This window comes from Juglans microcarpa x Juglans regia, chromosome 4D (assembly GCF_004785595.1).
Source record: "Juglans microcarpa x Juglans regia isolate MS1-56 chromosome 4D, Jm3101_v1.0, whole genome shotgun sequence".
NCBI classification, from domain to species: Eukaryota; Viridiplantae; Streptophyta; class Magnoliopsida; order Fagales; family Juglandaceae; genus Juglans; species Juglans microcarpa x Juglans regia.
This window is the reverse complement of record NC_054600.1, coordinates 31,325,959-31,434,719: the sequence shown is the minus strand read 5'-3', so window position 1 is coordinate 31,434,719 and position 108,761 is coordinate 31,325,959. Positions and strand designations below refer to the sequence as shown.

The window sequence follows — 108,761 nt, the reverse complement described above, 5'->3', positions numbered from 1 at the left end:
TCATCTCCAGTCCACCACCAATTCCCCTCTTGGCCCACCTAATGCCAACACAAAGATCGCCATTCTCTGCCCTAAAAAACACTATCGAATCCCCCACAACAAGGTTCTTATGGTTCCCAAAAGTACTCCATCCCGTTTTCAAGGGAAGAACGTAACTCAATGATATATAAATCTAACTCAGAAAACCTCCCATGACCCAAACACCACCTTGAACCTTGAACCGTTTTCTCAAAACCCTCCAATATGGATATCTTCTTTAAGGTCTCAAAGGTCGGTACGAGGTTCCACCCAAAGCCTCTGCTTCCTCTTGAGGTGAAGATTGTCGATGATCTCAAAGAAAATGAAATAGATCATACGTTCATCACCGGTGAGGCATCTGACAAGTGCCAGGGGGAGAAGCGACGAGTAACAACGATGATCTACGGTGGGCCATGACCACCCTTGGCCTCGAGGACTATGCGAAACCCCACAAGGTGTACCTGCAGAAGGAAGGTGGGTTTGGGAGGGGCAGAGTAGGAGGAAGAAGAAATGGAACTGGAAGAGGAGGGACGGCCGATGTGGGAGAGGCAGATTTTGCAGAAGAGCAAGAGAGAGGTGTGGGTCTGTAAATAAAATTATGAAGGTCAAGCCGTGGAGGATTGAAAATGTTTGAAAGCAAGAAGAACGGGTTTGACCCGATCCGGAATTTATGGGTCAGGTCGGGTCGGTCCGGGCCGAGTTGATACTGACTTTTCTGCGGATTGAGTCCGACTCAAATTTGATCAGGCCAAGTCGTTGTGCATGCCTAATTATATGAGATGAGACGAGACATCTTGATAACCAAATCAGGCTTTAATAAAAACCAAAAATCTTAGTTGAGTTGTCCATTTGGTGGTCTGTCTCATTTGCATCACTAATTTTCAACTTAATTGAGGGGTGGAATGGTGGTTGCTTTCGGGATAAAGCTAAACCCAACCACACACAAACATTATTAATATCGCACCTGATACACGACTCTAATAGTTGATGATCTCGTGATGTGTGTATGTGTGTGTATTCAAGGAAAGATTGTACATGTCATACATACAAATCTAAAGGGGAACAAGTACAACAACCCGAAATAATCGAGAGGGGCCAACTGTGCTACTTTAAATACGAAGGAAAGGTGCTTAGGACAAAAAAAAAAAAATGAAATCTAATCGCGAAAGGTACTGAGAGACATAATTTAATCAAATAGTTTTACAAGTCATGACAAGTCTCACTCAATTGAGCAACATTTAGAATATTATTTCCATGTAAAATAAATAATGGCATCATGGAGCCCAACTTATCATATGCTATGGGACCATCATTAAATGTGGGATATATTATTAGGTAATAAATCAATCGCATAAGCCAGATTAGGATGTCTAAATCATTATCAGTTTCGCTGCGGAGCGATCTGGCTATTAAAGTGAGAAAAGCAGCCCTCCATTCACATGGCTAAATCACCAAGCTGAGGTCTCATGTCGTCTTCATCTTCCAACATTTCCAGCCCGCCTCAATGCACCGCCACCAAGCCCGCCGTCCAAGACTTTCAACCTTCTTCTCTCTTGACATATCATTATCCCGAGAGAGAGAGAGAGAGAGAGAGAGAGAGAGAGAATATTCAAGAGGATTTGTGTGTTCTGTGGGAGTAGTTCAGGGAAGAAAGCTAGTTACCAAGAAGCTGCAATTGAATTTGGGAAGGAATCGGTAACGTTAAAGTCCACTAGCTCCCAAACCCACCCTCTCCCCCTAACGCTTTTGTCCTTATCATCTTACCATTTTCATTCTCTCTTCTATGATACATCATATGCGGAGGAGTTTATGACTATATGCCTCTTCAACATATTTTGAATTTATATCCTTTTATGGTCCTTTTGTGTTTAAAAAGACATTCAAACATTGATTCGAAATGCCATTCCAGGTTTTTCTCTGACCTGATCTTACCTAATTGTTTTTTCACAAAAATTAGATTCAATGAGATGTCTCCCTTCTATGTGCATCATTTCATGAATTTGCCACCTTTCTTCCTCGACAGAAGGTCAATTTCATGTGAATCATCATCCCATTAATTTTATTTTAAATGTATTTCTCTGGCTATATATTCAATCTTTTCTTTGCATTCTCTCTCTCTTATAAAGTCGGTGTGGTGGTGCTCTGCAACAAACAAGCAGATGAGTTTAGGGTTTATGTTTGGCATGAGAGAGATAGGAGATCAAAGAGAGAGTGCTAGTTGTAGCTGCCACCGTCTGGGTCTCACGCCGTGCGGGATGAGTTTGTTGAGATCTTGATTTCGTTGAGGATGGAGTGGAAGAAGTGAGGAGGGAGGCATGGAAAACGAATGAGTGAGGAAATGGTGTATGGATTCTCTAGTCGGGTGTATGCAGATATAGAATAAACACAATAAATTGCCTACATGTCACCATGTTAATGGAGGGTTGTTTCTCTCACTTTAATAGACGGACCGCTTTCAAGGTATTCTCAATCACTATTAATCGCAGTGCTTGGGTTTTGGTCTCAGAACCAATTCAGTAACGGAGCCCGTGCATCGGTTGCATGTAGGGGTGTAAATTTAAATTAGAAAATCAGTCCGTCCTATATTATGAAAATTAGCCGGATCCGGTCCGGTTGGAAAAAAAATATAAATTAATTTTATATATTATACAAAATATTTATATATATAATTTAATATATAATATATAATTATATATTAAATTTTTATATATAATATATAATTACATATCATATATGAAATAATTTCATATTATAATTTATAAATTATAACATAAAATGTTAATCTTAAATATGAACATTTGTAATTTGTTTGATCATATGTTATTAATATAATTATATATAAGATAATATTATTATAATTTATAAAATAAAAGTTTAATCTTAAAGATACAAATTTCATTGATTATATGCTTTAAACATAATATATATATATATTAAATTATTACTAACATTTTATCATAAGAAGTAACATTTTATTATATGTTTTTTACATTTTAAAAAAATCGGATTGGATCGGACCGGACCGGAAACCAGAGGTACCGGTTTAGGTGGGTAACTGGGACGTAATCGGTTTTGAAAAATGTAAAACCAGTACATATCGATTTAGTCCTAAATTTTGTTCAAAACCGGACTAAACCAAACCGGTTACACCTTTAATTGCATGAACTTCTTGTTCTAAACGCATAGATTATGGGTTTTCCCTGTGATTAATGTTGTAAGCCCAACAATATGTGATAATCGGATCAAGAAATCTGGCCTGGGTTAAGGGCGAGATAAATACGACGGGGTGCTTTAATTCCAAGATAACCTTTATTGAAACCGGCCCAATAGGGGTTTTCTGGTTCGAAGATCCAAGTTAATTCAGGGACCAAATCATATGTTAAAATAAATTATTCGAGTATTTATGAACATTTAGGAGGGAGGGCTTAACTTCTTTAATTCCTTGTTCATTAGTTAAGAACAAAGTGTACACGCAACGTTTTCTTCGATAAAATAACATGACTTTGTTGGTGGGCCGGCCCATCTATCTTAGAGACAACACAATAATTGGGAGTCGGGACAACACAATACACCGTTCAATGAAAAATCGCCGTAGTCTGGCTTTGTGGCCTGTGAATGATAAAGTGTCTTGCGGGGCGCCTTTTTTTGTTGGGTCTCGAATCTCTTAACAAACAGAATCCACCAATTGTATTGAAAAATTCTCCAAGCAAGATATTAATGAATTTCAAAAAAATTTTAATAAAAAATAAGGAAAATTCTATACATCACACTACTATCTTATTTTCATCACATTATGTAAGATATGACACATATTACATAGTTAGATAAAAGTGAGTTGAGAGTGGTGTATAATATTACTTAAAATAAAACTAAAATGATAGTGAATCTATTTTCCTTCAAATTTATAGATTGATTATATATATATATATGTATTATATATTGAAAAAAATTTGTATTATATATTGATTAAGGTGCCGTTTGAATACTGAGTTGAGATGAAAGTTGAATAAAATATTATTAGAATATTATTTTTTAATATTATTATTGTTTTGAAATTTGAAAAAATTGAATTGTTTATTATATTTTGTGTGGAAATTGGATAAAATTGTAATAATAATTAATAAGATGAGATGAGAAGAAATACTTCTTGTATCCAAATGAGATATAAAACAACTGATATATTTTTTATTAAATGGATAGTATCTATTTTGAATGAAACAAAAATGGCCTTCATGACCTTGTATATACAATTAACCATTAGAAAATTACAAATGATCGCATTCCCTTACGTAAAAAACCCCATAGTCATTAAGATATTCCATAAATGTTGTCGGTTATGGTTTAACCTTTCTAGCCTCCGTGAATAATTGAACCCAAAAAGAAAAACAGAAGAAATTCGACACGATTTTGTAATGGGAGAAGATCATCACAAGGTCAATTGTCTATAATCCTTGCAACTTGAAGGCCACTAGTGCAAGTCTAAAAACGTGTATGATAAACAAAGGGAAATATCCCTTTCAAAGAAACCCCAAATAGGACCAGATCGTGGGAATAGTTCTAATATATATTTTATTAGAGAGAGAGAGAGATCGATCCCACGTGTCGCGTGTCGAAAACACTCGGATTAATTGACTATTTAGAACATGATATATATTTGGTTTGTTTAGAAAATTAATGTGCTGAGATTAATTATCAATTGCAATGCTTATGAAACATTTGGAGATAAAAATAAGAATCAACATATAATATAGAAAATGTTCATATTTTTAGTTCCCATCCAATGCCCAATGTTTCACACATTTATTAGACCAAGCAATCTCATACATTGAAATTTCTTCCACAACATTAACTTGTATGGCATGATGTGTTTAGCTTTCGCTAGCTGTCGCTTAGAGTGCAATTTAAAACCGAAATTTATAAACTCTAAGCAGACTAATATAGAATATATGCTTTTATGGAATTAATCATATATATATATATATATATATATATTGTCTTCATAACCTAATTGTCTAGCTAGCTAATATTCTCTAGTTTGATATAATTTTTTTAGTTAACAGATTAGAGACACGTTCATAAAATTGACCCAAATCAACTTGACAATGTTTGGCGTGGTTTGGTTGGGTTTTTTTCTTAATTCAATTTTCCAAGATTGACTAGGAGTAGTTGGAGTCGGGAAAATATATACATACATGCATCATGACGGCTAGCCTCTAACTGCTACCACATAGATAAATTTCTCTTTTATTAATGTGTTTCCTAGGTTTCATTCTATACTTAATTTTAGGGCAGATAATAAATAATATATCACTGTCATTTTCTGTATCTGATATTCACCACATAAAAATGGTACGCAATGATGTGATAAACCCATTAATGTTTACAACGTGGTTGAACATTACTTGAAAATTGACCTAATCAACCCATGCTGTGGCTTAAATGCATGCAAACAAGTAACTTTTTGTTGCATGTCATGTTACGGCATTTTTCCATATGGGAAGGCGGGTTCTTAATTTGTACAGCAATACAGGTAAGTTGCTAGAGGAAGGGTGTTAGGTGGACCTTTTTTTCCTTTTATTTTGTTGGCAGAAACGATAAAGCCAGCAAGGGATTTCTTTGCAAATTGTCGTTGAGAGCAATCTGCCCTTGCCTTTTCGTGACCTGCGTCGGGGTTTGAGTCGTTGACAACAGCTACCAGCAAAGTTAATTAAAAGCGTGTGGTCCACTAATTCACCAATATTTTTGTGAATGAAAACATATGTGAGGACGTGGCAATATCGGTCACTTGGCGTGCGGTACTGATGAGATATAAAAAATAAAAAAAAATTAATGCTAGGCTAACGCCCAGCATTAACAGCTGGATGGGTCGCTTAGTATAAATTTATTTTTTTAAATTTTTTATTCGTATTTTATTTATATTTTTAAATATTTTTTATAAATATGAAAAATTAATATATTTATAATTATTTTTTTAATTATTAATTAAAAAAGTTAAAATATAAAATGGGTCAAAATGAGATGTCAAAATAGTGTTTCTCGAAGAAAAAATTATATATGAGAAAGAAAAAAAACGCAGAAAAACCTTTAAACGGGGCCCCGTGTGTGTGTACACTCATCAAAACGGATTGGTGGTAGGTGAGACGGCTACGTTTTTCTTTCCGATTATGTTAAAAGCTACAACAAGTTTTGAATAAGGAGTGGATGGCTAAATTTGAGCAATCGAGTTACAATCCATTTATATTTTGTTTACAATTTATCAATAAATAATATTTATTTTTTAAATTCAAATTAATCAAATCAAAATGAAAATTAAAACAAGTATTTCAACATTTTATTTGAGAATTGTAGAAAAATTATAAAGTGGTTGTAACTCTATTATTTCTCAATTTTATTTGTTCATGGATGTGTCTCAAAATAAAGTATTCTCAAGTATTTTTAAATATATTTAAATATTTTCAGATATTTATTTTTTAAATATCATTCAAATATAAAATATTTTTAATTTCAAAATTTAAAGTTTTTCATTTAATCATTATAATTTTTCTAAACTCTCAAACAAAACACAAAAAATTATACAATTTTTTCAAATTTTAAAACAAAAATTATATTCAAACATTATATTCAAAAACATTTTTAACTTTATAATATTTTTATTCAACTTTTAATTTCTCATTTCTCAAAAAACAATAAAACATCATAACTCAAACTATTTTATTACTATTCACAAATATTCTAAAATATTCTAAACATCCAAACGAGCCATAAGTCTTATTTTAATTGGAGTTGAATAGGTTTTTGTATAGGTTTAAATTTATAAAAATTATATTTATTATCCCTTACGCCATATAATAATATGTGATTTGTTATTTTTATCTTTATATTTAAATAAACACATATTGATGTATAAATATATATATATTTAAGTTGAATGATAAAAATAATAAATCACATGTTAGTGTGTGGTGTAGGCATGATAAGTATCATTTCTCTTTTAATAAATAAATTTTTAGTTATATTTGAAATATAATTTTCTCTTAAATTTTTTATTGGTAAACAAATCGTTTCATCTTTTAAAATATAACTAAAAAATAATACTAAAAAGGAATAAATATTAAATTATTTGATAATCAAATATCACTTAAAACAAATTAATCTCAAGCCAAAAAAATTGTTGTTTAGTGTTATTTATTTACAACTTAATTTACATACAGTTTCTAAATAAAGATTGTTTGTATAAGTACATATAATTATAATTAAAAAAATTTAAAATTACAATAATATTTTTTTTAAGCTTATATTTTCCTCATTTTATTTGCATCGTATCCTACAACGTTGGGAAGCTGAAGGTGATTCTTCGTATCGGCTTGGCTTGGGGCTAGGCTAACTTGTTAGCTAGCCAGCTAAAGGTGGTAGTTGGGTTCCGGATGAATCCATATATATCTCCTCCATTTCCTTCCGGATTATCGACAGCCATGACTCATGAGTGTTTACTGTTTAGGATGACAACTTCCAGCATTTTAATAATCCATTTTCGTACTATAATAAAATTAATAATAATAATTTTTCTTCGTTTTTTTCTCTCTCTTTAGAACATTGTAAAGAATTATTAATCTGAATAATATTATTTATAAGTTTTAAATATATAATTTTTTTTATAAAAATATAGACTCTACAAAAAAAAAAAAGTGAACTTTTTACATTTCTTTATAATAGAATTCACATTTTTATAAAAAAAAAAATGTATACTAAACTTATGCATTTGGAATTTGTTTACGTAGAAATTTAGTTGGTTGGAGTTTGGTGGAAGTGGACCCTAGCTAGCCAAAGGATATTATTTTGATAAATTCCAAAAGACTCCAAATTGGATTTATGATCGATTATGGTCGGAAAGACAGTTCAAATGGTTCGGATTCACAACTTCTTGTCTTCTTCTGCTCTGCAGTCTGCACGTATTATCGATCGTGGCGGGCCTTATCTTGTGGAACAGTGTAGCTGTAGCACGAGACGGGTCGGGATTAGGGCAAATTTTTATTTATTTATTTTTTATACTCTTAAATATATATTTTTTTAAATCATCTCATTATTAAAAACCACTTCTTTAATTATTAAATAAAAAAATTCTTAAAGACCCAGTCAGGATCCAATTATCGGTAATAGTAGCATTTTTCTATCGTGTTATATAGTAGGATGAAAACGGTATCTGAAAATATTGTTTGAACTGTATCAATTATCCAAGGAAAAATGATACTATGCTAAGTTTGTTCCTCAATTTAATTGTTCATATACATATATATATTTTATTTTTTTAATGGTTAAAGAAATGACTATTAGTGTATTGATATATTTTTTAAAATGTTTAAACATATTTTTTTTAAAAAAATACAATTTACACTAAGGACACACTAAATAAGCAAATTATGATTTTTTTTTTATACATGGAGAGAGGAATTCCATTCTTAATTCTCTTAATAAAAAATCAAGATATTGTCAATTGATAAAAAAACTTTTAACAACAAATAGATAAATTTAAAGAAAAATAATTTTCACACAATATTTTTTACAATACTTTATACAACTATATTTTAAATAAAATGTATTTTTATAAAATATCTTATAAAAGTAACATAATTTTACAAAAATATCTCATTTTATAACATTTGTGTCTATCATTATTCATTATGCACTGTATATACGGAAAAAATGACTAAAAAAAAAGCAAAAATCACCGTTTGTCAAAAAGTAATATTTTTCTTTTTTTTTTTCCCCCGCCCCCGAAATGGAATCTCAAATTAACATACGTAATTGCTTAATTTGTTACCACCGTTTCCCGAACATGCATCTATCTAAGATTCAAAATCAACATCAACGTTACTGATGAAGAAAAAACTACGGAGAAATGCCGTTGTTGTTGTGGGCATTCTAAAATCATTGAAAAAATACCAATATTATGTACAATTTTAAGCGGAAATTTTTCGGTATTTGTTTAGAAAAAGTAAAAGTTATTTCTTTTTACTTAAGTCGCATATTTTTTCGATTATAATTCGTAGAACTTACATATTTTAGGATTATATAAATGTTTTTCTACAAAACACGTGAACAAGCGACACTTTAATACAGGTTTGAAGAGGAATTTCCTTGCCCAACTTGAAAGCAAATCTTCTTGTAAGGCTGAAGTCCAAGAAGTCCAAGAAGCCCATAAATGAAAATGAGTAAGATCAAAAGTCCGGTTCGGAGTAACGAGCCCTTAACCCAATCTACGAGAAATCTCCTTTTTACACAACCTGCAAGAGGAATGGTGTTGTAAATGATGAGACTCGTCAACCAGAGACCCCTTTGAGTAGTGTCTAGTTCTTGAGTATCTACTCACACAACATGCATAATATATTGGGAGCCTTTGATCTATTGACAAAAAAGAGGATGAAATGACTAGAAGGAAGACAAACTAAGAAAATGAGGTCAGATAACCACGCCGAATTAATAACTTTACCACCTGGACAACAAGCCACATTAATGATGTCGTCGAAGAATTACGCCGTATTTAAAAACTCTGACACAATGAACAGTATAGGGAACACAGACGTCATGGCAGCATGCACTATCTGCTCCTTAGGCCTGTAGTATAAATAACATATCTCATGTACAAGAATATATCTCTAATTTCTAAACTCTCTTACTTATTTGCTATATTCTAAGAATATTTATTAACTTTGGTATCAAAGATTACCCGACCCCTAAACCGTCCTCTCAAAGTTGCAGTCTTTTTTACCTTATGCTTGACTCGTTTTCGAATACTTGAGTTATCGAAGTTTGGCCCTAAATGTGTGAAATACGATGTTAGCACTTCTATTTTTTCACGACAATTCTACAATTTCACGTGTAAAGATAGATATTATATTGCATTCATAATTTAACTTGACAATTGAAAATCAATAAATACTAATCTCTCTACTTTATTCTCAGCTTGAATGAATGCTTATGATCTATTTGCTGATCAGAATCAAATTAGTAAAGGAAAATGTTAAATGTACTTACAAAAATTTATAAAAATTTATTTTTTACATGTCAATTATTGATATATTAAAAATTAAAAAATTAAAAAAAAACTAACGAAATAAATATTGCAAATAAAAATGTAAACATGGAGAAATACTAAATTACTAAAACCATATCTGGCCGTATCTGGGAGGCTAAGCGCCCAAGCCGAAAACAAAACGAAAAAGAGAGTAGGTGAAGAATGATGCCAAGGGGTCGGCAGTCGAGACTCGAGGCTCCATCGCAGAAAGCCGCGTGAAAGCAAGTATAGCACTCCTCGTGCGGCAGTTGTATGTAGACTGTAGTAGGCGAATGGTCATGTGGGTGACTCCACTGCGCACTACCTGCCTGCCAGAGTGCCCCCCTCCTCGATCCTCTTGTGTTAGGTGCAAAACCTTACGTGTTTTCGGCTTCCAGTCAAATTCCCTGACCTCTTCCTGTCCAGTATATTTCTATATTCCTAAATTCTCTCCCACCACCCAATTCCCATATATATCCCTCACCAACCCCAACGTCCCAATCAATGAAGATTAGATTACGCTCGCAATATAGTGTTACGTATGACTATGCACAACCAATCGCAAGGAATACCCATTTTTAATTCCATGGCCAAACTGCAAAATCAGCCATGAAACTTTGACTAGCTATAAGGATAACTACGTGTCAAATCTCACATTGGTCTTTCAGAGACCTTTTTCGACTGTGCTGTTAGTTTAACAGTACCAATTCCTGCGTTTGGGTCCTCGTTCTTACTGTTCTGCCCCTTGACATCATCTCCCCCTGCCATCACCTACCTGCAGTATATTACCTCCCAATCCAAACTCAAACCAAACCAGGGAAACACCCCCCCACAAGAAAATCGAGCTCGAACCAAACCTTTACCTTCTCTTTCTCTCCCTGGAAACCCTCTGATCTCCCTTTCCCAAAAGCCAAACACCGATGGAGCCCCACCAAGACCACCAAGAATTCATTTTCCGGTCAAAGCTCCCTGATATTTACATCCCCAAACACCTCCCACTTCATACTTACTGCTTCGAGAACATATCGCAGTTCAAAGACCGTCCTTGTATTATCAATGGCGCCAACGGTGTCACGTACACTTACGCAGAGGTGGAGCTCACATCACGTAAAGTTGCTTCTGGCCTCGACAAGCAGGGCATCAAACAGGGAGACGTGATCATGCTTTTGCTCCAAAACTGTCCCGAATTCATGTTCGCATTCCTCGGTGCCTCGTACATCGGCGCAGTGATAACGACCGCTAACCCATTTTACATGCCAGCTGAGATTGCAAAACAAGCACTGGCATCAAACTCTAAACTCCTTATTACTCAAGCTGCGTACGTTGACAAGGTGAAAGACTTCGCAAAAGAAAACGACGTGAAGATCGTGTGCATTGACTCTCCGCCGGAGGGCTTGTTGCATTTCTCTGAGCTGACACAGGCCGACGAGAAAGATATTCCGGCCGTGAAAATCAACCCGGACGATGTCGTGGCGCTTCCTTATTCGTCAGGGACAACAGGGCTTCCCAAAGGGGTTATGTTGACGCACAAGGGATTGGTCACGAGCGTGGCACAACAGGTCGACGGTGAAAACCCCAACTTGTACTTTCATAGTGAGGACGTGATACTGTGCGTATTGCCGCTGTTCCATATCTATTCGTTAAATTCAGTTTTCCTCTGCGGTCTTCGTGTTGGAGCAGCAATTCTAATTATGCAAAAGTTCGAGATTGTAAAATTGCTGGAGTTGGTTCAGAAATACAAGATTACGGTGGCACCTTTTGTTCCACCGATTGTCTTGGCGATAGCGAAGAGTCCCGACGTCCATAATTACGACGTGTCGTCGATCCGAACAGTGATGTCAGGAGCTGCACCGATGGGGAAGGAGCTAGAGGATGCGGTCAGAATTAAGCTTCCTAATGCCAAACTTGGACAGGTAGTTAAATTCATAATTTACCACTTACAATTACAATTACTCCAACCTAGTCCTTACTACATAATCATGGCAACTAGTTAATTTTCGACCTTACTTGGGCGTAATCTCAGTACGTATAAGAAGATGCTTGAAATTAAATTTATTTTATTTATAATTTTGAGATCATCTAGTCAACGAAGGAGTTTAATTAATCATGCATGGGAGCTCATTTTCCTCCGTACGTTAATATATACATCATGTTGTTGCTTGAATAATATATATATATATATATATATATATTAGTATTGCTTTTGGTGTGAAAAAAGCTGCACACCAATAACGGTTGCGCGCGACGTTGCTAATTATTAAAGTGGTGAAGAAGAGATCACGCCAGTCCATATTAATGTGATCAGGCCTACATATTTTTTCTTACCAAAAAAACCGGCCTGCGTTCCACCTAACAATTAAGATATCTGTTGTATTATATATATATATATATATATATTAGACATAAATTAAATAGAGAAATGGTCGTGGTCAATTTGGGCCACCTAAGAAATAATGGTGTGTATTTGTCACTAAAATTGTGAAAGCAGGGCTATGGGATGACCGAGGCTGGTCCAGTGCTAGCAATGTGTCTGGCTTTTGCTAAGGAACCCTTCGAGATTAAATCTGGGGCGTGTGGGACCGTCGTGAGAAATGCCGAGATGAAGATCGTTGATCCCGAGACTGGTGCTTCGCTTCCCCGAAATCAAGCCGGAGAGATTTGCATCAGAGGTAGCCAGATCATGAAAGGTATCATACATTAATTTCCTCGCCCCGGCTGCATTATATAAATATATAAATATATATATATATATTATATCATGTTCATACATTTTAGCTAGATCTCTGTCATGTTATTAAATATCCCAACAAAATCTCAACCTTATTATTGACCTGGTCACATTATAGGCCTTAAATATATGGAATTAGTACCTGGACCGTCCGGTACATTATGTTTAGATGGTTGCTTGGTGTCATAAACAAGGCAAATTAAAATATTACAGCTAAAATATTTAATACGTATGTGGATCGATGTTAACAATGGAGAACTGGGAAATTCAATCGCCCAATGAGAAATGGGAAGTAGACAGTAGTCCCCACTCCCAGCAGTACGGAAGGGGCAAGAAATAATTGAAGCCAGTACACCGGCCGGGATGCGGACGATGCTGATTGCTTGCGCGCATTGTCTTCATCATGCCGGGAACCGGCCACCCACTTTCACCAAATGATACTTTTTTCATTGGCAGCTACGGATTTCTATTTCTAATGAACTAGGAATTCATTTCCACCTTCGTTGGTTTTCATATGAAAATGGGTTCCCACTTGCCACAAAATCTTTAGCGTCGACCCTTTTGTTGAGTTTACATTGATTGTGGAAGTAAAAGAATTAGTAGGTAATTTCGAAATACAAACGACGTGGCAGTAATTTCACTCTATTACTATATGTTATATAATTAAAATTATTATTTATTCATGTATCAATTTTAATTGATCAGTCATCTTATACATTATAAAAAAGTTGCTTATTCGTTACCAATAATTTTATGTCAAAATTATTATTTTACTAAAAAAATGAGTCTTCTCGTCACATATAATCATTTTTATCGTAAATAACTCATCTTAAATGTTCTTTTTTTGCAGTGATATAATAGGATAAAAATGCCAAGTGTCTTTACCCCGAAATACTTTATAAGTACTAATGAAACAACACATTTTGAGAATAATTAGGCACTAAGAAATCAGGATAATCTCAAAGTTTGGCTTATCAATTTCATGGAGAGTTAAAATTAATTAGAAAGGTTTTTTTTTTTTATTATTATTATTTTTTTTTATGGGGAAAAGCATGTTAATAACTGAACCATTAAAATTTTGGTCAGGTTATCTTAATGACCCGGAGGCTACGGAGAGGACCATAGACAAAGACGGATGGTTGTACACCGGCGATATTGGATACATCGACGGTGATGACGAACTCTTTATTGTTGACAGATTGAAGGAATTGATAAAGTACAAAGGGTTCCAAGTAGCCCCTGCCGAGCTCGAAGCAATGCTGATCGCCCATCCTAACATCTCCGATGCCGCTGTTGTCCCGTAAGTTTTCCTACACTAGCTCTGGCATGCAGTGTTTCACGTGTTTAATTAATTAGGCTAGTTGGTCAGTATACGTAACTGCTTGACTTTGTTGAATGTCTGGTTATACAAGCTCATCCTCGAATTCTGTTTGAACAGCATGAAAGACGAGGCAGCAGGGGAGCTTCCTGTCGCTTTTGTTGTCAAGTCAAATGGTTCCAAAATCAGTGAGGATGACATCAAGCAGTATATCTCTAGACAGGTATGTGATGGATCATGTTCTTTTTTCTCTTCTCTCTCTCTTTATTTTTGTTATTGCTCAAGATTTCAATCGTGATGATCTATTCTCAAGAACTTTCGCGTTGCAAAAAGCTTAACCATATAATTTAAAGAAATAAGGAGGACGACAAAATCTATAACAAAAATCAGCATTGCCCTTTTAGTTATTCGGTCGTCGTACGCTTGTTTTAGGCAGAATGCAGCTAGCTAGCTGGCCACCTCAAATGATTAGGTGAACCTATAGCATGCATGCTATAATATATTAAGAGTAATGTTATTCGTTATCCTCTCATGATTTCATAATCTAATATTAGATAATTAGAGACTATTTATTATATTTTATTGGTGAACCTATCATCTAATGACACATTATAAAATGATAAGAAAATAGATGATAAATAGATTTTTTTCATATATTATATATATTTAACAGATGAATAAAAAATTTCCAACGTGGCAAAAGCAAGCCAGCCACCTCCAATTATGTTATAAATTACAAACTTGCAACCAAATGCATTTCTAGGTGACAATGACACCTAACTCTTAACTAAATTTCCAATTACTGTCGCCAATACCTAACTTCATGTTCATAATCGAAAAATTTGTTGTATAAGACTTAATTTCCTAGCTAATTAAATATATATTTATTTTCTCAAGTTGACTGTCGTGTCGTACTGTTGTGTGTGTGCAGGTTGTCTTTTATAAGAGAATCAACCGGGTTTTCTTCACAGACACAATTCCTAAAGCTCCATCGGGCAAAATCTTAAGGAAAGACCTGCGAGCGAGACTCACCGCAAATCTAGAAAATTAGCCCCGACCCCAAGTAAAAAATAAATAGAGGGTTTCAAGGGGACAGGCCGAGAGAAATGAAATATGAAAGCCTATTTGATTTTTACAATGATGTTGATTTTTTTAATGCCTAATCTGTAATATATAATATAATATCTGTTGCTCTGTGGAAGGAACCACTAATTACTAGCTAGGGGTCCAACATAGAGGAGTAAAGGGCAACGCTTTGTACGAATTTGTTTACGTAGATATATGATGTTAATGTTATGGACAACCGAATAATAGAAGCTTAAAAAAAAAAAAAAAGGGTTTGTGTTCAATGTTCATGAGGTCAGTTTAATATTTTGAAGATGAGTCGTTTAAATTATTGTTGTTTTAATTATTTTAGCATGTGTTTTTGGTAAAGGGGTGGGCTCCTCTTTTTATAATGGCCCAATCCAGCTTGTCACTTCGTTATCCACCCAGGTGTGGACTTGGTCGTTCAGAAATTCTGATTGAAGACCTTACGAGCTTAACATGTACTTACGAGTTGTTGGTCTCAACTTTAGCTTCTAATCCTGGGTTAACTACACTGATAATTCTAGTGGATCGTGTATTAGTAGGCCCACTTGCAAGCTACAACTAGACCAACAAAAAAGAAAAGAGAAAAAGAAAATGCTACGCCCACCACTCCCCGCTCCCCCTTTCCGCTATACGTGGCATACTACATTGTATGTCTTTAAAAATTAAAAAAGTAGTAGAGCCTCCTTCGTCTAAATAAATTAGAACAACCTAATTAGAACAACCTTCGTCTTCAAGCCAACCGAAACTCATTTCAACTTTCGTTTTCGTCAACTTCATCTTCAAGCCAGAGGAACCATCTCAAATTAAAAAATTATAACCTCCCGAAAGAAAGAAAAGTAGAAGGTTATAAAACCCACCTGACATGCCCGTTTGGATCTGTCTTAATTTACAATCACAGAAAGAAAGGTGGTCATGACTGTGAGTAAACTCTTGGGATTTGTCTAGTCTCTTTCGTGTGTCAAAGGATATTTGTACTCGATCCATTGGAGCTCTCCTTATCTCTCATACATAAAGGGCTTTACGTTACTTACTACTGCTTTGCTGCATTTCTTTCCTTCATGTCCTTTCTGCTCGATCTTTTATCATTTCTATAAGAACCACAGGCGCTGAGGTTTATTTATCTGACAACTTATAATGCTCCTGATCGTCATCTCGTAAAGATTGAAAAAAAACTTTAAAATGTGATTGCTCATATTTCTCGGTGTGTTTTGAAAGAAACGAGAATGAAAGAAGATGCTTTAAACAATGTTCTTGAAAAAGTAAAAAGAAACAAGAATGGTCAAACATACTATATTAACCCAAAAGATCAGAATTTTACCCTTGGTTGTTTTCCATTCTTCCTATTTTTTTTTTTTTTTCATTTTCTCACACAAACAAAGCAAATAACAATACTGAACACGAACGAAAATATCCTCCTATACAATCTCACTCTGCCTGTTCCTTCTAGTTCCTTTGGACCAAATTAACTAACAAATTACATCTCGGACTCCACATCAATCTAGAAAAATCCCAAAATCAGTAAAAAAAATTTAAAAGAAGAAACTTAAAACTCAAAGAACGCTAGAATAAGAACTAGGAGCCACTCTCCTCAGATGATGATTGCTTGAATTTTGAAGAAATCGACTCATCACAATTTAAGTTTCCAACTCTGCAAAACAAAGCCAACAATCTCTAGTTCCTGGACCCATAGCACGAAGAAAAAGGAAACAAATCAAGTTGTTCTATACACAACATATATATATATATATATATATATATATTATTAGAGCGACTGAGCAAGCTGTATATTGTGACTATCACTGAGAACTACTGGGGCCTTCATCTCCACTATCAGTAGCTTGAGGCTCGTGTTGATGATGCTCTAATGAGTGATTTTAATGGCCAGAATTCATATTCAAACTACTCCTAGAATAAGCATTAAGAGCGGCCAACATCCCTAGATTGAAGGAGAGCCGGAAGACGGCGCATGAAATGTATCTCTTGCCGCGCAGACTGGTGTCGATAGACGTCTGATGGAGGAGTCGGAGGAAATGAAGGCAAGCTTTCGTTGAGGGTTGGGGGTTTTCGGAAGAAATGAGCAGCAGAGGGGGGATGTTGGGCGGGAGACCAGCTTTACCTCTCTTTATTTTTGTTTTTTTAAATAACACTTGGCATGCCACGTAGAACATTAAGAGAAAACGGTAAATATCAACTGTAATTGTAGCATCACCCAAGAGAAAAAAAAGAACTGCAGGCTGCAGTCAAGTCGGTATCTGGGAGTCGGAGAAATGGATGGATGGGTTTAAAGATCAGTATTGTCGATAGATTTCCTACTCGAATATCAAGTAATGCTACAGACTTCGTTGTTATCTTAATTATTTTCATTTCATTTTAAAAAATGTGACACTTTTTATAATTTTTGAATCATTTATTATTTTAATAATAATAAAAAATCATTAACAATGTCACTAGAATAGTAGTATAATTTGTAAGTTTTTCGTTAGAACTACTGGCCAGTGTGATCGTGGGCCAGAATCCAACCAAAGATTACATAATATCGTTGCCTCCATTTGAAGCTCATATTTATTAATTAAAGTTAGAAGCCCTCGTCAATAACATATTGTTTTCCAGGCTGTGTATAATCTTATCTCCAGGAGTGAGATTTGCTAGAGGGGAACCAAACACCAACCATTCAAAATCTAACCAACACGTCCACACACCTTCGAGTAGAATTTGGAGATAACAAAAAGAGAAATATATAGGAGAGAAATACGCCTTTTTGTACCTAAAGTCATCAAACCTTATAAAGAACACAACATCGCTTGGGAATGAAAAATACTAAAGTAGTGGCCTCATATGGTACCCCTCTCCGTTGGAACATTACTCAATCTCATTTGATGTAGCTGTGAGGCCTACAAGAAGCACAACAACAACAACAACATGTAGGGATCATAATGAAACAATTATGTCCATAGTAACAAAGTTTTCGAGTAACTGCAACCCAAACCAGGGTGAGACATTAACAGTATTCATAGGAGTAAATAAAGCATCTTCAAAGAATTTTAAAGATATAATCATAGAAAGAGATTCGTAAGTGGTGATAACAGCCTTAACACAACCTAAACACAATTCAGAATGGATCACAGAAGGAACAATAAGAGATACAAGAATACTACCACAAAAATTTGAAAGCTGGAAAGCAGTAAAGATATATCAATCTCAAAACTGATGCGCACATTCTATTGTGCAATAGGCATCTTCTAACAATTCGTATGATAGGATATCCCTTATCAAAATTCCACCATGTCTTTTAAATTTTCACAGTGACAAAGACTAACCTTCGTAGTTTCTTATTGCTAGGATGTAGTAGCTAGCTAGCATGTATTTACAATTTCAGACTATATGTACTAAGGACATTTTATCAATTCAAACTTCATTATTTTCTTGCACAGTTCATGGTTTTAATTCGCTAATGATTAAAGGAATGTTTGGAAAATGTTTTTATCTCATTCTATCTCATTTTTTTTTTTAAATATTCAAATATAAAAACTTTCAAACTAATCATTATAATTTTTTTAAATAAAAAATAAAAATAATTAAACTTTATCGAATATAAAAATAAAATTATATTTTAATATTATTTTAACTTTATAATTTTTTTCCTCTTCTCTCAAAATACAATAAATATTTGAGTGGGGCTACTATGCCGTCCCACTCTTACCATTGGACGTACTGTTCAGTAATTTATTTATTTTTTTTATTTTTTTAATATATTTAAATATTTTAAAAAAATATTAATATATTTAAAATCACTTCTTTAATTATTAAATAAAAAAAAAATTTGACAAACGGTCAAATAAAACGATCAAAGAAGAGATATGTTAGTTTTATTCTAAATATTTTACTCAAATATGTTATTCACAAATCAATCATCCTGCCTTAATCCCCAAGGAAGTAAAACAATCACCAGCTCGTACTGGCCAGGTCTACGATCTCTAGCAGGTACGAGCTTAGGATTACCGTTAGATTTGCTAAGAGAGGGTCTTCATCCTTTAATGTCTCGTTTGTTTTTAAAAATATTTTATCTCATTTTATCTTATCTCATCTCATCTTATTATTATAATTTTTTTAAATCTTCACACAAAATAAAATAAATAATTTAATTTTTTTAAATCTCAAAATAAAAATAATATTAAAAAATATATTCCAATAATATTTTATTTAACTTTTTAACTTTAATTTCAACTCATCTCATCTCATTTTTAAAAACAAATGAGCCTTTAATATACACACTCTATAATATGGGTGCGGTTACTATGCCGCCCCATCTTGACCGCTAGATTTATTGCGTAAAAAGTTTTTTTAATAATTTTTTAATATATTTAAATATTTAAAAAAATAAAAAAAATAAAAAAATACATCAATATATTTAAAATTATTTTTTAATTATTATGTTAAAAAAAAAGAAAATTTTAGACTAACAATTAAATATAATCGACAAAGTGGAGGGGTAAGTAATATATATATACGCACTCAATAGCTCTCAACAAGAAGTCGCAACGATCCAGACAAAGACCCGGCCCCCACCACAAACCGAGCTCAAACCAATTCTTCACCTTCCCCTTGTCTTCCCGGAAATCCTTTATCTTTTTCTTCCCCTCCCTCTCCCTAAAGCCAACACCGATGGACTCTAACCGAGAACCTCAAGAATTTATTTTCCGGTCGAAACTCTCCGATATTTACATCCCCAAACATCTCCCAGTCCACACTTACTGTTTCGAACGCCTATCCCAGTTCAGTGACCTTCCCTGTCTCATCAATGGCGCTAACAATGTCACATACACTTACGCCGAGGTGGAGCTCGCCTCACGTAGGGTCGCTTCTGGCCTCCACCAGCAGGGCATCAAACACGGAGATGTAATCATGCTTTTACTCCAAAACTGTCCCGAATTCATGTTCGCGTTCCTCGGCGCATCCCACATCGGCGCAGTGATCACGACCGCTAACCCTTTTTACACGCCAGCTGAGATAACAAAGCAAGCACGGGCGTCAAACTCTAAACTCTTTATTACTCAAGCTGCGTACGTAGACAAGGTGAAAGACTTCGCAAAAGAAAACGACGTGAAGGTCGTGTGCATTGACTCTCCGCCGGAGGGCTTCTTGCACTTCTCCGAGCTGACCGAAGCTAACGAGAACGATATCCCGGCCGTGAAGGTCAACTCGGAAGATGTAGTGGCGCTCCCTTTTTCGTCAGGGACGACGGGTCTTCCAAAAGGGGTCATGTTGACGCACCAGGCGTTGGTCACTAGCGTGTCACAACAAGTTGACGGCGAAAACCCAAACTTGTACTTTCACAGCGAAGATGTGATACTGTGCGTCTTGCCGTTGTTCCATATATATGCGCTCAACGCCGTTTTTCTTTGCGGTATGAGAGTAGGAGCGAAGATTCTGATAATGCAGAAGTTCGAGCTTGTAAAACTGTTGGAGCTTATTCAGAAATACAAGGTCACGATCGCGCCGTTCGTTCCACCGATTGTCTCGGCGATCGTGAAGTACCCCGATGTACATAGGTACGACATGTCGTCGATTCGAATAGTGATCTCAGGAGCATCACCCTTGGAGAAGGGGTTAGAGGATGCCGTTAGAACAAAGCTGCCTAATGCCCAACTTGGACAGGTAGTTAATTGGTTTGTCCTTGATCCTGTTCATGCATGGCAAATGAGTCCATCCGACATTCTATGGAGAGTACTTTGACGTTATATAGATTTTCTTAATTTCATAGAATTTCAATATTAATTAAGCAGTATATACACAAAAATTAGAATTAAATGGTTTTGATATTGTGAATTTAAAAACAATGACTAGAATTCACGGGTAGGATACTAGGATTTCTAAGAAATCTTAAGAGATTATAATTCCAATTAAATATTATATTTTCTGCCATGAAATTTAATGAAAACGCTTTTAATTCTATAAAAATGATATTTGTTGTTTTAAGATATGCTAGTTGTGCATATTTTAAAAAATAAATAAATAAATAAGAAATATACGTGAAAAAATTATTATTTTAATAATAAATATCATTCTTTTTTAAAAAAAAATGCATAGAACTTATAAACTTTAAAAGTGGATCTACCACTTACTCTTAATTCTATGATTAGTACTTTCCTCCGTTCCTGTAAATTTATTGATGTTGTTTGAATTACCCACCACCATATATATCTTTATTTTGTCAACTTCAAATCGGGGAATTGATGTAGATCACTTGTTTGGTTTTGATTTTGGTGTGGGGACATTATTTAATACACACACACAAATATATATATATATATATATATATATATGAGCCCTGTACATATCGAGCATTAAATAAATGCAATTGACTTGTGTTCTATATATTAATCCACAGAAAAAATATATGAAGAAATCTGTTATAGCATACACAATTTTTTTTTTTTTAAAAAAAAAAAGTTGCTGGTGAATGATACCTGAGAAATATAAAATGGTTACGTTATAATTAATCATGTGACGAATTGGTTTGTTTTCTCATCTTATAATATATATTTTTAATATTATTTTTGTTTTAAAATTTAAAAAAGTTGAATTATTTATTTTATTTTGTATAAAAATTTTAAAAATTTTAAAAAATTTATAATGATTAAATGAAAACAAATTAAATTTATTTGGGTGCAGGGTTATGGCATGACGGAGGGAGGAGCGTTATCGATGTGCCTGGCATTTGCAAAGCAACCATTCCCCATAAAATCAGGTGCATGTGGGACCGTCGTAAGAAACGCTGAGATGAAGATCGTTGATCTAAAAACCGGTGCTTCGCTTCCCCGTAATCAACCGGGAGAGATTTGCATCAGAGGTAGCCAGATCATGAAAGGTATAATTTAATCAAAGTTAATAATGTTCTATAGTTTTGAATTTTATTATTTTTAGTTATTATAATTGTCAATTCATGTGTTCTATTCTATGTCTTTTGCTTTAAAAAGCTAATTAATTTATAAAATCACGGAAAATGGTATCATCCGATATTTAAAAAAGTAAGTTGTAGTGCTGATATGTCACGTTATTAAATACGTGGAGAAAGATAACGTCGATTAATATATAATAATATATTTTTATACGATATTCGGAGTTGATAAATTATATTTGCAGTTTTAAATTATCAAAATCTCATGCATTCTCTTTAAAAAAGGTGGATTAATTTGAAATCCGTATAAAAAATTATATTTATTTTAATAGTAAATTTCATTTTTTTTTAAATAGGTGTGTAAAATTTATATATTTTATTATTATATCTAACATTACTTGTGGTAGGTTTGAGACACGTATGCACTTAAGTATATAAAATTAGGATTAATCGACTTATAAATCTTGGACTGACTAATTCTATATTGGATATCATTATTATTTTAGAGTCAACTATTTAAGTTGTTTAAAATAAGGTTGCTTAATCTGTGAGTTATCAAACGAGAAAGTTAGAATATTACTTGTAAATAAGGTTTAGAATGGGTGATGACCCATACTTGGTGTCGTTCAAGTATGGGTGATGATGGCGTGAGTCCACCAACTCCGCATTATTAATTTATTCTTTTATCGGTGAGGAGTCTAAGGTGGATGTCCCGTCAGATCCCATTATTGATTCCGGGAAACGTGACTTTTCCTTCCTCCAATGATTCACAGAATTGTGGCTCTCCTTGTATCACTGCCTCCTTCAGATGGTACTGATAATAGGGTATCGCGTGGAGGAAATTTTTTAATTAATTTTATCTAATTTAATTATTATAATTTTTATTTAAAATAAAATAAATAATTTAATTTTTTTAAATCTTAAAATAAAAATAATATTATATATTCTAACAATATTTTATTTAAATTTTTAATTTTAATCTGAATTCATTTTATTTTATTTAAAATTATTATTTATTCATGTATCAATTTTAATTAATCAATCGTCTTATACATTATAAAAAAGTTACTTATTTGTTATTAATTATTTTTTTTCAAAATTATTATTTCACTAAAAAAATAAGTCTATTTTCATCATATATAATTATTTTTATCATAAATAACTCATCTTAAATGTTCTTTTTTTGTAGTGATATAATAGGATAAAAATGCCAAGTGTCTTTACTCCCGAAATACTTTATAACTACTAATGAAACAACACATTTTGAGAATAATTAGGCACTAAGAAATCAGGATAATCTCAAAGTTTGGCTTATCAATTTCATGGAGAGTTAAAATTAATTAGAAAGGTTTTATTATTATTATTATTTTTTTTTTTGGGGAAAAGCATGTTAATAACTGAACCATTAAAATTTTGGTAGGTTATCTTAATGACCCGGAGGCTACGGAGAGGACCATAGACAAAGACGGATGGTTGTACACCGGCGATATTGGATTCATCGACGGTGATGACGAACTCTTTATTGTTGACAGATTGAAGGAATTGATAAAGTACAAAGGGTTCCCAGTGGCCCCCGCCGAGCTCGAAGCAATGCTGATCGCCCATCCTAACATCTTCGATGCCGCCGTTGTCCCGTAAGCTTTCTTAATTACTCACAGTACTGACATATATGCTGTATATATTATTACAGAAAATATATTTATAATTGTAAATTATGTAATTGTCGTGTAGTCGTTTTAAAAAAATAAATAAAATATAAAATTTATATATATTATTTTTTTTAAATAGTTACATCACGTTTACACAATTTAATAATTATTTATATTATTATAATAAAACTCAGGAGGTTATTTAAGTGATCAGTTAGATGGTTAATTAGTTGAATGTTAGGTTCTTATACACGTCCCATTAATTTCATATATAATATCCTTTTTATGATCTGCTTTGATCAGCATGAAAGATGAGGCTGCAGGTGAGGTTCCTGTAGCATTTGTAGTAAAGTCAAATAATGGCTCCAAAATCAATGAGGATGACATCAAGAAATATATTTCAAAACAGGTATATTTTTTTTTTTCTTTTTCCAGTTTTGATTAATAGAAATATTTTGGGTCCTGAATTATAGTGTCTCGAATGAATTTTTTATTTTTTTTATTTAGTGATTAAGAATGTGTTTTTTAAGCTGTGTTTGGCAAGTGAGAGTATTTGAACTACTATTCTTTACTTTATTATTATTTTTTATTTACTTTTCTACTATTCATTACTTTTCACCTACTTTTTAATATTTTATTATTACTTTTTCATTACTTTTTTCACTATTATTCATAAATATTTTTAATATTTTTCAAGTATTGTCACTATCCAAATGTAACCTTAATGATGTTAGGAATTTTTTTTTAAAATATTTATGATGATTAAAAAAATACATAAAACAATGAAAAATTAAAAATTAAAATATACTATTCGGTGACTTATTTGGTACTCAAATTCGATGACTGTAGCACTGCTCTTTACGATATACTCTCGAGATTTTAAAAAAGAATTCTTTTTACAGTCACGTGAAACTACTATGTATACCACATAGTTTATGAAAAAAAAAAATATATTCAAATTAAAGGTGAGTCTAAAAATACAAAAAAACAACATTTGAGAATTTAATTTAATTTTACTTCCATTTTTATATTTTTAATTGATTATGCGGTATCACTTGGTAGTGCGGCCCAGTTTGTATTTACAATTTATCTCAATTCATCTCACTACTATTTATTATTATTCATCAACTTTAATTTATAAATCTCACTACTATTCACAATCCACTACTATTTATTATTATTCATCAACTTTAATTTATAAATCTCATTACTATTCACAATCTATCTCATTACTATTCACAATCTATTTCAATTCATTTCAACTCATTTTCGAATCCAAACGATACTAACTAAATAATATTATTTTAAAAAAAAATCTACTGCTGATCTGTAGTTTTCATGTTGCAATAATATGGTTTCAACCTTTTTCTTGACACCTACTTGTTTTAGGCAGAAACCTTTGGATGGAAAATGGGAAAATGATAAGTATCAATTTGTATATAATTATGTAATAAAATGATATTATTTTAAATTTAATTTTGACTTTTATTTTTAATTTGATGTGTTTAAATATAATAAAAAAATTATTATATTTAAAATTATCTATACAAGTACTTGTGAATAGCTAGGTTGTTAGCCAATCAACACCAATCCCCGTTAGCAGAAAGATTAGGTGAACTGTCATTAAAAAAAGACACGTGGTACAATCACACATTTTCTAGATTTCTTTTAAGTCTAGTTTGTTTTCAAAAAATGTCTCATCTCATTTTATTTTTTTTATTTTATCATTATAATTTTTTTAAATCTCCACATAAAATAAAATAAATAATTTAACTATTTCAAATTTTAAAATAAAAATAATATTAAAAAATATATTATAACAATATTTTATTTAACTTTTTAACTTTAATTTCATATCATTTTATCTCATTTCTGAAAATAAACGAGCCCTTATACGATCTTTCCAACGAGTACATTTATTGGAAAAGATGAGACGTGACTCTCTAGTATTATAATTTTGTAAACTTTAATTTTCATAACATATTATAATATGACTATATTATAAAATATATTATAAAATATGTTGTGTGAATATCACTCTTTTGTAATATTAACTTCACGGCATTCAACCCTAATCACCACGTGCATTAGTTTTAATTATTGAGGCAGCGCTAGTACCGCTTTAATTAGCAGAAATTTCAGATGATTTTTTTTTTTTAAATTTAAAATTTTATAATATTATCCTTCAGACCTATAAACGTAACATATTCATTATCGATTAAGTGGTGGAATGTTACAGACAGACTGCAAGCTTAATTATTTGTGCAGGTTGTGTTCTATAAGAGAATCAACCGAGTTTTCTTCACAGACGCAATTCCTAAAGCTCCATCAGGCAAAATCATAAGGAAAGACCTAAAGGCAAGACTCGCAGCAGGTATTGCAACTGATCAAATGGACGCGATACGAAGCTAATTAGTTTCTAGCATCCATTTATTTTTTCCATTGCCCTTTTGTTTTTATTTTGGTTGTTCTGTGGAAAGAACCACTTCTTTAGGGTCCAAAACGGAGTGATATAGGGTTTGGATTGGGTCCAGTTCCGACTCGTTCTGTTGTACAAACCCAAAATAAATGGTCTGTGTTCGCGCCAGTTTAATAAATTAATACTTTTGACTCGTTTCTATAATTGTTTTTCGATTATTTAGCTTGTATTTTTGGCAGTGGGTTGGGCTCGTCGACTTTATTAGCCTAGCCCAGCCCAGCCGTAATTTACCGTCAATAATCTTAGTATGGGCTTGGGTCATTGGCGAAGTATTGAAGTTGGGTTTGAGTCTTAGAGCACTCTTATTAAAATAGTTAAAGTTAAAACTAATTTTTAAGTAATATGACATGAACTTATCTTTGCCTATTTCATTCACATTCAATTTTTATATTAGATTATCTATTTATTTTTTTATATAATAATAAATTAATATTTTTTAAAAATTATTTATTTTTATCATATTTTACTATTTTACCGATTATATGTTAATTATTAATCATATTCTAATTAAATTATTGGTTAAAAAATTATATTTCTAATGGTCATTTAATGCTAATAACCACAAACGTGGTGATGTTCAATCAGGCTAGCTAGTGCATTTCATTAGGGTAGAGCAAAGAAGCAAAAACCAAGAGGGAGGAAAAAAACTCAAGGAAAAAACAACAGAATTCAGTAGAAAGGGGCAAAATGAAGAGGAGAGAGACAGAATAATAATAAACAATTGCTTTGGTCAAGCTACAGTGCACATTCAACCGAAATCTTGGATTTACTGTAGCTGAAACTAGTTCCTCTTAAATGAATTTGCCTAATCTAATATAACATATTTTCATGTCCTATTAGCCATTTGAGTGACTTTATTTGGATTTGTCTATTCCGAATAGAGCTTTAGCCTCACAATTCAAGCCCAGCTAAACTTGTACTGATCAAAGGATTTTTGGGCTCAACTTTCTGGGCATGCATGGATCCACCGATCGAAAGCGTTCAAGATCTCAATAGCAATGCTTTTCCATGATTCAGAATCTTATCTTCAAGAACAGAACATAATTTTTAGAGGGGATCCAAATAATAATTGGACTTGATAGAACGGTTAGGTTTTTAGTATTGAAGTTAATCCAAACTTCGAACTTTGTTATAACCATATGTAATGCGCATATTTAATTGGAATCTCCACTAAGATTTGGTAAAGAGGGTGGTGATGATGATGATCTTAATACTCAAACCCATATCTTTAGGCGCATGTAAAACGTTTAACACTAGATGAAACATGCATGCTTTTTAAAAGATATAGAACGTGTACTGAAATTTAGTACTCGATGGATCTCTCTGTGTTTTTAAAAAGATAGTTACTGTTAGGTCAGGTGGCTTTCCCAGGAAAAGAGTTGCTAGTCGACCCAACAGCATGCTTGGTTTTAACAAGGAGAGTTATCTGCAATCCCCACTTTAAGGACCAGAGTGGGGACACCTCAGCTTCCACCGGTCGACGTGTCAATTTAAATGTCAACTTGTGTTGCGCTTTTGTCTGCCACCAATCATAGACACTCACAAAACACAAGCTAGGGACATTTCAACTTGAGCTTGCCCTTTTGTCTTTATCTCTCTCTCTCTCTCTGTTCATAGAGAAAAAAGAGTTGCAAATTGTCATCCGCTCTTAATAGCTAAAAGATGGTCAGATGCGGTACTACCAAATTCAGTACATCATATATACTTGCTTAAGGTCATGTCCGTCCTCCCAAGGAGTTGAAATTCCATGTATTAGGTTTATTTTGTCCTTACGAAATATATAACAATATAAGTTTTTTCCTCAAATTATATATAATATGTAAGAGAAAATCAATTCTTAAGCCGGTTTGATATCCCACACCACACACCGGTTCAATACGTGGCCAACCGAGTCTATTCAACCATTTAAAAATAAAAAATAAAAAAATAGGCTTGGAGACTTTTCTCCCTACGCTGTACGTTCACTTTCCCCTTCTTTTTTGCCAAATATGTTCTCTCCACCCTTCCTTTGGTTCTACCGTCTGTTTTTTAATGGTGTTATCCTCCACCTCCATTCCAACTGTGTTCTCCTTGTTCTTTCCTCTGTTTGCAAACTTTCAACCTCTGGTCCTAGTTAAAAACTCTCTACCCTTGCACGTTTCAAGCTCCATTTTTGCAACGTTATTTTTCTCTCACTTCAACCCAAATCTCATTTGAGTAGCATGACTATTTCAATTTTTGGTCAATTAATAACTCAAAATTTGAGAGAGACTCATGAGACTAATGTTCTTTCGACAAGTTCTCTAGGTAAAATCATCTTGAATGAATTTCGTGTTGAGATCAAGAATAAAGTTTGCTAAGTTGTGGAGGAGTTAGTTGCTAGTTAGGTCGTATGTGGCAGTGGATGCCTATAGTGTAGTTGAGTGAGATGGTGGTTGCCAACAATGAGATTGAGTGAGATAGATAAGAGAAAATAGAAATGGAGTTGAAGAAATAGTTTAAAAAATGAAAATCACATTTGGAGGAGGTTGGGATTTGGGGACGGCGATTTTGGATTTTGTGAAGGTCACAATTTAAGATAGGGAGTGAGATCTACTTTTGATTATTTCACATTTTATATATTTTTAGAATAAATATAAATAAAATTTACTATTGGAAATATTCATTTTGTACATATGATGTGGCATCATTTAGATCACACATATCTTCGAGCGAGTATTGGAAATAATTAACTAGAAATAATTATGTAGTGAGTGTAAAATATGTACTGCTATAATAATTTTTCTCTAATATTATTCATATTTTTAACAAAAAAATAAATCAGCTGGCACCTGCATGTCAGTGGGAGTGTGTGCATAAAAAGGAGGCTGTAGTATAGAAGAACTCAATTGAGTACTTTACAGGTCTTGATCGAGCTGCCAGATGCAAGTTCAATATTTTGCTTATGTCCGGCCCTCCCGAGTACTTCAAAGAGATTCTAATTCCGTCACACCCAACAAGGAGATAGCTGGAGAGATCTTTTAGAATTTTGGGTGCACCTTGTAGCAAAGGCGCGTCCGCGGAAAGCATATAATTAAATCATCGAAGTGCATAATTTTTTTTTAAAATAAACACATTTTCTTCATTAAAAATTATATATATATATATATATATAATATAAATGGTTTTTGAAAACTTCTTTTAGTTCCTACTCTATAAAAAAAATTATAAACTTTGACCCTATAAATTAAAGTTAATAATTAAATGCAACAGATAATATATATTTTTTAATTTAATATTACCTAAATTTTCTACTCTTTTAGGTTCTATTTAGATGCAAATAGTATATCGAATTATTTATAAATAATAGTGAAGTAATCTGAAAATAGTTTAGTTCCCAAACACAACTAGTATCTTCTTTCTTTCTATGCTATAAAGAAAGTCTTACACTACATATCACTATCTTAATAATATGTCATTTGTCATTTGTCTTTCAATTTAAACAAACATATATTTAAGCATTAAAATAAAAAAATAAAAATGACAAATCATATGTTAATCGAGTGAAGACCATGTGTAGTGTAAAATTTTATTTTTGAAAAGCCACAGATTGATCTATGCTTGCTTGGCGATAATTTTTAAGTTGAAGATAGAAATATTTATTTGGAATTTATTGCATTTCACTTTATTTATGCAAGCTCACATTTATATACTGATAAATATATTGACAATATTTTTAATATCTAAAATTTCATTTCTAATTAATATTGAATCATACAGTATAAATGAGAAAAACATGAAATATAAAATAACAAAATAAATTTAATTTATGATATAGTTAAAGAATAAATATAGATAGAAATTATTATTAAGAATATTTATTTTACATATATAATATGACATTATCTAAATTATATATCTCTTAAAATAAGTGTTAAAAATAATTAATCAGAAACAATCATACAATAAATACAAAATATACATTATTATAATAACTTCCCCTTGACATTATTCATAGTCAAAACATGTTCTTAATTCCGGCTTGGAGAGGTTGGATAGGTCTGTTTCATATTTTGTGGACTTGATGCGACAAAAAGATGCTAATGTAACCACACCATGAAAGAGAGAGCCGTGATTAATTAAGGCACTTAATGTAGTGAATAAGCACTGTAATGATGGGACTAGGAGGGTACTACTAGGTCTGATTAGATTGATAATGATCAATGACAGAGAGAGCTGAGCTAGAGAGGTAAACGTCTAACCTTTCGTTTCTCAATTCCCTAGCTAGCTAGGTGGTTATGATAACGTCGTACCGATCGATGAACATCGTCATTCCTGGTTAATTAGAGCATTCTAAATGATTATTTTATCATATCTTTCAAAATTTATTGTTAATTTTTTTTATTTTATATACTGATTTTTATAATAAATTATACATTAATTTATCTTTTTTTTATTTCATATTTTTTTATTCATTTTAAATATTTCTTTTAACTATCAATAAATTTACAATATCTTTATATTTTTTGATATTTATAATATGATCTCTTCATATATAATTCTATATAATTATGTCATGTTTCAAATTAATCTAAATTTAAATATCAAACCACCATTATGGAATAATGGGGGCACTTCAAAATAATTATGGAATGTTCTAACAGTGGATTGTATGCACTAGCAGGGATGCCACTAGTTGCACTGGTGGGCCCTGAAGGCTTTGCAAAAGCTTACTGGCTTTCTAGAGGATTACTGTTGCTTTCTGGATTTCACGGGAAAGATAAAATAATAAAAAATATTTTAGAATTGTAAATAATATTTTCTGTATTTAAAAAATTATTGTAAAAAAATTAAAATAAAGATAAAAATTTAAAATCCATTGGAAGGATCTTTTGATCAACAACTTTTTTTTTTTTTATATTTTAAAGAAAAAATTATTTTATATAAGCCATTGTGAATCCTCTTACAACGTAATTATGCAAATTCAATACTTACTTGTTGATCATGCAAATTATAAAGCTAAGTCTTTTTAAAAATATACAACTATAGACTGTGTGTATAGAAATATTTTCATTACGAATGGATTATACAAAAATTATTATAAAAAAATAAACATTTATAACGATTTATTTGTAATAAAAATGACTATTTATGATGAGAATAGAATTATTTTAGTTGTAAGTTGTCATTTTTGTAAAAAAATAACTGGCAGCAAATAATTAGTTTTATTATAGTGAGTAATCCAAGAAATTAATGTGGTTTAATCTAATTTAAGATTGTAAAATTACTTTAATTGTAAATTAGATCCGATGAATCACATAATGAAATCATGTTAGTTTGTGAGATTACTTTTATATAATTCATTTGTGATTGTAGCACTCATGATGTATATATGTATGTATACATATATATGTGTGGACATATAAACCATCAAATTGGATCAATCATGTTCACCAACAAATTAAGTACCTTAATTAGTACTACAACTAGCAGATGGATCGAAATTAAAATGAATAAAATATAAAAAATTATTCTTATCAGTTACTATTTACTATCCTATACATCACATCTTATGAAAAATACTCTCACATCCTATTAAAAAGTTATAAATATGAAATATAGAAGTGAATAATAAAGATGCAAAATATTCCCAATAAAACATGGATGCATGGGATATTAGTCTGTGAAGCGAGGGACGCTAATCATCGTATAACGTGACGTCGTGACGGACAGTGCAACGTCGTTGGATGACTACAATATTAAATGATTGATCCCTTCAAGCATAAAGAGTTTCTTATCACTCATCAGATATTAAATTAACTTCCAGATCATGTGATCAGTACCAAAGGTCCAAAATCCTGCTGATCTTGCATGCATGGCTATAGAAGAACCAATATACATGCTTCTTGAAGCAGCATTTTTTGTTTTTAAATAATCTGGATATAAATAACTTTCATTTGCCCTCCATTCGGTATATTTATGAACCTATTTTGAAAATCTAATAATTTGCAACAGCGTGCACTCAAAAAGTGGGTTGGATCGGATCAGATTTCTACATTGATCATCTGTTTCAAACTTTTTGCAATGAAAAGAGAGAGAGACCAAAAAAAAAACTAATCATGGTATTTGATATTGAATTTCACATGCAATAATATTAGGGATGCTTAGGGAATGAGATAAGATGAAAATTTTGTCAATAGTAGTAAGATTATTTGAATTTGAAAAAGAACTGATTGTGGTATTTGATATTGAATTTCACATGCAATAACATTAGGGATGCTTAGAGAGTGAGATGAGATGAAAATTTTGTGAATAGTAATAAGATGATTTGTGAATAGTGGTAAGATGGTTTGTGAATAATAGTAAGATTGTTTGAGTTTGACAGGTTTGGGGGTGAGATGAAAATTTTGTATTTTGTTTGAAAGTTTAAAATATTATGTTTTAATATTATTATTGTTTTGAGATTTTAAAAAGTTGAATTGAGATTTGAAAAAGTTAAATTGTTTATTATATTTTATCTAGAGATTTGAAAAAATTGTAATGATGAGATGAAATGAGATTAAAATTTTGTGTTTTGTCTTGTGCCCAAGTTTTGAGAAATGAGAAAGAAAAAGTTAAATAAAAAATATTATAAAGTAACTATAATATTGTTAGAATATAATTTTTTTTTTAGATTTGAAAAAGTTGAATTGTTTTTTATTTTTTGCTTAAACGTTTGAAAAAGTTATAATTATTAATTTGAAAAAGTTATAATAATTAATTTGAAAGTTTTTGTGTTTCAACGATGTTTAGAAAAGAAATGAGATAGAATGAGATGAAATCATGATAAGATGAGACGGAAAATGATGGAAATTATTTCTAAATATTCCCTAAATATTTTGAGGTGCACACTGTGTTCATCTCAACTATTTTTATGATAAAAAGTTTGCAACAAATGATTATATATGGGAAATCATGGACGTTGTTGTAGTCTCTATCTTAATATGTAGTGGAGTAGTTCCAAAAGGGAGAGGGGGAGAAAAGAAGAGAGAAGAAAGAAAGAAAAGAACAAAAGCTGATCAGTTTCAAAATTAGCTAGTGAAGGCCGGCCACGCATGGTCATTCAACGACTTTAAGGGTGGATGAGGTTATATCCATTAGAGCTAGCTCATGTATGTCACTTCAACCTTAAAACATAAGAAGAACTGGGTACTGTAATAGCACTTTGAGAGAGAGAGAGAGAGAGAGAGAGATGGTATATCCATCGAGCTTGCATATATAGCTGTGGAACCCCAGTTGATGACCAAAGCATAGTAGAAAGTCATTTTCCGTTAGTTGGCAGCTGGAACGAGAGCCATATGATCACATGTCCCATAAACTGTAGTCCTCCGACGTCTCATTTTATTTCTATGAAACACGACAAAATCGCAAGCATGCATGTCCACTATCAGCTTCTTAGGATAACGCAAACAGCAGGTGCCCCCATCTCATCTACAGGCCCACCTAAACGATATGTGCACTTTAATTCCCATTTGAGCCTCTCTCTCTCTCTCTCTCTCTCTCTCATTTTCTCCCTTAGCTCAAGTCTTTGGATTGCGACTTTCCTAATGCTTCATATTACAGTATATATGGATCAGTACTTGGTCCAATATATAGTACCGTACGTAAGTGCGATGGTGTTGTTCTTATAGTAGATGGCATTGTCTGTAGTGATGTCAAATATTGTTTAGTGTATTCCCTCTAACTAATGACCTCTTGCAATGTTTCTCACGCCAAGTTCACTTGAGAAAAGATCAATTTGGGATACAAATCTAGTAATAATATTTGTAAACGACATTTTGCATGCGTATATTATCTTCCAAGTTAATTATTCTCCCAGTTTTGTTTGAACCGTAACCAATGGAATTGACTAAAGCCGCATTTGAAGGAGGAGCCCAAGAAATTAGTTTAAAAACTAAAATAATCTGCAGCGCCCTGCAGGTGGTTTAATAAGTTTTGACCAATATTGCAGCTTTTTACCGACATGGTGAAGTGCCTCAAGCTTAATTTCTGGACTGCACTTGAGACCAAGTACTTATTGTTGCTAGTTCTGTAAACAAGTCGCAAATTAGAGCACCATGGTCTCGCTTTTTATCATAATTTCATTTCAAAAATTTAAATGAAAAGATATAAATTTAATTAATATTTATTTTATATTCTTAACAACACGTACGCACTTCTAAGTTATAATCTTGTGTCGATTTAAATATATAAAAAATATTAGATGATTTTTACAAAAATGCTTCTATACATGAATGAAATGACACTCGCTTTAAATTAATTTTCTCAAATAATAACTTAACATACAAATGTATCATGTGCTATATCGGCGTGATGTAGATCATGAACTTTTTTAAACTTGTTCTTCAGAAAGAATGTTGAAGTTTGAAGGTTAGTCGACTTGCATGTGTCTTAATTGTTTACTACTTTCTAATGTACTGATCATGGTTTATTCATGATTGCATGATCCCAATGTCCACATGGGATTGCGGAGAACGTATGTACGAACTACGGAGATGATTAAGATCCATTAGCTAATCATATGCGCTAGCTATAGGTTTTTCAGCAAGGAATCTATGTATCCAGGCCAACTCGATCGATCGGAATATTTATGAGTACTCAAAGCAGATAATTGGCATTGATCAGTTGACTGATAAATTAGAAGCTGGGCGACAGTCATGAGGAGAAGTTTCCTGTGGGCTGTGTTGTGTTTGTGAATGGCAGACAGGGCTCAGCGCAACAATAGCCGACCTGCAAGATTATGATCCCATAATCATGTTTCAACACGAATAAACATGGTAGTGCTTGTTTGGGGGCACATGATTTAGTCTGTCTTCTAATCTACAGTTGTATATCCGGTGGCCATGTGCTTCGGCTGATCAGTTAATCAATATTCCAAGAACTTTCGTATGGGGTTACTGTGATGTAGATAAACGGCTTGAGACATTGCATAGGAATGTACGTGCATGGGTCCTACTACGGCATTATGGACAATGATGTGATATTATTTGGCAATTGTTTTTTTTTTTAAAAGAAGTTAAAAGCCTTTTTACTCTCAATCCGAACATCATTTCAGTTGAATAATCTAAAAGAAAATTCTTATTATAATATATAATCATTTTTTATTATTTAAACAAAGAGAGTAATGTTACGTACAATTAAGTATTATGTAAGTATCGTGCATCTATTTTGAAAAAGAATAAAGTTTATTATTAAAATATTATTTTTCATGTGAGTTTCATTGTCATTCATTTTTTTCAAAATGAATGTGCGGTGTTTCTATACTCTATGATTACAAATATCATTTCTACTTTTACAATATGTTATACACCTAGTTTTAAAAGAGAAATATTTTTATCAAATAATTTAAAAAATAATACCACTTTATGTAAATATCCTCATTTTAAAACATGTTTGTATAGAGTTGTAAAAGGAATTGTAGATTTATCCTTACTTTATTTTCAACGTGTTTGTATTCTAAATGACTCTTTTATTTTTGTAAGAATTTACACGAGACTTCTCTATTTGATAGTTATGTAAATCATTTCTCATTTATATATATATATATATATTGTATAATATAATAAAAAAGTATAACTGCTTTGGCAGAATTGAGGAGCCTCCGTAACTTGTGCCAGAGTGATGAGTGCAGATATAAGGATGATGCAGCAATGATCTCTCCTTCACTTTGCCAAATTTCTTGCTCCATCTCTCTCTTTCTCTCTCTCTGTGTTTTTTTTTTTTAATATATATAAGCCAATATTTGAACTTTTATTTTCTAAACACTTGAGTTGGAACAACATGATAGTTTGTACAAAGTCTATGAGATTGGGTTGGGTACAGTACGTCTTTGGTCAGTCTGACCACTGAGACGTTTATCTTCGATCATGATCATGATGCATGTATGGTGTAGTACTACTGTATGACTGATCTGCACCACGGATTAATTCGGCTTTATAAATCTGGAGATCTTAATAATATATATAAGATCATGGGTGGTTCAGTGCATGATTACGGGATGATTTGTGCCAAATGCGTAAGTAAATGGTGTCTTATCTTGTTGCAGGTTTTGTCAAGTCAAGATGGTTTATCTTGTTCACCATCTATTACCAATACTAGAAATTTGATAACATTACAGCATGATCTCGAACTCCAGCTTGTTGATTATGGGTAGCGAATAAAGCTGCATGGTCAAAACTAGGTCTTTTTGTTTTGCTTGTAAGAATCAAAATTGTGTCTGATTAGACGTATGATTAGTAGCTGGGCTAGTTTATAATTGTCCAGGAAATACTAGAGACAAATTAGCACGAATAAAAATCAAAACATTTAATAACTCTGCATTTATAATTTGTTTATCTGAACAGCTCTATATTTTATAGTTTCAATGGAAAACATTTCTTCCCCCTTGTATATATGTAGCATATACCATGGTAGTATTTCATGGACCGACAAGCGATTCTGTTGCTGCCATTAATGGAGCAGACAACCCTTCGATTCCCCACTGATCTTTGCAGCTCTCTGTCTCGATCTCTCTGATCACTCGCTCACTCGAGGGCGGCCCAACATCCTTCCACCCTTAATACTATTTGTTGTTGGTGCAGGAACAGTGAACCTTTGAAGCCAATTTACTGCAACACAAACCCCCTCCCCCTATATCTACTCTAATCTCCACTCTTTCTTTTTCGAACCTAGCTACCTTATATACAAACTTCTCTCTCTCTCTCTCTCTCTCTCTCTCTCTCTCTCTCATGGCTTTTCAACCCAATACTTCTCTTCATCTCCGCCTGGCCAACAATCAGCCCAATCTAGATCTTTTCCTAGAGCCGTCTCCTTCTTTGTCCTCATCACAGGGTAGTCAGGCCGAACCTCGGATATTCTCTTGCAACTACTGTCAAAGGAAGTTTTATAGTTCTCAAGCGCTTGGCGGTCACCAAAATGCTCACAAGCTAGAACGAACATTGGCCAAGAAAAGCAGGGAGCTAAGTTCAGGCGGCGTCCGAGCTCATGGAGGACCAAACCATCGGTCATCATCAGGAGGATCCAATTATAGTGGTTCAAGTCACCTTCGCCACATTCAGGCACCTCTAGTCGGGTTTGACCATCATGGAAATGCTAGTAGGTTTGCTGCAGATACATGTAATGTGGGGATCGGAGATATGGATCACTATGATTCAAGAGAAGGGGCGGGCTCTTGGAGGAGTAAGGGCTACATGCCTGAAAACGTCCAAGAAGAGTTAAACCAGCTGGATTTGTCTTTAAGGCTATGAATTTAAACTGCACTCACATTTTGAGATTTGATTTCCCTCTTTGTATGATACACTATGATGCATTCTGATTTATAATCAGGATAGTACTATACCTGAAGGGATGCATGCATTAATAATGCTGCTGCGCTGAAAAGATCCCTATCACAATAGGAGATGCTGAATTTCTAGTGTCAGATAAACTTGCCCTCTTTTTTCTCAAAGATCTCTCTCTCTCTCTCTCTCTCTCTCTCTATATATATATATATATATATGCGCCATCAACAAGGAGATGCAGTTGTAGGCCAGTCAATGTTATAGTATAGCAAAGTATATATGCTAAAACATTTTGTTTTGTTCCACAAGAACCTTAAAAGGCAGGCCAGGCTAGCTGAAACAGAGAAATGATTTAATGATTGATTGATGGATCTTTGTAGATTCATTTAGGCATTAATACTCCAGCAAAAATATCCTCGATTCTTGTCTAATGACCCTTCTTTATCACACATGCTGTTATACGTACTTTTTATATATTCATAAAAAGCAAATGGTCTACCTATTCATTTCAGAGTCCGCATATATACCAGTACGTATGTACGATATTCGAGTAATATATTTTCTCCAGTGGATTCACTAACATTATGCTGGATAATTAATCGCAATTGCAAGCATATATTTTCTCCAGAAGGCTTTAAATATATATGTTTAACTTGGACTTAGTTTTCCGTGTGGCTCTACGTTTTAGGATTGAGAGATCCGCCATTTGCAGTAATGTTCTGATTTCAATTTGTTAGCTTGTTATAAATGCTGTCGCCCGTGACCCTCTTATATCATCAAGATAGATCGTCGTTTACAATATTGGAATATGATCCTGCCTCTCCAGTCTCCCGATAGATCCGACGTCAAATCCTTTCTTTCTTATCCTTTAATTTGATACATATCTTCGAAATATATAGTTACTGTCATATTGTTGGGTGAACAGAGTTAATTTCTTTGCTACAGTACGGTTCTACTGTCGTTCACTTAGTACTCTTTCATGTGCTTAATTTGGAAACGACCTAGCTAGCAGAATAAATAATAATATAAGTTTAAAAAAAGAAGAAGAGTGAAGCTGTAATTCTTAATTGAATAGGTACGAAATGAGTAAAAAAAAAAAAAAAAGAACCCTTTTCATTTCCTGAATTGATTTTGAGAATTCATCTTACACAACATGCTATGGCGCTGTACTTCAACTCGACAGTTTTGGTGTGCACTCAATGGTCGCATTGATCTCTTTTCATGACGCACTAATATTCTGATGACGGCACCGGGAACTGATCATGACTATATATAGGCAAAAACAAAGACTGATGACGGCACCCGGAACTACTCTTTTTTCGGAGCCACATGCACTAATAATTAATATTCTGATCTCTAATCATGGAGGCCAGGACTGGCCGCGTCTCAGCCACCAGCAGGTTAATTGAGCTGGATACCGGATCTCCACCACCACTCCAAGTTCTTCGGAGACCGGAGGCTGGCGATGGGTACTGTATTATGGCCGCCGGGGACAATAATTGCTTTTTTTATTTTCTTTACTTAGTTATTTTAATGTGAATATAAACGTATAACAATATATGTCAGCAAACAAGTTTTCTTTGATTTACATAAGGAATTTTACTAAACCAAATGACTGAAAATAACTTATTTTCCATTAATAATTTTTAGTGACTTCTAAATAAATCGTAACAAGTTGTTAATTAATAGAGTTTTTTTGGTAAATACGTACGTACAACTAGCTTTCTGCACGTGTCAAGCATTTCTATTTTTGGTTAGTTTTTTAAGAATAATTAACTTGTTTGGATTGTAAATTAATATCACTTATTGTAAAGGTTATTGTATAATCTATAGAAATAGTCAAATTCTTACTATTCTTTTTTTTAATGAAATTAAGGATCCGTTTGGTTGTGTTTTCAAATATTCTCAAATACTCTTAAATAGTTAATTCTCAAACGTTACTCAAATACAAAACACTTTTCAATTTAAAATTTTTAACTTTTTCATCCAATAATTTTTTAATCATTACAACTTTATCAAATTTTCAAAGAAAAAAAAAATAATACAACTTTTTCAAATTTTAAAATAAAAATAATATTATAAGATTATATTCAAACTTTTTTTTAACTTTATAATATTTTTATTCAACTTTTTATCACTTCTTTCTCAAAATCCAATGAAACATATTAATTCAAACCATTTTATTACTATTTACAGATAATTATAAGATGTTCTAAGTATCTAATTGGATGCTAAATGCATAAAATTTATAGGCGGGAATCATCCGTATATAATATTATATATATATATATATATATTACTCCCACCACTCAAATTAAAATTAAATAAATAAAGGAGAGAAAAGAAAAGCAGAAAAGAAAAGAAAAGAAACAAAAGAGCATGATATGCATGCCTACTCTTGGATCTAGATCACTTTGTAGTGGGTTTAAATCTGCGAAGATTATGAGAATCTACTGTTTTGTTAAGTCAATTGTTTTTTTGTCCATTTTTGTCAAGTCATTATCCTAATTCGATAACGTGGCCACTTAATAACTCACACCCTCAACATATACACCATGCCTTTCTCTTGATTTGATGTCTTAAGTCGAAGTTGAGATAACTTAAGCCAATTCAATGGGGGAAAAAAGATTAGGTGATTTCACACGTAATGGCCAACGTGATCGGAACGTTCTTTCAAATTTTTAGCAATAATTTTCATGTATGTGTATACTCATCACTGCAAATCATCAAAGTCTTCATCCATACCTACAAATTACTAACTTCGTATATATATATATATATCAGATTTTTTTATAAGTTTTTTTATAACCATATTTTAAATTGAGGATGTTTCTATAAAACGGTATTACTTTTATAAATTATTTTAAAAAAATATTCGTCATTTAAAATAAAATTGTATAAAAAATTGTGAAAATTATTGCATGTGTATCATTTTCCTATATTTATTAAAAAGTTGATCTGTTTAATTTCCTTATTTTTCGTCCCTTACTGAATTCACGTTGTCAAGAAAATAATTGTGAAAACAACTTCCACCTATCGAAGTATATATCTATATATGGAGAGTTAAAAAAATGGAAATTAGATTAATTAATTCATACCTATATAGTATGGGACAGAATAACTTCAAATTTTCTTTTTTGGGAGAATATATATTTAAAATAAAAAAAAAATTTAATTGTAAGCGATTCTGCGTACTAATACATGCACCTATTCAATATGATTGGTCAGAAAGTAGATTTTATTAAAAATAATATTAATTTAAATTTATAATATAAAGACAATAATATTAATATACAGATTGGTACGTAAATTTATTTGTACAAGACAAAACTCTTAAAATAAACAGCGAGGAATGCCAATAAAATCAGGTTCATCGATCTCTCCATGGTACGTATCGTACCTATCTATATCGACCAATTCAATTCAATTTATGAACAAAAAGCGTCTGAGGTTTGGCATTGGGCTAGTGGACAAGGTCTTGTTTAAGGTTGTCCCAAAATACGTTGTCCACTGGGCCGTATGCAAAGTCCGATGCTCACTGTATAACTATTTGCAGCCTCGACCCAACCGATCTCTGATGCGGTGGGGAATCCATGCTGTTGGAACCCTTTCTTCTCACCTTCTTTTGCAGAACACACTACAGTGAATCAGGGGTGAAACCTTTTCGGACCGGATCGAATTCACCCTTACTCAATCTCGGTTCACGGTGTCTCTAAAATTCAGTTTTTAGTCTCATCTTAGGGTGTGATTTTTTTGGACCTGACCGAGTTGAAACCAACCGAATCACTTATATATAAAATTTATAATTTTTTTATATATATAATCTGTTATTTATATAATAGTTGTATAAGTTAATTATATAATTTTTTCTAATATATCGCCATTGACTATATAAAATATAAAATAATATATGCTATCAATTAACTAATATATCATACGATATTATATGTTATTATATGTAGATATATATTCTACTAAAGTACTAATTTAGAAACTATTAACATCATAAATATAAATATAATTAATTATTTTTTTAACGAGTTAGTCACATTAAAGAGCTTACTTAATTTTGATTTTACTAATTTAATTAATTTTGTGTATTAATTTATCTACCAAAAAAAGAAAAGAGGAAAAAAAATATTTTTAGCTCATATGGACCAAATTGGATCGATTGGACCGATCGGGTCAATAGCTAACAGTCCGGTTTGGTCCCAAGAAAGGATGGACCGAAATTTTCAGTTTGTGACCTCGGACATGACCGAACCAGACCAGATCAGACCTATTGTAACCCTAACAGTGATGAGTAATATTGATATTGAAAGCTAAACAATTCTCCTTTATAAATGTTTGGTTCACAAAAAAAAAACTTAGAAAATAAAATCTATAAACTGATATGACTCATTATGGTGCATCAAGTTGAGCGTAAAATAAATTTAATATATCAGATCTAATCACATCAATTTGTCAATTTAATTTTGCGACATTAGTATGTAGACTTACTCACATCTAGTCCTATATTTGATAACTCTCCAAAGGATTGGGTGTCATAACTTATTTATCTCTCTGCATTGGACCATTCAGTTTGAATAACATGTTAAAGAAGATCTATATAGAGAGATCAATCAAAGGCTTGTTAGTCTTAATATATATATATATATATAAGAAGAAAAAATCAGGGTTTGTATGTGGAGAAGTTGGACCCGATCGAATCAAATTGTGTATGAGGTAAAACTGATGAAATGGAACATTAATGTTGTTCTAAATTTGTATGTGGTACGATAGTTTAAAATTTTGGGTGCTGTACCATTATGACCGGACATGTTTGTCGTGTTTTGGGTCATGATGCTATGCAGGCATTTCCCATGCCTGGATGAGTCTTGAGTCCAAATTCATCGATCGTGTATTAGAGTGTGAACACGAACCTCTTATTGGATCTGCTTACTTCATTCTATATCCCCTTTGACAATAACGCAAAGACAACTCGCGTATGAAACGAATCAAATCCAGCATTTTCAAACAAATCTTATTTAATTAGCTCCATTATCCATTTACGCATCTCCAAATTATTAGTAAATAAACTAATTAATTAGGACAGTGATGCTTACTGGCGATCGATTTTTCAGAAGAGTACTTCTCTTGCAAAGCTGATCAATATAATTGTTAACTCCAAAAATTTGTAGCAGAATTAAATGCAATCTTCATCAAATTAGAAGCATACTCCCAAAATTAGAAGGAAATTAACTCTCCAGATAATATTTTGCACGTACCCATTACTAATTTAGACCCCCTGCCCCTGGCATGCATGGAGCACCACTCATTGCTGACCGGTACTAGAGATCTAGAGGGCTTCAACATCATCCTCCGGCCAATACTAACATATGACAAATTAATGAAATAAATAAATATGCCACTTTGCCTCTATAAATACTTGGGACCCTTTACCACAAGATGGCCAGAGCAGAACATATATAATCTTATTTCTTACCTCAATCTCGATCGGCTACAATACATTCACCAATGGCTTCCCCCCAAAACTTTAGCTTCGAAAGCCAAATTTCCACTGAGCTTCTTATAGCTCGCATTATGCAACTCCATGAAACCATATCCAAGCTCGGATCGCTTAGGCCTTCGAAGCAAGTCAATAGCCTTTTCACTCATCTTGTCAAACTTTGTACTCTCCCATCATCCATAGACATTATGGCTTTACCCCAAGATGTTCAAATCATGCGCAAAAGTCTGATTGATCTAAGTGGCCGTGCTGAAGGCTATCTAGAGCTTGAGTTCTCAATATTCCTATCCAAAGTTCCTCAACCGCTAAACAATCTCAATCTCTTCCCCTACTATGAAAACTACGTCAAATTAGCCAACATGGAACATGAAATCCTCAATGAAAACGGGGTCGTGCAACCCAAAAATGTCGCCTTCATGGGGTCTGGTCCAATGCCTCTCACCTCCATCATAATGGCTACCCATCACATGAAATCTGCTCACTTTGACAACTTTGATATCGATGGGAAGGCAAATGAGGTTGCTAGCAGGATTGTTGCTTCGGATGTTGAGCTTGAAAAGAGGATGAAATTCGTGACATGCAACATAATGCATGTCAGAGAGGAGCTTGGGGATTATGATTGCATATTTTTGGCAGCCCTTGTGGGGATGAGCAGTGAAGAGAAAGTGAAGATTCTTGGACACGTGAGGAAGTACATGAAGCAAGGAGGCATTTTGCTGGTGAGGAGTGCAAAAGGGGCTCGAGCATTCTTGTATCCCGTTGTTGAGGAGAATGACTTGGTCGGCTTTGAGGTCCTATCTATCTTTCATCCAACTAATGATGTGATCAACTCAGTTGTTCTGGTGCGCAAGCCCACCCTTTATTGCTGAGAAATTTGGTAAGGGGTTCATTCTTCTACAAGTAATTGATGGTAATCAGAGAAATCTAGTCTTCTCTAAATCTCTCTTTGCTTTGCATTGATCTGTTTTTATTTTGGGTCTTCTTCTACATTCAGTTATGTGCATGTTGTGTATCCAATTTTCTACCAAGTCTGAAATAACTGGAGAGCGAGCTACTTCTATCTCCAGTTCTGTTTGTTGCTGGCGTGCCAATTATTAAGTATTTGTATTTGCTTTATGAAAGCTATGCTGCAGGTTATGTATGATCATTCGCTATTCCTCTCAATCCGTAATTTCGAAAATGAATTATGGTCTCCTGTTTTAATCACAACACGATTCAAATCAACCACGGCCTGTTGTTGTACAAGTTTTAGGACTAAGCACGTTACTCATGTACCGTTGAAACTGTTATATACCATTAATCTCAAAAACTTGGGAAATCAATGAAATGAAAGGCTTTCTTATTACGTTAGACCATACGATCAATCCGGAACTCGTTGGGAAGTGGGCCAAGAATATTTGTCACGCTCATAGACACTTTACAGATGCTGATGGCCGGGTAGTACTGTTAGATCATAAATTGAAGTGGTTTGTAATTCGTTATATTTATTTTATAATAAAAATAATTAAATTTGATTAGAATATTTTCTATAATCATATCAAATTATATCAATTTATAAGATTATTTTATATAATATGATAGAGTATTTTTCTATTTTAATTCATACCCAGTGGCAGTGACTATATGTGTGTAGGATAGAGATATTTGATGTTGGAATTTGAATATATATTATATAGATCTAAAATCTCATATATATATATATATAGTAATTTTCGTGTAATCGTTTTGAAAAAGAATGAGATTTACTATTAACAAATTAATTTTTTTTATTTAGATTCCATATTTTATTTACTTTTTTCAAAGTGATTACGCGACGGTTATACAATTCATAGTTGTAAATATTTTTTCACACACATATATATATAGCAGATAGTTTAGTCATAAAACATAAATTGCATAAGGATCCTCACATTAATCTGAAACTCATGTTCCTGCACAAATTCTGTAATTTTTCTTCCAAACAAAAATTTATACAAATCTCTAACGAAATGGCTAATTAATTTTATCATTGCCGAAAAGCTAACGATTGAAGTGTAAAAAAAAAAAAAAAAAAAAAAAAAAACTAATATCATCATGCACAAAAAACTATCTTACTTGCTTGCAAGAGTCACAGCAACTGATCATCACTATCTCGTAGTTTAATTATCTATGTCGGATTCTGAAAGATGCGAGCTTCAGCTAATTCGGTCAAAGCCGATCGTGATCACAGCTTTGGGGGGCATCATCTTTAGTAAACTGCGATACAGATTACAGAAGAAACACAATCACGGATCGGAAAGGGAGGATTTGGGACTAACAAGTACTAAATTTAAGATGAAACTGAAGCAATTTGCCCAAAAATTAAAATTTCTAGGAAGTAACAAATTGGAAGGAACAAGAGGGAGGGAATTAAGTCATGGATGAAAAAGACTTTCTCCGTTACCTAATTTTTTCTTTTCTTTTATTTATTTATTATTTTTTTAAACACCTTTAATTTAACATTTTTAAACAGGGTTAAATTGTTAAACATTTAAACAGTGTTAAACATTTTAGATTGCGTTTAGATGTTGAATTGAATTAAATTGAGATGATAAAATATTGTTAGAATATTATTTTTAATATTATTATTATTTTAAAATTTAAAAAAATTGAATTATTTATTATCTTTTGTGTTAAAATTTAAAAAAATTATAATAATAAATTGAGATGAGTTGAGATAAATTTATTTTTCCAACCAAGCTAAATCATGTTTAAACATCTTTAAATATTTAAAAAAATTTACAATTAAATAAATAAAAATAAAAATAAAATACACTCAAAACGAAGAATCATGCATAGAGCAAATCAGCACTTTTCTTGTTAATTACCTCTTTTACAATGGCAGCAAGGTCATCATCCGTGAAGCCGCTGCTGTAATGATGGGAACCACTTTCCGCGTTTCGATGCTCTGGAAAATATTGTAAAGCGTTGGCGGCCTTGCCTTTTCCCTTCAAATCTGACATAGCCGCATATTGCATGTAGCCTGGACAGTCTAGACACACAAACATTTTCTATCAGAGATTTGTGCCTGCAGCAGTTTCTAGATATTTAGCCAACTTTTTTCCCTTGCGTTGATTTAGCTAAGGGCAAAACAAGGAAAAAAAAAAAATTAAAACACGCACACACAGAGCAAAGCAATTAGAACAAGCGTCTGCTATCTCCCACAGTACTCGCTACTCCCTGAGCGTGCCATATTTATTAAAAAATTAAAGTAAATTAGTTTTTTTCATAACAATTAAAGTATTAGATCTATAAAAGAATCTTAAAAAAAATTTACCATTTGGATAGGAACATCATATATATCAGATTGATTTTATAATTTATCAAGCATTGTTCATAATAATTTTAGCATAAATCTATTATAAAAATTAAATATTAAAAATTAAGTGACAGATTGTTGAAAATAAGGAGGTTAAGAGCATCTCTATTGGATTCTCTAAAATCACTTTTTTCTTATAATTTGAGGAAAAATTTAAGAAATACTCTCAAAACCTTCCTCCATCCGAATTCTTATTTTAGTAAAAAGATTTAGAGAATGAATAGTGGTTCCGGAATTACTATTCATTATTCCCTAAATCACTTTTATCAATATTTTATTCATTTCAATTAAATTAATTATTCTTCTAATTATCTACACTTTCTCTCATACTGATATTTGTTGTAGTTTTAAATAATAATTTTAAAAATAATTTAAATAACTATGAAAATATAAAAAAATAATAATTTTAAAAATATTAAAAATAATTTAATTTTTTATTTAAAATATTCAGTAGAGTAATAGTTCAAAACATAAAACAAATATATTTAGTAGTTAAATTTGTAAATGAAAGTGAGAAAAAAGTAATAAAGAAATATTATTTTAATAGAATAGAAAATTGATAGGAAATAAAATGTAGAAGGATTTTAAATGATGAGTAAAATTTTAAAAAATATACTTTTTAACTAAATCATAAGAAATTTTATAAGAAATCTAATGAGAATGCTCTGAGTACCAGGTACAAAGTTTTGAAGGGGCCGGGGAACTGAAGCATGTTGATCGGAAGTTGAACCCATATGAATTGAAGCATCCACAAGCATTTGAGAGTAGCCATAATCAGCAGGCCGATAGGGATACAATCTTGTACTACTTGCACCAGCTGCTTGGTCAACAATGCTATAACGAGCTTCATGATCAAGAAGGCTAGAACTAGAAGGAGGTCGAGTACTACCCGCATCAACTTGGCAACCAATTCTATAATTAAAAAGCTGAGAAGAAATTCCCATGTATCCATCGTGCAGCTTGATTTCCGGAAAGATATTTGGAAAATTGAAGTGATCTGCCAGTACAGGAAGGTGGTAGGTTTTGGTCGGCAATGGAGTTGGAGGGAGGTTTTCGTACACGTGATGATGACTATGTAACCGGCCTGCTTGCTGTATTTGACCTATAGAATAGCCGGGAGATTGCCTGTAGTACTGGAACATCTCCAGCTGATGATCCCTTGGTTTTAGAATTCTCTCTTTCATATCCGTGGGAGAAATATTTATGGGAGATCTGTCTAATGCCTCAGATCTTGAAATAATATTACCAAGATGGTCGACGAAATTACCAGCTGGTACTAATTCCTCTCTCATAGCTCGATAGGCAGTGCCATAACTTTTCAGCTTACTGTTTGAATTTCCACTAGATATATTCGAATCAGGCTCGCCATGTAATTCCTCTTGAATCACCGCAGCGCTTTGCTTCTTCAGTATATTTCTATATTTCTAGATCGGTACAAGGAATAAAAAGAAGCTAGATAGATTTAGTTAGACTGTCATCGAATTGTCAACTTAGCCATATACAAATTTCTACAGTAATAAGAATCATTGATCTTTGCCAAGAATATACGAACTACATAGCTAGTAGTCAAGGTCTGAACTCACCTGAAGATGGCTAGCAACATTTTCCCGAGTGAGTCCAGGAACATTCATGGTTCTGAGTATCTTAATTGGTACTGCATCTGTGAATATCAGAAAATCATAAACAGTAAGTTTATGAGGCATTCGAGAAATTAAGTACCGACCATATAATATATATATATGTATGTATATGTATGTATGTATGTATGTATCTTGCGTTGAAAACATTAGTACAGATGCGTGTGATGTTTGTGTTGTACGACTTACCACCCTGATCTCCTAGTTCCTGAATAGCATTAACAAATTTGAGATGTAGATCGGGGGTCCAGGTAAACCTTGTTTTCTTCCTCGCAGAGAAAAGACTCTGAGACTGATCAGTGTTAGTTGTCTCATCTTCTTCCCTTTTCAGTTTGACATTAACTGTTTTCGTAGGCAATGATTTTCGATCTGTTATTTCTTTCGTAATGCAAGATTGATCATGAGGATTACTAACTTTTTTCCTGTAGACATGTTGCCATATGTTCCTCATCTCCTGTAGTCGAAGAGGTTTCAACAAATAGTCTCGGGCCCCATTAGTTACACTCCTGCTTATATTTGCCAAATCATCATTTGCAGACACCACTGCAGACGTTTCAAATTTACATTAATCAGACTAACAATTAAGTTCATCGACAATAGGTGCAGTGTCTTTTAAGGTAGTACTGATCTTGACGTACGGATACGTGTTATTTACAACCTATCGATCATGATACAATGCCATACCACTAAACATTAATGCCCACACAAAAGTTTTAATGCGATGCATGGCTTATTGTAATAGGTTGTCAATACGACGTCATTCGTACGTACTTAATTCTAAACTAGTTTTTCTTCGTGCACATGCATATATATGCTCCAAGCAAATAAAGAAAGGTAGCGGGATCATGAGTTTAGATCTTACTAATTACAGGTATATCCATTTCAATGCCTATAATCTGCAAAAGCTTAAACCCGTCGATATCCTGCCTGACGACATCGGTAATCACAATATCAAATTCGTCTTTATTCTCTCTTAACATTCGAAGAGCTTCTTCTGCTTTAGTTGTCGCCCTAACTACGTACAAAAACAATATATCGTGTTCATGAGAAGCTCTGCGTGAGCGATCGATTGCTTAAATATCGAACAAATTAAAGGAAGTATCAGGACTTTATGGTGTATATATATATTTATAAACCTCCTCAAGAAAGCTAAATCCATTGATTATATTAATTTGCAAGTACGAAATATGATAGTATCAGGGCGTATGATGCAAGTAATTATTCGTCACTACTCTAACGCAGTACTTGAAGAAATTCGAACTATAACGAACGAAATTAAGCACATTCATACAACTTTAGCTGGTGAAGAAGAAAAACCAAACTACCTAAAAAAACAATATTAGAACAGCACATGGGAGCGTGATAATTAAAATATAGGGAAAAAAGGGCATACATAGATACATAGACACGAATCGGAACATCGTCCCTTGGGGCCGGCTATCGAATAAATATATATATCAAGCAAAAATAATTACTCAAAATGAACCAACCTTTGTATCGACATATTTCAAGTAAAGCGACTAGATATCTGAGGCAGACTGAGTTTGCATCAATCGCAAGGACTCGCATGCCGACCGGAAACTGGTCTCCATCACTGTTTTCTGTCACCAGAATATCACCCAGCTTGTGTTTATCCTTTGTTGACATAACAAAACCCTAGCGAGATACTGCACCAAGATTGTAAGAGGTTTGGTAATTAACCCGAAGATCGCAATAAAATTTCAGGATTCGGGAAAATAATGTCGCGGTATCCTGTATATATTAAGATTAGTGGGTTTATAGGCGTGTCAGAGGAAATTGTTTCGGAAGTACGTGAAAGGTATAAGCATGAAAGGATCCCTATAATTACGGGAAATAAATCGAATGAAACTCGTTAATCAATTAGGAAAGAACGGACCACTAGCTAGTCTTTTAGATCAGGAATTTTACCGACTCGGAGGTCGGTTTCCTCGACGCTAGACAAGGGTACGAGCCGAAGACACGGCACGCGATATCATGTCCCAAACATCTACAATAGTACTTGGAAAACCTAGCTAGTTACATCGACTATGCATGGTTAATTATTCTTAAACGTCGTCTAAAATGATTTTGTTTAATTTTCCAAAAAATACGATCTCTGCGGCCAGCTATATATATAGGCCTTAATTAAATTCATATAGCAAGTTGGGTTAATTAATGAACATTTGAATCAATGATCCAATCTTTGAAGTGACTCGAATTAACTAGCCAATTGATCGATGAAATTCATCAAACCAAAAACCACAGTTGCATATATATATATATATATATATATATATATATAAAATCAGGGGAGAAATAAAAAAGCTAGGTCGTATATAAAGCATATACTGATTAATGGTTGATGTTGTATTCAAGTCAATTACTGAATTAAGTTATGTTTTTTAATAGGCAAATAATATAAGATCTTTAATTTCATTCAATTTAATTTAACGTAGTTTCGAACAATTGCCATGTTGGTGCATGAATTAATTAATTAGCTAGGGCTCGTGAGGATCGAGGAAAGACAGAGACTACAATTATATGGTACCCGGTCGCTTAAAAGAAACTGGAGGACTCATCGGCCTTAATGAAATTGTAGTAAGGTTAACTGTGTCAATTCATTGGTTCTAATTAATTAAACAAATCATTAGGATTCTTCATGTATAATTATATGATTCACCGACGTCATAATTTAGAACTAGCTAATTAATTTTCACCCGGACCGATATTTAGCATGCAATATGTAATTTTGAGGGACCAATCAAATTTTGCCATCTAGCTAACGATTTAATCTCTAGATCAACTGCATGTTAGTAAATTGCATAAATAACATTGGAATATTAATATGGTTTTGATTCTCTGCTAGCTGTATGATGATCAGCACATTAATCTTGCTGTACGTTAATATGGAAATTGAAAGTTTTTTCATTAATTGTATATATATGTACGCATGATTATTATATAACACGTACGTAAACTGTAAAAACAGGCCGAGTTTATTGGGGGATATTCGACATGATATTGTGAAAAAAGAAATTAAAAGAAGTAAGGAATTATGGAAATCCAAAAAAAGAGCAAAACTTCAATTTAGGCTTCGAACTAGACGTACGTACGAAGCGCAGCGTTCCAGCTAGTAGTCGGTAGAAATATAACATTCTGGGGGCAACCCTTGAGGGAACCGCTCTATGTCTTGGCAGTAGTTGTAGATCCTGTAATTGTCCTGAACCCATTTGAGCTTTTCCTGATCACTGTAATCAAGCGTTTGCCAAAACCAGCCTCCCCTTGTCCCTGAAGTAGTGCAAGAAGTAGTGGGACCCCAATATGAAACACAAGCATTACTGTCACTGAAATTCCTATAGGAAGCATTGAAGGGTGCTTGGGTCCAATCTATCTTCACAAGTCCACCTCTTGTTGCCCAGTTATCAGCATTCCAAAGACTGGAGTATAATTTCATTGGCTGGTATGTTGGGAATGGGATACCCATCCATGCTAGGTTCTTGAACTCTCTGAGGGGAATGCCATCCACATAAAAGCTAATAAAATATAGAATTAGATAGAGATCAAAAAGAAAACTTAATACGCATATCAGTATAATTAATAATGCAGGTAGGCTTTCAAGATCATGTGTTCTTAGTTCTTACACAATGCGTTGGGGATTCCAAAGGATGGTATAGGTGTGGAAATCTGCAGTGGGATCAAACCAGAGGTAGAATTGCTCTTCTCTGTTGCCCTTGCCTTGAGAAAAGACGTTAGTGTGGAGGATGTATGGATGACCACTTAAGTTCCCGAGGAATTCAAAGTCTATCTCATCATGGTATTGCCCTTGTGAGGACAGCTGAAACCACACATGTATACGACATGATCATGAGTATCTTCAAAGTCATTAATGGAACCGGATGAAAGAAAAGGTGGCAAAAACACAAACACAAACGAAACAAAATGAAGGAGACTTACATAGTAGGCAGTGACGGTGCCAGCAGAATTGCCAGGTACAAGTTTGATCTGCATATCAATCTTTGCGAAAAGATACTTCTTGTTGGACTGGAAGGCCGAGCCAGAGATTTTGTCGAGAGAAAGAGTAAGAAGGTCTCCATTGTTAAGTATCTTGGCTTTATCCTCTCCCCAGGTTATGCGAAAGTCATCGTAAAAGTGACCGGCAAAAGCAGCCACCAAAAAGCAAAACAGAAGAGAGATTTGCAGTCGGCCTGCAGAAGCATTTGAAGCAATGACACCCATATTTGATGTTCTACGGCCTAAAAGCAATTGGAATATATAGAATATTAATACATATACCACCAAGTAATATGTGGGATGGTAGAGACTTGGATGGTTTTAAGCAAGCGAAAAGTGAGCTGTAAAGTGGATGGTTGTGGCAGCAACGTAAAGGGTTAGTGGGCTACCACGAACTTGGGTCCTCCAATACACACCCACCTTCCTTCCTTCCTTCCCATTGCTTATTAATTTAATCAATTGTTATCATATTCATAGCAGGTAGTTTTAGGGGAACTCATCGAACTACAATTTCCCTTTAATTCGCTCTGTCCGAATCGCATAGGGAAAATAATAATACTTTTTATTTAATTCGGGCTTGGGTTTGGTATGTATTTAAATATTTCTGGTCTGCGTCTAAAAATATTGTCTAGTGTTTATGTAAATTGACTTGATGAATCATGATGGTGCAAATAACAGGGGCCTAGGCATGGATTCGTAAAGGAGATCTGTGGTAGCACTGTGTTTTTGTTCCAACTTCTTTCAATAACTATGTTTTGTTGCAATCATGCTTTGAAAACTATGGACGACTACGGGCCACATGGCCCACTTTGAATGCGCGTCAGGGCTCAAAAGGTCAGAGCATGGCCCAGGCAATACGGAACTGACACATTGCAGAGATTAGTTTTGGATTGGACTTGGGCTTTTAATGATTTTGTACAACTTCAACCAAAATGAATTATCCAAAAAAGTAAATTAATTATCCAAAAAAGTTATTTCAAATACGAATAGGAAGATTTTATGAAAATAAATTTATAAATTTATGTAATTTTATAAGATATATTAGAATTATTTTATAATAAAATAAATTTATGATATATTAGAATTATTTTATAATAAAATAAATTTTACAATCTATAAGATATATTAGAATTATTTTATAATAAAATAAATTTATGATATATTAGAATTATTTTATAATAAAATAAATTTTACAATCTAATATATTACATCAAATCATATTAATTTATAAATTTATTTTTATAAAATTTTTTTATGACTAAAATATTTCTCTTCAAATATTTATTGAACTCTTGAAAAATAAGTCTCAATAATTTTAGGATTTTAAAGCCAACATAATTTGGACCAACAGAAAATAAATTATCTTAAGACTCACATCACAGTATCTCTATAGTACTACTATTTTCTGTTTTGATTTTTTTTTTATCAAAACAAACTAATACAATTATAGGATCACACCTTTTTAAAAAAAAAAAAAAATCATGAATTTTAATATTAAAAGTTCTCTATGAAATTCCATTATTCCATTTAAACAAAATGAGTTAATAAGGTCCGTTTATTTTTAGAGATAAGATAAGTTGAGATTAAAGTTAAAAAATTTAATAAAATATTGTTTAAATATATTTTTTAATATTATTTTTATTTTACGATTTAAAAAAATTAAATTATTTATTTTATTTTATATTAAAAATTAAAAAAGTTATAATAATTAAATAAAATCAGGTGAGATGTTTTCTAAAAACAAAACATTACCTAAGAGAAGTTTATTTTTTAAGAGTTCAGAGCTTACTCTCCATGTGTTTAGGCTATCCTGAACATATCAAACATCAATACAAGCATACAACTGGCTGCACTGTTATAAGAACGAAATTAAACAGTTAAATGGCACATCACTTTTCTTTTTTTTTTTTTTTTTGAAAATAAATGGCACATCACTTCTACTTCGTAATGCTTATATTTGATGTCACAAATATAGAAAATAATCGCTTTTGATGTATTTCAAACAGTAAAACTGACATCCAAACTCTGTTTCGGTGATCCATTTTATTGTGTCATTACAACCACAATGAGTGAAATAATTGTGTTTCTCAAATTTCAGAATCGAATATATGACAAAAAAATGGCAACAGCTCTACAATATTGTGGTATTTAAGACTCGCTGGTGGCTGTGCACTCTGGAGGAAGACCTTGAGGAAATCGCTTTGCGTCCGTGCAGTAGTTGTAAATCATGTAATTCTTCTGCACCCACTTGAGCCTCTCTTGGCTTGCCGAGTCCAGCTCTTCGGAGAGCCAAGCATTGGCAGCGGAGGTGGAAGGTGAACTTGAGCCGCAGGAAGATGCCCCAGAAGACCAAACACAAGCATCCGCATTGAAGTTCCTATAGGAAGCAGTAAAAGGAGCTTGTGTCCAATCTGTCTTGACTAGTCCACCCCTTGTGGCCCAGTCATCAGCATTCCAGAGGCTAGAGTGTATCCTCATCGGCTGGTTTTTTGGGAATGGAACGCCAATCGACTCATGGTTCTTGAACTCTCTAATGGGAGTGCCATCCACAGAGAAGCTGAAAAGCAACGAATGAAAAGTGTCAGTATCATAGCTGGAAGAAAGGAGTGAGAACATGATGTAGGAACCGATTATGGGTTATGGGATTGGATTTTTGTGCTTACATTATGCGTTGGGGGTTCCAAAGAATGGAGTAGGTGTGGAAGTCAGCCGTGGGGTCAAACCAAAGATAGAATTGCTGCTCTCTGTTGCCTTTGCCTTGTCCAAAAACATTTGTGTGAACAATATAAGGTTCGCCGCTTACGTTGCCCAAGAATTCGTAGTCTATCTCATCCCACAACGACCCTTCTGAGCGTAACTGCAATATCCGAGCCATTTGTTAACAGATACAGCCGTGAAATGATCATGTACGTAGTATTAAGATAAAGCAACAAATATATGAACAAGAACATACGTAGTAGGCTGTCACGGTGCCAGCGGAATTTCCAGGGACAAGCTTGATTTGCATATCTATCTTACCAAATAAATACTCGTTCTGGGAGTTGAAACCAGAGCCAGAGGCTTCGTCAAGGGAGAGAGTAAGAAGGTCGCCGCTGTTGAGTATCTTGGCACGGCCATCTCCCCAAGTAATGTAAAAGTCTTGATTGAAATTACCCGCAAAAGAAATCCCCACAGAGCTGACCAATGCCAGGATTAGCAGAGCAGTTGAACAAAGTGAAGAGAAAGAAGACATCGGTAATTGGTATTTGATTCTATAGCAAAAGAATCGGAGGTACAAAAAGTAGAGCAGGGAAGCTTTGGTTTGTTTCTTGAATAGATGAGACTGATGCACCAAAGGCCAAGTGCCACGCCATTTATAGGGGTGAAAAAGAGGACAGAGACAAAAAAAGAGAAAAACGAAGGGTTGAGAAGGTTCCTTGCCGCGTGGTCTAAGTAGGGTTTGCGTTAGGGATATTAGTAGTGAATAGTGAGAACAGCTGGACATTGACTCTGCTTTTTTCCGCCATAGCCATCACGAGAGCCAGATGGGTTCTGTGTCGTCTCACTCTCATTGGTGATTAATATCCAGCCGGCACACGCGTTTTAGAGCCTAAAACGAACACGAAACTTTGAAGTTGCTTTGCCTAATGCCTTGTGCGTGTGGGCTCACTTTACTGCCTCTACCAACTTCTCCATTATGATCAGTACGTGAAAGTGTCAACAACTTTCCCATATTTGTTTCAAGTACTTAACTTTTTCTTCATCTTCTGAGGTGGTATGCATGGTATGATTGTATCCCCTGTTATCAAAAGCCATGATATGGTCGCATGAGAAATTTTCACGCATTGGTTAGTGGTTGTAATACCGCGTGACTTGATGATGTTGGAGACCATTTGTTCACCGTCGAATCCATAAAATAATATAATTTTTGAAATAAGGGTTTTGTTCTTTTCAAGTTAGGTTGTGATAATTTAGGTCTTATGTGTAATCTGAAAGGTCATTTTAATAAACCTTATCTAATTTAGAATATTAATTAATATTTGAGCCACTTCCACTGACTCTATCTTTTTAGCGTCTGATTTAATCTATTATTATTATTATTATATTATAATTAATAATAATAATAATAATAATAATCACTTTTAGATTACATTCGGGCATCGCGCAGGTACTCAACTAGTTATGATATCAAATGGAGTCATTTCTTTCCTCTTCCAACATTTTTTCGAGATTAAATCGTATACACTCCCCTATATGTGACGAGTAAGAATACTATTTCTAACTTTAATTCTTTCATTAATTGGGACATCGATCGATATTTTTCAAATATAAATGATAAAACAATAAAATATAAATTACTATATTAAATATTTTTCAAAATTTTCAATAAAAAGAGGCTTTATTTAAATTATTTAAATAAATTTTTTATTTATATCTAATACAACAATTTAAAATGAGGTCTCATTCTAAATTTTGTGCCTCTAGAAAATATTAATTATTCATTTATTAAATTTAGTATCATCGGGTCTTGCACACATTGAAAAATATAAAAAATTATTTAAACTCTTATTTAATAAAATAGTTTTTATATTTTCTAAAAACATTAACATAAAAAATATCTTCACTTTAAAATTTGGAGCCTTGTATAGGGTGGGGCCTAGGAACCTAAAGGGATGTAGATACTTAGAAAATGAGATGAGATGAGATAAAAATTTTGTGAATAATAATAAGATCGTTTATAAAAAGTAGTGAGATGGTTTGACTTAAGTATTTATTGAATTTTGAGAAATGAAAGAGAAAAAATTGAATTAAAAATATTATAAAATTAAAATATTATTTTTGTTTTATAATTTGAAAAAGTTAAATAATTTTTTGTGTTTAGTTTAAAAGTTTAGAAAATTTGTAATGATTAATTTGAAAAAGTTGTAATAATTAGTTTGAAAATATTTGTATTCGAGTAATATTTGTGATGAGATGAGATGAGATAGAAACTATTTTCAAACAAGCCCTAAGTGATGTTACCCTTGAACCGCCCTGAGCGTATTAAAGTATTCTCAGAATAATTCACTGTTATTTATTATTTTATTATTATTTATTATTTACTTTGCACTACTATTTAATATTTTATTATTATTTTTTTTATTAATTTTTTACTATTAATCACAAAATACCTGATAATACCTCGCTACCCAAACTCACAAGCGTAAGACATGTATGCATTTTCCTTGCAATTTATTTGCTGACCAAGAAAGCGTATACTCTCCCCTAACCTACTGAAACCGTCCGGACATTGTAAAATACTAAAACTATTGTATGGCATAAGATCATCCTATTAAATGTGATCGAAGGAGATCGCTTTTCTTTCTTTAATTTGTCTCCCTTTTGTTTTAAAAAAGGAGCTCATTTTTTGGTCAAGATTCAAGAAGATGGATCTATCGAAATAAATTTGCTATATTTTTATGCCAATTTAGTGTTGGAAGTTCCCAGTCACAAATAATGGCTGCTGCATATCAAAGTTCAAACTCATTGACCGTATTCTTGTAATTAATAATTCAAAAGGAAATTATTGCCATTTCAAACAATAAAAATAGTGACTTGTTGCTTATGTGAAGATAAAATTACAAGAAAATAAAGAATTTCACATTTCAAAAGAGAAAAATAAAGTCAAATAATCTGGCTTTTATCTAGGACGAATTGGTGGCAGTGCATTCTGGAGGGAGACCCTGGGGAAATCGGTTTGTGTCTCTGCAATAATTGTAAATCATGTAGTTCTTCTGGACCCAATTAAGCCTTTCTTGACTCGTGGAATCCAACTCCTCTGAGAGCCAAGCATCGTTACTGGAGGAGCTTGAACTGCAAGATGACGCCCCAGAAGACCATTTACAAGCATTCGCATTGAAGTTTCTGTAGGAGGCAGTAAAGGGAGCGTGCGTCCAGTCAGTCTTGACAAGCCCACCTCTTGTGGCCCAGTCATCGGCATTCCACAGACTAGATTGTAACCTCATCGGTTGGTTCTTTGGGTAAGGAACACCAATCGACTCCATGTTCTTGAACTCTCTAATGGGAGTGCCATCCACCGAGAATCTAAAAAAAGAAGAGAGAATTTGGTTAATGAAGTTGAAGAAAGTAGAAAAAATATCAAATACTTGGAAAATTAGAAGGATTAGAAGTTACATGATGCGTTGGGGATTCCAGAGGACGGTGTAGGTGTGGAAATCAACAGTGGGGTCGAACCAGAGGTAAAACTGCTGCTCTCTGTTGCCTTTGCCTTGGCTGAATACATTAGTGTGGACAATGTAAGGATCGCCACTTAGGTTGCCCAAGAACTCGAAGTCTATTTCATCCCACAATGACCCTTTTGATCGCAACTGCATGTATGTGCAGATATTAGCATATCAACATGCACAAATTCGTGAGGCAATTATTGGCCACAACTATGCGTGCGTGCCTCTATGTGTGTGTGTAAAGGGACTTACATAGTATGCAGTGACAGTGCCAGCAGAGTTTCCAGGAACAAGCTTGATTTGCATATCAATCTTCCCGAATAAATATTCATTTTTAGATTGAAAACCTGAGCCAGATACTTTATCCAGGGAAAGAGTTAGAAGTTCACCATCGTCGAGTATCTTGGCGCGGCCATCTCCCCAAGTGATGTCAAACTCTTGGTTGAAGTTAGCAGCAGAAGCAACCATTAAAGAGCATACCCAAATGGAAAACAGAACCATTAATGAACTACTTGAAGTAGAAGTAGAAAGCGAAGCAGAAGCCATGAGTGCAAGGCGATGGAAGAGAACTAGGTGGTGAGTAAATGTCTTTTTATGATACTATGATGCTTGATGTTTTTGTGATTCTGCGAGTAATGTGCCTTTGGTAGAGCAATATAAATAGGACGAGAGAATATAAGGAAGTAGACAAAAGAAGGAAGCAGGGTGTTTTGGAAAGTTCCTTGATATTTGAAATGATTGGTAGGAGTTATAATGGGTGAAAATGTGGGTTGTAAATGGGCTGGCTGTGACATAAAATATGGGCATGGGGCCAAGTAGCCAGCCTTGACACCTACCGACGACTGGCCAAACAGGGGTGCCACCACGCTTCTCATGATTATCCAACAACGCGGTTCAAGGCAGATCGATCGAACAACCACGAAGCTCCGAAGTAGTTGTTCCGTCCGGATACAAAAAATATTTCATTCAACCTCATTTTATAATTATAATTTTTTTAAATTTTTATATAAAATATGATAAATAATTTAAATTTTTTTAAATCTCAAAATAATAATAATATTAAAAAAATATTCTAATAATATTATATTTAATTTTTAACTTTAATTTCAATTCAATTCATTCTAACCTACTATTCAAATCTCACCTCGTCTATCACCGCCTTTGTGCATGGCAGCTCCCACCCACTCTATCAAGTGGGGTTAGCCTTTTATCATACAAAGCGAAATGATTTCTCTCAGGAACTGGGCCCAGTACCAACTCTGCTGAAAAAGTAAAGGCGTTAAAGACAGTAAATCATAATTGAATAGACTGGGTTATAATATTGCCTAAGTTGCCACTGCAATATAAATAAAAAATAAAAAATTGTTAGTTAGCTGGTCGAGTTATTGGAATATCGTGTTCATAAAATGTGTCCATTAATTTGGTGCGTTCTACTTCTTTCAGCTGAAATTCTTTAATTGCAGACAGCTGCATGCCAAGATATTCACCACTATATGATTTCTAAACGTTTCGATTAATTACATTTCACTCCCTCAAATCTTCACTCAATTTATAATATACATTCGAAACTAATAATTACATCAAAGTAGCTTTTCAAACTTTCAAAATTTTCCAACCTCCCTTCTGTCACTACAAGAAAAAAAAGTTTTTCCAACGCTCAAAATCGACACTAATACATACATACCCAAATCGCTGCAGTTCCTCTATTCCGGCAATTTTTTACTCGCTGCACGTTCGACGAAATAAAAATGCCTTTTTCTGATAGATCGCAGCAAAAGGCAAAACTCGCTGGAGAAAACAACTTTTTGCGGCGAATTTTATTCGTCCCAAATAATATCAAAACACGCCGCAAAAGAGCTTGTACGTTTGGTGCAATATCGTTGGAAAAAGTTAAGAGCAACGACTTATATCATCGTAAATAATTCAGAAAAGCGCCGCAAAAATGTTGTTCTTTCCCAACGATATTTTGACATCGTCGCTACTAGGTTTTTTTACGGCAATAATAGTCGCCGTAAATGACGCGATTATTATCACGACGATCTCAGTTTTCGTCGCGTGATTAGCTATTCCTACAGACAAAAAGTCACCGCAATGTGTCTCTATCGCCAAAAAAAATAGTCGCTTCGATTTCACAGGTCGTCGCAATAGTAATTGACGGAAGTGCTGCATATTTGCAGCGCATATAAATCGCTGCAAGTTAGGGAATGTCGGCGATATATTTTCGCTACTAATACTTAATTAGATGTATGTATATGCTTAATTCCAGCGAGTTTGAATTCGCCGCAAAGACGCTTTGGTTCTTCTTTTTTTTTTTTTTTCCATTCGCCATTTTGGCTGGGGTTTGTTGTCACACTTATATAATTAATGTTAGTATAGCACATATTGCACATCTTAACAAAAGCAGGTCAGTCACTAAATATATATATATATATATTTAGTATCTGACCTGAAATAACTTAAATTATGTATTAAAAAAATAATAAACACCACATAGAAATAGGAAACAGAATCAGCTCCTAATCAAATACATTCATTCATCCAAAGTTAATTACATAATTCACATTAAAGTGTCTTATGGGCTACACTAGGGTGTACCAATTGGAATCCCAAACCTACAACTCAACTATTAAATATATGTTCTAAACAATATTATCTGAAAATGTTCACATTCATTCAATATTTCTCAATTGTCCTGCACCTGATCTATCTTTAAAATGGGACATCTACTCAGCTATTTCAATATGCACCTAGGCATGAGGGGTGGGTAGAACGAGCTTCAACACGACTTCAACAATGCCCTTATAAATAAAACTTCTGCATATTTGATATTTTGATCTCTCCAAACTGAAATCTGGCAATGATACACAAAAAAAAATAAAACCGTTACAACAAAATAAACTTCACTACTGTGTATTGTTATAAAAATACCAGAGCAATGATCTTTTCACAAGCAATAAATTGACTAGTCCCCAGGAGGCTATGATTCTACTATACCCCACCCTTTTACGTGGTTTCTGTAAATGTTTCTCTAATGTCACATATTGAGATTTTAAGGTCATTTGGTATTCCTACTAGTGAATTTCTATAAAGATATACACAACTCAGTGTTAGAATCTATTGTGAATTCTCTTACTGTTTGCTTATGGTCTCCTCAAAATTTCTTCATTTCTTCTTACATAAGACTCCACCATTGATTCCCCTCATATGCTCATGATTAAAGTTAGTCAATAGCTACATAATTGAGCCCAAACAGGAGCAAAGCAGAAAATAAATTCATGAAAACAGCAGAGGAAAATAATTCAGCTCAAACCAGTACATTTAATTTCCTGTTCTCTTAACATTTCAACCTCTTATTTTTCATTTTCTCTTCCTTTATTCCATCTCTCCATCTCACACCTTAAGAGGTGACATGAGAAGTACCAAGTGAACTCAAAGGCATAACCAAGAATTATCAGTTCTAAGCAACCAAAAACAGAATCCACAAAAAATTATTGCACATCCAAATGAGATGTCCTTGCTCAAAAAACATATTGCACAAGTTAGGGAAGCACAAAACCAAACTTACAAATAATCTAAAAACTAATAACACCAGCTCACCAAGCAAGTAACATATCTGAATTGTAAAAAAGCTTGCAGAGCATAAAATATATTCATGAAAACAGCAGAGGAATTTTTTCAGCTCAAACCAGTACAATCCTTTTTCCTGTTCTCTTAACATTTCAACCTCTTATTTTTCATTCTCTCTTCCTTTATTCCATCCCTCCATCTCACACCTCAAGATGTGACATGAGAAGTACCAAATGAACTCAAAGGCACAACCAAGAATGACCAGTTCTGAGCAACCAAAAACTGAATCCACAAAAATTTAGCCAATATCCAAATGAGATGTTCTTGTTCAAAAAAGAACTGATTGCACAAGTTAGGGAAGCACAAAACCAAACTTACTAATGATCTAAAAACTAATAACATCAGCTCACCAAGCAAGTAACATATCTGAATTGTAAAAAAGCTTGCAAAGCAGAAAATATATTCATGAAAACAGCAGAGGAATTTTTCAACTCAAACCAGTACAGTCCTTTTCCCTGTTCTCTTAACATTTCAACCTCTTATTTTTCTTTCTCTCTTCCTTTATTTCATCCCTCCATCTCAAACCTCAAGAGGTGACGTGAGAAGTACTAAGTGAACTCAAAGGCACAACCAAGAATGACCAGTTCTAAGCAACCAAAAACTGAATCCACAAAAATTTAGCTAATATCCAAATGAGATGTTCTAATAGAAATTCACTGCACGTGTTATTCATGTGCATAACATTCATTGTAAAGATATAATTTTCATATAATTTATTATCATTAACCATATAAAATATAAAATAATATATGCAATCAATTAATAATAAATCATTAAATAAGTTTTTTTATTAATTTATATATAGTTAATAAATATAAAATAATTTCATTGTGTACATAGATTATTCATACTTACTTGCAACTTAAGTATAAAATAATTTTATATATGGTTAATGATTAATAATTTATTATTAATTGATAACTTATATTATTTTATATTTTATATGGTCAATGATAATAAATTAGATGAAAATTATATATTTGTAGTAAATTTCTGTTAGATTTGATGCTGTTGGTAGACGGAATGGGGGATTGGGAAGTTTTGAAAGTTCAAAGGTCTACTTTGATGCAATTATTAGTTTCGGAGGTACATTATGAATTGAGTAAAAGTTCGAAGGGGTAAAGTGTGTGTAACGACCCAATCCTATATTTTTTAGGGATAAAGTACAGATAAATTTTTTTAAGCTCAATAAATGAGTTAAAGCCCATATGAGAATTATCAGATGATATTTTTTAAACCTAGAGTTAAGGCTCCATTATTATCATTTTATTTTTTAGTTTTTATTTTTTATTTTTTTTTACTCCAAGCACGTGTGTTAGAGTCCAAACACTATTACCATTCTTATTTCTTCTTCATAATAAAACTTCTAGTTACGATTTTATTCTATAAATTTCAAACACGTACGAAATCAAATCCACTTCCATGCACGTACGTTTCATCTTCTTCTTCACTAGGGTTTTCATTGGTCTATATTTAAAGGCTTATTACGTCCAGTCCGAGCCATTATTTCCAGCGTGAACCACTAGCCTCATCCTCAAGCAGAAACCAGCCCCTCACACCCCCAGATTATCACGTCGTTTTTCCCTCCACCGTGAATACAGAAAACAATCGTGTTTCCTAGCTCAGCCCTCCACCTTGAGCCTCTTCCTCCAAGCCGCTCCTCCCTCTGCCATGAATTATCATGGGAAACCAAACCCACATCCAGCCCATTTAACACAACACAAGGACCCCGAATGGAAGCCACCTAACGTGCTGACGCCCTTCATAACGCTGCCCTCCACCACCGTCGCTCAGCCAAGCCAACCACGTCTGGCGATACCCGCCAGCCCACCGCCTAACCAACACACGAACAATACTATGTTTTACTGCACCGAAATAGAGGAAATATCCTCACCCAAACCGAGAGCCACGTTTTGCCACTGTTGGGCCGTGACACCACCGCCAGCAGCAACAGAAGATGCCGGAGATCTAGCCTCCACTGCCCAGCGACGCCCAGTGATGCCCATCACCACCGCCCGAAGCTCCCATGCACGCTGCGTGGTGCGTAAACCTTCTCCCCATAATCTCTCTAAGATTCAGTTTCTCTCTCTCTCATAACTCTCTCTCACTCTCAGTTGCTTAGCCGCCACTCATCGGAGTTGACGCCGTGCCCAGCCACCAGACCCACTGTCGCGACTGCCTTCTTCTTCTCTTGGGGAGCATCACACCACCCAACCCGAATGCATGCAACCCATTCACGCGTAAAACCCAACCCGAATGCATGCAACCCATAAAATCAATTTTAAGTGGGTTAATTAAATTACAAAAATGCCCTTTGTATTGTTTTTCAAAAATACCCATGCCTATTTAGGATTAAAAGATGAGAATATTTTAGTGTTAGGAAGAATCTAGGTTTAGGAAATATAGACTATTTTAGTATTTTAGGTTTTAAATAAAATCACATGTTTAATTAGAAATTTATGCAAATTACGTGTTTATTTTATAGGCGACCGATTACGTGCCAAAATAGTGGATTAGCACTACAAGGTAAATAGCATGATTATATCCTTACACGTATGTATGGTAAATTGCTTGTCTTTTCATAAATAAAAGATAGTATGCATGTATGCCCTTCATTGGAAGCCCATTTTTACGTACCTAAATGCATGATTTTATGTGACAATTATTTCATAAAATTATTTATGAAATGCATAATTTTATGTGAGTTATTACATAAAATTATTTATAAAATGCATGATTTTATGTGACAGTTATTTCATAAAATTATTTATGAAATACATGATTTTATGTAAGAGATTATTCATAAAATTATTTATGAAATGCATGATTTTATGTAAGAGTTATTTCATAAAATTATTTATGAAAAGTCATGATTTTATGTGAGAGTTATGCATAAAATTATTTATGTGTGAGTTAGGCATAAAATTTTTCATGAAAAGTCATGAATTTATATAAGGAAACATGTATCACGATATTTATGAAAGAATGCGATTTCATTTGAAATCTATGATACGATATGACAAGTATGTATGTGATTTCTTTTGAAATCTATGAAATGACAAGTATGCAAGTATAATTTTGATGAAATATGTAACAACCTATGTTATAATATGAAGACGGTACCTATGTGATGGGCATATTGCATTGCCAAGTCGTGCATACTGGTAGTCCACCCAGTATATCTTCCTTATGTATAGATTCCACAACCCGCGGCCACGAGCGGAGTCGGAATCTACTTAGATTCGCTAATCCTAACTCACGGGGATCAACAGTGGGTAACGGTCTATGATAAGTGAAAGATAAGTCCATGTTCATGTTAATTACATATGTATTTGTGAGTATGCACGTTTTTCAAGAAACCTTATGTTTATTATGTTTACTATATGAGGTATTGCTTATTGAGTATTTGACTCATTTAAGTTTGTTTTTATGTTTTTAAACTATACCAGGTGATGACATTTATGAGGATGAGACTGCAGAACAGGACTTGACTCCGGGAGGCGAGGCAGAGGCTTAGATAGATTATGCTATGATTTTTTTTTTCTATGGTTTATAGTTTAAATAAATTATTTTGATAAGCACATGAGACTTCCGTATTTTTTTAAATAAGTGTTTCTGCAGACTTTATTTTGAATTTTTAGTATTTATTAAAAGATGGTTATTTATGAAAATCTTTTACATTTGGCGCTGGTTAAAAAGAAAAGCTTTTAAGTTTAAGTTTAGTAATAACACACTGGCTCCTCGAAAATTTTAAAATGTCTTTTTTTAAGAAGCGGGATGTTACAGTGTGATTAACCCAAACGTTTCTCTTTAAACAAGCCGCCCAAATTATTCCCCCCCCCCCCCCCCAAAAAAAAAAAGAAGGTTTCTTTGTGCCATTTATCGTGGTCATGCATGGTGATTTATTGAACATGGTATGAAATTATATTTCTCTAGTCTCTGAAAGAACGTATATTTTTCATATATATATGGAACAATTATTTTTTTATTCGGCATTTTTAATAGATTGTACTCAAGTTGGGAGTATGGAAACTTGATTATCGAACATTTATTATGAGATAAGACTTAAGAGTACAAAGGCCATCTGCAAGACCGTCGGTAGATTGTACAAACTGTTTTTACAGGATAAATATAGCGTCTAATATCATATATTACATCACGTACGTGGCATATATTACATACTATACAATCCCTTATTTTCTATTGGCTAGAACTAGATTAAGTGCAAAAGCTACACGTGCCAGAACAGATGTTCATTCTAGGATTTGTCGGTGAGTGTGCACTCAGGAGGGATGCCTTGTGGAAATCGCTTTGTGTCTGTGCAATAGTTGTAAATCATGTAATTCCTCTGCACCCACTTGAGCTTTTCTTGCCTAGCGGAATCCAATTCCCGAGAGTGCGGAGCACTGCTGATTGATTTGGAATTTGAAATGCAAGAAGATGTTGCAGAAGACCACACGCAGGCATTGGCATTGAAATTCCTATATGAAGCGGTGAATGGAGCTCGTGTCCAGTCTGTTTTGATCAAACCACCTCTTGTAGCCCAGTCATCAGCATTCCATAGACTGGAGTGTATCCTCATCGGCTGGTTCTTTGGGTATGGTAACCCGATGGACTCCAAGTTCTTGAACTCTCTTATGGGTACGCCATCCACATAGAAGCTAAGATAGAAACCAGATGACAACCAAGAAATTCGATACTTTTAGGAGATACAACAGCTAGATAAGTACTTACATAATGAGTCCTGGATTCCAAAGGATGGAGTAAGTGTGGAAATCTGCTGTGGGGTCAAACCAGAGGTAGAATTGCTGCTCTCTTTCACCTTTGCCTTGACTGTAAACATTTGTGTGAACAATATAAGGATCACCACTCTGGTTGCCTAGGAATTCGTAGTCTATCTCATCCCATGAAGACCCTTCTGAGCGCAACTGCATCATAAAATTAATTGATTCACGTATTAACATAAAGGTCTTAAGGCATGAAGTATAGGAGAAATGAACGGACGGTACATTTGTCTGATAAGGAACCTACATAGTAGGCAGTGACAGTGCCGGCGGAGTTGCCAGGGACAAGCTTAATCTGCATATTGATCATTCCAAATAGATATTCATTCTTGGACTGGAAGCCTGAGCCGGAGGCTCTGTCAAGGGAGAGAGTAAGGAGCTCCCCGTTTCTGAATATTTTAGCGCGGCCATCGCCCCAGGTATTGTCAATGCTTTCGTAGAAGTTACCAGCAGAAGCAGCCGTCAAAAAGGCAACTATGAGATGAACCAGCATCAACACTGCAGGAATTTTGTAACACAACAAACAAGCAGCAGAAGCCATTCCTTAACGATATACAAGAGAGAGATCTAGCGATTTTTGTACGCAGGAAGGCAGTGTTTGATTTATATTGAATAGGAGGCTAGGCGGTGTTGGAACGCTACACTCATCAAGTCCATTCCATGCCGAGGCTAGGCTGAGATGTAGACAGCTGGATGGCATTATATAGAGTCCATTGCCTCTTCAAGTCCGTTCCATGCCAAAGCTTGCCGAATGCTGGACTGGGATTTTCCAGCGCAGCAGTACAATTGGCAGATTTTGGTAACTTCCAGCGGCCTGGCATGTCGAATATAGTTAAACTTCAAAAGTGAAATTTAGCAACAACCATTGCAAATTACCGAATTGTATTAATTACATCTGTCCAAAACTCTACTCTCTTTTGAATGACACTTTACTCTGAGAGGAGAAAATATCCAAATTCCTATCATTCTAATCATTAAATTAGAGAGTCAAATTTCAGTAGATATGAATTCATAATCAACAGAATAATTTAGGGAAATAAAATTCCTTCAAGTTCTTACTTAAACAGTACTTGATGAGCCTAAGTAAGAAAGATAGATATATGAAGTGCATCCTATAATATTTATTACTATCTAACTCTAAGAGATTGGTCTAAGCGGTGAAGGCCTTAGTCTCGAGGTCTTCAAAGTTCAAGATTCAAAACCTCATAGATGCAAACAACCCTTTAAGGGTTATTATGTTAAGGGCTTTGTTTTTGTTAGAATTTAATGCTTCATGAACCGTTATCGGTGAGTTGGAAATTAATAGACGCAAATTACCATCTTAATTATTGCGACCATGCTCTGGGTTTTGTTTTGTTAGAATTTAATGCTTTGACGGTACTTATCGGTAAGTTGGAAATATACACGCCGTCTCAATCATTAAGCTTGCATCTGCATGGCTCTGAAGGGTTGGACTTTTGGAGAATGTCAAGGGACGTGCGTTGCCTCCTCCGTTATGTTTCGACCACTTTTTTGGTTTCTAGTTTCGAAATGAGCATGCATAATTTAAAGTCCGGCTCCTATGGCACAATTACTTAAAATCTTTTACATTCGTCTTGCTTTATTTTATCACACTGAAAATTGTTCATTTCAACAATCAAAATGGCACAGAGAATGTAACGTCGATGAAGTGAAAATGACTTGAGCTTGTAAATAATCCGCGGCCGGCTATGGGTTGTATCCATGCGTCATGCCTTGGTGGTGACATTGCATTCTGGCGGGAGGCCCTGAGGGAATCGCTTTGTGTCCGTGCAGTAATTGTAAACCATGTAATTCGTCTGCACCCATTTCAGCCTCTTTTGGCCCGTGGAATTTAGCTCTTGAGAGAGCCATGCGTTATTGGTGGCATTAGAATTGCTGCAAGAAGACGCACCATTAGACCAGACACAAGCGTTGGCATTGAATTTCCTGAAGGAAGCAGTGAAAGGTGCTTGAGTCCAGTTCGTCTTCACCAGCCCGCCTCTCGTCGCCCAATCATCAGCGTTCCATAGGCTAGAGTACACCCTCATTGGCTGGTTCTTCGGGTAAGGAATGCCGAAACCCTCCAAGTTCTTGAACTCTCTAATTGGCCTGCCGTCTGCGTAAAATCTGGAAAAACAGAGAACGCAGGTAAGCAAAGATCCACCAAAATAAAAACCAATTCATGATGAACTTGTCTTGGAATGCATGTTTGTGATTTAGTTAATCACTTACACAATGCGTCCGGGATTCCATAGCACGGAATAGGTGTGAAATCCAGCTGTGGGGTCGAACCAGAGGTAGAATTGCTGCTCTCTGTCGCCCTTGCCTTGAGCGTACACATTGGTGTGGACAATGTAAGGGTCACCACTCAGGTTTCCCAGGAACTCAAAGTCTATCTCATCCCAAGATGAACCTTCCGAGCGTAACTGCCACATAATTAAAATTTAAAGATATCACGCATTCGTGTAAGCTTCTTGTTAACTAGAATAAGTTAAGCATTATATTGAGCAAGAAACTTACATAGTAGGCAGTGACAGTGCCGGCAGAATTTCCGGGGACAAGCTTTATCTGCATGTCAATCTTTCCAAACAGGTATTCGTTCTTGGACTGGAAGCCGGAGCCGGAGGTTTTGTCAAGGGAGAGGGAAAGAAGCTTGCCCTTGCTGAGTATCTTAGCACGGCCATCTCCCCATGTGATATCAACATCTTGATTAAAGTTAGCAGCAAAGGCAACCATCAGAGAGCCAAACGTGAGAGATGTCAGAACAAGCAGTAGCAAGACATTTGGGTAACAAGAAAAAACAGAGGCAACCATGTTGATCGATGTTTGAGAGAGAAGTGGTTTGCGAGCCACGTTCGATTTCACAAACTGTACTTTCTCGTGTATTTATACCAGTCTTAACATATTTCACAAACGGGAATCTTTTGTGTCCTTTTGAGTTTATTAAACTAGGTGGGTCGGTTGAAGTGGGATTCGAACAGCTGGAACGCAAAAGCACAGACACAGTAGTGGATTAATGGGCTTCATTTTCATAATCATATATATATATATATATTTATATAAGTTTCTCCATTAGCATGCTGCTCTAGGACGGCGGCATTGATCTTCAAGAACAAACTATAAAATAATGACTTCTACCAAGCTGCGCGCAGGTTTCTTCTACAACCAACCATATGCTGCCACGTAAGCAATTACGATTCAGTTGTCTAGATTTCTTGTGGGCAGGGCAGTACTCACAAGTTGGGAGATGAAAAACAACAAAGATGGCTTGGATTTACAGTGTCTGTACGCGAGTGCTTCAAATTTCTTTTAATGATTTGTATTAAGGTCTTAATTTCTCTGCCACTTTCTGGACCTCCACTATCTGATGATTCAGCCTTAAAATATTAATCTCATCATTCTCAGGGCTGATTTTTTTTTTTTTTTTTTTTTTTTTTTTCTATAGGACGATATCTCAATTTTATTGATAAATCTTTACTTGTAACGAAAGAAAACTGTGGCTACATCAAGATCCAAAACTGGAGCTTGACTTGTTCATATGCCAACTTTTTAGAAATCGAAGGGGACTGCCAGTATTTCTCCGATATTTATTTGTAAATTAAATTAAATTAAAATCATATAAAGACTTTTAAGGGATCGATGAGATCAGTGGACTTCCATCTTCATATATATAATCAAGAATATATATATATATATATATATATAACCACAAGAATAATGCTAGTATGCCTATTCAAATTGTCTATTCATTTTGATCGTTCATATATTTATACTTTTTTAAAATATTTAAATATGTTTAAAAAATATTTGAAATAAAAAGTTAAAACAAATATATATAATTTGTACTAGGCACTACAATGAGTAGGCACTTGCAGGCAATAGAGTAGCACCGCTCTTAATCACAAATATGAGCTTAGAGTGTGAGACCATCATTGTTAATTATGAAGATTAATGGAATGTTTTGACATTACAATATTTAAGTTATTTCTAAAATGATAAATCGTTAAATAATAAATACCGATTTATAAATAGTAATGATGAATAATAAATTAAAATGGTTTGACTTCAATCGTGGATTGGTATCGATTAGATTTTGATGGTCAAACGGCTCAAACCAATTTTGGGATTGACAGAAACGAATTTAACTAGCAATCCAACGGAAGAAATTAATTGTCACATTACATATGTTAACTTCATCATCAGGATCAAGATTAAAACAACCGATGATCATAAACATGTAAATAAAGTACGATATCTCACATTTTTTTAGGAATATATGGTGAAACAAAAAGAATTTTTTTTTTTTATTTTTTATTTTTAAACCCAAGCTCTTACTTGGGTCCCTTGTTTCATTTGGCTTAGGGTGGGGTAATCACTCCCAACCCATCTGAATTAAGATTGCAAGAGACCTTGATTCAATTATAGTTAGTATCGAACTCGAAACTGTCTGACCTTGGACACCAGCCCAACTCCCGCTGCTCAAACTCATCGATCGAACCGTTTAGCTTACATACTTCCCTCAAATTGTTGATGATGGGCATATGTGGAAATCCGGATCAATATGGATCTTAAGTTTCTTCTCTCTTTAAGCCCATTACTTCTCAAAAAGTCGCGATTTTTCTACATTGGTATGTGATATCCGATCTCCATTGGGCCTTGGCATTATTCTTTCTGGTTCATGCTGTCTTTCCTAGTGGTGACTCTTGAGTAATAATATTTTTTTTTTTATTCCCTATTTTTCATGCATTTTTAAGTAGGAAAATATAAGAGGTAGGCATGCATGCATGTTCATCTGAACTGGACAGCGGCAAGTACACTGCACTTTCGTCGATTTTAAAATCAGTGCAAAACCGCGTCCTTGTCCATCTCGCTTTCTTTAGACATGTCCGTGTTAGTGCGATTTGATGCCAACAGGCAACAACTGGCTACAGCATGTATAGGGGACTCGACCTCCTTCCTATGGCCTTTCCCATGCTGTCGTCGTAGGTCCTCATTCCCTTGGTATAAAAGCTAGCTTCCAGACTAACGTTAAGCACACCTTTCCTCTTCTCTCCTCAAAACATCACTACTTTACATTACAAAAACTCCAATATTTTTTGTCACACATTAATATAGCACGGTTCGCACTCATGGTTTCTACGTCTTCTTCAAGTGTTTTGTCAATCCTTCTGCTGCCCCTTCTTATTCTTCTTCTTCTTCTTCCATCAATGATCATCACGACCTCGGCTAATCCCTTTCACCAGGACTTTGAAATTACTTGGGGAGATGGCCGTGCTAAGATACTCAACGACGGCGAGCTTCTTACTCTCTCGCTTGACAAAGCTTCTGGTTCAGGATTCCAGTCCAAGAATGAATATCTATTTGGAAAGATCGATATGCAGCTCAAGCTTGTCCCCGGAAACTCAGCCGGGACTGTCACTGCCTATTATGTAAGCTTTACCCGCTACTGATATTTTCTTCCACTTTATCCAAAACTAAATGTTCAATAGCTAACGCATATAACACAGTTATCTTCAAAAGGATCGGCTTGGGATGAGATAGACTTTGAGTTCTTGGGGAATCTGAGTGGCGATCCTTACATCCTTCACACCAATGTGTTCAGCCAAGGCAAGGGCAACAGAGAGCAGCAGTTCTATCTCTGGTTTGACCCAACTGCAGATTTTCACACCTATTCCATCCTTTGGAATCCCCAGCGCATTACGTGAGTATTGCTCCAGTACTTTCCCAACATCTCAATCGTGCATCCCTTCCGTTCCATTTCCTCCCCGTATACACCCTGTATTGACTTTATACTTTCTTATTTCAGCTTCTCCGTGGATGGCACCCCCATCAGAGAGTTCAAGAACATGGAGTCGAACGGTGTACCATTCCCAAAGAACCAACCAATGAGAATATACTCCAGCCTCTGGAATGCTGATGACTGGGCCACAAGGGGCGGACTTGTCAAGACAGATTGGACACAAGCTCCTTTCACTGCTTCCTATATGAACTTCAATGCAGATGCTTGTGTTTGGTCCTCCGGTTCATCTTCCTGCGCTTCTACCTCTAGCAGTAATTCATGGCTGTCACAAGAGTTGGATTCAGCCAGTCAGGAGAGGTTGCAATGGGCGCAGAAGAACTACATGATTTACAACTATTGCAGTGACACAAAGAGGTTTCCCCAAGGCCTCCCTCCAGAATGCTCCACATCCTAGACTAAAAAAATTGTTTAGTAGCCGTGCCAATTCTTTTATTTTTTTTAAGAGCCATTCGATTAATTTGATGTTATCTACGAGACATAAAATAATCTAATTCTTTCATTCTTTTAATATTATATATTTTGAAAGGAAAAACAAAAAAAAACCTCTGATTGTGGTTGATCGATTTTATTGTAATAATAATAATAACTAGTAACTACTGAAGCAGATAATCCCTCAACGTTCTCAGCTATTCTTCCAATTGAAGAGAACTGAATACAGGCTGTGAAGATTAAAGGAGGTCGAGGCACGAGGTAGGGAGGACTCGAGTGGCGCAAGATGTATGCCAAGAGTGGGGTCTTTGCATTTTCTGGTTTGATACCGTAGCCAGGAGTCGCAAGATGTTTACCTTTGCTGCTGCTTCTTCTTCTTCTTCTTCTTGACTTTGAGGCGAGGTCGGTTGCTCAACTTGCTCCAATTAAAGTTCAGTCCAATCTTATCATACGCCATCAAATTATTTTGAGGTAGAATAATAAAATTTAACTCAATGATATTGCAGCTTCAATAGCAATATTTTTCGGTCTTTCATCTGAAGAAGTGGAAAAATTGAAAAAATCAGCAAATAGAACTAGCATAATATTAGAACCCACCATTCTTGTACAATGATACAAACAACAAATTGAAGTCATACCAAAAATGTTCCCCTAATCAGTCAACAAGAAGAAAGGGGTCATCAATTGAAAAGCACATTTACCTAGGAACCCAAATGCAACGATATACCGTTCACAAAACCAAAGGTATGGTGATGAGAAAGCATCTTAATAGAGTGAAGGGTGATTGACAAAAACTATACATGCAAACTGTACAAGAGAACTCCTGCTGTATTTACAACAGAGATCCCCAAGACACTGAAACCAACAAGTTTGTTGGCAATCATTAGGAGTATTGATGATTTGCAAAAGAGCAAGGCAGCGCCAAGGTTAGAGGAGAAAACCTAACTGCATCCTCATAGCAACTTCTATTCATCGTCTAACTCAACAAGTTGTGCTCGCTTCTCAGCTGCTTTCTTCCTGATAAAGAAACCCCACCTCATTGCTGCCTTAATCTTCAACCACCCAACAACAGCTTTTCCAGGTCGCCCACGATCCTCATCATAGGTTGGCATCGGCGATGGCATGTATGATGAGAAAGTGAACCCATCCTCCGGCATGTTAATGGAGGCATGACCTCCCATACTAGAGATTCGGAGCAAATGCTGCATATCGTCATTCTCAAGCATCTCATGACTTATAATGCGAATCTCTTCCTCTGAAAAGAACTCATCGACTCCCTTGCCCCGGTTTTGTGACCAGTCTTCAAAAGGATTAAGAGTGGATTGTTGAGTTGTAGAGTTACTAGCCTGAAATCCTGATGTAGATGATTGTGGAGGACCAAGGGCCAGTGCAACAGCACTGTTATTATGTCTTGCACTTTGGGCTTGGTGAGAGTTGCTTATCAAATGGTCATGTAGTGCAAAAGAAGTGCTGTCAAGCTGGCTACGAGAATTTGAATTTACAATCTGTGACTGGGTTGAATACCTCGTTGCCAGAGTATCATTGTACCCTAAAGCTGAAGAAAAAGCAACAGACAAACAAGGAAAATCAAAAGTTAGCAATTCAATGTCAAAATCAAACACATCAGTGGTCCTGCACCATCTCAATTGGGTGGATGTTAAATAATGCACACATTCAAGGGTGTACAAAGTGGGGTCTGAGTGTGTTTGTGTGCGCACATGCACGAGAGAGAGAGAGAGAGAGAGAGAGAGAGATCAACAAAGACAAAGTTTACCATCATCTACACACCCTTTGCTACCTAACTTACAAATTGGTACAATCAGCTGCTTATTTGTTATGTGGGCACCAATCATCCACAGACATCTCGCATAATGACATCTCTAGTAGAATGGGAAATAATATCCACGAAAGTGGAAAAAGAAGTACAAAGTTTCTCCATGGATAGCTTCCCCAGCTATCAAACAGATTAACTGACAAGAGAGAAGGATACTTTTTTTTTTTATTGGTGACGAGAGAAGGATAATACCAATCCAGCATATCTACATCACTATGAGATATCCTCCTTTTCCAAAACAAATCTTCTGAGACAATCCTCATAAAATCTTTACCGGGTTGACTGTATTTTCAGTAACATCTATTCATTATAATCAAGCAAGTTATCTCAACCCAACCCCTCCTTCCATCCTCCCAATGGCCACTCACAAAAAAAAAAAAAATGAAAAGCAATATAAAGGAATAATCCACACATTTATTTCCACACAAAAAAGCATGCTTTTATGTAGCCAGCAATGCTTACCTCCAGCAGGTAAGCCAGAATCCATGGGAGGCTGCTCTGAAGGAACTGGCAGGCTTTGTAGATGCAGTTGATGATCCAAAGCACCAGAGTAATCCAATGGGCTCATATCAAGTTCATTCCGGGATGCAATGGGCCTCTTATTCTGCTTGAAGCTCAAGAGTGCCTTGCCATCATACTCTATGACTTGGTCCCAATGGTCATATGCTTTCTTTACCAGCATATCTAAATAGACCTGGAATTACAAAACCAGCACCTCTGATGATTAGTTTTACCAGAGAAAACTAAAACAGACTGCAGATTGTAAAAAGTTGTGTACAGTGTACCAGCAAGTTTTTAAACACAGCAAGTGACACTAGCATTTATTTACTTAAGACTAAATCACCTGTACTTAAAAACAAGAACCTCTTCTACATCACTTTATTTACAGGACATATCACGATTAAAATCACAGCATCTCATGGCACTCATGGTAACTTAGCTTCTCAACACTTGATGTCATTCTTCTTTCCTTTTGTCTTATGTAAATGTTTACTTCCTAGTGATTTCTGTGTAGTAAGTCTTAAACTAGAATAAGAGCAGTACACCGTGTCTAATGAAGGTATGTGACTTAGAACCAATGCATCAGCAGAGAAAGCCAACAAAAAACAGAACCATGCTCTCCTCTAAATTTGATCTAAGATGTGCTTCATATCTGACAACAGGTAATGTTATTCACATGCCCTCTCCCAGATTTCTATTGCGAGGTTTACAATGTGACAAAAGAACAATTGGAGAGAATTACAAAGAATCAGGTTACATAGCTGCCAAACTCAAGTTGGCTATTGACATATTATTTTCTTCATATCCTAATACAAGCAGGAACCAAGTGAAAGAGCTATCAGAGGAAACATGCTATAAACTTTCCTGAACAGGAAAAGGATACAAAGAAGACCTAATTGAGGGGACATGGGGTTGGGGGGAAGAGATAGAAGGAGAGATTATGAAATGAAAATGAGAGAATTATTTGCCAAAAGGCCTGATCAAAAGCATTGTTTGCCAAAAGGCAGTTTAATCAATGTGGCAAAAACTTAATCATTGACTGTCATCCCGAATCCAAGGAATAAAAAAGTTTGAGGCAGCAGGGATCAAGTCTGCAGTAAATAAGGCAGGTAATCATGGTAAGCCGCAAAAGTTTAAAAAAAAATGATAATCTGCCGACGTTGATTAAGTTCATTACAAAATAGAAAATATTGAAGCTGGCAGATAGCAATGAGGACTTACAGAGAGAAATTTTTAATTTCTTAAGAGTAGATAATATACACATAGGTTTCAGGATGCCAACAGAGCAATATTTTTGGACCCAATTTTTAGAAGGCTGGCAAAACTGCTACCATTGAACTCTGGTTCACGTGACATTTCCTACCCTTCTAAGGACAGAGTGGAAGATGAGGTAGTAGGTTCGGCACCCACTAGCAGTGTACATAAATAACCCATCAAAAAGAAAGAGAGAAAAATGGGGCAAGTAAAACTGCTATAGCACCACCGGTATAAAAGCAAATCCTATTAAACTTATGGCACGTAATGACAAGATGTAATGGTCAAAGAAATCACATCACATATATCAAACTCACCTTCTGGCTCTCAGAAAGAGAATTGACAGAAAAGTATTGCTCCCCGTTAATAAGGCCGGTCAGTTCATAGATGTTGTTAAAAACAGCACCAACATTTCTTCCATCCTCTGAATAGTAAACATAAAACTTCCCACTCAGGACACAAGTCTTTGCATGCTCTAAGAGAGCGTCCCACATCTTATTTGACATGCCACTACCAAGGATCTACAGAAATAGATATAAACATATCAGAAAAAAGCTAGAAAGCATGAAAATTTAATTCAAGAACAAATCCCACACATACAGCACGAAGTTTTTGTGGGTCTCGAACCACAAGACGAAGAAAATCTTGAACTGTGAATATTCCTTCATTGTTTAGCCTCTTGTGGAATGACCCTTCCTTGCCAATTTTCTCCAGTCTCCATACTTCATCATCTAATGCCGGTGGATAGTGCTTCTTGTACACTGACACAAGAAGAATATGAATTGACACAACATTCCAAAACAAAGAAGAGAAGGAAGAATTGAAATGACAGAGTATGAGCATACATTCTCCTCTGTGATCTTTAACAGTAAAAGCTTCCGTCTTTGCTTCACGTATGCGTATGCCCTCACAAAATCCAGAGGCAACCTTCAAGCCAAGCCTGAACTTCCTGCTCCTTATCCAACTTGAGTTATCTGTAAATGTGAGTTCCCCTAGCGTCCCCACACCTTCCTTGAGTGTCACTTGCAGGTCCCCAGTCAACAAGGGTCTCTTACCTTCACGCTCTTTCACCACATGGCTTTCAAATTCTTCTTGGGACCAGCCTTCATCAACTTCATTGTTAAAATCACCTTCAAGTACAACAATATCTAGTTTGACTGAGGCTTCAAGTCCAGATGTAATAACATGGCCAGTGTTTGCATCAATCAATACAACATGGATTGCAGCACCCTGCTCGCCTTCTACTTTCCCTCCAGTGAAGAGAGGAAGAGACAATCTGGACTTAAACTGCAGCTGCAAGTTTCGTCCATCTGGACCTTCAATCCGTTTTGGGGAAGACCTGAAACCTTGAGTGTTAGAAGAATATACCACAGATGTAAAAAGGTTCATTCAAGCCGAATGACAAAATTATAGGCACTAAAGTGAGTTATAAATAATAAAGCCTGAACAAAAGGTTATTTGCGCCAAAATCCCAAATATCTAATATTTAGAAGAAGATACCAAGTAGGCCCCATTCTCTGAATTTCCTGAGTTGGATAGAAAGCTACTAATAAAAATGAACCATGAAATATGATAGAGCTTTCACAGCAATGAAGCAGATAAATAAACCACCATTTCAAGAATGCAACCATTTATATTAACTGATAGAAAACCATCTTACAACTCTCCTGGAATTTTAGTTCAACTTAACTCCTTATAGAAAAAATTATCCCTGATCCTCAGTTAAGCCTTTTACTTGTAAAAGGCCACCAAAAGTGAGGGTTGGTCAATAACTGGGGTACCATCCTCTTCCTAAAAAGGAAAAATTTCTTCAACAAGCAGAGATTAGCACAAAGTTGCTCGACTTGAGTGAGCATAATCACCCACATCACCTTGATTTGAATATTAAAGGACCATTCAACGGGTCAAGGGCAAATCGCACATGGTTCATGTGATTAGAACTACACGGGTGTGTGTAGAAGCAACTTACTTGCTGACTGAAATACCATTCTATATATTTTTTCATAAGTATGAGATTCTATTACATCCTGAGAGAGTTCATGCTTTTTTTTTTTTTTTTTAATGTTGGGGAACCTCTCCAAGGCAAGGCCCTTCGGACCCACCCCTACAGAGTAAACTCCGGTCCCGTGCACCGCACCCTTGGAAGTTTTCCTATACGGAACTAGCTTACCAGGAGGTGTGGCCCCAAAGGATTGTTTGCACCCATGAAGTGTTGAACCTTGGACCTTGAAGGGAGTGATACCCCAAGACCAAAGCCTTCACCACTTGGGCCAATCACGTGGGGCTTGAGAGAGTTCATGCATATTGGAACCGGTTTTATGCTTTTTCTTTATATAAATCTGCCCTCAACACATCAGTCAACAACTTTTTTGATCAGTAAACAAACCCTCAACACGTCAGTTAACAACTAAAAGTGGGTAAGCCTCTTACAAAACTATAATATAATTTGAAAAATCATCTTTCCTTTCCTTATGTTTTTTTTCCTTGTAGCTAAACATTCAAGAAATTAACTATTCTAATCCCCAATTAAAAGTAAAGGGACATAAATTCAGAGTTTTTTCTTTTATTTTTATTTTTATTTTTTTGGCACGGGGAGAGGGGGGGTTACTGACAAGAAAAATAATAAACTGCCCAAAATAGGATCAAGAATATCTTAGACCTTCCACCAATTCTAGCAGGGCCTAATTTTGCCAAAGCACGTTCCACTTCTTCACTGACCTGTTGAGCATCAATTGCACTGAACGAGTGAGAAAAACAAGATGTGCAATACACAAAATGAATCGAAGCAATGGATTAAAGTATGCAAATTTTAAAACTTGTCTAGAAAATGAAAATGAAAAAAATACACAAATCAGTACAACAAAGGATAATTCTATAAGAGTCGTGCTACACCCACCGAGGGTGTACCCCAACAAAATCTCCCAAGAAGGCCATTTGGCCTTTATTTTTTTTTTTTTTTCATATCCTTAAATATTTTTTAAAAAAAAAATTCACAACATCATTTTTTTTATAAATAAATTCACAACATCGTTAAAAAACACTTCATTAATCATTAAGGAAAAAAAACACCTATTGGGACCCACTGTCAGGGCCCATTATTGGTGGGTTTAGTGTTTTCCATTCTATAAAGGAAACCTCAGAAAGATGATTTAAGCATAAAATAATAGCCAACCCAAACCCATAAGAAGAAAAATAGATTGTAAATAAACACCATGTAAAATCCATAGAACTTACAACTCTACGAAGAATAGGTTCCAAAGATGAGCATAGCTTTTGCAGACTATCCACTTTTAGAGCTTCAACAATTACGCTGCATGACACGTATGGTTTTAAATAAAAAGGAATATGCATACTAAATAAAACTGAACTACAACATTTAGCTTCAGAACATTAAATGCAAAACGTGAGCAAAGCATTAAAAATAAAAAACTACATTCTAACATATATATCTACATTAGTCATACAGAGATGCATATCAAGTACCTGAAAATAAATACATAATTGCAAGTGTGTGCGCGCACGCCAGCGCATGTGGGGGAAAGCAAATCATAGATATATGTCATTGAAATGTAACACAATTTGGATTTTCTCTGCAGCCTCCTTTTTTTATAAGTAGGTTTTATCTGCAGGTCTTTTAGTCTACAAGATGGGGGGAACAAGGCATTGATTTAGCAACACCAAAAATCCAAGATCCTACTGGGACTAAACACGCATTTAATGAAGTTGAGTTGTCTATATCTGAGCTAAAATTGTAATTCTTTACAGTTTGCATGTGTGGTCTAAGTGTTTGGAAACGCCTCTTGTCCTTCTTTTGTAGATTTTACTGAATTTGATTGTAACTTTTGAGGGTACTCCTTCATATACTGCCTGGATACTGAGGTCTTAGCTTTTATCACCTAGTTCATATTACTTATCCAAAAAATTGAAAAATAAAAAATTAAGGACCCGCCAGACTGTAGTTACCACTAGATTTTGCTGGGTTGACACCTCAAATTAAATGTCTAGATTCTTCATATTGTAGCAGGGAATATTTATAAGCCTCAAATAATTCTCGAGAACTTTAAGTAGACGTGTAGAATATCCGAAAGCAACTTATAAAGAATTAGACAACACCCTACAAAGAAGTACCGTCCTGTGATGGGGGCTCATGTGGTGATGACACACGGCACTTCTTAAGGGCAGATATTAGCCTCCCATGTAATGAGGCAACGCGTCCTTGATTGGTAGGATTTATCGAAAAGGTTGCCCTTGATATGTTTTGAGGGCAAATTATCACTCTTTCTTTCAAAAAGGCAAGCCCGCAAGGCAACGCGTCCTTGATTGGTAGGCTTTCGAAAAGGTAGCCCTTGGTATGTTTTGAGGGCAAATTATCACACTTTCTTTTAAAAGCCAAGCCCGCACCAAGTTTTTGTTTTTTGTTTTTGTTTTTTGAAAATATGTCCGCACCAAGTTCTGATGCACCTAAGTAACAACTAACAAATCTTGAGCTACACTTGTCTTAATAATGGAACTCCTCTACTAAAGCAACATTTTAGATTTTTTACACTTCATAGTTCATTTAACATATTGAAAGAAGAAGTATCAACAAACGAAATCCCCCAAACACAGAGAAGCAATTCAATGACAAAAATCGTATCAAGAACAAGGATTTTACCTTGCGAGAGCGGGCCGCTTGCGCTCCGGCTGATCATCCTCTCCTCCTCCCCCCTCCAAACTCCTCTTCCCTCTGCTCATAGATTTGGTCCTCTCCATATACCGAGTCTGCATTTATAACCACACGCTTCCCAGATCTGCAACACCCCAAAACCACACTAAATTCACTTAAAAAAAAAAATCCGAGATGAAAACCATACTCGGCAACCCTAGCATCACTCCACACACAAAAACAAAAATATGGCATCTTCAGCACAGATCGACGAAACCCTTAATTAAACTCATATTTCGAGAATTCCCTAAAGTTTCGAACTTCCAACTCCCCCCACCCCCCAAGTTTCGCACTATTTCCAGAAAAATATATATATAAATCACTCGAAGAGAGATTGATGCCCCTCCCCCAAAACAAAAACATAATAAATAAATAAATTCCTTCTTTTTGGTTTTGTAACTTTCCTACAAAGCAAGAAAGTGAGGGAAAACCTCTTCGGAAATTTTTTACTGTTTGGTGAGCGAGAAGATCGAAAGGAATGTAAGTAGTAACATTATCTGAAGTCTTGGTTTGGTCTTAAAGACCCCTTTTTTGTCCCAGTGTACCCTTTGCTGGCTGCTGGAACTTTGATATAATCAACTGCGCCCCTAGACCACGGTAGTCGACATTCTGAGTCACGGAGTTTCACCTATTAGAGTTACTTTTCATTTGACTTTTCAGTTCTGATTTACATTCTCCGTCAAAGAAAAGAAGAAGAGGGAACCATCGTGTTCTGTGCAGCACTAGATTATTTCTCGTAGATGATTGCTAGATCAATTTCCCGTATTGGCCGTTGCCTTCGGACCGTCCGAAGGATAAGCTAGCGTGAAATCTTGACCGTACGTTAGCCTCGACGCACTTGCCACGTCAGTTAGATAACATAAATCATGTTTCACTGACGTCACCTCAAGCGCTTTAGCTTACGTCTAACGGCCAAATTTCGATTATTGCTACTTTCGAAGTATATAGTTTTTTTGGGATCGAAACATTTTGAGTATTTAGCTTAATTAGAATACCATTAATATAAATGGAAAAAAAAAAACACAAAGATAAAAGGGAAAAATGAAGTACATTCCTTATGTAAGAGAAATTGTGAAAAGCTTTGTCTAGTTAGCTGTAGTTTGTATAATGAGTTGTGATGAGATGAGTTGAAATAAAAATTAAAAGTTGAATAAAATATTATTATTATTTTAAAATTTTGAAAAAATTAAAATGTTTATTATATTTTGTGTAAAAATTTAAAAAAATTATAATAATGAGATAAAATATTTTTTCCATCCAAACAAAATTAATCTTAACTTTTAGGATTTAAATAAATCAAGTTTATTCGAGAAAATAGTTTCTAATTATGAATAAATTTACAAGAATGCACTAAAAATTAATGTTTTGAGAGAGAGAGTAATGGAATGGAGTTTTATTACAAATCAAAAACTGTTCACATCACACAACTCACACTTATAGTTTTTTCATAGGGTGTGAGAGTGTTTTTTTATATGGTATAGGGGTGTTTTTCATAAGGTGTGGGATATGAGATTGTGAATAGTAACTGATGAAAATAATTTTACAATAGCTAGTCCATTTTTTAGTAAGTTAATGATCGAAAAGCCAATAAATATTCAAAGGATAATGATAGACTTACTACTTTCTACTACTTATTTACTATTTTTTTATTATTTTCTTTTACTTAATAGTTAAGGAAGTGACTATTAGTAAAATTGTATATTTTTTAAATTTTTTCTTAATGATTATGGAAGTTAAAAAAATATTTAAAATAAAATAATAATAATTTTTTTAAATATATTATAAAATAATAAATAAGTGATAAAAAGTAGTGAGCTTATCATTATCACTGTCCAAATAAACTTATAAATTTTATCGGTCTAAATCGTAATGAAGAGATCATAATTAATCAGCAATCTTCAGTCAACGAAAAGCATCAATCAATCAACGAAAAGCATCCCTAATTTGCTTGTAAAACAGATTAGGAGACAAAAAGCAACAAAAGCACGCGTGAAAACTTTAAAGTTTCGCAGAAATAGAGCGGCAGCAGCTATCTTTTCACTGAAACACGATTATCCGAAATGAAAGTAAGGAGATGTTCGAAGGATACGAGGATGAAAATTAATAAGATGATTCGTTTACGTCTCTCATGAGTCTCATCCTTCTTTCATTTCTCTAGAGACTCATCCTTCTTTCATTGAGAGAAATGCTTCAAACAAGTCGGGTGTTTTTTGCCCTTTACACCGACTAATAGAATTTTAACGCATAAGGAACTTATGTGTATCATGGTGTATGCGACTTTAGTGAATTTTTTTTCTCTCCCTTCGTCCCAACTTCCATTTTTTCATTTCCTCCTGTGTCTATTCTCTCATCTCCTCTCCTCTCCACAACCTAGCTCTCCTCTCCTCTGTCTCTTTTTTCCTTTTTCCTTTCTCCCTTCGTCTCATCTCCATTGAGAGTGATTTGGAACAAACTCATCTCCCTCCCTCAACTCGATCTGGAACCTAGTCGATTTTAGTAAGTACCTGTAAGTTTTTTACTTATTTATTCTGCATATTAAAATGGGTTGTGGTTGTTATTTTGAATTGCTCTGAAACCTGTTCCCGTGAAGTTGAAGGAGGATAGCAACTCTGATGCTTGAAATGGGAACAAATAAAGAGTAATTTGCAAACAAAGAGTGAAAAAGTAACTAACCACCAGCAAAGAGATCTATATGAAGAGATGGGCGCACATCCTTTCATTGAAAAATGAAGAAATCGGCTGTGGGGAGGAAGCCGTGGGAGGAGGGGGAGAGAGAGAGGGCTGGAACGTGTCCTTTCAAAAAACAAAAGAATAAAATGAATCCCTGCCATGTGTGTCAGTTCCTCATCCTCCGCAGGTGTAAAACAGAATTTCTCAACCGTCCGGTAGCTCCTCTCTCTCATTAAATCCTTAAAGCTTTACAGTACTACTGCCGAGGAGTCGTTGGCATCAATTCTTGTTGACCGTCTCACATTTCGCTTGTGTCTCAGAGGCTGCTTCCACGTTTTCAGTGTTTTCCCACAGAAAAGGTGCAACGTTAGGCGCCATACCAAACATTTTACTCTGTCGCCATATTCAAGCAAAATTTGACCCCCTGGCTGCATGAAAAGGAAAGGAAATCAAGAGAAATGATTTACCCACATTATTTTATACAATTATGTTTTAAATAAAGGATATTTTTATAAAATATCTTATAAAAGTAACATCATTTTATAAAAATATATTCATTTTATAATATTATTGTATAATATATTGTATATATATTCTTACTTGAAAATTAAATGGAGCCAGCCATCAAATGTGATTTGACCAGAAAGTAATAGGAGTAGGGGAGCCTTAATTACCTTGATCCTCACATTCTGTGACTAGGGTCAAGCATCTTTGTTTATTTACAATTGGTGAGAGAGGGTAATTCATTCAAAACCACCAAAATTAAGAGCGTTACCTAAGTATTGCTAAAAAGAATTTATTATAAATTAGTTACTATTCACTCTCACACCTATAACTTTTTTTTAAATTATAGGAATATTTTTTATAAGGTATGCGAGTATTTTTCATAAGGTGTGGAATTTGAGATGATGAATAATGACTGATTAGAAGAATTTTTCTTGCTAAAATATTTATATAAAAAATAATTAATTTTAAACTTATCTCACACATCAAATTCTACCATGTCAACACATAATGCCATGCCCTTCATATCAAGATGCAAATAAGACTCGAGAACTAATGAAGCCAGTTGCTCAGAGAGCAAGGCCTTCAATTGTTTCAAATTAATCTTTATCAAGAAGCAACGTTTCAAATACCACAAAAGCACAGATGAAGAATTTCGACAATGTCAATGATTATAGTTCCTTACAAATAGGTATTTATTGATTGTGAAGCCTTTACATATAACAAACACCCAAACTCCACGGCAAGAGAAGAATTTAGAATAGCTAAGAATGACTCAACTCCCATAAGTCTCGGAATTTTTAATACGCCTTGATTTGGTAAAACTGCTCAAGTCCTTTGTAAAGTTTGACGAGTAAATGGCTGCAGATCTCAGGAGATGTGCAGGGCCCACACATGAGATATATGACATTACCCAAGGGCCTCGTGTAAACACCATCTTCACGGAGTTTCTGAACAAGAGAGCTCGCATATAGCGATGCGTACCTGTAAAACAACACCTGATTAGAGCATAACTTCTTGAACGAGGGAATACAGATCAATTTACAGGTTTGGGGACTGTGAATTGGAACACAAGCACTTATGATGCCCTTTGGCAATCCTTTTCTTGGCCAGTTGGCACTCAGTGAGATCAAGTATAGCATGTCTCCTCATCAGTTATTTCATTCTTTCTTTCTTTCTTTTACCACGTGTTTCAAATGAGTTGGAACTGGAATCATGCACTACACAAGATACTGCCTACTCTTGCTTGTAAATCCTAAAATCATCAGATCAATAACTATAATTTTTAAATAACCATAATTGCTAGATTGGTGTACTAGGGGTGAGGCAAATCCCAGACCCTTCATTAGTTAGTTTAGCTTTCCTGCTTTTCAATGGAAATCACATCAAAAAATTGCATTCTATTCGATCCTCTCGTTTGGTTACTTGCCTAATCTGGAACATCCTACTGATGATTTCAGAGCTATGGTGAACCATATGGGGCCACCATGCACTGCTTATTATACAGTTACAAGATAAAGAAGTTGCACAAGTACAAGATGCTTCAAGTAAGTTTGTGGACAATATGTGCATTACAAACCTTCTAGCTAATTTGATGGGGAAATTTTTGTGGTCTGCAAGCTGTGCTACCATGATAGTTACTAGAAGATAATGCTAAAAAATAATCCCAAGGAGAAGCTAATCAGACCATACCCAGCATTACTGCCTTCTGCTCGGAGTTCCAGGGCGAAGAGAGTTCCCAAGGCAACAACTCTTTGAACTGCAGGATGTGAAGAGATCTGTCCCACCAATTCTTCGTCCCATAACTACAAAGACAAATGATAATTTTATGGATCCCATAAATAAAAAAATCATAGCACAGTCAATAAGGCGAACATCAATGAATTTGATAGCTATCAGTCAGACCTAGGGTATACTCTGATAAGATGTGTGATGCTTTGTTTCCTTGGGTGGAGCGGGAAGGGCGAGGGAGCAAATAACATTGATGAGTACATCCATAAGACTTCAAAATTGAAATTACAAATAACATTGACAAAATGGAGCTTGAAAGAAACAGCAGACCCTTCAGAATTTAGGGGCTTGAGAACTAATGGAGGGCTTCTCTAGCTCAAAAGAAAATTATAGGCATCTCTACAGGTGGTAATTGAAGCTGGATATATTTCAACTTTGGTAGTTGAAACTTTTGAATTAAGGTAGATTCATATAAGTTTAAAACATGAGGCGGTACAATCTATAGTGATCTAATGAGAGATGGGATGGGAAAAGATTACACTATCTTTATGAAGATTCGTTGATTTACAAATTTAACTTTTACTTATGGCAAGAACACAGAACAAGTGACTATGATTAGACAGTTAATATCTTAATTGGATTCCTCTTGTATTAATATATAAATATGAATTTATGATGTATTATCAAACAACTATACTGGACTAACCATAACCTTACCTTGCACCTCGTGGTTCTGGCATGAACGAAATACTATTTTGTACAAAGACCAATGGCAAAAATCTATTATATTTATTTTTTCAGTAAGGTTGGAGTGATTGTATACCAATGGCAAAAATCTATTGCATTTATTGTATAAACTATATAAGGTTGGAGTGACACGATGCATAATCGTATACATATATAAGCTCACGGAAGATTTGTAATATACAAATTCAGAAAACAAGCAAATAAAAATCAGCATACCTCTCTAAGTGACCTTCCCCCAGAATTGACATTAAGGTTTGTCTGCGGATCTTTGAACCATTTTATGGATTTAGCAGCTGCCGTACACCCCATAGCATGTCCAGAATACGAGTGTCCATGTAAAAGGGCCATTAGCTATAACCAGAACGAAGAGGATTAAAGAACTTTATAAAGCCTTAAATAGAATCAGGAGCTCCAAAGAACAAGAGTGTACACAATAGGGAGAGCACAGATTCTCGGATACGGGTGGTATTTCAGATTTTAAGAATACAAAGACCACAAAATCTTTGTTTCCTCGTACATAACAACAGAAAGCTTTAAAGGGCTGGGTAAAAGCAGTCAAAACAAATAAAATGGTCATTCACTGCTTAAAACACTTTATCCTTCTATGATAGCATTATTATCTATACATTTTTTTATTTTTTGAAAAAAAAAAAAAACAAAAGAAATCAGGGCAACCCAGTGCAATAAGTTACCTTTGAGTCTGCAAGGAATGAGGTAAATACAGCATTTGTTGCCAGTGTGGTAGCCAAGGGTATAACCCCACCAGTCATCAGCTTCCCAAAGCAGGCTATATCTGGGGCACAACAAAGTAGTTCTGCTGCAGTCTGCAAGGAAAAAGAAATCCAGTCAATTAAGTGATCTAGACAGAAACAGAACAAGGAAAAAGGTAATGCAATGTCTCTAAAGGGTAACCAACCTCCTTTCCCAGACGCCAGAAACCCGTAAAGACCTCATCAAAGATAACTGGAATTCTTTTATGCCGGCACTCATTAGCAAGTACCCGCTGGAAAAGTGGATCAACCATATGCATTCCTCCAGCACCTTGTATAACTGCATGACATTCAGAACATCGAATGAAAAAAAAATGTGTAGCTTCCTGGCAAAAGCAGGTATGCCAATAGAAAATAAAGCATATAACATTACATGATCTCTTCCATGTCACAGATACAAATACCAAACATTTTTTTTATTGGCACCGGGTGTCCAAGAACAAGGTCCCAACTAATCCTAGGAGTGCACAGACCCTAGACAGAGTTTCCCGTAAGTGCACCTCGGGTAATTCAAGGAGAAGTTTCTCCAGTCCAATGGCCCTAGAAATTGTTCAAGAGGATTCAAACCTTAGACCTAGAGGGAACATACCACTAAGACCAAGACCTTTACCACTTGAGCCGACCCCTAGGGGTTAATACAAATACCAAAAAAATCACATCCATGCACAGTCCAGTGTGCAGGTGCGCATCCACTGATACCAATATTAGCAAAAGATCTGCTTCTATAGAATTATTAATGCTGAGAGTCACAGAACGCAGTAATTCATATATAAAACAACCCCATTTACAATAAAATATGAAAAATCATATGAGCCAGTGAATTGAAAATTTTGGGCAGTGGTCTCAGAAAATGCACATAAAATTGTGCGAGAAAGAATTTTCTCAATGAATAACGATAAAGTTTTCAGAACAAAACGAGAACTAGTTTATTTTGTAATGTGTATGATTATATGTGTAAGATTCAAGCTGGTGCAGCATATCTGACACAATTAGTTTTAAATTTTAATGCAGTAGATGACATCAAAGTCAGAATCAGAATGGGACTCATCATATCCTTTTCAAGTTACAAAGCATCAAGAATAGAATGAAGCTGATGAAAAAGTTTATTTCAGTTTCAGAAGGTTCAACTAAAATGACAATTTACCAGAGATAACAGACAACAAACTAACAATATGACTTATCTTACCTGGTTCCAAAATCAGTGCTCCTATATGGTTAAACCTTCCTGATCCTGAATATTGTGATAATTGTTTTGATATATAAGATGAATAAATTTCAGCAAGATCTGACCCATCCCTTCTCTTATGAAAAATATCATCACGCGAATTGAAGGCTGTAAAAAATGTCACATGGACATGAGAGATGGCACTGAAATGACAATAAACAATAACAGCATATGTGTTTACCTATATTTTCAAGTTTCGAAGTCTTGAAATGAAATCCTTCAGGTAAGGCAAGATTCCATATACTGTTGCACATATAGACTGTGGGAGGATCCAGAAAAAGGCCTCTTCCAGTGTACCTATAAAATTCATGAACAAGATTGATGATTAATTGTTTTCCATTGATAATATTTATCTCTTACTTATCAAAAAAAAAAAAAAAAAATTGTTTTCCATTGATAATTGATTTTTCTGGACAAGAATGAGGAAACTGTCCTCTCAAAATATTTGCAAAAACTATATGATGACCGAATTGTTTCAATGTCTTAATTCTGCTTTTGTACAACAAATGCATGAGTTATTCAAGTGTTGACTGATATCATCTAAAGCCTGGAAATACATTTACGGAATCATAGAAAAGTAGAGGCCTAATACCATTTATTGACTAAAACATCTCCAAAATGTAAAACATAGAAGAAATAGATTTGGTATTTTTCAATACATGCTTTTGTCACAAAGTGACTATACCATGGTTGCTGGAGGAAGCCTGTATAAGAAGATGGTGCTTGTGCTTCCATAGCCCCCAAAGTATCACCATGATAAGATCCTCTAAGAGCTAAAACCTGTGAAAAAAAATTAACCCACCTTAGTTAACAGCTTATCTTTTCTAATTTAAGGGAAAAATCTGAATGCATACAAAATAACTAAAAACTGCAGTACTCCTTTTATCACAGAATATAACTATCTAAGAACTGCTTTATCACAGAACATGAAAACTAGCAGTAATCAAGGGGAAAAAGATTAGCAAGGCCCACCATAAGCTCAACACCTCTTCCAGCCATGTTATCCTTGTGAAAATCTGAAAGAAGTCCATGATCGAAGGAAAATTTACGAAATGCCATCTTGAGAGCGATTTCAATTGCCGTAGATCCATTATCTGAAAAATATGCTCGGGAAGCCCAACCTGAATGCAAAGCAACAGTAGCATCATCACTATACATCAACTACATAGGAAACAAAGAATAACACAAGAAATTCCAAGAAAATAAATGAGAAAAACAAGCTGCTCTTAATATATCCTTGGATCCTCTCCACCAACAGCATTGTCTTTGACTGACCTTAAAACTAAGGATGACAGTATACTCAAAGACAAACATTTACTCAAACATACTTGATGAGAGTCATCTACAAAAATACAGATTCAACTGATAACTTGAGACAGCCTCAAGTATCAAGATATTTCAAAAATATGTGTGCTAATAATTTCAAATTATTTTTAAAAAAGAAGATATTTTTTCCTAAAAATGGATGGGAAAAGAAAGAAAAGGGGACAAACCTTTCCCGACTCCTTCAAGCAAAAGCTCTGCACATTCTAAGGCTGGCTCATAAACATTCTCAGGAAACATCACATGGCCAAATCTTGCAGCAGCATAACCCATATCTCTAGCAAGCTCAGTCTGAAATCACCTAGACAAAAAAACAACATTAAAAACTTCAGAGATACAGCCACTGAAGATTATGAATTGGAATAGCTCTGTGCTTTGGGCAAACATCTAATTAATAAAATGATGGGGAAATCATGTCAGCACAGCAACTGGATGGTTTGGACAGAAGAAAACTTCCAATGCTTTGGGTACACAATTCAATGAACAAAAAGATCTTAGAAGCTATTCACGAGAACGACCTGTAAAGTAGCATCAGGTCCTTGAGTCCACCAACTAGCACATGCGTCAAACTGTTGTGTTATGAATTCATTATTATGAGCCTACAATGGAAACATAACAAAGTTAGTTTTTCCTATTACAGTAGTCGTCAGTCACAGCATAAGATGATTAAGAGAGACAAAAAAAGGGTTAGAGACAAAACAATTTCAAAAAATGAGGAAAGTAAATGGCAAAAAATAAGAAGAAGAATGAAAGGAAAAAGGAGAATATCAACCGATTGACCATTGCTATGACACAAACCTTGAAAACCGCAAAGTTCTCACCATATCGTGAATCAATCACGGTAACAGCTCCTTCAGGTACAAGTTTGTGCTGAGTGAATGGCCACCAGAAAATCTCCCCCGCCTTCTTGGGCATGTCATGCAATCTCTTAATTCTCTCTGAATAAGTTGATAACATTTTTTCCTTCAGAGAATCAAATACACCACGAGACTCTTCAAACCATTCCATCAGGTCATTTGACAGATCTTCAGGAACAGGTGGCAGGACAAGTACAGGCACCCTTAATAAAAACAAAGGATAATAGGTGTAAATCCCCCGTAGTACACATGAAAAATTACAAATATTGGATGATGAAAGAATGTTAACAAGATAGTGATGAACATGTTATAGTTCGCATATAAGTCTGTAAAAATTCATATAGTGAACAAAAAGGGAAAAAAGTTAGTAAGAGCAATTTTACCTATTTCGTAGATAAGACAACAATGGCACCTCATTTACAAGGCCATGATCTTCGAAAACAACAGCAGCAATATCATAACCTCGAAGTTTCAAACTCTCATAGGCTGAAATGGTTCCAGAAATACCACCTAACCGCCCATCTCCAACAAGAATAGCAGGTAAACGCAAAGGCCTGTCAATAAGTGTAAGATCTGAGCTTAAGGATCACAGAGAGATTTTTTTTATAGGTGAACAACTAGATGTTTAAGCTTTAAAAACAGAGAAATAATTTTCTGCCTATAGCAGCCCATGTTAGACACATTGGTTATTGGTCATTGTTGAGTAACCCATTTAACGTGTATGTCACCCATTTTTCGATCTCCCTCACTTATATTTGTGAGCTTGGTCACTGCATTCCAGAAATACAAGCCAGCTTCTGTCCAGATTGTATTATAAATGACAGTAGGACGCCTGCTCTACCTATATCGGACCAAGAAAATCTCATATGCCTATAGTGGCCGACCATTTTAGCAAGCGTGAATCGACGAAGCATTGAACAGCAGAAATTCAGATTCGATAAGGCAAGTGCAAACCACTTTTTTTTTTCTGTAGAGAAAACACGAGTCGGTCTAGTGTACGGCACTAAAAGGATAAATTATTAATATCGTCAACCAAAGCGACACCTGTTATAAAGTACCACTTTTTCATTAAGGTTTTTTCTCTTTATGAAAATTCGTTTAGCATTTCCCTGCCTTCGTCACTTGATATGATCACTGTTTCAATACACAACCAGTAGTCTTGAGCAGTCAGTCAATTCATCAGAAAGACATCCGATGTCAGATTCAAAATCTTAATCCAAATTTTTTTTTTTTTTTTTGATAGGTAATAACAAATAGCGCCGTTGCCAAAAAATCTTAATCCAAAAATAACTTGAGCAGGGCAGAAGTCAAAACAATCCCATATGAAAACTTGCATGAGATAGTGACTTTATTATATTCAACTAATTTGGAAAAGAAAAGGGAAACTAGGTGTTCGCCATTCAACAAAGGAAACACCAAAACTCAGCCATTTGAACACTCGTCTTCAATTTTGGGCCAAAAAAGAATAGAAAACGAAAAAGAAAAAATGATCGCGCACCTATACAAGTCACATTGAAGCGACCCGGAAGGCCCCGGACTCGCAACCCCGCCAGCACTCTCAACCACGCAGAAAACATCCATTTCCTTCCTCGCATCTCCACCACCTTCCAACTCAACTCTCAAGCACTTGTGCAGCGTATCCATTACCACAGCGTCCTCCACCACCCCGCTCTCCCTCTCAGCTGCCAAGTGCGGCGATACGGCCTCTCTCCAAGCGTACAAAGTCTTGCAAACCAACTCAGAAACCGCACCGCTTCCCCCCTCCCCCTCGACCCTCCTCTCCTCGTACCACCCCAGATTACCCATCCCACGCTCGCAACTCGTACCGCACCCGTAGCCCAAAACAGAATTAGCGGCGGGGAGGGAGGCTCTGAGGACGTGGTTGGAGGAGAAGAGGGGGGAATGGGCTGGCGGCGGAGAGAGAGGTGGGAGAGCTTACGGAAGACGAAGGAAGAGTCTGAGTCGGAAGGGAAGCCGGTCTGGATAGGCTTGAGGTAGAGGAATTTTCGAGGATCGGAAGAGGATTCGGAGAGGAGAAAGGAGGCGGCAAGGCCGGCAGAGACAAGTGTTTTACCGAGGGAAGTGTTGGCGGCCCAGATAAGGAATGTGGGGTGAGAAAGAGGGAGGTAGAGAGGTGTGCGAGTCACGGGTCTGTTGGTGGTGGTGGTGGAGAAGTTCTTGAGGCGGTAGCGGCGGCAGAGGAAAAGGTGGGAGAGGTGGGGCATGTTGGTGGGAGAGTGGCGGGCTTTGGGTTTTTGGGGTTTAAACGAGTGGTACTGGAAAAATTAAATAATAGGAGTTTAGGTTGGCTACGTACTGTGTGTGTTGGGGACCGGATGAAAAGAGTGATGTATGCATGACACTGCCAGCTACACGATTTAGGTGAGATTTGTATCTACCTGAGTTAGAAGATGTTTTGGATATTATTTTTTAATAATATTATTATTTTAATATTTAAAAAATTAAATTATTTATTATATTTTATATAAAAATTTAAAATAATAATAATAATATAATATAAAATAAGATGAAACATTTTTATTATTTAAATAGAATCTAAAATATTTTAATTCTCTCTTATTTTTTCTTTTTTCCTTCCTCATTTTTTGAGGATACTTTTACGAAGGTGTTAAGAAGGTTTTATTTTTTTTTTATAAAAAATTATCTTTATCATCATTCAATATTCTTTCGTTATAAATATTTTATAAAAAATTCTATAAGTATTTTATAAATATTCTTTTATTTCAATATTTTATAAATATTATTTTGTTATATATTAAGATATCATGATTTTAATATATTTTCACCTCTATACTTTGGCCTCTCCTGGTCGATGCTCTGGTTCCGTACTTGGCCACGTGTCACTCTCTTGTTAATTTTTAATAGAAAATTGACGGAGATACTTAATTATAAGTTTTTATTTTATTTTATCTTTATATATGAATAGTGCGAAAGTTAAAACCTATAATCTTGATTTGTATAAACATAAATTATGGTGCTGATTTTATCTCTATCCCAAACAAGTTTGATTTTGCAATCAACGAAATAATAAAATACATATTTATAAAAATTGTAGTAATAGAAGGGAATCACAAGAGTTTTAGTGTTAGTTTAGATTCAGAGATAAGATAAAATGATTTAGATGAAAGATACAAATTAAAAAAAATATTGTTAGAATATTATTTTTTAATATTATTATTTTTTTGAGATTTGAACAAATTGAATTGTTTATTATATTTTGTATGGGCTCCGTTTAGATTCGAAAAATATTTCATCTCATCTCATTTTATCTCATAATTAATACATTCTCAGATTCTCATATAAAATATAATAAACAATTCAATTTATTAAAATAATAATAATAATAATAATAATAATAATATTTTATTTAATTTTTATTTATCATCTCAACTTACTATTCAAATCGCAACTTAAAAGTTGTGAGCGGTTAACAAATGAGAAAAATTTTAAAGATATTGCAGGCACTCACTAGAACGTCACTCGTAGGCATTTCTCTCGTATATATATATATATATAAAAGGACATCGTGCCCTGCACGTGTGTATAGTTTAATTTTGCATAATTATTTATTTTTTAAACAAAACAATTATTTTAAAAAGTAGATATACTGAATTATAGAAAAAAAAACTCAGCACATCATCTCTTATACTATACAATAATATGTAATATCTCATTTTTACTATTCAATTTAAACATATATATATATATTGATGTTTAAATGTGTGTGTTTATACATCAAGACAAAAATAAGAAATCACATATTGATGTGTGATATGGAGATGATAAATAACATTTATTTAAAAAAAAATCATTTTAAATCTAATATATTTATTTTAAATCTAGCTGATGATTTTTAAATCGAGTCAAGTATTCTAAAATCTTCTAAATATTTCACTAGAATCATTTTAAATGAGGTATTTGTAGTGTTATTGAACAAAGACTGATTTTCAAATAAATTTTTTTATATTTTAGAGTTTCGAAAATAATATAGTTTTAAGAAATTAAATTATTTAAATGATTTTATTATTTTAAGAATATTATTTAATATTCATTAAATTATTTGACCCAAAACATGCCATTAAATACCATTCGCCATTTTTTCAGAAAACGACTCAAGCATAAAACAACCATTTTTCCATAAAAATGGTGCTCGTATACATTGAACCACAATTTGTCATTTTTCCAGAAAATGACATAACATATTCATTTATCAATCGTTGTAGGCGGGAATTGCAGGCGGGCTTACCACCATTCCTACCACTAATATTATAGGTGGGAATCACATGCGGGACTTAACGAGACTCTACCACCATCCATATAATTCCTTTTCTTTTCCCTTATTCATTTCAAACATACCCAAAAATCATCTCTCACATGAAAATCTAGTTTTCATTCATGACACATGAGCATACGTGAAATGATGCAATAAATGTCATGATGCTAAACACAACATAAATGTACGCAAACATAATTCAATTAAATAAACAACACATCCTTACATCCAACCAACTCCATACTTCTCGGACTCAAAGTTCGGCATACCAACCAGACTAGAGTCGATGGTGGCCAATGACAGCGCAATAGTAGCGTTGGAACAAAAAAGGGCAGCGACTTGGATTCTTTTGTGACGGTTAACGGCGGCATGAGACTGATTGAGATTGGAAGGGGAGGGACGCTGGCGTGCGGGAGAGTGGGCAGGGTGGTGTTGGCCACGCCGGCGTGCAGCGGCGCACTGGAGGGGATGAAGAAACTAACAGGGGACAGGGGAGGAGGGGCTCACACGCGGGAGAAAGAAGCCCAGGGGTAAAATAGAAAGAAAAATTATTAGACAAAAATATTGTTAATCTCCTATCCTCACTTATATATATAGTAGATATATATATTTAATGTATTTGAACTATTTTTTATTTGTATGGTCAATAATATATTGCTGACGGATAAAAAAACAAATTATAATCAAGATGCTTTCTAATTTTTCTATGAATAATGAGATATTTATATCGCATTTATTACTATTTTACTATTCAGATATTTTGTTTTCTTTTAACATTTGAATTTGGATTAAAAATTTCAGAAAGAGTATATTTGTATGAAGTGATATTTTTGTTAAAAAATTTAAGAGAAGTGCTAAGACCATAAAGATATTTCGTAAAAGTAAACTCACAAACTGACATAGTTTAACGTAGTACATTAAATATATTTTACAAACAAATTAGTTCTGTAAAATTTTTTGTAGTCAAAACATTTTTCAAAATTTTATACTAAATGGTAAAATACAGTAGGTCTTGGTAAGACACGTCTTCCCTTAAGAAATAAATTGCCTATTTATCATGTGAAATAATTATCATTATAAAAGTTTAAAATAGAGTTTATTGAAAATGAACTAAAGAAAGAGAGACAAAAATCCCACAATCCATTTAAATTTGTCTTTTAAACACAAATTTCAAGAATTCTATAGGGTAAGAATAAATCTTCACAATCTCTTCACACTCCACACTCCACATTTTTTTTAATTATTATTATTTTTTTCTTTTATGAAATATTTATTATATGAATAATGACTATAAAATTTGAAATAATTTAAAAAGAATAAACTCAAAAAAAATATTAAAAATTTTAAAATTTTAAAAAAATGTAGAGTGTGGAGTGTGGTGGAGGTTGTGTAGCAAAACTCATAAGGTAAACCTACTCTGCGTGTTTTTTTTTTCCTTTTTTTACATTTTTTAAATATAAATAAATATTTTTAAAAAATAAAAAATACACCAATACACTTAAAATTACTTCCTTAATCACTAAGTAAAAAAAAATTGATCAACGGTCAAGTTGGGCGGTCAAACGTAGAGGGTATAGAAGTTTTTCTCAATTCTATATACGATCATTTTTGCATACTTCTTGTATATCCTGCTGATGTGATTAGTTGCGTCATTTTTTTAATAATAATTGTTTTGGCCAATCACATCAAGTAGAGAGCACAAAAAATATACAAAAATAATTATATATAGCAAAACTCTACAAATTTAGCATACATTAATAAAACTAAAGAATCTAAGTATTTACAGTAGAAGATCCGGGAGGACCTTTCCTTACTGGCTAACTTTTCACTTAACATTACACTCATTGATAGTTTAGGAATTTAGTACGCAAAAAAATTAAACATTTCGTGTTCATTTGGTTTTGTGAAAAGTTAGTTTTAATGAGTTGGCTTTATTCATGGAAATTGGAAGAAGGGCCTAGTATTGTGATGGATTTGGATATATATCAGATATTTGCACACATCACACTCACGTATCAGTCATTGCTATGGCTATTCTTAATATTTCCCAATTGAAGTCTTTATTGTAATATCTTGTTCGTAAGATTGTAGTTATAGAAAATGTATTTGGAAGTGCAATGAATTAATGGTTTTTATAAACTCTGTGGATACTTATTTATTCTTTAGAAACCTTTCCTTGGAATGTATGCATGGTAAATTTGGTATCCCTTTTAATGGTTTGTGTTTTTCTCTACTGAAATACATTCATTCTCTTTAGTTTGGGTGGCTGTCGAGAATGTACTAGGAATTTAATGTGACGGTTGTCTTTAATTTGGGTGACCACAGAGAATAGACTTGAAATTGTTATTTGGTGTGATTAAATCACTGATAGAAGACTATGTTATTGATATGTAACTCAAATCTTGTAATTTTATATTTTGTAATGTAATATATATAATACAAAATAATATAATATTTTGTGGATTGCATTGTGTGTTGTATGCATATTACATGATGAATATTTAATTTTTTTTACATACATTTAGTTAAAAAGGTAACTAGTTATTTTTAGATTTATTTATTTTTGACATAAAATCTCATTTTTCATTTTTAATATATTTTTATTATTATAGATAATGTTCAATATATTAGTATTATGGTTTTCAACCTGACTTCTTGAAAAAAATTTAATAAAAAAATTGCGTAAAGTCCGGAACCCAAATTTCATCCGAATTTCGATCCGGATCATAATGGGGTATGCCCGAATCCCCGGCCGCAACCCGGATGAAAGAGCCTCCTCGGATCATAATCGAGGAGTCCTCGCTTACCACGAGACGTCGAGATCCAAATCTTCAGTCCGTTATGAAAGTTACGGACAATCTCCAGAAGGAATTTTACAAATCTTTATACATCGAAGAAGATCAAAAAGAGGCGATGATTAGACGCATAATCCTCGAATCATCCAAACAAATCAACGAAAGATAAAAGATTAAAGAGAGACAAAGTGGATAAAAGGGAGAATAAGCAAAGCAAACAAATGTCTGGTAAAAGAAGAGCGTGGTCCGAAACAACCCCACTTCTACACTCTCGGTCCTCCTTCCTCGAAATGGTCACCTCCACCGCCACACCCGATTCCGCCCCTTCCCGCACCATCTTTCTCGGCATCGATGTCGGCACCGGCAGCGCCCGCGCAGGTATTCTCTCTCCTGTTTACATATATAATAAATATGTAACGACTTTCTCTGTATTGATTGATTTTTATGTTTTGGTGAGATGATCCCTATGTTAATAGGACTGGTACTCCTCGTATTTCCGAGGTTGATGCATCTTTGTGAAGAATGTTAATTGTAGTCACTAAACTTCTTGAACGGTACGAATTCTTTGTTGCCTTCGGCTACTTCATGCAGGTCTGTTTGATGAGGACGGGAAGCTTCTGGGTTCTTCTAGTAGCCCGATACAGATTTGGAAAGACGGAAACTGCGTTGAGGTAATGGTAGCGAGCCATTGAAATTCATTAACACCGATATTAGTTAAAGATCCTACTATCCATTTCAAGTGAAATGGAGAGATTCTGTTCCGTTTTTGGGCACGGTTCTGAATTAAAGCTGCCGTATGTATGATATAGCTATATGCACCTAGTCACCTCTAACGCAGGAGGTCATTCGAAGGTCAATATAATTGTCGAGCAAAGCAATAGATGTGTATTAAACGTGGGATATTGATCTTTGACAAAATTTATTTTCCAAACCAGCAATCTTCTACTGATATATGGCATGCCATTTGTGCGGCTGTGAAATCAGCATGCTCCCTTGCTGATGTTGTGGCTGGCGAAGTGAAGGGTTTGGGATTTGCAGCCACTTGCTCTCTTGGTATGTAATTGCAGGTAGCTTGCTTTGGCATATTATTTTGAAGAAGAAAACTCTGTCATAAGTTTCTTATTACATCTTTCAGTTGCGGTGGATGCCGATGGCTCTCCTGTCACAGTTTCTTGGAGTGGTGATTCAAGAAGAAATGTCATAGTATGGATGGACCATAGAGCTGTAGAACAGGCTGAAAGGATCAATTCCCGCAATTCACCGGTGTTACAGTACTGTGGTGGATCCCTTTCCCCGGAGATGCAGGCTCCAAAGGTACTTCTATGACCTGTATAATCTAATATCATGGCTTTTGCACTATACAACCGTGTGTTATGTGTTTTACATTAGCAAGATTCCAGATGCATGGTAGTTGTTGTCGTTATCATCGTGTTGGATTCTAAGAGCAATTGGTCTGCTTTGTGTTTATAGGGTGAACTTTTATCTCTAAATGGGCCTTTTAAAGTTGATTTGCAGCCACTTATCATATTTCCCAAAGTTAGACGACATAGATTGCATGGAATTTTTTATTTTTTATTTTTAAAAATTAAGTGGTGGTTGATCAAGTTCGGAACATTTCATGGAAACACAAGAAATATGGTTTGTACATTTTTCTTTTGATTTCCTTGTAGTTGGGTCTTAATACTGAAGATCTTTCAAAGAACCTTTATTCTTGACTTGATCAGTGTCGTGCTACTTGAAAAGTAAAATAACAAAATATAGTTTTGTAGCATGAAACACCTTGCACAATTGATGTCAGTAAGTTTTTCATTAATTTAAGGAACTTGAATAAGAATTGAACCACCAGCATCATTGTCCTTGCTCAATGTGCAACATAGAACAAGGAATGTGAGTGATTTTGATGTACTTGAACACAGGAGTAGTTTGGGTTTTTGCTGTGAAAACTGAAACAAAGGCTCATTTTGGATTGAGAAACACTTTCAACCCCCATCTCATCTTATCATTACAACTTTCACAAATTCTCATATAAAATATAATAAATAATTCAACATTTTCAAATCCCAAAACAATAATAATATTAAAAAATAATATTCTAATAATAATATTTTATTCAACTTTTAACTCTCATCTCAACTTACTATCCAAACCTAACCTAAGACTGTAGAGGACGTATACAACAGTCACTACGCAAAGAGTTGGTGGAGCATCCAGAAACTTGTCAGGCTGTTGAAAAGCAAAATGGCAAATCTAGAAATTTGAGTCTGTTGATAAGTTAAAAGCAGTGATTCTGGGCATGCAGGGTCATGAATGATACTGTTGAAAAAGGCAGATGACCATCATAAAGATCCACATATGTCATTTCTTCGTCAAAATAAAATTGTATAAAATGTACGTTGGTGAGGCAGTTAGATTCTAACTAGCATGGCAATCAACTACATCTTTATTTTTTTAAAAAAATTTGGGTAGCAAATATTGTTTCTCTTTTGACAATTTTCTGATACGGTCTAATATTTTCAGCTTCTATGGGTGAAAGAAAACTTGCAAGAATCTTGGTCAATGGTGTTCAGGTGGATGGACTTGAGCGATTGGTTGTCATACAGGTACTTGAAGTATGCCAGCCTTGAGTATATCTCCTTGAACGTCCTGGTATTTTTCTTATGTGCAAGTCAAATTGGATTGCAGCTTGATGATTACCCTGATTTTTTGTATTTTCTAGGGCAACAGGAGATGATACTCGGAGTTTATGCACCACAGTGTGCAAATGGACTTATCTTGGGCATGCACACATGCATCAAGGCAATGAAAAAGATTCCCGTGATATGGAAGCTTGTGGATGGGATGATGACTTCTGGGAGGAGATTGGATTAGGTGATCTTGTAGATGGGCATCATGCGAAGATAGGTATGCTTGTTGGACAATTTCTTTGTTGTTTATTATTTGGTGATGGGACTTCATGACCACCATGTCTAACATATTTCAAATCCTATGATTTTTACACAGTTGATATTCTGTCAAGTGTTGATGATTGAAAATGAATAATATCTGAACGGATTAGCATTTTTTTGTAATCCCCCCCCCCCTTTCTTCAAGTCAAATGATAACTGGGGAATGGCCGACAGATGCTTATATGGTAATAACTTTATGGGAACTGTATATTTGGTTAGTTTAGTTTAATCTTCGCAAAACTCCCACCATACAGTGACATTGTGAGTGGAACAATGGCGTAGTGTGTGTGTGACAAAGGGAAAAACTAATTACCTTTCTTGCACAGGTATGCTGATGGTTTTACAGATGGATATAAATATTTGGGTACTCCTGGGCTGATCCTATTGTTAGAATCCTTCGACCTTTCTTTGAACAGTTGAATCTGTTTTTTCTTGTTGGGACTTTGTTCCTGACACTCGGTGCCAGTGAAAGAACTGCCAAGACATGAGCATTATGTATTCAGTTTGCTAGAGTTATTTTCTCACTCATAAAAAAAAAGTAATGAAAAAGTAAAGAAAGCCTTTGGTGGTTGATCTGGATATCTGTGCTCTAATAATTGTGTTCCTATTTGTACTTATCAAAAAAAAATTGTGTTCCTATTTGTAGTAGTATTCCTGAAATAGATCTCCTCTCTTCGTTCTTTATTTTTTATACAGGTAAACTTTGAGTAATTAATAATCATTTGTTGCTAGGTTATTAGGTAAAGTCTATAATCTACTTTTTGTAATAAAAAAATAGTCCCAATTTTAATTCTTTATTATACTCTGTGCTATTCCTGCTGCTTCTGTAACATGGCAATGAACAATGTCAACAGGACGAAGTGTAGCTTACCCTGGCCATCCTTTGGGTTCTGGTCTTACTCCAGCTGCCGCGAAGGCAAGAAATTTTGTACTGAAGATTTCACATTGATTTCAACTGGCGTCCCTTGAGGTCCACTAGCAAAACAAACATATTTATTCTGTTGCACTAAAATGCGACACATCCCAATTTCTGTGGCTTTTGGAGGGTGCTTTAACTTGATAATATTGACACATATCTTCCGGTCAGTTTGTTGCTTACCTAAGTCATTTGAATTTCCAGGAACTGGGTCTTGTTGCAGGAATTCCTGTTGGGACTTCGTTGATTGATGCTCATGCTGGTGGTGTGGGGGTAATGGAAAGTGTACCGCAGTTAGCTTCTGATGCCAAAGGTTATGGCTTATCAAAAGATTATCTTATATCATGATATAGTAGCTTAGTTTAGCATAATGTATATACATATTAAAAAATGATATTTTCCTATGTTTTCAGAGGGTGATATGGAAGCTATATGCCACCGGATGGTATTAGTCTGTGGAACTTCTACTTGCCATATGGCTGTGTCACGGAGCAAGTTGTTCATTCCAGGAGTTTGGGGACCATTCTGGTCAGGTACGTTTCTGGAACTTCATGTTCAGTATTTGGCTGAAGGGATTGGATCATGTTTGAAAGTTGACGTGCTGAAGAACCTTGGAAAATCCTAACACATCCTATTATAATCCTGTCCTAGCATGTCTTATCCTCATCCCCTCCTAATGTAAGACAACATTAGGTGAACAGTGCAATTTTTTGTGGCATTGAACACTTAAGATTTTCCTCGTCGTACAAAGATACTTGATTAGTAAATTGCGAGGGATGCTTTTTAAAAAAATAATAAGAAGAATAAACAAAAAGAAAAGAAAAGAAGATTCTATAAATTGATGTCCTTTGTAGGAGATAAGTAGTTTTGCAGCTGATAACGGATAAAAAAAAAAAAAAAAAAATGTAGTAGTTTTGCAGCTGATAATTTGGTATCTATGAGTAGTAGCATAATCATCTGTTTCTGTTTTTTCTACATGTTTAGCTATGGTACCTGAGTATTGGCTCACAGAAGGTGGTCAGAGTGCTACTGGTGCATTATTGGATCATGTAATTGAAAACCATGTTGCATCTCCATCCCTTGCTAATCGTGCTGCTTCTAGAAGTGAGATTGTTCGCTCAATTTAGGTTTCTGGACTTTTTTATGAATGCCTTTGCATAAGAAGCCTAACATAGCTTTATCTATGTTTCCCTCATAATCTTCCAGATATTTCTGTGTTTGAACTTCTGAACAAGATATTGGAAACAACGATGCTTGATCTGAAGCGTCCATTTCTTGCTTCTTTGACTGAAGATATGCATGTCCTCCCCGACTTCCATGGGAACAGGTAAATGGTTATAGAGCCAACTTGATCTCTCAGCCCATAGTGCCAAAACTTTTCTTCCAAAATTTAAGCTGCTAAATGTGTTATGTCTCAGGTCTCCTCTTGCAGACCCCAAATCAAAAGGAGTGGTCTGTGGCTTAACGCTTGACTCTAGTGAGAAGCAATTAGCTCTTCTATACCTGGCTACCCTACAGGGTATTGCATATGGCACACGCCATATTGTTGAGCATTGCAATGCCCATGGTCACAATGTAAGAATATGGACCCTTTGTAGAGATTTGGAATTAGATATGCATCTTATGGACCTTTCCAGATATTTCTGTTGAATGGGTCGATGCTTTTTGAAACTTTTGTTCTTCCTAAACTTGTTTAACCTTTCTTCTGTTGTTTTGTTTCACAGATCGACACAATTCTTGCATGTGGTGGCCTTGCAAAGAACCCCTTATTCATTCAAGAACATGCGGATATCCTTGGTTTCTCTCTCTTCCTTTGTGCTTGTCTGTGTGCGCGAGCTTTTGGGGGGGGGGGGGGGGGGGATGTATGATCAATATGTTGTGGTTTCTTTTCATTCGTTTTCTCTTCACTTTATTATTTGGGATAGCTAATCCTTCTCTTTAGGAAATAATTTTTGTAGCTTACAGTTTGTTGATTGTCCTTCAAACTGAATCATAAGCTTAGCGGGCGGCAATTTTAGCCTAGACAATCTCTTAGTTAGGGTTTGCTTTGCATAGGAAAGGCGATTGGATGATCCTAAGTTGATGGGAAATGAACTTGATGGTTGTGGGAGTTGATTTCATTGTATAATTCTGTAGAATGGTTAACAGAGATCCTATAGCAGAGAATGGTGGTATGGAGCAAGACGGATAGTTTGCTGAGAACTAAAGGGAATGAAGAGAAAAGGAAAGCATACCACAAGCTGGAAACAAAATGTAAAAAGCAAAAGATAAAATTAAATAGACTTGGTAAATTACCTAATAAAGCTGATAACTTAAAGACAAGAAAGCACACTTAGACCATAAGAAAAACCCTATATCATATATGACATGTACCCTTACAAATAAAACTCATGAACTTTACAAATATGAATAGCATGATCGCTTTTAGAATGTATTTAGGAGCTCTTTTGTATAGTTCCTGTGTACAAGGGCTATGCATATTTCATTCTTATTTATAATATCTATCTTTTACTGATAAAAAAAAAAAAAACAAATATGAATAGCATGATGAATATATCAACTGCACTGCTTTATGGCTGACCTTCCGATAAAGAATTTTCTGTTAAATATAAAAGTGAAGACAAGTCATGAAGAAGGTCTTGAATGTTCTATTTAGCTTCTTTTAAGCATAAACTATACATATTGATGACTTCGGCTATTTTATGAATGGGACTAACTGTAATGACTTTTATGCTGTTTTTCACAGCACTTAGCTTGTAATTAGGTTTTTCTCTTGTACACTTACTGTGCACTTGGCTTTGCCTAATTATGTGGATTAATAAATTCTTCTTACATATAAATATATATATATATATATATTAAGCCTTATCCTACTCGTTCATGATTGTTGTAGGCTGCCCTATAATTCTTCCACGAGAGAGCGAGTCTGTGCTTCTGGGTGCTGCCATTCTCGGTGCGGTTGCTGCAAGGAAATATTCTGGTCTGAATGAGGCCATGAGGGCCCTGAATGCAGCTGGTCAGGTATGCACAATGGTTCTTTTCCTCTTGTTTTAATTTCTTTATTCAATCATTTCTGGAATCTTCATTGTTTTTGGCCTTTATTTAGAGGAGTTTTATATGTCAAGCTTGCAAAAGCAACATGATAGCATGTTAGATGTTATATGTATATATGTGTGCGCGCACATATAACGTCGAACATGCTATGTATATATATGAATCCTACAGTGCGTGCATGCACGCCAACTATATGCATGTACGTATGCATGTCTTTGTTTTGTCTGGCTGTATATGAATCCTAGGGTGATATTTGTCCGTGATTGACCTGGGTCTGTTGGTTTGAATATATCAATCTTATTTATCATAAAGGGCAAGCGTGGACTCACAAGTACTGTTTAAGTGCATGAGTGAATTTACCATATATTATGGAGACTGCCTGTATCCTTGCATATTTCTAGTTACTAGCAGTGCTATGAGTAAGAGAAAAGAGCCTAACTACTGAGATAAACGCAACCATAAGAAAGAATTATCAATGATGAATTGCCACCGCTGCTGAAAGAATATCACCTAGCATCTTGCTCTCTCAAACTTAAAAGATTTTGGAATCCGTTATTCTGGTTGCATTTGTATTTTTACATGTCTGAATTACGGCAGGTCATTCATCCATCTAAAGACCCAAAGGTGAAGAAGTACCATGATGCCAAATACCATATATTCCGGGAGCTTTATGACCGGCAGCTATCTCATCGTTCTATAATTGCTCAAGCCTTGGCTTAGTTAATGTGCCACTTGGTCTGTGAGTACATATCTGGGTTCTCTGGTTAATTGATTGCGTTGTGACACACAGGACTATTGTTATTTGCTTTTAGCGAAAAAAAAAAAAAGAAAAAAAGAAGGTTGGCCCGAGTGAACTTGGATAGCCATGCTAAGTTTGCATGTACGAATAGGGAAAAAATTCCACAGTATTTAAGTGTAAAGCCTGGATTTTCAGCGTCAATTTGGGTAAAAATATTGGGAAGAGAGGTAGTGGAAGCAATGATAAAGGAAAAAGATTATGGTTAAGAAATAATATGTGGAGGCTCGTGTGCCTTAAAAGTATTTCGCCTGTAACTTCCGAAAGTGCATTTTCTCAGCTCGGTTTTCATTACAAACCATTTTGGTAGCAAGAGCATTTTACCCGAAGTGACTTGCAATGTCGAAACGAATCTACTCCTCGAGTTAGTAGAATTTATTTATTTCATGAAAATAATAGTTCTAGTAATCGGAAAGTGTTCTTTGGCACCACTCACGGTGGCTTCTTGCAGTTAACGTCATGTCGGCCGTTTCCGTCATTTTGTTAAAAGTAGCACTGCCTTCGCTATTGCTGCGTCCACAAATTGCATTAATCAGTTGCTTTTCTCTCTGGAGAAGCATTAAGCAAGCATAACCACCGTCCCAATCTTAGAACAATATTGGTCTGATCTCTTGCTGCTCCCACTGGCAAAAGTTGATTGCGTCAATCTACCAACGTCAGCCTATCTTGGAACAACATAACATGAAGATAAATGTTTAGTTCACAAATATATCTTACAAACTTAAAACTCACAAACTAATGTAGTTTGATGTAATCTATCAAATTGTAAATATCGTTTTACCATAAAATGGATTTAATGCAATATTTTTAATCTTGTAAATTTTACCTGTATGAGATCTGTTTATGAATCTAACACATCTCTAACACAATCTCATATATTGTGTTTTAGCTTCAAACTACCCATCCAAATTAGCGCCAAGCTTTAAATCCCTGTTCTTAGCTTGATCTTTCCACTAACAAATGGTAGGGAGTTGGCAAACTATGAATAAAAGCCTTGCTAGATTTTTTGGTTGCTATACTATGTTTTCGTTTTCCCTAAACAAATATAGAGTGAAAGTGGATGTGATAGTTCATTCCAGCTAGTTCAGACCAACACGTTGCAGCACACCCTTTTGTATTGTGGCTTCTAGCTGCAGTTTAATAGTCTGTTTATCAGACTATATAAAAACTGTCACCAAGCGATATTTCCTTATGAGAATTGGGTGGGAGTCAATTTTTTAATTTCGATCATCTCCTTTGTGATGTAATGTGTGTTGGCTTTAGAAAGATTATAGGAAATTCCTATCCTACCAAATTTATGTCTTGTATCCGTTAGTTTATCTATAAATACATACTTGCTAAAAAAAAAAAATAATAATAAGAGCCTTGCTAGAGTAGGGTTAGGCTTTTTCTGGGGGTATTTTGTCAATGTATTTTGGGTCCATTATGAATTGGAAGTATGGTTTGATTCGTGGTTAGCCGGACCACCAGAAGCTGCTTTGGACATTTGTTGTTTTACGTGGTCACTCAAGCTATTGGGACATGTGTCCGCTTCTTAAATACCTTCTTGTCCTTTGCACGAGAAAGTGAAAATGAAAGGGAAAAAATCTCTTTCTTCTGCTGCCGCAACCTAGTATCCGTGACTTGGGATATGTCGAAGTAGTTACTAGAAGGCTGTAAAGGGCGGTGCTAGCGGCCGCTAGCGTTTATCGCTGGTATAAATTTATAGTTGATTTTTTTAATCATTTTTTAAAAATATTTTTTTAACATATTTAATTATTAAAAAAATTAAAAATATAATTACTTCATTAATAATAACTTTCTTAATTATTAAATAAAAATATTCGAACCGTAACTTTTTCCTAAACAAGTAATGTTATACACCACTCTCATCTTATTTTGATCATACTAAATAATATGTGACATATTTATCACTATTAGATGATAAAGAAACATGCAATAAATGATTATTTAATAGTAATAAATGTGACACATCATACTTAGTGGAATGATAGAGTATGGTATATAGAATTTTCCTAAACTATAACATTGAACTAAGAGTAATGTTATATACCATATTTTTATCTTATTTTGATCATACTAAATGGTATGTGATATATTCATCACTATTAGATGATAAAAAAGTATGTAATAAATAATCATTTAATAGTGATAAATATGCCACATCATACTTAGTAGGATGAAAATGAAATGATAATATGGTATATAGAACTTTTCTTGAATGACAATAAATTATGCATGAGACTACCAACTTGCATGTGAGATTGCCCCTATCATTTAAGAGGGATCAACCGTTTTCATATTTAGAAAATTTTATACACTACACCATCATCTTACTTTCATCCCACTATATATGATGTGACATATTTATCACCATTGAATTAATGATCAATTATTATATGAGTAGTTATCATCCAATAGTGATAAATATGACATATCTTACATAACATTACTCTTTCATACCTCCATCTTTATCCCAGCAACACCTTTTTTCCCCCTTTAAAAGGGTCATTGACTGATTTCATATCAGGACAATAGGTTTGGCAAGTAGGATGAGAGATAAAATTCTCATATCATTTTATCATTATAATTTTTTTAAATTCTCACAAAAAATATAATAAATAATTCAACTTTTTCAAATCTCAATTCAACTTTTTCAAATCTCAAAACAATAATAATATTAAAAAATAATATTTTAAACTTTCATCCAAAATAAAAAATTATCATCTCACTGTCCAAACATATCTTAATAACCCGTACCATTCCATCTCCTTTGCGCACACATGATGATAGTAAGGTCGTCCATTCTCTCGCTATTGGGGTTTGTTGTCACTGCATTCATGCATGCTCAGGTGGGCCGAATCTTCCAACCATTTCACCGATCAAACAACTCTGATTGCCTTCCAATCTCAACTCAGCTCTGATCCTAACAAAACTAGCTTGGCTGGTAACTGATCTACTGCAACAAACTTCTACAATTGGATCGGGGTCTCC

The 108,761-nt window shown here is 34.6% G+C and overlaps 13 protein-coding genes across 16 annotated transcripts; 6 read left to right on the top strand and 7 right to left on the bottom strand.

The window, feature by feature from the left end:
- The first annotated feature begins 10,796 nt into the window (after positions 1-10,796).
- LOC121261020 (4-coumarate--CoA ligase 2-like) lies at positions 10,797-15,464 on the top strand. The gene is made up of 5 exons (XM_041163154.1): positions 10,797-11,982; positions 12,558-12,756; positions 13,884-14,097; positions 14,236-14,338; positions 15,047-15,464. Exons 1-5 carry the CDS (start codon positions 10,990-10,992, stop codon positions 15,164-15,166), a joined length of 1,629 nt encoding a protein of 542 aa, XP_041019088.1. The 5' UTR covers positions 10,797-10,989; the 3' UTR covers positions 15,167-15,464.
- A 4,255-nt stretch (positions 15,465-19,719) lies between these two features.
- LOC121261019 (4-coumarate--CoA ligase 2-like) lies at positions 19,720-26,372 on the top strand. 2 transcript variants are annotated; one of them, XM_041163152.1, is made up of 5 exons: positions 19,720-20,862; positions 21,880-22,075; positions 23,526-23,739; positions 24,058-24,163; positions 26,023-26,372. In XM_041163152.1, exons 1-5 carry the CDS (start codon positions 19,870-19,872, stop codon positions 26,164-26,166), a joined length of 1,653 nt encoding a protein of 550 aa, XP_041019086.1. In that variant the 5' UTR covers positions 19,720-19,869; the 3' UTR covers positions 26,167-26,372. The 2 variants fall into 2 exon arrangements, with proteins under 2 accessions (XP_041019086.1, XP_041019087.1); XM_041163153.1 differs by lacking the exon at positions 26,023-26,372 and having other exon boundaries at positions 23,526-23,751; positions 24,056-24,163.
- Positions 26,373-36,547: 10,175 nt separating this feature from the next.
- Positions 36,548-37,676, top strand: LOC121261018 (zinc finger protein 7). Its single transcript, XM_041163151.1, has one exon. It carries the CDS (start codon positions 36,958-36,960, stop codon positions 37,474-37,476), a length of 519 nt encoding a protein of 172 aa, XP_041019085.1. The 5' UTR covers positions 36,548-36,957; the 3' UTR covers positions 37,477-37,676.
- A 5,312-nt stretch (positions 37,677-42,988) lies between these two features.
- Positions 42,989-43,891, top strand: LOC121261017 (nicotianamine synthase-like). Its single transcript, XM_041163150.1, has one exon. The coding sequence runs from the start codon at positions 43,027-43,029 to the stop codon at positions 43,885-43,887; it is 861 nt and encodes a 286-aa protein (XP_041019084.1). The 5' UTR covers positions 42,989-43,026; the 3' UTR covers positions 43,888-43,891.
- A 7,052-nt stretch (positions 43,892-50,943) lies between these two features.
- LOC121261016 (probable xyloglucan endotransglucosylase/hydrolase protein 23) lies at positions 50,944-52,534 on the bottom strand. The gene is made up of 3 exons (XM_041163149.1): positions 51,947-52,534; positions 51,634-51,827; positions 50,944-51,525 (listed from the first exon to the last, which is right to left on the bottom strand). Exons 1-3 carry the CDS (start codon positions 52,226-52,228, stop codon positions 51,123-51,125), a joined length of 879 nt encoding a protein of 292 aa, XP_041019083.1. The 5' UTR covers positions 52,229-52,534; the 3' UTR covers positions 50,944-51,122.
- Positions 52,535-54,015: 1,481 nt separating this feature from the next.
- On the bottom strand, positions 54,016-55,333 carry LOC121261014 (probable xyloglucan endotransglucosylase/hydrolase protein 23). Its single transcript, XM_041163146.1, has 3 exons — positions 54,957-55,333; positions 54,667-54,860; positions 54,016-54,560 (listed from the first exon to the last, which is right to left on the bottom strand). The coding sequence occupies exons 1-3, from the start codon at positions 55,233-55,235 to the stop codon at positions 54,152-54,154; spliced, it is 882 nt and encodes a 293-aa protein (XP_041019080.1). The 5' UTR covers positions 55,236-55,333; the 3' UTR covers positions 54,016-54,151.
- Positions 55,334-57,492: 2,159 nt separating this feature from the next.
- On the bottom strand, positions 57,493-58,866 carry LOC121261015 (probable xyloglucan endotransglucosylase/hydrolase protein 23). The gene is made up of 3 exons (XM_041163147.1): positions 58,459-58,866; positions 58,157-58,350; positions 57,493-58,066 (listed from the first exon to the last, which is right to left on the bottom strand). Exons 1-3 carry the CDS (start codon positions 58,750-58,752, stop codon positions 57,667-57,669), a joined length of 888 nt encoding a protein of 295 aa, XP_041019081.1. The 5' UTR covers positions 58,753-58,866; the 3' UTR covers positions 57,493-57,666.
- Positions 58,867-65,857: 6,991 nt separating this feature from the next.
- LOC121261010 (xyloglucan endotransglucosylase/hydrolase protein 22-like) lies at positions 65,858-67,267 on the bottom strand. The gene is made up of 3 exons (XM_041163143.1): positions 66,865-67,267; positions 66,568-66,761; positions 65,858-66,494 (listed from the first exon to the last, which is right to left on the bottom strand). Exons 1-3 carry the CDS (start codon positions 67,156-67,158, stop codon positions 66,092-66,094), a joined length of 891 nt encoding a protein of 296 aa, XP_041019077.1. The 5' UTR covers positions 67,159-67,267; the 3' UTR covers positions 65,858-66,091.
- A 924-nt stretch (positions 67,268-68,191) lies between these two features.
- Positions 68,192-69,526, bottom strand: LOC121261011 (probable xyloglucan endotransglucosylase/hydrolase protein 23). The gene is made up of 3 exons (XM_041163144.1): positions 69,138-69,526; positions 68,850-69,043; positions 68,192-68,744 (listed from the first exon to the last, which is right to left on the bottom strand). The coding sequence occupies exons 1-3, from the start codon at positions 69,429-69,431 to the stop codon at positions 68,345-68,347; spliced, it is 888 nt and encodes a 295-aa protein (XP_041019078.1). The 5' UTR covers positions 69,432-69,526; the 3' UTR covers positions 68,192-68,344.
- A 2,109-nt stretch (positions 69,527-71,635) lies between these two features.
- Positions 71,636-73,013, top strand: LOC121261013 (probable xyloglucan endotransglucosylase/hydrolase protein 23). The gene is made up of 4 exons (XM_041163145.1): positions 71,636-72,046; positions 72,125-72,318; positions 72,424-72,864; positions 72,908-73,013. Exons 1-3 carry the CDS (start codon positions 71,747-71,749, stop codon positions 72,809-72,811), a joined length of 882 nt encoding a protein of 293 aa, XP_041019079.1. The 5' UTR covers positions 71,636-71,746; the 3' UTR covers positions 72,812-72,864; positions 72,908-73,013.
- Positions 73,014-73,406: 393 nt separating this feature from the next.
- Positions 73,407-81,720, bottom strand: LOC121261009 (calmodulin-binding protein 60 B). The gene is made up of 9 exons (XM_041163142.1): positions 81,572-81,720; positions 81,090-81,225; positions 79,670-79,745; positions 79,095-79,153; positions 77,281-77,774; positions 77,036-77,196; positions 76,753-76,956; positions 75,143-75,374; positions 73,407-74,401 (listed from the first exon to the last, which is right to left on the bottom strand). The coding sequence occupies exons 2-9, from the start codon at positions 81,200-81,202 to the stop codon at positions 73,812-73,814; spliced, it is 1,929 nt and encodes a 642-aa protein (XP_041019076.1). The 5' UTR covers positions 81,203-81,225; positions 81,572-81,720; the 3' UTR covers positions 73,407-73,811.
- A 3,238-nt stretch (positions 81,721-84,958) lies between these two features.
- On the bottom strand, positions 84,959-93,259 carry LOC121261008 (bifunctional dethiobiotin synthetase/7,8-diamino-pelargonic acid aminotransferase, mitochondrial). Its single transcript, XM_041163141.1, is given in 15 exon segments — positions 84,959-85,298; positions 86,007-86,119; positions 87,009-87,143; positions 87,485-87,616; positions 87,709-87,842; positions 88,749-88,895; positions 88,969-89,084; positions 89,473-89,567; positions 89,760-89,908; positions 90,281-90,401; positions 90,629-90,709; positions 90,909-91,170; positions 91,351-91,521; positions 92,466-92,872; positions 92,875-93,259. Coding segments are annotated over 15 exon segments (2,565 nt in total). The 5' UTR covers positions 93,193-93,259; the 3' UTR covers positions 84,959-85,114.
- A 4,804-nt stretch (positions 93,260-98,063) lies between these two features.
- Positions 98,064-106,494, top strand: LOC121261006 (FGGY carbohydrate kinase domain-containing protein). Of its 3 annotated transcripts, none has more exons than XM_041163137.1 (16): positions 98,092-98,434; positions 98,648-98,727; positions 98,992-99,109; positions 99,192-99,370; positions 100,574-100,656; positions 100,773-100,957; positions 101,856-101,917; positions 102,122-102,230; positions 102,331-102,450; positions 102,902-103,021; positions 103,124-103,244; positions 103,336-103,492; positions 103,642-103,714; positions 104,811-104,938; positions 105,569-105,710; positions 106,322-106,494. In XM_041163137.1, the coding sequence occupies exons 1-15, from the start codon at positions 98,278-98,280 to the stop codon at positions 105,689-105,691; spliced, it is 1,815 nt and encodes a 604-aa protein (XP_041019071.1). In that variant the 5' UTR covers positions 98,092-98,277; the 3' UTR covers positions 105,692-105,710; positions 106,322-106,494. The 3 variants fall into 3 exon arrangements, with proteins under 3 accessions (XP_041019073.1, XP_041019071.1, XP_041019072.1); XM_041163138.1 differs by having other exon boundaries at positions 106,219-106,494; XM_041163139.1 differs by lacking the exon at positions 106,322-106,494 and having other exon boundaries at positions 98,064-98,434; positions 105,569-106,009.
- Positions 106,495-108,761: the final 2,267 nt, after the last annotated feature.

Excerpts from the sequence above, each read along its gene's own strand:
- LOC121261020 (XM_041163154.1), top strand. The coding sequence starts at position 10,990 with ATGGAGCCCCACCAAGACCACCAAGAATTCATTTTCCGGTCAAAGCTC. Across the intron at positions 12,757-13,883 it reads AGGTAGCCAGATCATGAAAG|GTTATCTTAATGACCCGGAG; the intron begins GTATCATACATT and ends AATTTTGGTCAG. Across the intron at positions 14,339-15,046 it reads AGCAGTATATCTCTAGACAG|GTTGTCTTTTATAAGAGAAT; the intron begins GTATGTGATGGA and ends GTGTGTGTGCAG.
- LOC121261019 (XM_041163152.1), top strand. The coding sequence starts at position 19,870 with ATGGACTCTAACCGAGAACCTCAAGAATTTATTTTCCGGTCGAAACTC. Across the intron at positions 23,740-24,057 it reads TTCGATGCCGCCGTTGTCCC|CATGAAAGATGAGGCTGCAG; the intron begins GTAAGCTTTCTT and ends TGCTTTGATCAG. Across the intron at positions 24,164-26,022 it reads AGAAATATATTTCAAAACAG|GTTGTGTTCTATAAGAGAAT; the intron begins GTATATTTTTTT and ends TTATTTGTGCAG.
- LOC121261018 (XM_041163151.1), top strand. The coding sequence starts at position 36,958 with ATGGCTTTTCAACCCAATACTTCTCTTCATCTCCGCCTGGCCAACAAT.
- LOC121261017 (XM_041163150.1), top strand. The coding sequence starts at position 43,027 with ATGGCTTCCCCCCAAAACTTTAGCTTCGAAAGCCAAATTTCCACTGAG.
- LOC121261016 (XM_041163149.1), bottom strand. The coding sequence starts at position 52,228 with ATGGGTGTCATTGCTTCAAATGCTTCTGCAGGCCGACTGCAAATCTCT. Across the intron at positions 51,828-51,946 it reads GCACCGTCACTGCCTACTAT|CTGTCCTCACAAGGGCAATA; the intron begins GTAAGTCTCCTT and ends GTGTGGTTTCAG. Across the intron at positions 51,526-51,633 it reads TGGAATCCCCAACGCATTGT|CTTTTATGTGGATGGCATTC; the intron begins GTAAGAACTAAG and ends ATATTTTATTAG.
- LOC121261014 (XM_041163146.1), bottom strand. The coding sequence starts at position 55,235 with ATGTCTTCTTTCTCTTCACTTTGTTCAACTGCTCTGCTAATCCTGGCA. Across the intron at positions 54,861-54,956 it reads GCACCGTGACAGCCTACTAC|TTACGCTCAGAAGGGTCGTT; the intron begins GTATGTTCTTGT and ends CGGATATTGCAG. Across the intron at positions 54,561-54,666 it reads TGGAACCCCCAACGCATAAT|CTTCTCTGTGGATGGCACTC; the intron begins GTAAGCACAAAA and ends GTTGCTTTTCAG.
- LOC121261015 (XM_041163147.1), bottom strand. The coding sequence starts at position 58,752 with ATGGCTTCTGCTTCGCTTTCTACTTCTACTTCAAGTAGTTCATTAATG. Across the intron at positions 58,351-58,458 it reads GCACTGTCACTGCATACTAT|TTGCGATCAAAAGGGTCATT; the intron begins GTAAGTCCCTTT and ends ACATACATGCAG. Across the intron at positions 58,067-58,156 it reads TGGAATCCCCAACGCATCAT|ATTCTCGGTGGATGGCACTC; the intron begins GTAACTTCTAAT and ends TTCTTTTTTTAG.
- LOC121261010 (XM_041163143.1), bottom strand. The coding sequence starts at position 67,158 with ATGGCTTCTGCTGCTTGTTTGTTGTGTTACAAAATTCCTGCAGTGTTG. Across the intron at positions 66,762-66,864 it reads GCACTGTCACTGCCTACTAT|TTGCGCTCAGAAGGGTCTTC; the intron begins GTAGGTTCCTTA and ends TTTATGATGCAG. Across the intron at positions 66,495-66,567 it reads TGGAATCCAGGACTCATTAT|CTTCTATGTGGATGGCGTAC; the intron begins GTAAGTACTTAT and ends TTTCTATCTTAG.
- LOC121261011 (XM_041163144.1), bottom strand. The coding sequence starts at position 69,431 with ATGGTTGCCTCTGTTTTTTCTTGTTACCCAAATGTCTTGCTACTGCTT. Across the intron at positions 69,044-69,137 it reads GCACTGTCACTGCCTACTAT|TTACGCTCGGAAGGTTCATC; the intron begins GTAAGTTTCTTG and ends ATTATGTGGCAG. Across the intron at positions 68,745-68,849 it reads TGGAATCCCGGACGCATTGT|ATTTTACGCAGACGGCAGGC; the intron begins GTAAGTGATTAA and ends CTGTTTTTCCAG.
- LOC121261013 (XM_041163145.1), top strand. The coding sequence starts at position 71,747 with ATGGTTTCTACGTCTTCTTCAAGTGTTTTGTCAATCCTTCTGCTGCCC. Across the intron at positions 72,047-72,124 it reads GGACTGTCACTGCCTATTAT|TTATCTTCAAAAGGATCGGC; the intron begins GTAAGCTTTACC and ends CATATAACACAG. Across the intron at positions 72,319-72,423 it reads TGGAATCCCCAGCGCATTAC|CTTCTCCGTGGATGGCACCC; the intron begins GTGAGTATTGCT and ends TTCTTATTTCAG.
- LOC121261009 (XM_041163142.1), bottom strand. The coding sequence starts at position 81,202 with ATGCAGACTCGGTATATGGAGAGGACCAAATCTATGAGCAGAGGGAAG. Across the intron at positions 79,746-81,089 it reads AAGCGGCCCGCTCTCGCAAG|CGTAATTGTTGAAGCTCTAA; the intron begins GTAAAATCCTTG and ends CGTGTCATGCAG. Across the intron at positions 76,957-77,035 it reads ACCCACAAAAACTTCGTGCT|ATCCTTGGTAGTGGCATGTC; the intron begins GTATGTGTGGGA and ends CTATTTCTGTAG.
- LOC121261006 (XM_041163137.1), top strand. The coding sequence starts at position 98,278 with ATGTCTGGTAAAAGAAGAGCGTGGTCCGAAACAACCCCACTTCTACAC. Across the intron at positions 103,022-103,123 it reads TAATCGTGCTGCTTCTAGAA|ATATTTCTGTGTTTGAACTT; the intron begins GTGAGATTGTTC and ends ATAATCTTCCAG. Across the intron at positions 103,245-103,335 it reads CCCGACTTCCATGGGAACAG|GTCTCCTCTTGCAGACCCCA; the intron begins GTAAATGGTTAT and ends GTTATGTCTCAG.